A 142,700-nucleotide genomic window follows, 5' to 3' on the forward strand; every position below is an offset into this window, starting at 1 on the left:
GCAAAATTGAGAAGACGTGGACTCTTTCAAGCTCCTCAGCAGTTGCCCCCTTTATATAAAAGGACACTACTCTCCTCTGCTACACAGCCAGTCATCGCACTATAACTCTATTAGGCACAGCTCCAGGACACACTAAACAACCTATAGGCCACACTGGCATCAGTGTCAGTGGGGATTGCAGCCATTGTTGTCCATGCTACAGGATTTATTCCCCTCCTCCCATATTGTGACCTTCACCTCTGACCCCGGCTGCCATCTCATATGCTCTGGGACTGAAAGTTTGTGAGGCTTTATGCCTTCCAGGTCTTAAATGTTCCTTTACAATGACCCAAGACTGCTAAGTGGCTTCTCTTCACAGCACCAGTGTTGGGATGATTCAGGTTAGTGTCAGCAAGGAGAGAGAGAGAGAGAGAGAGAGAGAGAGAGAGAGAGAGAGAGAGAGAGGGGAGGGGGTCACAGTACAGAGTTGTGGTTGGACTGATTGACCCTTAGAAAAGGTCAGTTGGAAGGCATGAGAGGGGAGAAGCTGCCTAAATGGCTCTTTTCTCTCCTTTTTCTCCACTTGGCCAGGGCAGAGACTCTGTATGGTTATTTATGAGTGTGTGGGAGAGCGAGAGGGGCTGCAGTGAAACCCACTAGCCCTCTTTGTTGTGAGGGCTGGGCTGGGCTGAGGTGCCTGTCATTGGTTCGGTTCTGTCATATATACATGCACATGCACTCTCACGCAAGCGCTCACACACCATTAAGAACCCCTCCCAGAGCTGCAAGGACAGAGGAGAGGACTCTGTTGCGAGGCAGATTTGGAAAATGAGGTGTGCTTCACACAATAGCTGTCATCAGTTTGATAGGTGCCTCTTAGGCATTTTAACCCCATAAAACTTCCCAAAAATCTTATATTGTGAGATAAGTCCAGTTGTCATCTAGGATTCTGGTATTTTTTTGCTGTGTTGCAGTTTAATCCTGGGGTTTTAGCCAACCATAGACCTATATCTAATCTCCCCTTTCTCTCTAAGATCTTTGAGAAGGTAGTCGCTAATCAGTTGTGTGACTTTCTCCATCGCAATAGTTCATTTGAGAATTTTGAGTCAGGATTTAGAGTGCATCATAGCACAGAGACAGCACTGGGGAAAATTACAAATGACCTTCTAATTGCTTCAGACAAAGGACTTGTCTCTGTATTTATGAGACCTTAGTGCTGCATTCAACACTATTTACCATCACATCCTATTACAGAGACTGGAACATTTAATTGGCATTAAAGGAACCGCACTAAGCTGGTTTAAGTCCTATTTATCAGATCAATCTCAGTTTATTAATGTTAACAATGAATCCTCCATGCACGGTGAAGTTAGTCATGGTGTTCCACAAGGCTCTTTGCTTGGATCAATTATATTCATCTTATAAATGCTTCTTCTAGGCAATATTATTAGGAAACACTCCATAAACTTTCACTGTTATGCAAATGATACCCAATTATATCCATCGATCAAGCCAGATGTAACCAATCAGCTAGTTAACCTTCAAGCATGCATTAAGGACATAAACCTGGATGACCTACAATTTCCTGATGTTAAACTCCGTGGCTCCAAATAAGTCCCTTAAGACTCTCCAGTTGATCCCGAATGCTGCAGCACGTATACTGACAAGAACTAGGAAAAGGGATCACATTTCTCCTTTATTATGTATTATATTCTCTGCATTGGCATCCTGTAAAATCCAGAATTAAATTTAAAATCCTTCTCCTCACCTACAAAGCTCTTAATGGTCAGGCACCATCACATCTTATAGAGCTCATAATACCCTATTACCCCACAAGAACACTGCGCTCCCAGAATACAGAGCTACTTGTGGTTCCTAGAGTCTCTAAAAGTAGAATGGGAGCCAGAGCATTCAGCTACTTAGCTTCTCTCCTGTGGAACCATCTCCCAGTTTTGGTTCGGGAGGCAGACACCGTCTCCACATTTTAAGAGTAAGCTTAAGACTTTCCTCTTTGATAAAGCTTATGGTTAGAGCTGGCTCAGGTTTAACTTGGACCAGCTCTTAGTTATGCTGCTATAGGGTTAGATTGCCGGGGGACTTCCTATGAGCCACTGAGCTCCTCTCTCCTCCTCTCCCTCTCTCTCCATCTGTATGCATTCATATGCCATTAATGCATGTTACTAACTTAGCTTCTTCCCTGGAGTCCTTGTGCTTTCTCGCCTGGCAGATTTCCTTGGATTGTGGTCTTTCTCTCTCTCTCTTTCACTCTCTCTCTCCCCAACCGGTCGAGGCAAATGGCCGCCCACCAAGAGCAAGGTTCTGTTCTACGTTTCTGCCTGTTAAAAGGAAGTTCCCTGCTGCTGTCGCACCAAATGCATGCTCTTGGGGGTATTACTGGGAATTGTTGGTAGACCTACTTTATCTGTAAAGTGAGATAAATTCTGTTGTGATTTGAGACTATAAAAAAAATGTAATTGAATTAAATTGAATTAAATTATATGATAATTTAATTTCACGTGACTGTCCTAATTAAAGGTATAATATATAACACTTCCGCATTAAAATGTCTAACAATGGCAACAATGTTCAAACTGTAAAAATCTGTAATTTTATTCAAAGTAATATTCGCCTGTCAATTTTTATATAACCTTCAATATAACCTTTGACCTTTACCCCTTCTTTACCGAGTGACCTTTACCCCCTTTAATTACTCTAACTTCCAGGGAAACACAGGAAACACCAGATGATACGTCAGGGAGTAATTGTAAATCATACAGTGTCACAACAGTAATGCTGCATTTCTTCATTAATTACATGCCATTTTGCAACACATCCAGTAGAGACCTTAATTATTGATATGATATTATATCGATCCAGCTTCCAATATTGTGCTACTCTGATAGTGGATATTACATTTTATATAAAAGCATCATTTAACATATCCAAAATATTATTATACTATATATTATGTTCTTGTTGCTGATATAGAAAGTAAAAATATGACTGTACTTGAGTTTGACAGTATTATCCTGCTCTATTCATGCTCAAGCCTATTCAAGCCATTTCTTACAGTAAATAAATGATGTGTGAGATTGGCATGAGTCATATATTCCTCATGTTTGATATTCTAGAGAATAAATTAGCTGTGCCTTCCCAGAATTGCATAAAGTTACTGTTCACACCATTGCAGCGTTCTGCCAGTGTAACACACACCACTTTTGTTTCCTGACAAAGTTAAATTAAGCTTGAATTTCACGCTGAAGTCAAATGGTCATGATGTCATGGTTTGAGGACAGAATGACTCGGTTTGTCTGTTGACTGAGAAGGCCTATTCTTGCATGTTTGGGTGGGAGCATAGCATATAATTGCAGAGCGGGATAGCATGAGGGGATGGGGGAGGGAGAGAGTTAGCACGCAACATGAGTTTTGGCCCACAGTTGCTGGTGTGGGTGCCAAACTTGTCCAGAGGGCTGCTGTGTATATCTGTGCACAAGGCTAGTTTCTGCTCTGCCTAGAGGCTTGCACTGTTCCAAGACACATCTTTTATTTGCACACGCTGAATAGCTTAGGGGAGCCCAAGGCAGTTTGGACTGGGGACGGATCTGGCTTTTTGGACCTTTTAGGGGATGTTGGGTGGTTGCCTGCCTGTGTTAGTGTATGTGCACACATAGGAGACTCCGGATCTTTTCTGGATGTGCAAAATCTTCTGAGTGTCCCTTATTCAGCGAGAACCATTGCATTGTTAAGTTGTCAAGTTAGTTGTTAGGGAGCAACCAAACCGCTGTACACGTGTTGCAGCCATTTGAGGATTTCACAGATCCAAAAATCTGACAGTTAAAGAAGAGAATGGAAAGCTTTGTCGGCCTTTTCATATCCTCTCAGTGGGAGGTAGAAAGGCAAGACCTCCAGACCTGGGCTTGCAGTGGTGGGTGTTAATTGGGCCCTCGCTCAACTGCCAACCAGATGGACAGCCAAGCCCTGTGTATTTAGGGAGATCATATGGGATAACCTTGCAAAGACAGATTGACATTTTGCTAACAAAACAAACCACCCCACACGCAAGTAGCCCCCTTCCTAATTTGCACACACACACACACACACACACACACACACACACACACACACACACACACACACACACACACACACACACAAATACTTTGAGTGGTATTTGCTTACATAGGTCTTAAGGAAGTTATTTCAGCATGTGTAAAGCATTCTTTCAGGAGCCATAACAATAAGAGGATTGGACAAAGAATCTAGGATTACACAAGTCCTGCACAAACAATGGCAGCATCGGTGACCTATGTAAATGAAACAACCTTAAGCCATGAGGGGAGCAAGTTAACTAATTTTCTGCGTCATGCATTGGGATTTACCTTGGTGCTTTAAAGCATGTTCTCCCAGAAGGTTAAGAACGTCATCATCTGTTTAACTTAACTTTGCGTCGTCCTCATTTTCTGTTGTAATAGCATTAGACTACTTTTGAAAAGATCAATTATTACATTATATATCAGCAGCAAACCCAAGTCGGCCTTAAAGCGTTTTACACTTTATGAATTTATGTTGTTGAAATAATGCTACTGTGTTGATGAATCAAACCATATCAGATTCCAGTATGTGACCCTTTTTTTTCTTTTCTGGGCTCTAGTCAAAATAGTTCACTTAGTTTAAGAAAGTGTCATGGGAACAAAACATTCTATGACAATAAAGAACAAAATTATTATGATTTGAAATGATCAAGCGTCTGTTCCCCCGAAATCTGGAATTCAACAATCTGAAAACATAATTTAAGGCACATAAACTCTCTCCCACACGCACCACTAATTTATTAATACAGCACGTACCAATGCTTTGTGTTCCAAAATACGGATTACATTTGTTGTCATAACATAATGCCAATTACTGTCATCTTTCCCCTTCACTTGCCTTTTCACCACACAGTCAATCTCAGTCCAAGAGATTCTCCGAGACACAACTGTACTGCAAAACTGCTGACTTCACATGCTGAAGTTGTCATGGTGACCCAAGAAAATTATGCCAGAGGCTGCTTTGTTTTTTTTCCCTACAAATTAAAAGTCAAATTTTAAATAGCTTTATTGTCTTGACCATAGTAAGTATATTGTTGCTAAAAACAAGTCATACTAGTTCTACAATGTCACTAAAATAATTCTGAATGTAAGAAGAAAAAGACAAATGGTTTAAACATTACTACACCGTACATACAGTACACTAAATAAATCACTACGCAACATAGTATACAACCTAGTAATGAAAGAGAAACCAACTATCCCAGACATATCATTTTAAAAAAGGGAAAAGAATAATGTATATCACAAGATGAGATATAATTTAACAATTGGATGTAATTGTAATGGTACAAACCGAAGAAGAAATCAAAGGAGAGGTATCTCTATTTTATTGGAGTCTGGCACAATTTAATGAAGAAAGTAATTAGAGGAAGTCGGGTAAGAAAGTCCAATTTTCTCACCCTTTCTAACAGCCTGCTTTGTGTTTTTATATGTCCCACCACAATGGTCTGTGGTACACATGTGGGACACCAGGATGCTGTGGTGACATCTTTGTGTGTGTCCGTGTAGACTCATTGATGTGAGCGCAACATTTTTCCCCATAGGGTGGATGATTTGAATAGATCCTGAACATAGTTATTAAAGAGGTACTCTTGTGATATAGTATTACACTTTCATAAAGTTGGGGGAGTCATAAGAGACTAGTCTCGTATTGCCAGACCTACCTCCACAGCGCTGTGTCAGCGCTGGAGAATGGTCTAGCTGCACAAATTGTGGTATAGGGGAAAAACACTCTGGGTTCTTTGTATTTCTTTAAACAAATCATCAATTGTCTTGTACGGTGCTAAGCCCCGGATGCAGCGATGGTGAACTTGCGAGAGAGATAGTGGAGATAATGACAGGGGACATCTGGTGTGTGAGAAACACGCCGGATGTCAGGCTTTAAAAAGTACAGTAAAAAGTATGCGGAAAAATCAACATTATGATGCCGATTTGTAAAAAAGTCTGAATTCATACTTTGTCAGGCCTGTCTGCAAGACAACTTTAAAAATGCTTGTTTTCTGAATGAAGTTGGGATGTATCAGGGCTGTGCTAACATTGTAGATGCTCCATCAACACAACAGACACATATTTTAGAACTTACCAGTCCAACTTCCCCGTTTATTTTTCCCCAAGAAGGCTCCTTTTTCGTCCGGTCTCTGTACAAATAATGAGGTACTAGCTCTGTGTGCCCACAAACAGTTACAATTATTTATTCCTCCATTTCTGATTCAACGTCAGGACATCAGGAACGTGTCACACAAGTTTTTTTGCTCAAGTTGAAATTTTTCATCTCACGCGAATGCCACGAGTTATGCATGTTAGTGTCATTGGCGTCGCCGCCACAAATTGACGTATATTCGCTTCTTTGCATTGACTTTGTATTTAATCGCGTCGCCGAATTTGCGCGAAACATGGGCGGTGTGAACGCGCCATAACAGAGTAACCATAAGGTTTACCATTTTAGTTTAGTGTGTTAGCTAATTGGTACTGAACAAAATGTCATTAGTTCTGCAGGTGTGTTGACTTAAAAACATCTGCCAATGAATGTGTTTATTAGCTCGAATTAGGGATGGGCATTTCAAGCAACAATACTATTCGATATTCACGGGGAAATATTTGACACCGCACACACGGACTTTGCATGTTTCTTCATTTTTTTAATTTAATGACTATTGGAAGATTGGAAAATCATGAACTATCCCTAGCTCGAATGCACCTTAGACTTGTTGCCCCACTCTTCCTGAAAAGCCCCCTGAAGTCTGCGATCTTCTCGGCATCCTGCTAGCGAGTGTGTAGGCGTCGGACGGCGAGCTGGGTGGCCTCTGTGTCTGCCTGAGTTGCCTTTCGCCGAGACTTGGCTGGATCCTGGATTGTGGATTCAACCGGTTGACTCTTTTTCTGTGCGCTGATTTGACGGACACATTCTGCTTTATGATGAACTATATACAAGTTTAAGGAGCTTGATGACATTTTACTGGAATTGTAACCTTGTACCATTTTATGTGACAAATAAAAAAAATTAAAACAAGATTGATTGATTGATTGATTGATTGATTGGTGTCAAGACAAAGATGAGCTTAGTAAATGGATCAAACTTCGATCCTGTTTGGTCATCTAACAAGGATAGATAATGCTTTTTAAAGGTCAAAGACCTCTTAAGCTAGTATGACCACCTTTCTTTGACAATTGCGCCTGTCAGAGAGGGTTAGCTTTTATCAATAGGAAATGTCAGCAGGTAAACAGGTCACTAATAACCTGTATCTGGGCTTTAACTGCTTAGACGTAGTAGTGTAATAGGATGTTCTGGGAGATGGAGAGACAGGCGGATAAACAAACAGACTGGCAGTGAGGCAAACACACAGTTGTGACAAAAGAATCCTCAACATCACATGGTCGTGAAGATAGTTTATGTTGCATGTCTAACCCCACTCAGTTTGATTACACTCATCATGTTCAAATTTATGTTACCCACAGAGATTCTTGCTTGTGCTATTTTGGTAAAAGGCCATTGCTTGGGCTTGTCTCTGACGATCCAGCTCTGTCTTGCACTCTCTCCATCTCTTACACACACACACACACACACACACACACACACACACCTCTCTCCCTTTCTCTGTCTTTCCCTCCCTACCGCTCTAGCCACATTGCCAAACTCAGTTTTCCATGGCCTCTCATTCCCGAGTGTTCTGCGAACTAAGTAAATGAACGACACAATCCGGAAATAGTGTTCCAGCCGGAGATGGTGGGAAGGAAAATCCCTTGACTAGTACTGGCAGGAGGGTGGGAGTGAGAGGGAAATAGCACTGCAGCCATTCACACTTCAGACAAAGCTTGTTCCTTTCATAAGACTCTCTTAAACTCAGAGTTTTTACTCTTTAATTTTACTGCTAAACTAAACTGTTTAGTAAGGAAAGACACATGGCTTTCCTAAGGCAGACACTGCTTGTGTGGGCTAACATAACAGTGTTACGAGAGACCATGTTGGTAGCTTCACAACATGGTAGTAGAGGTTAACTTATCTTTAGTCCACGAGATCAAAGATCAATATTAAAAAAGGGCAGATGTCGCTTAGGAGGCTGGTATGGAGTGGAGCACAAGGCGCTGGGGAAATGTCAGGATTGGCCTGGAGTTTGGCGGGGGTTGAAGACAAGGAGGTGTGCCAGCAGGTTAAAAGAAGGGTCAACTCTATAACCAGGGTGTTATCTGGATTCCTTGCCACAGCTGCCAATCACAATCATACCGCAGCGAGACCAATGACCTGCCGCTTGCAGCTTTAAACAGGGATTGGATGGCGGTTCAGCCACTGCACTCATACATCCTTAGGAAATGTTACAGCTCTTTTGAAAACCTTGTGCAATGGCCTCTTGGTCAGGGTGGTAAAATGTTCCTCCTGCATTTGTCGGAGGATGTGGTTAAATCTCAGCCGAGAAGCCTGGGGCTGCATTTGTGAAGCAACAGTGTAACACTGGTCATTTTAGATCAGTATAATTAAACTCCAGTATGATTTAAAAAAAAGAAGGTAAATGTGCTTTAGTAGAATAAGCAAATAATGTCACAGATCTTTAGTTGTGTTTAACTTGGTGCCTGTTAAATGGCCAACAAATGCCTCGCTGACATTTTATAAGGGGAGGATAGCCTGCGTGAGTACATCTCACTATAACAGTCAGTAACATGAGATGGGGAACCACACAACCGCTAAATCAGTAAAATGGGAGCCCAGAGTCACTGTAATTTGGGAGAGAGCTGGTTAACCACTCCTCATAATGGATGGTGTTTCTGTTTAGCCTAAGGCGTTGGAGCTGAGGTCATGTGCAAACAAGGCAGATCCAAGGCCTCGGCTTTTACACAGTGAAAAATGTTTCGCTCCATGTATTTGATCAGGTTCATGAAATCATAGAGACTTGAAATTTGCACATTTGTCGTACACATATTAAACAAGGATTTCATAAAATATGTTTTTAACTGGCTACATGATGCTCTACAATTAAAGTCTAATAAGAAATATAATGACAGAGCTTTCTCCATTGCAGCCCCCTCCCTCTGGAACTCCCTACCCATACACATCCGTGACTGTACTGACCTGGACACATTCAAAACACTAATCAAAACACAGCTCTTCAGATTAGCTTTCCACATACAATAGTCTTACATTTCTCAACTGATAGTTACTGGTTTTATTGTTTTTAATTGCTTTTAATATGCTTGTTTTATGTGTTGGTTTTATTGCTTATCTGTTTTTAATGCGCTATATGTGCTGGTTTTACTGTAAAGTGTCTTTGAGTACCATGTAAAGCGCTATATAAATACAATTTATTATTATAATTATTATAATATTTTACCTATGTTAACAACTAAAACATTTGCACCACACCCTTAATTTACTTAATGTGAAACAGACGTTTTTGGGGTAAGAAATAATAATTTATAATCTAATAAATGTTTACCCTAAGGCAGATGTTCCTGAACTTTTCAGACCTCATACCATTATGTACCAAGACCAAATTTCCCAAGTACAACTTTCCACTGCAGATACCAACAATGTAACAATGAAAGAGCCAGTTCACCGATGATAATAATAATAATAATAATAATAATAATAATAATAATAATAATAATAACAATAACACACATACCATTTCAGTGAGACAAATGAGCCTGTCTGGATTGGCATGATATTGAAATGGCAGGCGTGAGAGCAGTCAGCGTACGCCGCAGATCTGGCTCTGCATCCATTCGGTTGTGGTACTTGGTCTTTGTGGCAGTCAGAGCAGAAAAGCCTTTCTCACAAAGATGAGGTGGTGACAAACGGCATCAAAAACTGTTCAGGCTTCAACGAGAGAGCACTGGGTACTCATCCTTTCGTTGGAAGTTAAAGTTAAGAAGCAATGTTTTTTTCAGTTCCAACACCAGAGTGCTGTCCGATGATAATTCAAGCGTCTTCTCCTGTTCAGCACCTGTCAGATCATCTGGCATTTCTGTGGCGTCATCAGAAAAGGGGTCTCTGATCCACTCGGGCCTGGCCTCGACTGGGAAGTACTCTGTGAACTGGTCTGCAATGGATAAGAGGTGCTGAGCTATTGCATCTTAAAGTGAAGTGTCAGATGAACCCAGCTCCAGACAGGTCTCCAAAGTTGGACAAGCAGAGGGATCTCGAGTCTTGAGCTTGATAGAGAGCAACTGCAGCTTTTTCTCCATTGCAGTGATTTTGTCATGCACGTAAAATGTAAAAAAAACCAGTCAGACTGACTCCCAGTAGTCCCATGATGAGCTCTTTCAGAGGTGAAAATATGTTTGCTAGATAGGCTAATATTGCCAGCCACTGTGTGTCATAAAACAGGTTAGCCTGAGTTAGTCTATATCCTGGTTCTACTTCCGGGAGTGCTCTGTTGCCGCAGGATTTCACTCATTTAGGCCGGATATCCGTTGCCTTGAGCTTTCTTTGTGTTGGCATTTTAAACTCTGGTCGATTTATGAGGAATATGGTTAACCTTTTCTCAGATCTCTGCAGGGTAAATCAAGACAGCTAGCTAGACTATCTGTCCAATCTGAGTTTTCTGTTGCACGACTAAAACAACTTGTAAACGTACACATTCCACCGTAACAAGTTCCTGCCCGAGGCTATTTTGCAGTTGCACCGCAGCTTTTCCCAGAGCCTAGCACCGCCCAAGACGATTGTGACTGGTTTAAAGAAGTGCCAATAAATCAGAGCACGTTTTTCTCTCATCCCGGGAATGCTGTGTGGACTAGCCAGACCCTCCTCTGCAGCGCCGCGGTGGAGAAAGGTCTGGCAAAGCGAGATTAATGTTGATTAATAAAAGAAATGTAAAGGTAAATAATGTGTTTTTGTACATTAAAGCATGTGAACATGTTCCTAACCCTAACCCTTCTGATAAAAATCCAAGCATGTTTTGTGAGCAAATGAGACGGCTTCATGTTGTCGTTGCTTTGAACTTCACTGCAAACAACACACTGGTCTTTGCTGTTCCTCTGGCCCTGTGACAGTAAATCCCAGATTGAGGTAGTTAGCATGGTAACGTCTTTTCATTTTTTTGCTAGAAGTGGCACTAGAAGTGGCTTCCGCTCAGCGACTCAACTGCCAACTCTGACTGCTCTTCAGCAATGTATAAAAACAATAAAAAATGTATCTGTTATGTCAAAGGTCACGTCACACCCACCCTACGTGGCTATGCACAGGTACTTTTTCGAGTAACAACTACTTTTTAAATCATTATAATGTGATGTGTATATGTAATAACTGTTTACTGTCTGTAATAAAATTAAATTAAATCACAATTTTTTGGTTTTAACTCTAATCTATAAGATGTAGGGTTTTCCTTAATAAACACAGACTAATACAAAAGTAATCCCTCTCAATCATCACTTATGATATGACCCACTAGAGGTGTGTGGGGGTGTCTCTATCTGCAGACACCCTGCCCTCTGCCTGTATTTTCTCTTTTCTTCTTATTGTTGTGAGTGCAGGACGTTTATGGGTGCAGCAAAGAACCTTTGGGGCACCACGTGGGTGTGTTAGCCAATAACAGCGTTATTATTCCCCCGTCTAATACCGCCGCGCAAGTTTAACCCCCCTAAATGTTTTGTTTGTTGACCAGTAAGCTATGTGCAACATAGCATTAATGGGTCCTACTATATCTAGCTATATCCTACAATCACTATAAAAGCTGTGAGCCCCTGTATTTAAGACGGATGCCACTCATTGTAATTCATATAGCCTACATATAACATAACCATCTGTCTTTTGAATATTAAGATTTTGTATCAATAGTTTACCTGTTGCCCTTAGTTGACTTAAATCCACATCATATTCCTTATTGCAGATGCATTCTTTAGCATGTATACACACACACACACACACACACACCCTTGGCCACACATTGTTAAAGAGCTGAAAAAACACTCCTTAAAGACACTCTACACACAGACTTATTGATCAGTCAAATGACATTTAATCAATCAGCAGCTATTTTGATACTGGAGTAATCGTTATAGTCATTTATCAAGCAAAAATGCCAAACACTAGCTGGTTCCAACTTCGGTGAGGCTTATCTGCTTTTTTCTGTTTCATATAATTCTAAATGAATGTATTTGTGTTTTAAACTGTGGGTCTGACAAAACAAGCTACATGAAGACGTCACTTTGGGCTCAGGGGAATTTTGATGGGCATTTTTAACTATTATAATGAAACCAATAATAGGTTATTCAAACATTTGTATATGTCGTGGTCATTTCAGCTCTACTACATCCTTGCATCTATTGTTCCCATATTTTATATTTTGTGAATGTCCCTTTAAAGGATTACATCATCGTCTTTGCTCCTTTCTTTCTCTTACCACATTTCTCAGTGTTCAGCCTTTTCTGCCCAGAGACAATTGGTTAATTCACCGGTGTATAACACCGCCACCTCCTGATCCACAATACCATTGCTGTCTGCAAGTCCGTCACACCTTTCAGTGGCATGTTTAGTTTATCATGATATTTGACATCAGCTATCGCACCCTTTGATCAGATCACAGTGCTCAGAAACAACCAAGCATTACCGCATTGACTCCAGTTTTCATTATCACATTAATGCTGTTTGGTGTAATTTTAATTTGTGGTTAGAAAATGCAAGTGCTTTATGTTCATCATTAATCCACTATGAGCTGACTGGGTACTTTCAGTGTGTGCTGTGTGTTGATAGTGCTGTCGTGCCATCTAGTGGCAGAAAACAAGAAAGAAGCTCTTACTGTTTAGTGCATTCTCAAAATGTTCAAATCAGTGTGAAACGTCAGCTTGTTGTTGCCTGGTATATATTTTGGATTATTTTTTTATGAAAGTTACAGGTGCAGTAGGTAAGACTTATAAAACTAACTTTCTGTCATATTTGCTGAAACTGTTCGAGTAGAACTATATGAAGCAGGTAATAAAAAAAAAAAGAAGCTGGCTCCTCTGGCACCACCTACAGCCTGTAGTGCCACAGCTCCCTGTTCAGATTCACCAAACAGGGCCGGGGGGGTGTGTGTGCTCATGCACACGCATTCATTCTCCCTTGTGGGGGGAGGGGCTTAGGAGACCGTTTTGGGCTTTAGCGGAAAGGGGGGGAGGGACTGACAAGTTGTCGATGTTGAAATTGTTTGGCTAAGTCCTGGAACTTAACAATCCTACCTACAGCACCTTTAAGAGACAGTCATAACACCACTGCACAGCTTCCATGAACACTTGGGGCTCTATTTTGCACTCAGCATGTTGCGTGCTTGTCCATAATGTAACGTGTGCACAACGCGCATACACCTTGCTTCCCTCATCTACACGGACGCAGCAGTTCCCATTTTTGCAAACCATACATAATTACAAGGAAATCTATTACTGCGTTTGGAGGCCCACGCTCCATGGCTGCAGCAATCCTTTCCATACTGTGGAGATGCGCCTGAGAGGCCGCAGCAACATCGCCACCCGGTCAAGATGGACATTTATTACTTTGCCGCATCCCGGACAGCTCGCGCTGGCGTGCGGCAGGCAAATCCGCCGTCATAATAGCAATCCACCATGGAACAAGCGCGCCTGCTCTTAAAGGGAATGTGAGATGACGCTCTGATTGGTTTATTGCACATTATGCCCAAACCACACCTAGCTACTTCAGACCAACCCATTTAAGATTTCAGATTGTTAAAATAGGGCCCTTGATGTCTCTTTGTTATTGGCTCCGTAAAAACAGGTGCTGGAGGGGAAGATTTTTCAGCAGGGAGATTGTTTGATTTGTTTGGCAAAACAAATCTCTTTTATAAGCATAAGTAGCCTATGTTAAGCACTTGGTAAAAATAGAGGAGGCAGATTCAGTTTCCTCTTTGCCCACCTGAATTTATTGGAGAAGGTAAAAGAACTTACTGTTCTCAGTAAAGTTTACATGCAGAAAAGTGAAGGATTTTTCAGTAGCACTGATTGACAAGGCCATGTTGAAAAGGGAAATGCAGGCAGAAATCAGTGCTACCGAAAAATCCTTTCACTTACCATTTTATTGAGTAGTAAGAGCCCCTGTTTCAATTACATCATTTAACATACAAGTTGTACCAATTTCCTGATTTGGTAGAACTACAAATTAAAATACAAAGTACATTACATTCACAAAAGTTATAAATTGGCCTTGTCAATCAGTGATACTGAAAAACCCTTTCACTTTTCTGCATGTAAACTTTACTGAGAACATTTCATTGGAGCAGGTTCAGTTCACAACATGCTCAAGAGTTCTTTAACCTTCTCCAATAAATTCAGGTGGACAAAGAGGAAACTGAATCTGCCTCCTTCATTTTTGTTGTTGGGCTTTTCCGCCTTTATTTTGATAAGACAGCTAGGTGAGAAAGGGGGGAGAGAGGGTGAAGACATGCAGGAAATTGTCACAGTTTGGATTTGAACGCTGGACCTCTGCGTCGAGGCATAAACCCCTCAGTAATATGTGCGCCCGCTCCACCCACTGAGCTAAGCCGGCCACAATTAAAATCAAACTTTAAAGGTGCCCTGCCACACGTATTTCATTACTTTGTGGTAATGTCTGAAGTTCTACCATGGACTCTGTAACATTTTTTGTGGAAAAAATGCCTTGGTTACCTTGTTTCAAGCCATTCTAGCGTGGTATAGAAAGCCTACAGGAAGACTCAGCCCAATTTCAATTTCAGCCAGTTCTCATTAATATTTAACAAGCTAACAGCTAGCCAATGAGAGCCTGGCTGTCAGAATCTTTTACGCAGCCCAACTGGGTGAGCTAATGAATAGTAAGGCAATATGATGTCAGACTGACCAGCTTTTGTAATTGGCCTGATTTCTCTGCTTGCTTCTTTTCAGTGGCTAGAGCTGACAGAGGAGGTAGCAGTTCATTTTTACATTCACAACATAACACAAACACATGTGGACCTAACATATTTCAAAAAATGCAAGTAAAAACGGTTTTGTATGGCAGTGCACCTTTAAAAGGGACATATCATGTTCATTTTTAGGTCCATACTTAAGTGTTATGGGTTTTCTACTAGAACATGTTTACATGTTTTAATGTACAAAAACACATTATTTACCTTTATATTTATTTTATTAAACAACAATTAGTCTTCACAATGTATTCACAAAGCAGCCACCAATATCACTGGATCCTTGCTGTTTGAGAAGTGCTTTGACTACAACATCTGACTTCCTTCAGCCAATCCTCCTGCTGGGATGCACACACAGAGTTCAGTAAGGCTTTGTCATTGCAGTAACAGAAAATGCTTTATGACTTTAAATCTGGTCTTCAGCGCACACGTCCAAAGGTAGCAACACACAAAATATCTCTTTTGCTAGAGCACCTAAAACTCTCATGTCATTATGTAAAACAATGTAATAGTTTAATAATAAAACAATAATGTAAAGATTTTGTTTTGTTTTATGATAATGTAGCAAGGTGAAAGTGCAGTGCCATGCTCATCAGTGCTAAAAGAAAAGTTATAATATTTCAGTGTTCAGGTTACCTGTAAGCTGATTCTGTGTAGAGAGTTTCTTTGAGAGTGTGTTGCTCGAGTTTCTGCTGGAATATTTGATCATGAGTATCCAGTTATTGTTCTTCGCCTTCCCTCCCTCCTGGTACTGACGACAACCACAACAAATATCTGCCACAGCAGGCTTTAGACAAAACAGTCTTTAAAAGAAACAATCTTATGAATATATAATTTATTGTAAACTGAGTTTTACAGTTTTTTGCTGCCTATTATTTCAGGCAGAAGATCAAAGAAACTTAAGGAGGCTATAGATTCCAAAAAAGCCAGGTGGTAACGTTTAAATGCTTTAAATCAGCAACTTAATTCCCAGCACAGCCAGACGTGCCATACGAAGGTCTTTTCAAAGTCTTTTAAATGGAACAACCTGTCACACAGAATAATTAAGAACTGCTTGTTTATATATTCATCAAGCTAATAGTATGGTTGACTTTGCTGGATTTGAGGAGGCCAGGTGAGTAATAGAGACAAATTAAAGTAATAGAGCACATGGAAATATCCTTTTAGTCACATAGAGGAGTGACACAGTTAACAAGATTACACTGATATGATATATATTGCTTGGAATTTACTGCTCTGTGCCACTTTTTTTTTTTTATTTATTGTAATTACATTTCTCTTTATAAAAATGAAAAGTCAGAAATCATCAAAAGTTGCCTCTTGCCTTTGTTACATGCAAGTGGATTCAGAGTTGGTGAGTAATTAACTGTCATCTGTCAAGACTGACCGAGCCTCCTGTCCTCTGGAAAAGCTCCGGCAGGCAGGAGACAGAGCGGCAGCAAGGTTACATCAGCTCACCATGTCTGACAGCACCGACTTGACCTACAGTGATGCTGTCACTCTGTTAGCCCCTGAGGAGTCATGTTGCTTTGACACACACAGGATAACAATCACACATGGATGACACAAACAGTCTCTGCTGCAAAGATACCAAAAAAGGGGCAAGAATTATGTGTTAGGTTGCAAAATATTCTCACTCAAAAGTTATAACCGGTTGTGACAAGCAACTCAATGAGATACAATGATATGGATGTCTGCTAGTGCAAGTCTGTCAGCAAAAAGTCAAAAACAATAGCAAGAGAACACACATTGAATAGATTTTTGTTGCGAGCATTTTGTTGACATTCTAATGTAAATTAATGAATACATTCAATATTTAACTCACTCGAGCATTTTCTTAAATTAACACCCTGTATTTGTACAGTATGCATGTGTGTATGCATATGTATTGTCATGTGTATGAACTTTCAGTAACTTCCTCCAGTAGGTGGTGGTATTGAGCCACACAGAGTGAAAAAGGATTTATGGTGAATAGGAATCCTGTCACTGTATCCTGCAGGTGGGCCTCTGTGAAGGCCATCCTTTAATGCAGTTAGCTTTTTTTTTCTTTCTGTACAGAATTCAATCTATATGAATATATGTGGAAGAGCAGAATATCTTGCCTTTTACTGTTTTATTGTGATGTACTCAGAGTTTTCATGTACCTTGCCCTGTGTATTTGACGTACAGTACCAAATAGTAACAGTAATCTGTCTGTATCCCTCTTCTCACAGCTCTTCGTCCATGTGTCTTGCTCTGTCCACTCTCCTCTGCTAATCCCAGTCGTTGTGACCTCTGACCCCTCGATGGCATAAGCAGCTGGTTAAGGAAAGCATACGGGAGCAGCCCGTGTTGTGTTGCGCCAGCTTAGGTAAGCTCATTACCACTTACTCCAGGATGCCTGACAACAGCTACGAATAAACCGCAGTAGTGGGATTCCAAACCAAAGAATGCCACTACAGTAGATGAGGATATTTCACTTGGTTTTCTCAAGGGCAGTGAAACTTACACTTGCTGTGCATTAAACCAACAAAAGTATAAAGTGGCTACAGGGTTTGTGTGTCTGCGTCCGATTACACTCTCTGACATTTCACCCACCTCACTGACATACAATAATCTCTTGACATGGGAGAATAGAGACAGCAGAGGGAGAGAAAACACAGCATGCATGTGTAAGGTCAACTTTGCATCAGTGTTGTTTATTTTTGTATGTTCGTCTTTTAAAATTACATGACCTCCACAGCAGAAACACACACACACACACACACACACACACACACACACACACACACACACACACACACACACACACACACACACACACACACACACACACACACACACACACACACACACACAGTCCTCTAACTGCCTTCCCCATCTGTCCTTTCCCTATCAGTGAGGGTGAGTCATTCTACTCCAATACGCAGAATTTTGACTAAAGCATCTCCGTTTTTCAACCAAAGTGTAACACAGCATAATAGTGTTAGGAATAATCTCTCTCCGTCTCTCCAGGCTAAAATGTGAGGCTCCTCCTCCCTGTGAGCATGTCATGGTTACAGCTGACAGTGTGTACTCTGTGGTGGTAGACCCACTGTCGGCCTCCAATGTGACACATCTTTAACAATAGAAACAATCTTGAAACTTGTAGTTGCGTGCAGTCGATATATTCCTCTTTTGTTTCCATAGTGCTGTAGATAGAAGGTTTTTTCCAACTGCTTCTTAAAAAAAAGGCCCATCTCTCTTCATTTTTTCCTCTGAACTAAAATCCCTCCTCCTAAAAATGGATAAATGATCTTCTCTTGGCATCCTCTTATTCTTAGGTCTAACTGTAGCCTTTGACATTGCAGTCCACAATTTTCTAATCCATCAGGTAAAACACAAGTGTCTCTCTTTGGACTGGTTTTCCCTCAAATTTATGCAATACGAAACGTTGCAGTTCCACTGGGAATTCTTGCTCATCCTCAGCCTCCACATCCTGCAGGCGACCCTTAAGCTCAATTGTCAGTCCAATCCTCTTCTCCATTTATTTGCCATTTGGCCATGTCATTCAAAAATACGTCTCTTTCCATTATTATGTTGTTGACCTTTAATTTAATCTCTCTGAAAGCTTGGTTTTAAATCTCAAGTATTTCTCTCTAAACATTAAAGGTGCAATATGTAATATTGTGTGTAATACTGGCAGCTAGCGGTTAAAATAGTTACTGCACTACCAATTCAAAATACTGGAGAGTCGTTTCCCCCGCCCCCTCCTGCCTAGACTCGAAGTTCACGGGGGTTGCCAGGCTGAGACCGCAGCATTCACAACAACGTTGCTAGACTCTTGTCTCACATAGTCAGACATTACTCCACAGCACAGCGGAGTAGCTAACGGTAGATGCTGGTTATATTGACAGTCATAAAAGCCCGTGCTCACGCGGAGCTCTGTAACCAACTGACAGACACACTTTTTCGGCTTAAAATTACAGTATGAACCGCTAAAAACACAACAACCTCACTGTCCTCTCCACACGCCAGTCAGGCACACTTCCTCGGCTTAGAATTACAATACGAAACGCTAAAAATACCACTAGCTACCTTACCGACGGAACACACTTCATTGGCTTAGAATTATGGCAAAAATCGCTAAACACACTGCAAACTCACAGTCCTCTCTTTCCGATTTACAGCCCCCCTCTCGTGGCTTAAAATAACTCACCGTTGTCGGCTCCAGCCGCTGACGAGGCTACACGCTGTAAACAGCCATGGGCTGCTTGCCTGGTCCTAACGTTAACAGGTAGCAGGGTTAGCATGGCGGCGTTAGCCAGGACCAGTCGGGATCACTTTACTGGCTGTGTCTCAATTGTTTTTGCGAGTAACCAACTCGGGTACTCTAGCTATATAATTCAATGTGAGAACACAAATGTTGAAATGACAAAAAATGTCCCTAGTAGCTGTGATAAATTAGCCTGAAGCTAATGCTTACCGGTTCAGGAGAAAATAAGCCAACTCTGCGTCCTTTTGGGCTCTAAGCTGTCTCCATCTTTCAAATAAATCTCCAATATTTACCAGGGGGTTGTTATGTCTCTGGTCACGCAACTGTTAGAAACATGCTGTTTTCTTTTTTTTAGGTCGGGTAGAATCTATCTCCATTGATCCTGTTTGTTTGTGTGCTGCTTTCATGGCTGTACTAACGTTACAGCTGTAGCGCGCTGGGTTTACGTTTTTACAGGTATATCTGGCAACCTGGCCTGGCTGTCAAACTGGGCCGTTGATAACAACACACAGATCAAAACATAAACATAAATTCCGTCACGGAATGTAAATTTCAAAAAGAAAAAATACTGAAATTAGCATTGTTGTCAGAAAAGATAGTATTTCAGTTTAACATGTTTCCTTAATATCTGATGAGGCATTGGTTTCATTTTTGGATTTATTACAGTACAAATATTACATATTGGACCTTTAAATATTCATTCCCAAATAAGCAACAGTCAAAGTAAAAAAAACAACAACCCATCATTATTATTAATTTATTAAGAGTATAACACTCAAAATCCCAGCTAACCTGCTTCTTCAAGACTGTGTGGGTGTGGTTTGATTACATTTGATTGACAGTGGCCTGGCAACATTAGCAACAACCCCACAACTGTCATCGCAGGTTGATTTTATTGTTTCTAAATTGTGATTGGTCCAGGGATGCACATGACACCACCTTTTTCCAGCTGAGCCCTGCCCACTTCAAACCAGTGAGAAAGACACAAATACAGAAATGTATTTTGTGAAATATCCAAAACTGCTCTAACTTTGGCAGAAAATATTATGTAACCGATGACCCACTTATAAAAACATGGCATTACCAGAGGCCACCTTCAAAACTTGGAGTCCTTTTTTTTTTTTTTTTTTTTTACTTTACTCAGAGTAATGTATCTATATCCATGCTGCCATATCCAAATAAGTAAATTATTTTATATTTTGGTATCACTCAGACTTCTGTCTTCGACCTTAGAACGTAACAGCAAGATCTCTATCAACACCCCTATCATTTCCTCCCTTCACTGGTCCCCTTTTAGTTGTAGAATATTTGTATATAAAACATTGAATGGTCTCCCAGCATAGAGTAGATTACATATTGCTGAACTCCTTACCCCAAAAGAAACCCTGAGGCCCTTTTATCAGAGCTTTTATCTGTCGCTCACTCAAGGACAAAACCATGTGGTTCAGTAAGCTGACCAAAAAAATGATGGAATAATTTTTCCTCTTCTGTTATCTTTTTTTCTCCTCCAGTGTATTCATGATTTCAACAAAAGGATTCAAGGAGACTTGAGGCCTTTTTTTGACAGTGCCTGACCTCTTATTTGTATCCTGTGTTTGTCTGTGTGTGAGTGATTCAGTCGTGCCACTTTTTGGATTTGTGAATTTATCTTTGGTTCTTATTGTGTGAATTTATCTTTGGTTCTTATTGTCCTAAAGCTCAAGACCTAAAAAAAGAAATACAGCAACTAAATCACATGTCAATGATTGTACAAAATGTCCAATAACAAAGACAAATATAGGGAATTCTACTAAGCACAAAGTGAACATTTTCTTTCTGATTTAATTGCAAGACATAACTTTCTCAAATAGTGCATTATATTATGTGAGACCTTGTGTAATATGTATGCAGATGGCTGTAGAGTGTCTGCTTGGGGCAAACCAAGAGGTGCTGAAGGCATCAGGGGACAGCGACCACGTGACCATGGTTGCAGGGATTGGTTTAGTGCAGATGTGACATCAGGGAGCCTCCCCACTCCCTCCCTCTTCCCTTCTCTCTCTCTCAGTCTTTCCCTGCCTCTCTCTATCTCTCTGTACCGCTCTGCTTTTTTTCTCTCTCCTTTGCCTTTCCTCAGCATCCCCCCTCTCAGAGATGGCGTGTGTCGGTGCTGCTCGGGCTGCCGGGGCCTAACGTGCACACAGAGAGAAGACCCCCCCGCCCCTCCCCTCCCATCCTCCGATTTGCTGCATATTCCTCGGGTGTCTCTTCTCACTGTGTCCTCCACCACTGCTTCTGCCTCTCAGCTCTCCCCCCACCCCACCACTCCCCGTGCGGGTGTCTGGGAGTTGGGCCCTTGGGGGTGGAGGGAATCAACATCGTGCTTCGCTGGGGAGCTGTGCAGAATTAGCTATGCCCTGCCCAGGAATCCTATGACCGGCTGGATTTCTACATTTCTGTCCGCGTGTGCGCCGGCGGACAACATAGGATGAAAATCTGCAGTCATGATGCAAGGTAAATGATCTGTGCTGTGCACTCCTTCTCCTTCTATATTTCCCATGTTTCCCCCTCCCTCTTCGTCCTCCTCCTGCCCTCTTGTGTCCCGCTGGGCCATTAAAGCTGGCGAATCCAGTGGTGTGATCTGTCGCACGGTCAGTCACAGAGGACCTTTGAGCTAAAATGAGCTACATTCATGACCAGTGTGATAATCTCGGCGTGTGTGTGTGTGTGTGTGTGTGTGTGTTTGTGTGTGCGCGTGCGTGTGACGTTGTTTGTGACAGATTGAGATAAAACGTATGTGAAATGAAAGTGAAGGTGTGTGAGGTCCTGTTGTTTGTGTTTACACACGTGTGTGTGTGTGTGTGTGTGTGTGTGTGTCTCTGTTTGCTTGTGCACATTATAGCAATTTAGTTACACAATGTCACAGTCTGTGTCATAAAAATACATATTTCAGGAGTCCAGGAAGCTGCACTCATTTATACCTCTTCTGCTGTTGCTTTCATTGCATAATATATCATGGCAATAGGACAAGGGAGGCTTAAACCATCTATTATTTGGTGCCTGTGTTGCATAAAGTGAAGTAAAGGATGACATACCAAAAGTTAACAGTGGTGGAATGAGGTAAAGTACATTGTAAACTGTGACGGAGGAGCTGAATCATAGATCTAACCCTCCATGACAGATGCTGGGCCTTTACCATCCATTAATGCCAACGTGGTAATGGAAGTTAGCTATTATTAGCAAGAGGCCGGCAGTCAGCCTACCATGATACTCAGTTCATGAGCTACACAACAACACAGATGTCACATGCTTATCATAGCCTTCCTTAACCACACGTGCATTGCTGATTACACAGTATAGGCTGTCAGGTGTAGTTAGTGACATTCAGTACATGCTATTTGGACTTAAACATGGCTGCAGTACATGTGCTGCAATAACAGCCCTTTTGTGTGTGCAGCATGTGGGTTTATCATCTCTATAACAACATAATGAAATGCAGTATCTCCAGAACATGGCTTATAATGTTAGACGACTTAGACAGTGTGAAATGAGCATCTTCGTCTTCGATTATTTGTACAAATGACCCCTTTTTGAACTGTACAGTTATACGACTGTAGCTTGACATTGACTCCAAGGTCTATACTGGTGGTTTTGCATCTTTCAGCCCTGTAACTTCAAATCATACATACTTTACACTAATGGTGACCATGTAGCAGAGCATACAGTGTTACATTGATTGCCTTATTTCCAGGCAGCCTTTTGATGCAGTTAATGCCAGGACTGTATGAAAATAAACTTGCCAAAACTTTAAACCTTCTAGAGATAGGCAATCCATTGCAAGGGAACAGACAAAAAGATGCACAATGCATCATCCAACCTCATTGTAAAGCCAATTAGGTGGGCTGAGAAGCTAGACATCATACAGTATAATTTTATTTATGAATTGGAATAAGAGGTGGTAATGTGTCATTTGTTTGCCAGCTGCAAAAGATGAGGTTTAGTTTGTAGATGCTAATAGAAAACTAACACAATGTTCTTCTACAGTTTCAAACTATCAAATTAAAAATACGATAAAAGTCAAGTCAGAAATACAGAAAACTGTACTTACAGGTATCTTTAAAAATGGAGTTGAAGTGACTGGAGGGCATTCAACGTGTATCAGCACTGGGCAAATCTGTCCTGTACATTGTTTAGAACTGGCCCAACCTTGGTTGTATTTTTCTTTCTTTTTCAATTCAAACCACCTCTCTATCACTGGCAACTGAGGCATGGTGTTGTTTAGCAGGCAATGTTGCTGTGGCAGAGATAGGTGTGTAAAGAATTTTCACACCTATGCACAACTGACAGCCAGCATGGATATCTGACAGCTTGTCTGTTTTAGGAATTTACAAAAACTGTGGGACGCATTCTTCTGAAGCAGTGACAGAAGGGACTGTTTCGAGACGTCTTCTCGCTGGTTTGTTCAGATCCACCTGCAACATTTCTGCTGGAGGTGTCAGTCACATCTGGTCGCCTTCATCTGCACATGCAGATGGCTCAGTTGTAAACTCCCTCCACTGATGTAGGCCACCAGATGCAGCTGAATGCTCTGGAAGAAATCAAACATCAGTTACCAGATTTCTTCTGGAGCTTTCTGCTAATGAAGGCCACAAGATGCGGCTTAGGGAAATCTAGGAAGTGCACCTTGAGTTAAGAATTTTCTCTCAAAGTAAGAAAGTGGAGTCAGGCGCCAACTTTTTTACCAGCTAGTTATTTGGATTTAAAAAGTTACTGTTCCACGACTAGATCTTACATCTCAGATGTTCAAGTTTCCCAGAAACAGTTGAACATTCAGTTTATTTATCTTATTAATACTACAGTGAAATGGATGGGGACAAATGGCTGCCTAGAAATTTGGGAATCTGTCTAAACACCTGTTTTACCTAAATGTTTTGGAAATGAGGATATGCATTTGAAACCCTATTTTGAAAGTGGAATGGTGGTGCTATAGTAAAGAACGACGGTGCATCACGTTATGCTTTACTGAAAAATAGTCCGCAGTAATGCAAAGTATATGCCATTTGTAGCACGGTAACACGTGAAATCACCACAATGGTCAATGCAAAGGGTTTAACAGAAATGTGTCCAATTATCTTCTTTCTGATAATTAGCACAAGAAGAAGACCCAAACTATATTTACAGCTAATGTAATAATTACACTGTTTAATGAGTGTTGTAGGGCTCTCCTTGGGCAAACTCTGTAAATGGGTTACAAAAGCAGCAGTCTGTTCCCTCAAGATGTATCATATTGTTCAGCAAGTTTGTCGCATATTAATGTCAGGATTGTCTATTTTTACTTCTTATCACACAAGACACGTGCCGGTTAGGACTGGACAGAAGGCTCGCTGTTCAGAGCTGTCTCCACTGATAAAGAGCAACGATGCAGGGATAATCTGTGCTATTGAGCAGCCCAGCTAGCTACTAATACATCACAGGCCCTGACATGTCCTACAGTACCTAGGAGAGCTTCATCCCAAGTGAATGGTACTGAGCACCAGTACAGTTGTCTTCACATTTATAGTTCGCATTAGTCTTATTATCAGGATTTCAATTTGAGTGTGATGGTTCATCAAATCAGTGACTCAATAATTTGATTTCAAAGTCAGTTTGATTTAATTTCCCTCTCAACAATTAAAAACACAACAATCAGTACAGAACTCTATATATGGAACAAGTAAAATAAATGAGCCATCAACAATGCAAAAGTATGTTCCTTTTTTTAAACAGCACACAAATTACAAAAAGAGATAATGAGCAAAGAACACAAATGGCGCATAATGGCTTATGGGTCACAATAAAGTCATTCCTGGACTCACAACATCATATCCTCTTCTCTGTGTAATATAACAAGGTCATTGGATAGACAGGAAGGCACTCCAAATATAACAAAAAATAATAACAAGGAGGGAAATATTAAAAAGCCTTTATTGTAGTGGCTAAATCGTTAAATGCCTCATTCATTCAATACCAAATTTCAATACATAAGGAGTAAATCTCATCGGCGTTAGTGAGCCAATAAGCATACAGCATGCTTCTACCAAGATCTAATCATGCCGGTGATTGGCTGTCTTATGTTATGCGTTGTAGAGGTATGCAGCTGAAAAATATAGAAAAAGATTTTTGCCGTAATGTTGTAATTTCTTTATGTTAAAGTGGATTTTTATAAAATTGGTTACGAAAAAAGTATCAATTAGTGTAAAAAGTTAACGAAGTCCCAGTATTGGTTTTGACCAGGGTAGGTCTTCATCTGACCTTTTTACGTCATTGTTGGACTCATATATAATATAATGTATAATACTCACTCTGGTCCCAACCATCTTGTTTGTTCCTGTAAAATAATGCTTAAAAAAAAAAAGGGTATTGATGTGTTGGAGCAAAGCATGTTTTGATGTAAGATCACATGCATGGATGCGTTCCTAAGGTCACATTATGTGTTAAATAGAAACATATGCATAAAAAAATGTAACACTGTAATCCCCCCTCCATGTCTTTCTTATATGTTTGTCTGTCATTGAAAATCTATAATAAAATCTAAATGAAAAGGGAAAAAAGAGCACAAACTGAGCTGCCTCTGAATATCACAAAATGTTCATCCACCCAACTGTCCGTCACACGTGTCCCTGTTGCTCTTATATGAATGAGAGAATCCACTGTGCTCTCTTGTCTTCTAAAACACTGTTATGCAAACCTGTCACTTGTCTATTTTGGGGAAAAAAACATGTTCTACACCACAGCCAATACATACAAAGAGAACATTCTACTTTAGTGATTTCTTTTGCCATTAGGAGATTTAGCTGTTGGTCATTCTCTCGTGTTTTACAAGTGGTAAACTGTCTTTCTTTTATCAGAGGTATCATACAGGTACATGTGGAATACAGTTAAATTTATGTTACATCTTTAACCTGAGGGAAGCAGGAGGATTGTCAATGTTAATTGTTCCGTCTTCGAAACAGTGAATGAATACATACCAACAATGCTACTCTAGGCATAAATGTAGGCAAATGTAACTGTAGTTGGCTTGCTACACTACAACCATAAATCACTGAACTGTTTGTTTGTAGCATTCGTTTACTTCCTAACTATGGCTCACGCGACATAGCGGTTACCAGCTGAGAGTCTTAAAGTGACAGCAAGGTAAATAAGGAACTCATTAAAGGTCCCATGATGCTTTTATATAGGCCTCAGTGGTCCCCTAATACTGTATCTGAAGTCTCTTTCCTGAAATTCAGCCTTTGTGCAGAATTACAGCCATTAGAGCCAGTCCCACAATGAGCTTTCCTTAGGATGTGCCATTTCTGTGTCCATAGCTTTGGGGGGGGGGGCAAGGTGGAGGGTGGGGGTGTGGCCTTGACCAATTGCTACTTTGCTCGTTTGAAAGCCATGATGTCTCTCTCTCATGGGTGGGCCAAATTCTCTGGGCGGGCAAAGCAGAGAAAAGGGAGGTAACCTTGCTCCTTATGACCTCATAAGGAGCAAGATTCCAGATCGGCCCATCTGAGCTTTCATTTTCTCAAAGGCAGAGCAGGACACCCAGGGTTCGGTTTACACCTATTGCCATTTCTTTTCTTTTCTTTTTTTTGGAGGGGGCTTTTCCCTTTATCTGAAAGTGGAAGAGAGATGGGGGATGACACGCAGCAAAGGGCAGCAGGTCGGATTCAAACCCTGCGCCACTACAGGACTCAGCTAACATGGGGCGAACGCTCTTACTGGGTGAGCTAGAGGACACCCCACCTATTGCCATTTCTAGCCACTGCTAGGCAGGCTGGGGGATCTCATATTAATGTTAAAAAACCTCATGGGACCTTTAAGACTTCTTCTTTTAACAGCTTATTTATAACAAAACATTAATTAGCCTAACTCATTAAGCTTCATTTAGTCTAAAAAAAGTTCACCAACAACAACTCAAGTTTGCTGGGATTTGGCTTGTCTCTGTTGTTGTTGTTAGTGCATGTGCAGAGCGGGACACACCAACACTGAGTAGCTATTTGGCTCAACTTGACAGAGAAGTGTACTGTTTCTGTGTCTGTTTTCTGTGTCTGTTTTCAATCATCAAAATCAAACGCTAATAACGTTTTTCTTTCCAACTTTGGTGGTTCTTTGACTTTTTGTCTATTGCCACAAGATGGTCAACGTTTTTATCCAGTGAAATGCTTGGTGTTTTTCATTTCTTTGTCATTCTGACACAATGAGGTGTGTTCCTGATGTCCATTTTCTTAGACATCCACTTCAGCAGTTGCTATTTGAATTAAAAAGCTTTCTGATTTTAACAAAGTTAAAAAACAATTACTGTGTCAGCACCGAAAAAAACGACAGCCCTAGGGATGGGAAACCATAAGATTTTATTGATACCAATGCCATTATCGATTGTGCTTTTCGATACAATTCATTATTGATTCCTTTATAGATTCCTGGTCAATTTTCTGTGTGGAAAGAAAATAGGCCTACACATGTTTTCAGCATCAACACAACTGTTAATTGATAGAAGATTTGTAACATTTGTTTTCATTTAGGTTTTCTTAGTCAAAGAAACCTGTGGCGCTAATGTTATTATGACATAGGATATACCCTCGGTAACGGACGTGCTACTTGGTTGGGAAGCAGTGGCACTCAAGTGTCAAATACATGGCATTCCTGGATTTTAAGCCCATGTTGTCCCTTACTTGAAATGATCATTTTGCAGACATTAGCAGCACTGTTGTCATCTTTCTTCGTGAAATGAAGCCATGCTTTAGACCGTTTCTTCTGCTCCGCAATGACTCCTACAACTTTCCACCAGTGTAGACGCACAAGTTTGACGTCATTATTTTGCAATGCGCGACTGTCAGAAAAACATGACGGTGTTCTGGCAGTTTGCCCTACCTACTCAGGATGAACTACCAGTAGCTCATCCTGTCAGACTAATCTGATGACTAAGCCTTCCACTCCTAATGACTTACCTTAGCAAAAAGCATTGTTCAGCAGCTACTCGGGTCAGATATGTGTGAGAAGCAGACGTATAACCCACATCAATGGGATTAAAAGTAGAGTAGCTCATTCTTTCAAGTAGGACATATCTATCAGAATGGACTACTAGCTCCTATGAATGTGGTTAAAAGTAGAGTATCTCATTCTGTCAGGTAGGAAATATGCATCGATAAAAGGAATCGATAAGCTTGGAGGCATACGATTCCAATGGATCAGACTTATGGGAAATGGCTCCCTGTTTGACGTGTTTCTGCACTTGTGTTTTAAGTATTGTTTTTTTAATAACTGTACATTGTAGTTTTTTCAGTGTTTGTGGATTCACCTTGCATACTGTAAGTCAGTGACACTGCAAACCAGGATTAAAAACACAGATGAAGCGTTACACTACAATTCCAACCTTGCAATATTTATGCAGAAACCTTTAGGTTTTGCACACATTCAATTCTGTCCTTTTTGTTTGTTGTCACAGTCGTCCTGATTCGAGCGCTACATGGTGCCAACCGTCAGTGCTGCAGGGGTCTTGGCACCCAGTTTGGCTGACAGTTACTAGTAGATCTCTCCCCACTCTCCCTTGAATCTCACTAATGAAGTGGACACATTGATCAACCTTTGCTCGTGTTTTCTTTCCATTCTATATAGTCAGAGAGGGGACACTTAAGGGGATTGCGTCTGCGCTGCTGCATTTTATGTGGAGGCTTTCTTCAGATGGCAGCATGTTTGTGTCCCGAATCAATACATTAATTTATATCAACTTATTATGGTTACTGTATTTCCTGTGTATCCACTATAGGACAGGTTCGTCCTCAAGTTACTGTACATTAGTCTGTTACTCTTTTGTGTTATTTGCTTTTAAGTGCATTTTAATGACAAGACCGTTAACTTGACAGTTAACTATTAGGTTTTATATTAGCATTAACCTAATTCATCACCTCATGATGTTGGTCTCCCTCCCTCTCTCTGCACTAGGACTGAAAAAACGAACCAGGAAAGCCCTGGGCTTACGAAAGAGAGACAAGGATACAGATGCAACGTGAGTTCGCTCAGACTTGTAATTAACATGCCGAATTTTACAACCACCCACTGAAAGCAGTTTGAAAATGAATCCGTTTGAAAATGTGAATGAATAGGGCTGGGTACAAACCTAAATAGTCTAATGGAATTGACCAAATTGGGTCATTAGCATCGGGTATCAAAAACTGTCAAATATTGAATGTCTGATGAGAAACTATTTTATTTAATGCAAGACTCTTGTACTACTGTTGTTGTTTTGATAGAGGTATTGTAGAAAAAGTAAGCTTGAATCAGTACCAAACCTCATATTTTGTATTGGCACTAGTTTTATGATATATATTTTTTCTTCAAGCAGGACTTCACCTAACAAAGAAGGAGCTGGAAGCAGAAAGAAAGGAAATGTATGTACATTTGACATTTGTGTGACGAAAAAAAATGTGTGACGTTTCCTCTATGTTCTCTCTCTTGAGAGTAAAGACACAGTGCTGTTTAATAAAGGAACTTATCCAAATACAGTGTGTTACAACAGTTATTACTGCCTTTAAAAGATAACTCCTGTTTATTACAACTTGGTTTATGTAGTTTTGGTCATCATTTTCTACTTCGTTATGATGAACTTTGTACTCACCACAGTAACTGCTGAAATCTGAAAACATGGCGACGCCACGACAGCAACAAGCTGACGATCTGACATGTTGTAAAAAAGCCAACGTTTGATCTAAACCTCCCTAATTTGAAGGTGAAAAACAAAAGTCAGCCCATCTGAAATGTCGGTAGTAATCCCTGACTGCACAGGAAAACTGTGTGCAAAAAACTACGTCAACTATGATAGGTCAAAGTTAAATCAGAAAGTCAGAATATAAATTCTAATGGATGTTTACAACTGTTTGGATACTAATTTCACTGTTTGCCTTTGTTTTTTTCTCCCAAATAAGTAAGCATAACACAGGCTTTTAAACAAAACTATCTCTTTATCTGACTGCTTATATTTCTTGCCCTGTCTTACTTATTCTCAGCAATTTTGTCACAGTTCACTTGGTGTGTGTAAACATTATTTTTACCGACAGGAATAATGACCAAAACTACAACATTAAAACCCAAATTGTAATAAACCAGTCTCTCTATTAAGAACATTTGTTTATCATTTATTTATTTATACAAATTAATTATTTGCAGTGACATTTTAATACCTGTTTAATTGTTCTCCTTTAATTGTTCTGTTTTTTCTCCATTTTGTTACTAGAAAAAGGCCAATGGAGCCCCAAATGGTTTCTATGGGGAGATTGACTGGGACAGATATGTAAGTATGCGAAGCCTACTCCTCCTTTTCGATGTTTCTGACCAAGCAGGGACTTTGCAGCTACAATACGTGTACTGTGCTGTGGCTATCAGTGTCACATAACGCTAGGTTTAAAATGACAAATAGAGTGATGGCTGCATATTTCTGTGAGTGTGCAGGAGCTTCAGCCAGGAAGCTGCCCGTCTCAGGCAAGACATCTGTAAAATCTGATCCCCATTTATACGCAGAGCCATTCACAGGGACGAGTTTAGTGATGCCTTTGTACCAGTGTGTGACCGACTGGAAATGACTGTCACCTTTCTCCTCTCTCTTTTCCAGGCCTCTCCTGACGTGGATGAGGAGGGCTTCAGCCTCCGGCCCGGTGACGAGGGCGATGATATCCTTGCAGTGAAGAGAGGAAGCAGTCTTGGGACTCTTCTCCCGCAAAACTATTGAGCTGTTTGGCTGAGTGGCTCATTGGATGAGTGCTTCTCCGCATTAACTAAGCCAAATCAATAGTCCCCCCCCCCCTCTCTTGCCACATCACATGTGTATGTCCCTTAAACTGAGAAAAAAGAAAAGAGCAGGAAGGCAGCCGGACAGACACTTTGCATTCAGACTAGTCTATACGCACAACGTCCACTTCAGGGATTGTTCAGGTGCTGACGGAAATTCCGCCGGATGTCTTTCATCTCGGCCGGATGTCCGTTGCCTTCTGCTTTCTTTGTGTTGGCATTTTAAACTCTGGTGGATTTATGAGGACTATGGTTAACTGCTCCTCAGATCTCTGCAGGGTAAATCCAGACAGCTAGCTAGACTATCTGTCCAATCTGAGTTGTCTGTTGCACGACTAAAACAACCTTTGATCGTACACATGTTCCACCAAAACAAGTTCCTTTCTGAGGCTATTTTGCAGAGGCGCCGTTGCGCCGTGCGGCGCTTAGCATCGCCCAAGTCGATTGTGATTGGTTTAAAGAAACGCCAATAATTCAGAGCACGTTTTTCTCCCATCCCGGAATGCTGTGTGGACTAGCCAGACCCTCTCCGTAGCGCTGTGGAGGAAGGTCTGGCAATGCAAGAGTACATTCAGATTGACTTTTCAGTTGTCACAGTTCTCATTAACAGCTGACCCTCAGTTCACTGGTATTTTTAAGTTTTTGCTCCCGCAGGTGTCAGCAGCTATAAGTTTGAAATGGATTCATAGAGAGCTGGTACTATGGAGACTTCCCCCGAGCAGGAGGATTTAGCAGAGATGGAGCAGGAGTGTAAGTTACAGCAGCTGTAATATAGTTAACTGGGACACAGCAGACAGAGACACAGAGTGGACACCTCACTCTTCTTTAGAGAGACGTTTTAAAAGAATACGTTATCTTTAAATGCTGTAAAAGATTTAGCCTCCATCTTTCACATTATTCCACTTTGTCCTTGACACATGTTCACCAGCTTCCCAAGCAAAGCAGTTTTTCTCCTCCAGCGACTCCGAGGACGACGAGGACAGCAAGAAGAAGTTCAAAATTAGGATCAAGCCGCTGGTGGCGGACAGTGCCAAGTGTGTCCCTCCATCTATGGATGAGCTAAAAGCCTCCGTGGGAGGCCTGGCACTCTCTCCATCTCTGGTGAGCGCTGCTGATCAGGACTCTTGTTCTGCCACATAGTACTCAAGGGAACACACTCTGCAATTTATAATATAGTAACAGCTGTTGAATTTTGTCTTACACCGCTCTCTGTGTTTGTCTTCTCTTCTCATTAATCTGCTGTCATCTTTTAGAAGAGAAGTCCGGTAAGCCTGTCATTCATCTTCACATCTGTATCACCACCGACATCGCATGGCATGAATTCACTTGGAAATGCTTGAGAAAGTTTTCCTCCCTGTGATAGTTCACTTAGAAATGCCCTTTATGGCTTCACCCTTTTTTCTGCATGCATTTTCTGTCTCACCCTCGGCGTTGGTGTCCTGCCTAGGCCGTAAAGGCCATTTTTGTTGACTTTTTATTTCTGTTTAGCTTCAGCTTTACTTCAATCTGTCTGGCAAAGTGTTTTTGTTACATAATGCACAGTTAACATAACACACACACAAAGCTCCAGGCCTATTGATTTGGTCTCGGTGAAGCTTACATGCCGTGCGACCTGCTACATAGAACACCGTGCGTGTTGGTCGTAGGTGATGCTGGGATTGTCATCATAATCTCGAGGGTGTTATGGCTCATGTTGCATTATTAAGGCTTTGCGGTGCAAGTAAAGAGGTGCGATGTGTGCAGTTTTAGTTGGTGTCCATTTGACTGATTTGTCACTCACTCTCTGACCCAGGTCTGTTCTCTCTTCCTTTTTGCTGGTCTCAGAGACGCAGCCCGGTGAGTTTCTTACACCATCTGCTGGCTGTTTCAAAGCCGACAGCCTGAAGCACAGCTTTCTAATCCCTAATGCTGCCTGATCCGTTGCAAAGAAAATGCAGTGCAGAAAGTAAAAGTGTACACAGCAAAATAAAAATAATACATAGTTTTAAGTCTCAATATTATTATTTATTTTCCTAAAACAAGTGAAAAATATGATACTGTTGTAACAGAAGTCTATGCATTTCTATATGTTTACATTGATATATCTTCTTGATTTGACTGAACTGATTGGCTTTATTAAATTCAAAACATGTATTTGTACATATATTTGTGCCTCAGAATTAATTGAAGAAGCTAAAACTTTTCTATGAAGTTCAACTTAATCTTACTGCTTTGTTACTTGTCTTAGAAAAAAATGGAACAGTGATTTATGTTTTTTGTGGTGTGATATATTGTCTAAATGCTCATTTTATCTTTTGTTTGGATTCTATCTTTTACAGGGACAGATAAAAAGGAATTTGTCCTGTAAGTACACCTATTGCTAACAGATTTTGCTAACAAAAAAAATGCTCACACCCTCACAACGACAATGCAAACATGCTGATGGTTAGCAGGCAAAATGTGTATCGTGTTCCCCATCTTAGTTTAGCTTGTTAGCATGCTAACGTTAGCACTAAACACAAAGTACCGCTGAGGCTGATGGGAATGTAAGTTTTGCATGTGTTGGCCATAAACAAAAGTATTGGACACACTTCATGGCTCTTGATGAAAAGTTAAGGGATGATCAAAGTGATTGAAATTCACCCTGAGGGGAACACAACTGTATCAAATTTTGTGGCAATGCACCCAATAGTTGTTTTTAGTAGTAGACCAACTGAAAGACCGATTTTGCCATTCATAGAGCGACGTCACTAGCTATACATATACAGTTTTTTGTGATACTATAAATCAATATAATTGCAATAGAACAACAGTTTTTGTTATGTTTCTAATAGGTGAAGAGATTGCCAGACCCAGACGCTCCACCCCCACACCAAGTCCTGCCCCTGAGATGCCAAGGTCTGTCATTATTTTAGCAAATATTGACCACTGAATACAACAACAGAATATATTCAGTTCAGTCAGTGGTCAATACCCCTGTTTTTCAGTCTGTAAGCTATTGGTGCTACTCCAGGTTGAAAAACGCAGTGGTTCTCAACCTTTTTCAGTCATGACCCCCCCCCCAGAATAATGAGGTTGGTGGTCGCGACCCCCCCTGCTGTTCCTCCCCCCCCTGATTTTTGTGAATGCTCTGATTAATAAATATAAACAAATAATGCTTTGCTTTAATGACCGTTTAACTAGTCTTGTCCAATGTGCTCCACGCTCTGCAGATTTTTATTTTGTTTTTAAGATTATTTTTTGGGCATTTTCAGCCTTTATTTTGATAGGACAGCAGAAGACATGAAAGGGGAGAGAGAGGGGGAATGACATGCAGCATAGGGCCGCAGGTCGGAGTCGAACCTGGGCCTGCTGTGTCGAGGAGTAAACCTCTATAAATGGGCGCCTGCTCTACCAACTGAGCTATCTGGGCGCCCGGCTCTGTGGATTTTTGATGCATTTGTGACTTTTTCTCTCCCCCTGACCCGCCTTCAGACCCCTTTCTGTGTTCCAGGACTTCCTGATTTATACATGAAGCTCCAAATATAACACTTATACCAAACTCACACAGTAAAAACCACTCCTCAGTCTAGAATATGTTATTTCATTTTTTTTTTCTCCCCAACCGTCTGGCGACCCCCAGAAATGATCTTGCGACCCCCAGGTTGAGAACCACTGGAATAACCTAGGAGCAGGAAAAGTTCTTGATCGTATGTCTCCTCTTGCAGTGACAGGCTGTCGCAGAATGTTCCTGCCTTTTTTGGGCTGCCTTCAGAGACCAAATATGCCAGATATGATGGTCTGTTTCCTATCGATATTAACATCACATGAATTGATACTAAACACGTCATGTAGCAGGTGCAGTTTACAGAGGTGACGTTTATTGTTTTTTCGTCATTATCCAATCACAGTGGTCCCTACTGAAGTATGGGGAGAATCAAGACCGTGCTCAGAATCACAGCTGAGCAGAAGTTTCCCGACAGGAGGTGAGCAGGCATGAATGAACCTCAGTAACATCAGTACACATTTGAAATGTTGTCCTTTGTAGTGCTAAACAGGCCTGACCCCCGCCCTTGTTGCAGCCCCTCCTCCGCTTCCTCCAAAAAACATTCCATCAAGAAGTCATTACGGCTATTCTTCGGACTCTGCTGGTAAATGTAGCTTTAAAAAACAGCATTCTGTATCAATCACACAGTTAAATCCCAATGAGAGCTTTCATCTAAATGCTACCTCAAATTCTTTGCAGCTGATCTACCCAATGGAAGGGCAGCTCGCAGGTCTGCCCCCATCTACCTGAACGTCCTGTCCCCCGCCTCTTACCGAGGCTCCCCGGCCCCTGACCTAGACGACGTGTTCGGCCCCACGGACGGCACCCACACCAGTGAGGAAACGATGTCTCCCAGATGGGTTACTTTCACCAGCGACAGACCCCCGCCGCCCGATGAGCCTGCACCACCTCCCCCACCGGACTCTCCTCCTCCAGACACGCCCTCGTCCACCCCCTCCACCCCCTGTCTCTCTCCAGGTCCGCCGCCAAACGAGCCCCCGCCTTCGCCTCCGTCGCTTTCTCCCGGGTCTCCGCCTCCTCCTTTCACGCCACCAGAATCACCATCCTCCATCGTGCTCGGACCTCCTCCTCCGGATGAGCCAGCCCCTCCCCTGCCTCCCGACTTCTCCCCCTCTAATTCGCCTCCAATATGCTTCGACCACGAGGCGATCGATGAGGAGGTGCTGCAGTTTGCAGAGTACTCTTCGTCTCCTGTCCCCATCAGCCCTGTGCCCCCTCTGCCAGCGGAGTGGAGGTCTCCTCGGCCAGGAGTCACATCTCCCCTGGTCCTGGGGGGCATGGGGGGAAAGAGGACTCCAGAGGGAGCATACCTGAGAGATGATATCCCAGACTTTGTGGGTTCACCCAGAGAGCTGACGCCGAGCTTCAGGGGCACGCCACCTCCTCTCCCTCCAACCACCTACAGGTCTATTATGTCTTCCCCAGGGCCCTCCTCCGGCAGCAGTGAGTACTCTTTCTGTGTGTTTACAGGGGTCAATTATGCTGCCGACACAAAAAGTATGATTGGAGATGTGTATTTAAACTTTGGAGTGTCCTTTAGCTTGGTTTGTTTGAATAAGTTAGAATGATGCTGCCATTGGTGCCTCCAAAATAATCCCACAGAGATGCTTGAAACGCAGGTCCTCTTAGCGATCTGTTTACGTTTTGTTAGGTGTTGGGATGTAAACTGAACCAGCTGCAGAACACTCATCCCCATCTCATGAAGAGCTTTTTATGTTTGCTGTTTGCTTTTCAGTAAATATAAACATTATTTATGTCTTGATGATGATTTTCTTTGTCAGATACACAGGAAATAAGTATTATTTTGACTAGCTGACTCATTTACTATCTAGGAACCTTTATTCAAAGCAATTTTAGAAAAGCAACTGCTACAGTGACAACATGAGTTAAATTCCAATATAATATAGCCTGCTACTTTGACTTTATTCTGAAAAGTGTAACATTATATTTATACAGTTACCAGAAAAAATGACTTCATCAAGTGATGTACCACTTAATTAACTAAGATTGTAATAAAAATGCTAACTACTAATATTGTAATTGTTTGAATACCTTCATTATTAGACTGAGTCATTACATCATGAGTAAACAATTATAATTTACTAAGGTAAGAGTTGTTGGTTAATGTAACTATTCAAAGTACTTTATCACATTACAAATATCTTCAATTTTTAAGGGACTCTTTCATTATTTCTTTGTTAGTTGGAGCTACACAACCTAATAAAATGACTTGCTGCCCTAAAAGAAATATACATAATCTCGCAAAGTGATGTAGTTCAAGCTATTTTGTAAGCATGGATCAAAGCTTTATTTCATATAAAAATCACATGACTACAAACACACTGATTGCGATGCTAACAAAAGTTGTACATTTATTTCAAATGCAATTTTAGGAATGGCTTGTGTATGGTTATTTTAGCTACAACCTGACGGAGTCCTTCCAAAGGTATGGACATGTGCACATATGCACAAACCATAGAAAGCTACTGCACCGTTTCCTTTAAAGATGAGGGTGCAGTAAATCTACCGTGTAATGTAACGTCCTGCCTGCAGACACTATTGTCTGAATAGAAATCCAAATTAACCCAACCAATTTTGGTTAGAGAAAAAGTGGAATGGTTTTACTTATCTGCCAGTCAAACTTAAAAAAAAGAAAGAAAAGATAAACATATTAGTGTCATGTGCTACTGCTTCTTACTGACATCTAGTGGTATGATTGTAAGGTAATAGCCTATTATGTTCTTAATCCTTAGCAAGGTAATTCTGTACCATACATACTTCTTTAATGCCCCACCAGTAACTTTATCGTAGGGACAGATGCAAAATGATCTTCCTAATTTAAGATACACAGGACATTATGTTGTTGTTCCAAGGTGACCAATGACAAATAAAGCTCCAGTTATGTTTAAAAACTTGTGTATGTTTAAAAAAAAAAAGTATTTACCTACAATTGGTGATTATAGATAGCAGACATCCCATGTCAGACCTTTATTAATTTACAGGACCCTCAGACCCACAACACCTCCGAAAGGCTCAGCAGTGATTTTGTGGCATCCCAGAACCAGACAGACAGCTGCTCTCATTTATTTAGTTTTGCTCCTGAAGTGTAGAAGTAAGCTGTGAATCTTTTTAATAAATTGTAGAAGTGAAATATGGCAGCTCTTTAAAGCTTTAGTGCTTTCCTTTTTTTTTTTTTTATTAATGAACGTCCGTTACATTCAAGTCATTGCCAAATGAGTTGCTACAAAGCTAACTAGGACTTTTAGCTCCACACTGAATTTCTCAGTATGGCTATGTTCAGAAAATGGTGTCGTCTGGCGACTTCCGTGCGCAGAAAATTGAGTGAAGATAATTACCTCTTCTTAAGAGTCCATCATGTTTTTTTAATCCTCTGTGTCTTCCTTGGATACAAGCAACTGCGTGGAGGAGGGGTGGGGGTAGTGCGCAATCATGGAAGGCTTGTATCATGTGGACACGCTGACAGTTTTGTTGTCATTACTTAGAATTCCTCATGGGGGAAACAGAAACACACGTTACTGTCTAAAGTATGTTCCGGTAAGGACATACAGTACTCTCTCTGCGAAAGTGACATGAGTGGAAATGTTGGAGCTGATGTTGAATGATAATCTCTCTCACTGTGATCTGAAGGCAGTGCTAACCACAGACACTGGTATGTGCCGCAGGCCCCTCGTCCCCAGCCCGTCCCACCACGCCTCAGTCTCGAGGCAGTCCAGTCCCCCCGCCTCCTCCTCCTCGACCGTCCTCGCGACCAAAGCTGCCCCCAGGGAAACCAATCACAGACCTGGTACATGTGAAGTGTCCTTTCATTTCTCAGTCTCTGTTTGCATTTCTCTCCCTTGATGAAATAAAATAGTGTTTAAACTGATTATTAATACAATTGTTGTTGTGTGCTGTCTCCAGACTCGGCCCTTCAGTCCTCCGGTTTCAGGCAGCCCCCCACCTTTCGCCCCCCTGGCCCGGGCAGAGAGCTCTTCCTCCATCTCCTCCATTATCTTACAGAGTGCAGCGTCCACTCCAACCTTAGGAAGGGACCTTAACATGTCCGCCACAGGTACACTACTAGCAAGTCCTCTTGCTCTTCCTGTTTTTCTTTAGCCTCACATCTCAGTCTGTGTCCATGTTGTCTGTCGCTCATCGTCATGTCCTTGTCTCACAGTCTTGTCCTCCTCATGTTTCTGCTCACTCAGAGGCCTCACAGCCTCTGGTATGGTTTGACCACGGCAGGTTTTATTTAGCTTTTGAAGGTGAGTCAAGCCAGAATGCTACTGTGGTCCCAGCAGTGCATGGGCTGAATGCACCTGCCCTCCTTTTACCTGCAGTCTTTTCCACGGTCATGTTCACTGAGCCAGAATATCGCTGCCCATCCCATCCCATGCCCTGCTCACTTACATAGAATCTGGTTTCTAAATGGATTGTTGAGTTTTGCTTTTTTTGGTTTATACTCCCCTATCCTTTGTGTATAACCCATAGAGGAACGTTTGAGCATATAGGCAAGGAGCAAAGAGAATAGACATAGTCTTAATGTATTTAGGTGTACTTTGTATGTGTGTGTGTGTGTCTGTGTGTTTTCAACAGGATGCTCCAGAGGACCCAGTCCGCTCACCATGGGACCCCAGGACACTCTGCCAGTGGCAGCTGCCTTCACAGAAACCATCAATGCCTACTTCAAAGGCGCAGACCCCAGCAAGTAGGCCCACATTTTTTCTGTTTTAGATAGTGGGACCATCACTGATCAGTATGCATTGATGAAATGTAGAAATGATGGAACATTTTGTTATCAGTAGCTAGATGAAGAGTCTCTTTTTATATACTGATAAACACATTCTTGGCAGCTACAAACCGACTTTGCACTTCAGTTTTGATGCTAAAGGGATTCTGGCAGTGTGCTTTTTTGTTCAGCATGATCTCTGAGATCTGCCTCTTCACTCCCTCTGTCCCAGATGTGTTGTGAAGATCACAGGGGAGATGGTGCTGTCCTTCCCTGCCGGCATAACCAGGCATTTTGCCAGCCACCCAACTCAACCCATCCTCACCTTTTGCATCAGCAACTACAGCCGACTGGAGCAGGTCCTCCCCAATCCACAGCTGTTGTGCTGGTAAGATGAACATTACAGGCAAACAAACACACTATTTATTATCAGAAGTATCTAATTATGGTGCTCACATGGTTGATGGAGTAACTTGATGTTGAGATTGTCTGAATCAAATATGTACCTCTCATCCTTCAGTGATTCCACAACAGACAGTGTAGACACCAAGGAGTTCTGGGTGAATATGCCAAACTTGATGAGTCATCTGAAAAAAGTGGCTGAACAGAAGCCTCAGGCAACATACTACAACGTGGACATGATCAAATATCAGGTATTGAATATCCATTGGTCTATGTATTTAGTTGATCTAACTATAGTATCTATCCATCCATATATCTCACGTCTTGTGTTTCCATGTGTCTCAGGTGTCAGCAGAGGGGATCCAGTCCACTCCTCTGAACCTGGCGGTGAGCTGGCGAGGTGACACCACCAACACAGACCTTAGAATAGACTACAAATACAACACAGAGGCCATGGCCGCCCCCGTGCCACTACACAACATCCAGTTCCTGGTTCCTGTGGATGGAGGCATGGCCAAACTCCAGGCCATGATCCCCCCTGCCACCTGGTAAGGACTCCTTGCATTTTGGACCGGCTCAAGGGGCTCATATGGAGGGGCTTAATCCAACCTAGAACAATTTCCCACCCTTCCCCCAAAATGATGGGATGTTTAGATGCTATGTTGTAAGTTTGAAATGTAAGTTTTTCATAAAAAAAAAAATGCCAGACAGAAAACTAGTTCTAAACACTCTTTAATCTTCAAGTTGTTCTGTAATAACGTGGACATGGACTTCTTCACCTGCCTTGTTTAGTTCGGTTTAATCGAACACTGGAGCGTTTATCCTCTTGGTGCGGTTCGTTTGGGCAGGTGTGAACACACTAATCGCACTGAGGAGGGGGTCTCTGTCCGGTCACAGACAAACCCGTTTATGATAAACTTGGTTTGTTTGTGGTGAGAACGTGAGTTGACCCAGCTACCAGGTGTACTCTGCAAGTTTGAGCTAAACGGCTCCTGTAGTCAGGTCTGCTTTGCAATCTGCACTGCGGCAGGGCATGCAAACTGTAGCAGCTTGCTGTCACTCGCATCTCTGTGGTCAAACCAGCAGCTGAGCCAGTGGAGCAGAGTAACGGTGCGAAGCAATATCTGGAAAATGATTTTAATGAAATGAGCCGATTTGACCATGGAGAGGCGAGAGACGGCTAGCTTGACTGTAGTCAGACATATGCAGTAGTCCAGAACACAGGACCTTCTTTCTGTATTTACTTTTGTGCTCCCGTCCCAGACACATCTGACCAATAAGGGGAGCGAACGTTCTTGTGTGGTTTGTAGTAATGCATTTTGATTCACTTGGGTTTTCCTCTGTGTGAAAAGAAACCGAACCAAAGGAAAAACGCTCCAACTTTACAAACTCATCAACCGATTTGGACCAGAGCAAACCAACTATAGTGTGTATAGTGTGAAAAATGCCCTTAGGCCTAATTTATCAGACAGACAGCAACAACAACAACCTCTGTAATGTGGAATTACTTTCTCATAAAGGAATCCAGAGCAGCAGACGATACAGTGGAAAATCCCCAGTCTCTCTCATAGATCTGAAAATGGAGGTAAGTGTTCATTTTATGTTCATTCATTTTCTTACATAATCTTCTTGCTAAACAGAGAATCAGTCTCATTATATTCTCCCTTATGTCACTGCACTGAACTGAAATCTCAGTTACAGGCAAAAAGTGTATTGGTTTTAGCATTGTTTTTGGATTGATTCATACAGTATATTCTTTATTCTTCTATCAAAATGTTATCATTTCACTACACAAAGTAACAGAAACAGAAACACACAAACCTATCAATACTGTATCTGCGTCCTACAGGAGTAGGGGCTCTTCTGGGCCGGTTCCAGATGACAGAAGGTCCCTGTAAACCCTCACAGCTGGCAGTCCAGTTCAGCAGTGAGGGATGCACTCTGTCGGGGTGCGACATCCAGCTGGTTGGGACTGGCTACCGGTTATCGCTGATCAAGAAGAGATTTGCTGCAGGTCAGTTTGAGTATCAGTAATGTGTGTGACCTCTTTGGTGTAGTCATCTAAATGCACACTGACACTCCACGCTCAACTTCTCTGCTTCTCTGATGTTTCATTTTACTTCACAGGGAAATATTTGGCGGATAATTAGTGGACCTGTTTGTGAACGGAACCAAAAGAATCAATGGCTTTTGACTGTGAAGACTATGGATCCATCCCATGTTTAGTGCATTTGAAACTTTATCTTTAGCAACCATTAGAATTAATGGTTGAGATTTAACAGAATAACACAACACACAGAGATGATTTTTGAGTTCGTAATATAATTTTCAGTAGACTGACTGCTGCTGAGTTTATGCAAGTAAATACAAATCATTAGTTTTGTGAACTTGGAACACATATGGGCCTACATGGAGTAAAACATAGGGAAGCTCTGATTCTTTGTTCTTGTTTTCATACTTGTGGATTCATAGAGTGATCCAGCCTTATTCATTGCAGTTTCTTTTGTCTAACTGGTCGTCATTGCAAATGCACTGTAAAAGATAATGTGAATTGATTATATAATATTACAACAATCTTAAGCAAGGTGGAAAAGACTGGAAAATGTAAAAAAAAAAGAAAAAAAAAAGAAGTGTATTATAGAGTTGCTTTGCAGTTGTATTTTAATAAGTTATAGGTTCCATGGTAATATCTGATTTACACTGCCACCTCAAATCAGAGTTTTTTCCACCACGTGTTATTGATCTTTATTGTTGTCTAAGCAGAATTTATGTTTCTGTGTAGACAGCCTTTGAAATGTCACAGCCCATTCTATCAGTCTTGTGATTGAAGGTGACTGGTCAGTTCCCAGTTCAAATGACCTGCAGCGCTGGAATAACATCAGCACTCTTAAAGGTCCCATGACATGGTGCTCTTTGGATGCTTTTATATAGACCTTAGTGGTCCCCTAATACTGTATCTGAATTCTCTTTCCCGAAATTCAGCCTTGGTGCAGAATTACAGCCACTAGAGCCAGTCCCACAATAAGCTTTCCTTAGTATGTGCCATTTCTGTCTGTAGCTATTATGACCTCCATAAGGAGCAAGATTACAGATCGGCCCATCTGAGCTTTCATTTTCTCAAAGGCAGAGCAGGATACCCAGGGCTCGGTTTACACCTATCGCCATTTCTAGCCCCTGGGGGACCATAGGCAGGCTGGGGGAACTATTAATGTTAAAAAAACCTTATAAAGTGAAAATTTCATGCCATGGGACCTTTAATCTGAAGGTGCTTTTTATATGGAATTATATTTGTGCCTCAATCCGGATCGCATGATGGGGAATATTGAGCACATGAATTATATTTTGTAGAGAAATTATCATCATACAACAAATACTTAAATTGAGCAGAGAAATAATTTTACTTATTTGCCATATCTTAAATTTAAATTAAAGTTTGGAATTTAAGTTTAAAATGGCTATAATCAATATTTTTATATTTACATGGGATGACATGATTACTTTTAGGTGAATGAGGCTGCTCGTAATGACAAACCCACAGAGAATTATCACCCGACTGTACAGTACTGTTTTGGTTGACTCTGACTGCTCTCTTAGCATTGTTTTTGGTCGCGCAGCAGGCAGCTGTTTCAGCAAAATGGCTAACCCCACTGTCAAAGTTAGCAACCAGCTGGGGAACATTCTGGAACATTTAGCAGCTTAAAAAGCTGATTTTTCTTTAGAGGTTGATATAGACTAAAAACAGAATTAAAAGAAGGGTAAGTATTGGTCAGGTGGCCAAAAAACATGACTCCAAATGAATGCTAATGTTACTGCATATCTGCTGGATGTGTTAATCCATGTTAAAAGGCAAGTGTTTGTTAACAAATTCACCATATCAACTTAAAAGGTATAATATGTCAGTATTCACAGCTGGTTTCCGCTGCCCACAAGTGGCTAAATTTCCAGTTTACATTTACTTTTTTTTAAAGGGATTACATTAATGATTGGAATGCCTTGGTTGTGTAGCTGACAATTATCAAATTAGCCAACTAGCTGAGTTAGCTACTGCATATCTGGCAGACGTTATATACCAAGGCAGCTAGTCTGCGAGCTAATCAAATACAGACTAACTTTCAAACACAATTTCAAAAGGTGTCATAAAATCGGGTATGTTACCAGAAATGTATATAGCATACTTTATGTGTGGCTGTGGTGTTCCTGCTTTCCATTCTACTACCTACCTAGGTTATGTGGTTTATAGCAGAAAAACATGGAATTATTTTTGAGCAATGATCATTTCTCTACAAAATGTCATTCATGTGTTTGCAAAAAAAATCTTATTTTGTCCCATATGGCGATCAGGATCGAAGCAAATATATGTAATGCTATACTTTTACACACGCAGCCTTTACCACTACTTCGATGACATATTGCCGTTAACGGGTCATGTGAACATAGAGTTGGAAATCCGTTACAGCCATTTGTCCTGCTGAAGAACAAAAGCATTACATTACCACTATGAGCAAGTGCAATGCTGAGATACATCAACTTTCCTACATCACAGGACTTTAGTGGTGTTTGTGGTGGTGTGTGAATGGTCAAATTTTGTAACAAAAAGTCGATACTTGTGTGAATAACAGCTGCTACTTTCACTGGAAGAGTTTGGTTCCTTATTCTGTTAATGTTACAGAAATTATGTTTGAAAGGGCCTTAAGATGTAAGATGCATACAGAGCCAGACAAAAGTGCCAAACGGTGGTAAGAAGGAGCTTTAAGTTTCAGGAGAAATAAAGAGGGACCTGGGCTGACGATTGTAGGAGTTGCCTTTGATGCTGCTTAAAAACTTGACCAATTCCTTTGACCATGATCTTTGATAGAGGTCTTGACGAGGACTATTGGGGACATAACAGAGTAATGAAAAGAAATGTCTATCAAGAAGACAGCACTATTTATGTCCTTGTTTTATTTTCTTGCTTTTCCACCATGTTGAATAAATGTTTTATCATTTTCTAATAGCAATATTAAAGTGTAAAAAGTGTACATAAAAAGCTATGTTTCAATATTTCTCTGGGCATATGGATGTGTCTGTGATTGTCTCTTGGTTTATTGATGTCAGCACTCATGATGAATTAGGTTCTATGTAACAACACTCCCACTCTTCATCTATTGTTTTACATGTGGGTTTCTCGTACCATAAACGTGTTACTGTTGATGAATAACTCCAAACGGTGATGCATGAAATCTGCATTTGTCCATTCCAGTCTTATCAATGCAACGCCAGTTATCCATTTCAATAAGGTCATGATTCGTGTGTTACTGTATATTTGTGCTATGAGAGAAGACTTTTTTTCCTTCACTTAAACATCCACTCTCTGTTTTGCTGTTGTTGCACCTTCAGAAACTCATTGTCAATCAATTTGGCATGTATTCATTGCTATTCCCATTACATGCATCTGATATAGGTGTTTAACATTCTCCTGTGTTTGAATTGCACACAAAACACACCTTAAATGTCATTAATAAAACAATTCATGGGCTCATGTCACATATCAATATGTGTTTGAACATTACATTTTATTGAATGTTTTTATGTGTTGACTCACAGTTTGGGCCTAGGTGTAATATTTCATTTAGTTGTTCGAAATTGGAAAAAACATATGGTTCTTTCAGTTTATTAAGAACAACAGTTCTCAGTGTTTCTGTTACTTATGCTTCTGTTTTTCTTTGCCTTTTTTGAGTATACACTTAGTCCACCAATATGGAAGAGTTTCTGTAAGTTTATTTTTTCTACAATGTTTTGGCTGTATTCCTTTCACTGCATTAGACACAGAATATGCAAACATGTCATGTAAATTTCCCATCCAAAGATTTTGAAAGTAAATATATGAAAAAAAATATAATGTAATACCTGTTTTACTTGGTAATAAAGAAGAGGAAATATGACACATTTATCTCCCTCTCATTTGTTCAAAGACAGAAAAGTATACATTATGGGGATATTGGCTAGATTATACAATTATGTTCTGTTTCTGTAAAAGTGAATCTCAACCTGATTTCTGCTGTTAAACTAAAACTATTTTATTACTGTCATTTATGATTTATTCCTAAATTCCACAAAGCATCAACTGGGTCACGCGGGTTCATCAGAGAGGAGAGGGTATGAGGACATAATATTATTTGGCTAATAAAGAAAACTATTTCACCACAAGGCCCATTTAGTGATTTTACACTTACATGTCTAACACGGGTTAAAAGCTCAGGTTCAAAATAACTCATTCTTGACCTTGGAAATCCATGACAACCAGGCAAACGCTATGCTGATGAATATCATGTGGGTGATCAAAAGCTCCAGAACAGCTACTAAATAGTGGTGAGTGGTGAGATTGTTTCTCAACTGCTCTTACCAAGGTCAAGATTGATCTGAACTTAGGTCCACCTAGTAGCTTTTTTCCAGAAGCTTTTCAACCACATCTCACAGTATTCATCTGCAGATGGAGTTATGAATAACGTATGAGTGAAATAGTCCTTGAAAAATAATGTCACTACTACAAACAAACACAAATGTTTATCTTGGGGGCAGTTCCTTATATATATGTCAATGGGCAGTTCACATAGACAGTTCAACAGCAGGAAGCATTCATACATGGAAACCCTTCCTATTCTGACTGATGGTTCATGGTTGCCATGACAACACCAAGCTCTACGGAGCTAGCTAGCTAGCTAGTTACTTTGTTCTGCTCGGTTCAAGAGGTCCTGAGATCGGTAAAAACGTGTTCAATTTCGCTCCGTAATATTTCTTTGTAGCCCAATTGACACGGCATAATCTGTAAAACTATACTGTTGTCCTTAATTAGCCAAAGGGAAACCCTATAACGTTACCCAGGAAAGCTAGCATAGCAATGTTTACATAGTTTAGCTAAACACTTTCCGATTGAGTTTTCATTTCGACAATATGTGTTTGATACGCGTCCTCAAGTAACGTTAGCACTGTATATGTTTAACTAGATATTAATTGAGCTAACGTCAATATATTTAGGTTGTCGTCCTGTAAAGACAAAGCCGTCATCATGTCTGACCTGCTTAAAGACAAATCCCAAAGAAGAGAGAAGAGGGCAGGCAAGCTGCCCTCAGAGGGAAACCATGGAGTCAGAGGCAAAGAAACAACTGGCAAGACTAAAGAGTGAGTAACGTTAGATTAAGCAGATAATATGGGCCGATATCCACCTTTCATCATTCTTGTATTGTTGTCAGTCATCTTTATTAATCATAACGAATGGCAGAATTCAGAAAGTATTCCCAACACGTGTCATATATTTGGTTGAGAAGTTATACTCAGCTCTTCCTAAATTATTTGGAGGTCAGTCAACCACAGTGTGTACATACCATAACTACAATCTCTGATTCCAGCTCTATAAGTACTGTGTCGTACATGGATGAACTAGCACACCATGATGACAACCCTCGGATGGCCGTAACAACGGAGAACACCTACCAGATGGGTAAGATAACATTCACCTGTATGGCAGACATGCTCCACCACAGCATCGTCACTACAGATGTACTGTAAAGTATAATACAACAATGATCGATCTTTGATTCTTTAAGAGGTTTAGTTCATCCATATATGTGTGCAATGATTGCATTTTATTTATTTTGATTTGATTAATTTAGTACTTAAGCCTCACTACAACCTTACACCAAGGCACTGATTTAATGAATGACTTGTTTTCGCCTTGTCTAACTACAAAATATTACAGTATTTTCACATAGTCCCTCTCTCCCTTGTACATGCTAGGGACAGAGGGGTGGAAGCTGAACAAGATCAGTAACATTTCAAAGCAGCAGACATTTCGATGCAGTATTAATTGCAATTTCGATTGATTTGCTTTCCAAGTCCAATCAATGCATCACAATATTTTTTACTAGCCAAAGCAATTGCATAAGAAGTCAAACGTATTTGCCATGGTATTGTTGTCTTTGGTTTTTGTATCACAGGACCGTACAAACGCATCCCTATTCCTGCTGTCACAGACATACTGAAGGATGTACTTACCAGCTACCTCCAAGAGGAGGAATATGAAGGAGAGTGGTCTCAAAAAATGACAAAAACAATATCTGAGGTAAGTAAAACTGAAAAGCTCATTCATGCAACACTTTTTGAATACCTTGAACTTCAGTTTCTTTCTTTGGATTGCCCCTCCCAGGTGATAAGAGCCCGTGTGAAGGACCTCATGATTCCCCGATATAAGATTGTCGTCCTGGTCCACATCGGCCAGCTCACCGGGCAGAGCATGCAAATCAGCAGCCGCTGTCTGTGGGATGCAGCTAATGACACCTTCGCCTCCTACTCCTTCAAGAACAGCTCTCTATTTGGGGTGGCAACTGTCTACGCTGTTTACTTTGAGTGAATCATGCAGACATTGAATAGACTCTGATAAGAACACAAGGGTTGCCTTAGTTATGCATTTCTCACAGTTACGAAGAAAATTGCTGCTGTTGAAGAGTTCTGTATGTTGTATATTTTCCCATGTATAAAATGATAAAACAAGAATTTGCAAGTAAAATTCATGTTGTTTTTTTAATTTTTGGAAGCATGGAAAATGAAATCACATTATCCTAACAATGTTCTGAAGATTTTATTTTAAGCTGATGTAAGACAGATTGATGATGATCAACCCAAGGATGTTCCCCTTTTAGCAGAGCATAGAGAGGTCACTCCGTCGACAGCCTAGTTGACAGCACACTTGTATTAGTGCCTGGTTTTGGTCCCGCCAAGGACGGTCCATCGCTGGCTCATCTGTCGTCTTTAGGTTTGGCTCCCTGCCACCTGCGGAGAGATATCAGCCTATCAGTAATTTATTATACAGTTGTGAAATGAACCCCAAAGCTACAAAGAAGGATTCCAGTGACTGTGTACTCACCGCCTGGCAAAGTCTTCTCTTCTCCCATCAGTCTTCTCCACCTGGATCCTCCGCAGGTGTACACCACTGCCCGCACAAACGCCCGGCCACACAGCCTCAGCGTATTTGTATTATCCTGTGTCTGTACCTGTGTTACACACAACATGCACAGCAGCATCGCAAGCAAGATTAGGGACCTCATGGCGTTTATTCTCAGAAAACCTGATCCTGATCAACCCTTTTATATAGAGTCTCCAGTGATGTCACACAGTTTCCCAAGTCTTCCTCAGGTCATACCTGTGTACATTGTTTGTACAATCTTTGGTAACCATCATATGCTTTTAACAACGGATGTCAGTCTGGTCATTTGGGATATGTGTGGGAATCCAGGCCATTGTGATGATCACTGATTGTCAACATTTCCTGTAAATGTTAAAGAGAAAGAATGACTCATTTATGTCCAAAATGCAGGGTTTTTATTGACATGGATTTAGCAAATTGTTGCCTAATGGATCGCTTGAGATAGCCATCCTACAACAAACTGAGGTGATGGCTCTCTACATAGCAACATAGTGGAGTGTGTGCCCACTATCATGAACATAAATCAGTGATTCCGAGAAGAGACAGTTGCATTAACCGGTACACTTGTCAAATTGAACTGTGTCATGAAATAGGGTTGACCTTGAAATAGTCATTGCCAGCCCATGTATCAATGGGGCTAAGCATAATCAAAATTCAAAAATCAACATATAGTTTTTTTAATGAATGTATCTTTCTCTCACATACTTTTCACATATTTTCACGATTTTAATTTGTCATGGCAGGAAATCCACAGGTGTAATTGCATAAATTACATAATTGTCAAAACCTTTATAATATGTTCGATGTTTGAATTTATTACATGATGTTGAATGTTCCTACACATCACTGTTGGGTCCTCTTGAGTGTTCCCTTTATGGAATTAAAGCAGCATTCAGTTTTGCATTACAACCTGGCCATGTGAAGGTACATCATATACAATATAATAATATAATAGGATCTAAGTGAATATGAATTATTGTTATTAACTTGACATAATTTTATTAGATTTTAGTTTTTCCCAGATAATGGCCGATGGATCAATGCTGACGACCAAAACATTAACATATAAGAAATAAGTTCTAAATATGTTCTGCTGGGGCTGCTCCCCCCGCGACCCGACACCATGATAAGCGGACGAAGATGGATGGATGGATGGATGTTCTAAATATCTGTGTCTAATGAGGCCGAGGGTGATACATTTCAGTGCCATTTACATTTACACTGCATTTAGGCAACTTAAAAAAAACTTTAAAAAACAACTTTTTTCTCGTTTTAGAGCATACTAATACATTAAATTTCATTGATTTAGATTTTAAACACGCGTTTTAAACACAGTGGAGACTGTTTGTATATGTATATGTTACGTTTGGTAATGTTTTTTTATGAATATATTAGTCTACATAATGCACATAATAATAAATCATGTCACTGCATCTTCCATGCCATGGAATAGTATGTTCTTGATACTGCAGGTGGGCGGGGCTCTACATCCGGGAACTACGGCTAACCCCTGACGTGACCCTGCAGGATTGCAAACATGGCGGAGGTAAGAAAGTGAAATAAATATTCGGAAAAAAATAAATATATACTGTAAGATAGTTGGTTCACTCGAATGTGTACCTCGTTTGCGTGTTGTAGCTTTAATATACGAAATTAAGAATCAGATGTTTGCGTTGCTAGATAATAGCCATTTCTTGACACAATAATGTTTACTAAACTTCGGATTTACGTTAGCTAACATTAGCGGCGCTAAGTTAGCCCTGACGGAAGGTAGCTGCGGCGTTAGCGATGTTACTTCGCGGTTTTGTTTAAGAATACTGAACTATCCATTTGAACGTTTTTAATTAGATACGTAGCGGTAGTGTCACGGTTAGGGCTATTTTATGTGTTGTTTTTCGATAATTATTCGCAGGCGGTTGATACCAAACGTAACTTGGACGCGTTAGCTAAATATATATAAAAGAGATGTAGCTTTCAATTTGTATGCAAGTTAGCCAGTTGAGTAAATCAACCTAGTAAGCACTCGCCTGCTGTAACTTAGCTAACTGTGGGTGAATGCAGGCAGTAAACACCACTGTACCTTTGCTACTCTATGTTGAGATGCTACATACATTTTCCCACAGGAAGTCGTGACAGTCTTTGTTTCTTTTTTTCTTATTGAACTGCAGTCAGCTTTTAGAGCACAGGGTCGAGCGCGCTTTTTCTGAACTCATCCGTACCCCCCTGCCAGAGTAACTTATTATGTTATAGATAAGTTGTATAAAGCGGCAAAACGTTTCTAATTGTACATCTAATGAGATTTTTTGCCTCTGAAGCTGTTCTTTAACTTTATTTATCTTTTCCGTTTTCCAGCCCTCCCTCGGGAATTCGAGCCCAGGTACATAAAGTTGGAGCCTTTTTGTTGATGTTTAGGTGCATGGCATATCTTTCACGTCTATTGTTCAAACTTACGTTTAATTATACATATTCAATTTGATGCTTAAAGGAACAATTTTGGCCTAAATGTAAAGAAAGGGAAGCACCTTCACCAAAATCCAAAACACAGGATTGGAACCATTATTCCCAAATTGATTGATAGTCTTAGACTTAATTATCTGTATTCTATCAAATAATTGTGTTATTAACAACAACAATAATAATGGTTATTATTATTTGTATATTTGTGTTTTCTAATTTGCTTACACCAGTAATGTGTATACACAACGGTAAAACAAATACACAAAAGGCTTATTTTGCAGCTACACGTCAAACCTCTGTCTATATATCAACAATTTTATTAAAGCTAGGATTAGGCGATAAGATGGTAATGTAAGATTTAAAAGAAATTTTGCGTCAGTGTGATAAAGTACTTTGTTTATTGGTAATCAGTTCCCTGGACTTGCCAAAATAGACTTTGCCATCTTTGTTTTTAATCTGTAGGATTTTGGATTTGTCAGTTATGTGAAGCATTAGGCTACTAGAGTAAACAAGCAAATTAAGTTTAATTGAATTTTAATTAACGATATTGTGGATATCAAATCACATATGCCAGTATAGAAGATTTGATCCATTTCACCCACCCCCATACTTGAATATATCTGTAATCTACATATACACTCACCGGCCACTTTGTTAGGTTATCCTTGCTAGTACAGGATTGGATCGCCTTTTGCCTTCAGAAGTGCCTCAATTCTTTGTGGCATAGATTCAATAAGGTGCTGGAAACATTCCCCAGAGATTTTGGTCCATATTGACTTGATAACATCACACGGTTGCTGCAGATTTGTCGGCTGTACGTCCATGATGCAAATCTCCACATCCCAAAGGTGGTCCATTGGATTGAGATCTGGTGACTGTGGAGGCCAGTTGAGTACAGTAAACTTATTGTCATGTTCAAGAAACCAGTTTGAGATGATTTGAGCTTTGTGACGTGGTGCCTGACCCTGCTGGAAGCAGCCATCAGAAGATGGGTACACTGTGGTAATAAAGGGATGGACATGGTCAGCAACAATGCTCAGGTAGGCTGTGGCATTTAAACAATGTTCAATCTGTACTAAGGGGCCCAAAGTGTGCCAAGAAAGTATCCCCCACACCATCAGACCACCACAACCGGCCTGAACCCTTGACACAAGGTTGGATCCATGCTTTCATGTTGTCTGCGCCAAATTCTGACCCTACCATCTATCTAAATGTTGCCGCAGATATCGAGACTCATCAGACCAGGCAACATTTTTAACTTTTTCCAATTTTGGAGTCTCTTGCCAATTGTATCCTCAGTTTCCTGTTCTTAGCTGACAGAAGTGATGCTTGGTTTGAACTTCAGCAGATCGTCTTGACCATGTCTACATTCCTAAATGCATTGAGTTGCTGCCACATTGGCTGATTTGATATTTGCGTTAACGAGCAGTTGAATTCGGTGCACCTCTAGTACCTAATAAAGTGGCCGGTGAGTGTATATTCAGATATACTTGTTTGACCTTTATTGGATTTGTTCATAATTTTAAAGTCAATATTTCATTCAGTCATATTTATTAGTCAAATTTTGCAGTATCGCTTTCATTTTGGGGGATATTTTTCTAGGAGGTTCAGCAGGTTCCGTTGACCATGATTTCGACCCGTCAGCAGACATGCTTGTCCATGACTTTGATGATGAACGCACCCTGGAGGAAGAAGAAATGTTGGAGGCATCAGATGAGACCAACGCCAACGAGATTGAAGATCTTGCACGGGTAAGTTTCAGGCTTTGAGCTCATATTTAGTTTTGTCTTTTCAATCAATGGCAAGTCCCAATCCTGAGTTTTAAATTTACATTTAGACAAAAATGATTCCTTTAGGCATCAAATTGTTAAGTGTACGTTTAGTTCATTTTACAGTTTAGAATACAATGTCATTTTTCTTTCAACAGGAGGGAGAGATGCCCATTCATGAGCTGCTGAGTCTGTATGGTTATGGGGGCGGTTCACCAGCAGATGAAGATGAAGAGGAGGATGAGGAGGAGGAGGAGGAGGAAGAACCTGAGGAAGAAGAGGATGACGAGGAAGAGGAGGAGGAAGAGGACTTCGACAACGATGAAAGCAGTCAAAGGACTGGCGAGTTAAAAAGAAATGAGGTATGTCGGTGTTTCTTGAGTCTCTTTACATTGATATAGTTTCCAAATACTTCATATATTTGGTTGTGTTGACTGTGTGTGATTTTAGCATTGTTTGCAACTTTTTGTGTTTGTTTGTTTTCAGGGTGAGGGTGTTAAGATCTCGTTGGGACAGAGGGATGAGGCCCAGGCAACCTCAGAGGTTCGCACACGCTCAGTCAGGTCCCTTGGCACAGCAGAACTCATTCGCCCACAGAAACTCAAGTACTTTGAAAGTATGTGCCATCTTATCTCCTTTTTCTTTCTCTTCTTTCCTCTTGTTGAAACTAAATGCAGATTTTTGCGTGTGGTTTAGCTGGTTAAATGGATTTCACATTGTGCCTCAGGTAATAATGATGTAGAGGAGGAGTCAGATGAAGATGAGGACTATGTTCCGTCTGAAGACTGGAAAAAGGTGTGTAAAAACTTTATTTATAGTGTTAGACACTCGTACTGTCAGATTACAGCTTGATTTATACTATGCTGCAAACGCATTTGTCAGAACAAAACATGGTTTCTTTGAAATGCTAAATGCCTTGATCAGAAACATTTGCATACAGACTACTTCCTATTTATGTCAGGATTTGCAGCATGTGCAGTGTCACTTCACTATTGTCTAATCCATTAGACTTTTAGAAATACACCGCTATCAAAGTTGCTGTCGGATGATTGATTTATGGCTTAAAAACGCACTAAGCTCACTTCACAAATGCTACACTTACACACTACAGTTTTCATGGTGTAAAGGAAAAAAAAAAGCAGGTTTCATATTTGTAATCAATTATGAAGTAATTGTCAGCCAGTCTAAACTTTGTGTTTATTTCCAACAGGAAATCATGGTGGGTTCCATGTATCAGGCAGAAACTCCTGTTGGCCTGTGTAAATATAAAGACAATGAAAAAGGTAAGCTGGCTGGACAACATTTTAAGCTGTAAAACTGTGTGTCCTTTCTGGGTCCAAAAGAACTGAAGATGGTACGATAAACAGAAGGTTGACATCACATTGCCTATATCTATTTGTCCTGTAGTTTATGAAAATGATGACCAGTTGTTGTGGAACCCCGAGTGTCTTCCTGAAGGCAAAGTGGTGGAGTTCTTGACAGAGGCATCAAGGCGGACAGGAGAGGAGAAGGGAGTGGATGCAATCCCAGAGGGATCCCATATCAAAGACAATGAACAGGTGACAGCATAATATTCTATATTTTTTTCTCACTGTGAACAAATCCCATGAAAAGACCAGAACTGTAACAGTAAATTAATTCTACTATTGTATTGGGGGGGAATCGGAAAAGTGTCGAGACGTACAAACATGGTGTTGGTCTTTTCATGGGTTTGTTGACAATAACTACAATGTTGAATAACGCAAGCATTATGCTTTAAATCAAACGAGTTGCAATCTTTTTGTATTACATGTTTATTTATTTGTTTATTTATTTGTTTCCCTGTAGGCATTGTATGAACTAGTGAAATGTGACTTTGACACAGAGGAAGCTTTAAGAAGACTTAGGTTTAACGTAAAAGCAGCCAGAGGTAAGTAGACGATCAAACCTCAATGTCAATCACATATTGGCCTTCAGTTTTCTCTGATGCAACATGTTTGGGCTTATATGGTGTTCTGTACTTGGATCGTCTTAAGAAGGCCTTGCAGATGAAAGATTAATACGTATTCTCTGTGTAACAGAGGAGCTATCTGTCTGGACTGAAGAGGAATGTAGACATTTTGAACAAGGACTAAAAGCTTATGGGAAAGACTTTCATTTAATACAGGCCAACAAGGTAAGAGCAATGTTTCAAAGCCACATTAATGAACCATTTCTGATTAATATGGCTGACCATGTGTTGATAACCTTAAAATCATGTTTGATAATCATGACATTCATTTGAAATGTATGTTGATGTGTTTGCTGTGGCTGTGTGATGCTCAGGGTTGGACTCAACCTTGTTGCATTTTGAGACAAATCAAATTTCTTAGTTTTTTGACTGTGTTAAAGTGTCTGTAGATCATATGACCTTTGTCAGAGTCCCAAGCAATAATTTGATTTGTCTCTTATTTGAAATTGTACTGAATCTATATGTTCAGACGATGGTAATAATGGTTATTTCATGTCTGCTGAATTAAATCTTTCAGGTGAGAACTAGGTCTGTAGGAGAATGTGTGGCCTTTTATTACATGTGGAAGAAGTCTGAGCGTTATGATTTCTTTGCACAGCAAACCAGACTTGGAAAAAGGAAATACAACCTTCACCCTGGTGTCACGTAAGTTTTTAAAATATGTGTAAATTATTAATGGAAGAAATTGTCTTCCTGTTTCAGGTTGATGTGTTTGGTCATGTTGGTTGTTTCTAATATTCCAATAGAGATTTTGTGATCAAAAACTACTATACAAACATCCAACTCGTGTAAAAACATTCTTAATTTGTTTTTGTGTGATAATGTGTGTCAGCTGCTGGTGGGTCCTTTTTGCAGACACACATTATACATTAAACTTAATGCTACTTAAAAACGCAGATTTCTTTGGAAAACATAAGGTGATGACAGAGCTCAATTGCATTTCTGTGGATTTAAAGGTAGCTGATGGATTTATATTCAGAATACATGAGCATAGGGTCTAAGGTTCATTCATGGAAGACTTTGGAGTACAGGACATATACTGTATTTTAGAAAGGGCACTGTCTTGAGTTTATTGCTGCAGTCTGTGCTGTGTAGAATGAGCCACTCCAGTGAAAGTATCCCGTGGTTTCAGGTCTCAGATAACAAACGTATGATTTCCCTGTAATGTGGTGTCTGTTTCCTACCTTCATACTGATGCCTCAGCCATGGTTATGGTAAAAAGAAATAGTTTTAGCTGTATCTTAATATCCATCAGTTGTTACATTATATTACATTATTCTGTTGAAACACTCCAGGCAGTAAGCCAATAAAATGTATTTCTATTGTGCGTAAAGAAACCTAAGCAATCTAATGAGATGTACAAAATAAACTAGTAGAGATTATATTAATTTTTGTCTCTCGCTATGAATGATGGGTGTAGTGTAACATTATTGCACTGCCAGGGTCGAACAGTAAATAAAAGACTTTGTGTTATTCCAGCCAAAGGAATGTAACAACCACAAAGCCAGAATTAAATAAAAAGATAAAGCTTTCAAGACTGGGACTAACCTAGTCCGTCTTTCTGAGCGGATTAATTAAATAAGCTTGGCTTAACGGATAATATCGCTGTATGGAACACCTCCTGGATATGACAACGTAACTGGTGATACCACCTCAACAGCCACAGCAGCACACGGTTGGGATTGGCTTCATGTATTGCAACAAGCTTGTATAAAACTCCACGATTCAACGTGCAGTATTAGACCCTAGCTAGGAGGACCCAGCTGCAGGCACTGTTAGGTTAGAAAAAAACGGACCGACCAGACCATATACACTTGGCTAGTCTTTTAAACCATATCAAGAGTGAGATTGTGTCTAACGGCCGGTGTGCTGCTGTGTGTCATCAGAGACTACATGGACAGATTACTGGACGAGACGGAGAGCGCCACGTCCAGCAGGGCGGCGTCGCCTCCTCCCACCACCTCCAGCAGCAGCGCCAGCCACTCGGAGAGGGAAGACGGCAGCAGTCAGAACGGTGAGCTGATGAATAACAATGACTGATCTACACGCACACTAGGCATGGGCCGGTATGAGATTCTGGCGGTATGATAACCTTGAGTAAAAATATCACGGTTTCACGGTATTGCAATTACAGCTTTAACATGTTTTATTTTTGAAATGTCTGGGTAAAAACAAAACAACTTTTTCTCCATTGAACACAGTGTATTTTATTTTCAACCACAGTGCACACTGGCAGGGAGAGGGATTTCTAAAGTGCACTTTCTGTCCTTGAAGACTCAAGGACAGCTCATACCCTAGGAACGGTATGACAGAAACTTTTAGTGACTTTTTCAAACCGCGGTATACCTTGAAACCGGTAACCGGCCCATGCCTAGCTCACACACACAAACTGTTGATGTATTTATTTTTTATATTTAAAGATCTTAAAGGGCAAGTACACAATTTTTTGTTGTTTTAAGTAGGGTTGGGTACGTTTCGCATCTGAACCAATACCACTACTGATACCGGTACCTGGAATTCGGTTCTGGTGCCCAACGGTACTTTTTTCGGTACTTTCCCTCTGTAATTAAAAAATAATAATATTTCAGTTTTAAAAATAATTCCAAACCTATTTACTTTACACTGACAGAAATTAGACACAAACAAAAATAAAACCCCTCCCTCTCTCCTCCCAAACCCGCCCCTACAACCTATTGAATTGAATAATTATTCAACTTTTATTCTTGTATTTGTATATTATTCTATTTTTTTGCTTTATTTTCATCATGACCGTTTTTAATTGCTCTTTAATGTTTCATGTAAAGCTCTTTGAATTGCTTTGTTGCTGAAAGGCGCTGTAGAAATAAAGTTGCCTTGCCTTGCACCTCAGCCTGTCAGTCAGTCGCCAGGGCACAGAAACCACCGTTGTGCCTGCTCGTGTCAGAGGAAGTGTAACGTCAACAGCACTGTGACCGCTTTTGGCTCGCCATTAATAACCTATCGCAGTGAAATGTGTCTGCGTGAAGTTTTGAAAAACTGTAACTACACTTGAAACCAACCGTAACTTTATCTGCGTCACTGTGACTTCAACAAAACTGCAGAGCCGACGTAGTTTACTCCGTCCGCACCTCGGCACGCGCGTGTGTTGGACCTCTGCTCTCTGTCAACATGCAGAGAGGACAGATAAGCTTGCGCTTACTCTCAGGTTCCAAAATTTGGCACAGTTTGACTTCACGTGAACCAATACTCGGTAGTACCAACGTGATTTGTGTGTTCGGTACCCAACCCTAGTTTTAAGATATTTATATCATTCTGTAGCTTCCCAGTAGTGTTCCATATGTATTCAAATTTAAAGATTCATATTTTGTAGCACTAAGTAGTAGGGCTGGGTATCGTTCAAAATCTTTCGATCCGGTGCCAATTTTGATACCTCAGTTTTCGATGCTGGTTCCTAACGATACTTTTTTCGATACCATATGTTTTAAAATCCATTTCAACATCAACAAAAATACAAACGCAAAGCTTTTATTTTCCACCTTAATTGTTAATCAAAACAGTTCTGGTAAAACTGCTCACTCAGAGTAACATTATTAAAAGTGCCTTGCCTTGCAAGCTCAGCCTGTCAGTCAGTCATCAGGGCAGAGAAACCACCGTTGTGTCTGCTTGTCTAAGAGGAAGTGTAACGTCAACAGCACCGCGACCGCTTTCGGCTCGCCATTAATATCATATCGCAGCAAACGCTGTCTGCGTGAAGTTTTGAAAAACTGTAAACACACTTGAAACCAACCGTGACTCTCTGTGACCTCAACAAAACTGCAGACAGTTTACTTCGTCCACACCCGTGTGTGTGTGTGTGTGTGTGTGTGTGTGTGTGTGTGTGTGTGTGTGTGTGTGTGTGTGTGTGTGTGTGTGTGTGTGTGTGTGTGTGTGGGTCAGAGCTCCGCTCTGTATCAATATGCAGAGAGGACAGATAAGCTTACACGCTCAGACGCGTTTGGAACTGAAATTTGGCACCGAAAGATAAATAATTTTTTCCGGTGCCATAAAACTATGGACGTTCGGTACCCAGCCCTAGTAAGAAGTATGTATGTGAAGTAAGAATGTTTTAGTGTCAAAATGCCGTTTTCCCAAGCCCTTATAAAAAAAAACTTTCTCACATGATCTGATGTAGGTTTCTGTATGGTGATGTTGCTTCAGTACAGTCATTTGGATGCCGGTCGGCATGGCCCCCCCATCTGCATGGCCAGATACTACTACAATTTTGGTAATTTGGGTGGTCAAACGTTTTAGTTGTGTCAAACCACTAACTTTTAATTTTTCATTGTCAGGTATAGCAAGCCACAATTCAAACCACCCAGTGGACGGCGCTCAGTTGCCCCCAGTAAATCAAGTCCCGCCTGAGTCCGTTCAGTCCAACGGTCCCTCCCATCCGTCAGTGGAAGCTCCTCCTCCCATCTCAGACAACAACTCCAATGGCTGCAGCCAACCCGGTGCGCCCAGCCACGACCAAAATGGTTCTCTGGAGCCTCCGCTGGAACACAGAGACACGGCAACAGCACACGAAAGGCTGGCCAAGAGATGCAGGACTGAGGCCGAGCCGTTAGGCCAAAGTGAGGTGGAAGCATCCAGAACACAGGAGGACTGAAGGATACACAGTTACGTGATGTAGACTAATAGACGCTGAATTGGGCGGGAAATTGTCCGTGCTTCCCCATTTATGGGCAGAGGAAAAGGGTGAAGAGGATGAGGTAAGATGAGCCCCTCTTGGCCCAGGAGCGTAGTATCTCCTAAGAGCAGACTCATTCTTTGATAAGGTCAAAGGTCACTGAAAATCACACCTTAAAGAACACAGCCAACCAAACTGCAGCTGGTCCTCCAGGAGAGGTAGTGGTGCCCCACCCCCACCCCCTCCATGTACTGACTGCCTGCAGAGCTCATTCCAAAGTACCACAGCTCCACCATGTCCTACAAAACATCTTCTACCAATCGTCTTTATTCCCTTTTTTGGTGACAGACTAAACAAAATTTTGCCAAGAATTTCCTTTTTCTATTTGTACTCAAAGAAAATAAATCACCTGTGATATTTTTTTACACAAGAGATATTTATATTTTTTAACAAAAGAAAAACTATGATAGGTAACTGCTGTTCAGGCTATTTGAACATTTGATGAAACGGGACAGGTTTTAAACGGTTATGTGCTGGTGCTGTCGCTGGCTCTCTTTAGTTGCACTTTGATTGTATGTTCCTCAACGTTATTGATAAGGAGTGGTGTCGAAACCCAGCAGAATAACATTTTCACTCCTCTTCTGGCCGTTTGTTTGATTCTGATGAATAAACCAATGGGTTAGTCCCCCCACTGGTTTGTTTGTGTAAAGCAGCTGACATCAGTGATGTCCTGTATTATAACTCATGTAGAAGATTGCTGTATTTTTGGATTTTCATAGTCAGTGCTTTGCTCAACGCGTTGTTTTTAATAGACAGAATGTCCGTGCTTTTTAATGTAAAGTTTGTATAGATTTCTTACCTTGAGAAGTTGGTACATTTTTATAGCTGTCTGTCAATCTGTATGTTCTGGTCTTCCTTACAGGAAGGGCTTTTTGTTGTGAAATCTTTCGCCCTGTTGCTCAAAGATGGATGTAATAAAAAAAAAAGTAGCCATTCCTTTTTCCCTCTCTGTTCGACAGCACTTCCCATTCCTGTGTGACCTTGCGCAATCTGAAATGTTTGTAGCAGAGAGCCTCACCTTTTGTGCGTAGAAAAAGGCCCACGTTGTGATTCAGTTTGCTGCTTGCCTTTGGTTCAAAACCTCTGCTTACTCAAAGTGCTTAGTTTCAGCCAATAATTCCTGTCTTTCCTCAGTGAGAGGCTTCAGAGCAGTGAAACAGACCAGGTTGACATGGGGGGGGGGGTCATTTTGTTTTGGTACAGTAGCTGTTCAGCTTGATGCTTGCGTCTTTTACTTTGTACTACAGCTTTGAACTTACATTCACAAAATAAGATAAGTTTGTCTCAAATAATGTTGATCCATGTAGTATTTTCTTTCCCTTTGTTGACAATAATGTCTTGTTTCTTTTCTCTGTAAATGAAATGAATAAAAATGAAATGTATTCCAAGACTGGCTATGAATGGAATAACATTGGCTATATTTAATAAATGTATTGAGTGAGTTGTTTTGTGAGTTTTCAAACTACACACTTCAACAAAACACTTCACAATTTAATTCAAAGATAGGGTTACATTTTGGGGGGGGGGGTTTAAATACAATACTCAGATGCCATATTTATTTAACTTGTATTTCCGTGTTCGGATCAATTAAAAGCCGGTAAGGATAAAAGGGAATGATAAGTGAACAGTAACTCAATTTGGCAGGTGAGTATTTTATTAAAAAACACCATTACAAAAATGTAAATCTATCCTCTAATTTTATTGATTTGTCAAATGCAAAAATTCTCATGACTTTGTATTACTTACAAAGTCTATTATTTGTATTGTAAATTACTGTTTATGATACATATGCAGAACATTTCAGGCAGTAGCTCAGTCAGTAGGGAGTTGGGTTGGGAACCAGAGGGTCACTGGTTCAAGTCCCCATATGGACCAAAGTATGGTCCATAGTGGTGGACTGGTAGCTGGAGAGGTGCCAGTTCACCTCCTGGGCGCTGCCAAGGCACCGAACCCCCAACTGCTCGGGGTGCCTTTCCGTGGGCAACCCCCTCACTCTGACATCTCTCCATTAGTGCACGTATAGGTACTGAGCATGTGTGTGTAATTCAGGCCTGTGTGTAATTTGTATAATAACAGAGTGAAAACATGAAAACAAGTAATTTCCCCTTGCGGGATTAATAAAGTATAAACTATTATTTCTTTGACAGCATGGTTCAAAAATAGACATCTCAACATACAGTACACAGACGACATGAAATGTGTTCTGGACATACGTAGTTCATTAGCGTCGGGTCCGATCGGGATGCCGTGGTTTACACCTTTCCTGTTAAATTTGATGCAATTACAACACATTTCAGAATGCGGCGTGTTCAATTTGAGCACACATTACAGCGGAGGTTTGGATTCACATTATTGGAAGTGTTCTTACTTGTTTGCTCCTGTGTGAATGTGATATAGGAGTACACCAGGCTGCCAGCGATGCTGTGGGAAACAAAGAGGACTAAAAGCTGTCCCTCGGACAGAAAACACCACCTCCACAACGGCACGATTCAAAATGTGTGCGTTTTACCTGATGTTTAGACCAATGAAGTTAGTCCAAGTGAATATGTAGTCTCCTCCAAATGCCATTCCAATGTAGGTCACAAGAATATTCTGCAGAAGTCACAGATAAGAGTCACGGCACACATCCGCATTCATAAATCTCATCAGCCCACAGACGGCAGGACCAGCGTGGTAGGACTTACCTTAATACAGCCCACAATGGAGGTGGTGAGTGCTGAGTTGTACTGCGTGCACAGCATGATGGAGTACATTAAAATGAAGCTGTACAGCACATTGAAGAGGGATTAGACGAGAGCAGCAATGTGGGACATTATCTAATTTGTTTGTTTGTTCATTAATATCCCCATTAGCTTCTGTCTGTCTCAAAGGTGCCCTGCCGTACAAAACCGTTTTTACTTGCATTTTCTGAAATATGTTAGGTCCATATGTGTTTGTGTTATGTTGTGAATGTGAAAATGAACTGCTACCTCCTCTGTCAGCTCTAGCCGCTGAAAAGAAATAAGCGGAGAAATCAGACCAATTACAAAAGCTGGTCAGTCTGACATCATGTTGCCTGAGCTCATTACTATTCATGAGCTCGCCCAGTTGGGCTGGGTAAAGGATTCTGACAGCCAGGCTCTCATTGGCTAGCTGTTAGCCAATCAGATTCAAACAGCTTAGCTTGTTGAATATTAATGAGAACTGGCAGAAATCAGGCTGAGTCTTCCTGTAGGCTTTCTATACCACGCTAGAATGGCTTGAAACAAGGTAACCAAGGTATTTTTACCACAAAAAATGTTAGAGTCCATGGCAGAACTTCAGACATTACCACAAAGTAATGAAATACGTGTGGCAGGGCACCTTTAAACAGAAGCTACTCTTCCTGGGGTCTATTATTTCATAACAAATATATGACATAAGCTGGAATACATTCATCCATAACCACAATACATCATTAAATGGTGGATCTGGAGTTTACCCCATGACACAGGAAAGCACAAACTGCAAAACAAACAGCTGATCGGACCATCCGTTATACTCCAAGCCCTGTACTCAAACACACAGACGGAGGAGATTCTCAACTCTAGTTGTTGGACACTAAATTATAAATACGTCAACATAAGTATGAATATATTTGTGTCAAAAGCTTTCCTTACCACTTGCAAGTCCCCTGAGTAGTAAGCGTATGCCGCAGTGGGGAAAATCATGATTAAAGCATTGTAGTAGAGCAGCCCATATTTGCCCAGCTCCTATGGGAACAGCAGTATAAGGTACAATCCTTTAAGAAACGATGCAGCAAACAAGCATCGCACACAGCGAGGTAGTACGATTAGCGGCTCCGCTCACCTTGGAATCAAGTTTCTGCTTCACATACGCCCCGCTGGCCGCTGTCAGAACATTGTTCAGCATTATGAATACGTATCCTTCAAGGTCGAAAGCCAAGTCAGCGCTACAAACACACACGTCCGAGAATGAGACACATGCTCACGTGTAAACGGAATAATGTCAGCGTATGGGTGTACTTGTATGTGGCCACTTCACCTGGCAGCAATAAAAGCACCAGCGATCATGGTGAACACGGTGGTCTTAATCGACGCAGAGAAAGTCTTTCTGCGAGGAGAGGAAAACGGGTTGCAGTTATTAAAATCATTCATTTACAGGTGCGAGAACATTCTTGTTAAGTGGCGCTGAGGTAACTTACTTCAGCAAGAGTCCCTCAAACACCATGGTGAGCAAAATACTGAACCTCCTTAAAACCGTGAACATGGGTAGACTAGGAAAAAAGGAAAACATGGTTTCATATTTCATACGACTCCTGGAACAAATTACAGCACTTTCTTAAAATCCTACTACTACTTGTAACTGCTTTACATAATTGTATTTTCTTTTGCCTCCTTGTTATCCTAATGTATTTAATCAAATTAGTGTCCAATTCGTACTGTTTTATTGTCTTTCTAGATTTCTTATGATTGTACTTTCTGTGTTGTTGTTCTGTATTTGTCTTTGTGAGGGGCGCCCCTCAATGATCTCTCGAGGATAATTAAAGGTTGAATGAATATTAAGGAAATTATGTTTCATATTGCATAATAATACAGCAATAAAGTTCTAACCTGAGTCGTTGTGTCCCAAACAGCCCTGATATTTGATTCCCAACATACAGCAGAGGCAGTGGAAACATCTGGAAAGACACACAAACACACGTAATGTTAAAAATTTTTTATTTCAAAGTAAAATCCATATCTGGAAACGAGATGACACCCAACGCCTTCCCGGTCCTCAGAACTACAACTGTAGCCAACATCTGGAGTTATTGAAGCAAGGAGAAACATCAGCCTATCAGCCTACGTCTGTTTGGGAGAACAGGAAGCATCTGTGACACAACTTAAGACAAACTTACTTGGCCGATTCCCACACATGTTGACGATGGAAATCTGTAAAATATGTAGACAATGCTATACATGAGGAAAATGACACACAAAAAAAATAATAACAGTTTTTAGGCACAAAAAAGGACAAGGATTTAGCCTTCTCTACTATCCTTGCATAATTTGCACCAAAGAAATAAAATAGAAAATGATGGGAGAACAATTTTGACTGAGGTAATTGTACTTTACTTAAGTACTTCCATAGATGCTATTTTATACTTCTACTGTAGTCCATTACATTTCAGGAGCAAATTATCGTGCTCCACTACATTTATCTGACTGTTAAAGCTACCCGTTGCATTAAAGATTGCACTTTTAAAAACCTAAAAAATAAGCACATAGAAATGAATGCATTGTTATACAGTAAATTAAACTATTCAACATTATATTTAAAGTTAGAATTAGCTCCACTTTGAGCACCTACAACATTAAAAAGCTGCTAACACATTGTTGTGGAGTAGCACTGAGAAGGGTCATTCTGCGGCATAACTAAACCCTTTGATTTATAATTTGGCTTGAGTCTTCTTCTAAAGTCAGTTTGTGATCAAACAGTCTGCCCAAAACAGATGGAAGAAGACAATCTACAGCTGCCCAGTTAGTCCCCCGCCCGCCCCATACATGATATCCCCATCATCAAAACGGCCATCTCTTTCCCCTGCTCTCACTTCTAATAAACAGGTGGTCAAGCGTCCGAAGGGAAGCTTGCTGTAACCGTTGCTTGTACTTTGTACTTTTACCTGTAGTTGGAGAGGACGCTTTTGTTGACAACAACGATGAGGAATGAACTGACTCCGTAAAATACCGCAGCCAACAGTTTCAGATGTACCGCGGAGCTGGCACCGGATGTGGCTCTTTCGGATGTGGAGGATGCTCCTTCGGGGAACAACTTTGTGCCGCCGAGCTCATGTCGACGTCTGTGAAGCTCTGCCATCGTTTGCGTAATGAGCATCGATGAAGTTCAAACGGAAGCCTACAAGTTCTCCTGCACATGCGTACAACACTCTAACCTAAGCGTCATACTAAATATTGTCGGCGACGACGGAAACGGAAAGAAGTGAAACCTCTTGATTCAACTCCATACTTTGATGCACACCCTTGACTACTGAAGTTCCTTAGCCAGCTCCATCCGTGGTTACTTTACATAAAGCATTAACTAATGGGCGCAGAGCTGGTTACAGACCAGGGAAATTGAGATACCACCTCGGACAGTGAAGAATATAGCGGAAGTTTGGTGTTTTTCAACAATTTGGGGCAAAGGAAAACATTTTATACATAAATGTAGCTATTTTAAGACCAAGCCCTCCCTGATCGGATTTATATATATATGCCTTGTTTGTTTCTATATTTGTATTCTGAATGAATGAATAAAAAAACGTATTTTCATGTTTGCTGTTCAAAAGGTTCTTGGGACAGCCTCGATTATTTTATACATTTATTTATTACATTATCAGGTAAAGCTACATCTTTCAAAACTGACTTTGGTCTAAATCTTGCTATATAACTGACAAAACAAATTTTATGAAACTGTACAAACACAAATTTAGTTACATTTACAGATAATACACACATTAAAAGTAGGCTATATGTCAGTTTAAGATTCAAAATTGCCACTTTATTAGGTACAGCTAAAACTAGTGATCCTAAAAGCCCTGTAACATTAGTAGCATAAATAACACCTTCATAAAGTTGATTATATTTAGTTTTAGTTTAAACTGTTTACAGTGGTGTTGACTCAACTTTATAGTCATTTTGGAGGCCAAGTGGCACTGTTGAATTTAAGCCATTATATCCAACCAATTTAAAATAAATAAAGGGTATGCCTCAATATTATAAACATCTTAGTTCGTCGTCGGTCTTAGTTCGTTGTACCTAATAAACTCACAACTACGGGCATTAAACCCTTCTGGACGGTTATGTCCCTCTTACGTTTATATGGGATTTATCATGGAAAAGCACTGACACCACAGCTTCATTCTGCTTCAAGCAATGAAGAGTCCACAGCACATTTGTTTACAGCTTTAAAATCACAGTATTGATTTTAAACAACCATTGGCAGAATACATGTAACCCTCTAAACACCTCTAAAGCAATTTATTAGAACAGGGATGTTTGCAAAGAAAGTTTCACCGTCATGTGGCTCAAACAGTCCGACAAGAAAACTGCTCCAGCCGTCTGTATCAGTGCATCACCAGCAAGTCTTTGCAGAAGACAGCATGTAAAGCTTTAAATTCACTTCATGTTCAGTACCCCCACCCCAACCCAATGTGAAATATACCCGCTTCATTAAAAGAAAATGCTCACTGGAAATGCTGACACAGGTGGCTAAAAGCACCAGTAGCTTACATTACATTCTGTAGCTCATGATTGTTCCACAATGACAGTCGACATTTCTTTTAGACAAATTATGCATTTGTGCTGCATAAAATAAAATTAAGAAACAGCAAAAATGGTTAACAGAAGGAGGTGGGGGGGGGGGGCAATCTCAAGAGGACTAGTGCTGAAAACCAAGTGCTTTGAGATCTGAAAGAGAGATTCTCTAAGAGCAAGGTATGTCCATGGTCTGTGTATCACACGCACCAAGATTTCAACAATTACTTCTCAAAAGAGTATGAACTACCTCAGGTGAGAACTTGCAGTCTACGGTTTGGAAAGTTGCAAGTTCAGAGGAGAGGAATACTTAAATTCTAAGTAACTAGCTGTCAAATTCACACATTCAGTCCCACACCCACACACACACACACTCAAACAAACAATATTTGCTTAGTGGTCCTGAAGTAACAAGTAGCACAGTCTGTATGACCTACGAGGACCAGCCTAAAGATATACACATTGGGCCCTGGGACACCCTGAAAACACAGGTAGCACATCTGGATCAGGGGATACAAAGCATCACTAACCACTGGTCCACCAAAAAAGGCAAGCTATCAAAAGAAAAAGATGGAAAGAGGCATTTACTTTCACTGCACAACAAGCAGAAAAATACCAAGCTTTAGTAGGAAGTCACTTTGCCTGGTTACCCATCCCGGATTTGCGCCTCGCAAAGGGATGGGTAGTCAGGATCAGAGTATTTACACTTTAAATGCATGTTAAGCCATACTTCAGATATCTAATACAAGTATCCTATGTAGTGTAGTGCTACCACATCAGTGTGTATTACTGGGAGGAAAAACTCCAGTTGAAAGTCTGACCCCATAATACTGAGCTGAAGTCATGAGGGGGAATAAAAGCACAAAAGCTTCAGGGGAAGAGATACACACACTTCAACCTAATTGCAGAAATTCATAAATTCAAGCAGCACAAAAAAAATAATATCAATGAAGTATGCATAATCTCTGAAAAAAAGTATGAAAACATCCCTGCTTTCATGTTCCTAAATACAAAACTTCAGTGTAACAAGAGGTCCTTTTCTCGCTTTTTTTTTTTTTTGTCTTTTGTTCTCCTTTAAAACAGGTAAAATTTTAGTCCTCTGGTGAAGTGAGTGCTATGGGATGACAGTCTTTTCTTGTCATTTAAAATCTTTTTTTTTTTTTTCTCTGTTTTCTTATATACTCGAAGATGTGGTAAGCATGCAAGCCTCGTAGAGGAGGGGCCCGGAAGGGCTGATGGGTGGGCTGGTGGTAGAAGAGGAGCCCTTAGGCCAGGGCTGGGAAGGCCTCAGGATCATCCACGTTGGGGACCGACACTCCACTAGCCTGGGGAGAAACGCACACAAAAACCAGGACAAGGTTAAGAGGGCTATTATCAGTATGTTTTAAGACTGGATCCGAATATTCATTCGATGGGTAGTTATTAAAATTTTTTGGGGGGGGGGAAGAGAGAGAGAGAGAGAGAGGTGCATGCAGGCTGAAATTTGAACAAACGCAAATTGCGGCAAAAAGTTAAGTCTGAATCAACTTTTGGTGAAAAGCAACCCACTGTCAACTTGCTGTTGACAATCATGCAACGTTAACTGGCTATCAGACTCATCAGTCACAACGTGCAAGTCCCGTAACGTTACTGTAAAAAAGATTTCAACACTACGAAGGTAAAACACGAAACAAGCACTGAACTGCCCAGGATTTTGTTAACAGGTTCTGCAATATCAAAGCAGGTTCTCTTCATCACTCGCTTTGTCGCCTTGTATTTTCTCTCTTTTTCCAAAGCTGCCTTCAAGTGCGGTCGGAAATGTTGGTTTCCCCCGCCGCTGCCAAAGCCATCAAATATTCGCGGTTGAAAAGCACCGAAGCGTGGCCGGGTTAGCGCAGTTGGTAGAACAGGCTATAGATATATAGAGGTTTACTCCTCGACGCAGCGGCCGTGGGCTTGACTCCGACCTGCGGCCCTTTGCTGCATGTCATTCCCCGCTCTCTCTCCCCTCCATGTCTTCATCTGTCCTATAGAAATAAAGGCCTAAAATCCCCCCTCCCCCCCCCCTAAAAAATAAAAAAATCATCGAAGCTCAGAAAATTGTATTCGGTACAGCCCTAGTATTTTTACATTTACAATGGATCACATTACTACTTGATATATACTATCTCTGACTATGAGTGATACCTCACTCATAGTCAGAGAGCCTATTGTGACATCAGGCTAAGGACTGCAGATGAAAAATAGACTTTTGGCTAAATCTGCCATATTTACAGAAATGTTTAATATGCACTGTGCCTGCCTAATAAAATAAAGATTGGAGCCGTCCGATATATTAGGCATTTTCCAAGCCATCGGTATCGGCATTTATAATGGCCGATTAAAAAATAAAATAAAAACGGACAGAACCCCCTTCAACCATGTTATGAGTGTTGCCGTTGCATAGTTTGTCCACCAGAGGGCACCCTACAATGTCCCTGTTGGCAACACTCGTGTTTAACCCTTTATAGATCAGTTGGTTATTAGTAGTCATAAGTCCACAAAGCTAGGTTGGTGAGGATAATAGTAACGTTTGCACAGTTGTTGGTCTGATATGATGCTGAAATGGCTAACGGTAGCCTGCTAGTTAGCATCGTTTTACTGTTGGTGAGTAAAGTTAACGTTGGGTTAGTGTTTAGTTATTGAACATGACATGCCGGCAGTTCTGTCAAACTGTGGGAGGGGCTTAGGAGACGGTTTGGGCTGCAGCAGAAAGGGGGGAGGGACTGAGAAGTTGTCGATTGTTCAAATTTGTTGGCGAAGTCCTGGATCTTCACAATCTTACCTACTGCAGCTTTAAGTTACATATTTTAAATTTGTATTTTTATACATTTTATTTATCAGAACTTCAATATATTTTGATGTTCCTCTGATGTTAGATTTCCCTAACAGTTTTTTGTAGATAACAAATAACTAATGTTAGGGAAATCTGTTTGTTTTGTTACGCGTTTCTGTCAGCTCTACTAAGTGCTTTGGCGTCTTTTAACTTGTCGTTGAGATTCAACTTTAATGCTTTGGTTCACTTTCAACGCTCTCGCTGCGTCATTTTTAGTAAAAACTCTAAAAACCCAGCGTCAGGAAGAAGCAACTAGCTTTTTATACAAATGCTGATATGGTACCTATATGTATTGCTTATACTACTTAGATGGAATGTAAACATGCTTTCCTACAAAGACATTTTAATTTATAGTTGTCAAAACCAAAAAATAAAAAAGGAGCAGTACATGACCCTTGCCTAAATATAACAAAATCGGTACAAATATCATTTAAATCAGTAAATATCTGATTTAAGCAGAGCTAAATTTATAGTTTGATTAGTTGAATGACAGAAAATTATGTTGTTCGCAACAAGTTTGGTAGTTGAGTAGTTGATAGGGTTGTGGTTTGTTAGACAAAAATGACAGAAATTCATTGGTTCCAGTTTCCTAAATGAATGAATTCCTGATTTTTTGCTATTTTCTATGATTATAAACCAAATAGCTTTGTATTTTGGACTGTTGGTTGAAATAAACAAGAATTCTGAATATATCAACTTGGGCTTTGGAAAATTGGGAGGGGCATTTTTCCCTATTTTCCAACATTTTATAGACCACACACTTGAGAAAATAACGGTCATATAAATTGTTAAATTAATTGATAAACTGCAGCACTAGATTAAAAAAACTAGTAAAAAGGAGTAGACTTTGATGCCAGCTTTTGACAGTTCAATACTATTAATTACTGCTTACTGCTACTATACTATTATTAAAAACTAATTCACATAACTAAGCACTATTATTACAAAAAAAAAAAAAAAAAACTGACATGAGGCCAGTCTGTGAGTTTTGCATTATGGGACACGTGGTCGCCGGTCTGTTATTTCAGGGCCTAAGTGGTTCCACAGCAGATTTTCCAAGTCAGTGGTTTTACAGCCTGTACACAGTCCGTGAGCTAAATCCTTTGTGAGGGACACTAAACCTTTGTCGTTAGCAGCGACAACAGCTTTTATTGTTACCTTTTCAGACCGTCCTCCCCCGCGTGCCGTTCGGCTGCCCACCCCGCTGCTGCCACCGCCACCGCCGCCGCCACGGCCTCCTCTGCCTCCGCGAGCTCCCCCGCGTCCACGACCGGGGCGGCCCAGGTCTCCAAAGTTGATCTCCAGCTGAGATGTGATGTCGTTGGCTGGTTTGCGAAAGTGGTGGTCACTGGAATCATCCGGGGTGCCCTGCTGCTAAAAACAGACGATTAAAGTAATGTTAGATGTGAACTGCACTCCGTACTAAGAGGCATGTTTTTAAACCAGTAATGAAACGAGTAAACATGCGTGTTCTTTTAGTGTTGCTTAGCTGCATAGCACCATCACTATCTTTAGATTCTTCATTTCCTCTGGAGCCACCCGAAATAAAAATGAATGACCCAGTTTCAATAATTGAAGGTGTATTAAACCACTCACCATTTTCTAACAGGTGGCTTCATAAAGACTGTTAACACTAATGTCTTCATGGAATGTGTGGTTGAAATACCAGTGTGAGAGCTGCAGGCACCTTGTTGTACACGGGGGCTGGCTCTGCTTCTGTCTCTGCGGCTTCGATCACAGCACCAACAGGCCTCTGAAATGCAAAGATAACATTGGGGTTTTCATTAATATCATGTCAGATGAGCTGGCAAGACACACAACAATGTGCATCTGAAACCAAGTTTGCGCATGCTACACAGAAGTCACCATACTAGATCCAATCTAAATACATCAATCACGGGGGGAAAAAAAGCAGAGCAAGGTACTCAGGCTGTCAGCTTTGTAATAACGTTTGAAAAGACAGCAGTACTTTGGTAATGCACATGAATGAACAACAGTGTCCAGACAGTCAGTCAACTTTCTGTCACACTCAAAAGCTTCTGAGTTAGCAGCCTCAAAATACACAATCAAAAATAAATTCAAAAAATCAGCGACTCCTTTTGCTCAACAAAACAAGACATTTAAAAATAAAAATCTTCTTGGGCTCTGTGGAATTGTGATAGGCCTTTGATATGCTTTCTGACATTTTACAGACAAAACAATTAATGGAGAAAAGAATCTGCAAATTAAATTATTTTTTGTTTGTTGCAGCCTTAATCAGACTTTCATCAGTGCTGTAAGTTTGCCTTGATTTCATGTTGTCCGTTTTATTTGTGCGGTGCTAGAAAAATTAATTAATAAAGAATTCATTGTTAACTTTTAAAATCATTATGCTAAAATGTTTACAGCAACAGTGTATTATTTTTGCCTGGTTAAAATGTGGAAAATCCAAGTCAAACGTTTCCATACTTAAAAAACAAAGAAAAAAACACTTACGGTAAAAGACTAAAAGACGTTTGCGGCCACAGTGACGTGTGTGTGATGGAGCCTTAAACATGAGCCGGTACAGAGCTGGTGTAAACCGCTGAAGGGGAGAAAAGCTTTCTGGTTTCCATGATATTATAAATCACCATACTTACATCTTCACTCTTGGACTTGTGCAGCACGTATCCTTTCTTCCACTGGCTGTCGGCTCCCTCATTGGGCTTACGGATGTTAAACTCCACCTTGGTGCGCTCCTTGTCCTGCATTGCCTTCCACTCGTCCAGGGTCATCTCTTTGGGGCCTTCGTTTTTAACTTCTTCAACTTCGTTCTCTCTGGAAAGCCAGCACACAACAATGTAGGACCTTAAACCTCAAACTGCCAATCCTCTTAGCTCTATGCATGCTCTCTAATCCTGAGGCCAAAAGGTCACAGACAATGTTGATCCCATTTGCGCTAAAGCTTTGTGATGAAAATCCACGTGCAGAGATACTGTTTGTGACACAGAAGAACTTCCACACTCCAAAAGACAAACATCCCAGTGTGAGGACTAGGCCTGTCACGATAGTCAATAAATCAATTAATCGCACGATAAAAAAAAAATGAGCTCGATAATGTTTCCGGCCCCGATCATTTCCATTTGCATGCTTGTTTGTTTTCCTCATCTCTCTCTACCAAAGAGACTGGATGACCACTCTCGGTTCCTTAGCGGAACGAGGAGTGAACCCTCTTGTCAGTCCCATGGTTTTTGTGTGGGCGGGACTCCAGGCGGAGAGAGAGAGAGAGAGAGAGACAGAAAACGGTAGTTGAGAGTTGGAGCAGGGTTTCCTGCAGCACTTTGCAGTTAAGGCGCGGTCAAAAAAGCGATATCCACCGTGTTACTCAGCGTCCCGTTTTCTCCCTTTCATTCCAAACCACACAGCTGACAACCTGCAGGTGGAGTTGGTGGAGACAGGCTCGGTTTCAGGAAAGTGGCTGCATGTGTCCGACAACGCACAGAACATTAACGGTACAAGCCTACAGCTGGACACGGAGTGTGGAAAGTATATCAGAGTTGCACCAGTGTGTGTGTGTGTGTGTGTGTGTGTGTGTGTGTGTGTGTGTGTGTGCGTGTGTTGGCCCGCCCCCACGAAGCTCCGACCTGCAGAGGAGCAGAAGCCGCACCTTCGCAAAAATGAAGACTGAAAAACAGAACTATTTTGGTACAAACATTTACTCGCCATGTGGCAGATAGCCATATAGACAGATTTAATTTATTAACTATATTATTTAAATGTAATATTAGTGTTAAATAATTGTTAAGAGTCTGTAGTCTGTCGCACAAACACTCAACGAATGCTGCAAACATTTGACAGCCAGTACGAATCGCCTGGGAGAACATGCGTGTCACAAACGGCAGTTCCACAACTGTACAACAGCGTGAAAGACGACATACTAAAAAGGAGATCAAAGACATATTGTGGATATTTAAAATGTCTTCCAGTTCCAGTGTTAAATATTCTTTAGAAATAAAAAAGTGTATTGATCTTTGAAAAAGGTGTACCTGCATTATTATTATTATAATATTATCGTTTATCGCAATCATTTCTGGGACAATTTATCATCCAGCAAAATTTGTTATCGTAACAGGCCTAGTGAGGACATATGACTCTGTAGCTTCAAACTACTTTTTCTGGAGTTGTTAAAAAGATGAACTCCATAAACATCCGATTATCACCTGAACATCGGACAGGAAATGGGATACTGACTTGTTCTCAGAGCTGGCAGGTGCATTTTCCTCTCCCTCTGGGGTCGTCTCTGGGGCAGCAGTCTGTTCAGCCTCGCTGGGAACAGAGACACACAGCCACCTTGTCAATACTAAAATATTGCCTCCAGTTGAAACCTTACCAGACACTATTCTGTATAATGTTCCCTTGAAACTGGTGCACTTGTTTATTTTAAAGTGCACATATTATGCTCATTTTCAGGTTCATAATTGTATTTAGGTTATATCAGAATAGGTGTACATGGTTTAATTTGAAAAAAAACACCATATTTTTGTTGTAAAGAACATTGCTGCAGCTCCTCTTCACCCTGTGTGTTGAGCGCTGTTTTAGCTACAGAGTGAGGCATCTCACTTCTGTTCCATCTTTGTTGGGAGTCGCACATGTGCAGAAGCTAGGTAAGGACTACTAGCCAGTCAGAAGCAGAGTATGAAGGCGTACCACACTAGCAGCTAGGCGAGCATTATAACGTGTGTTACAAAGTGACGCACGTTCGTCACGGAAGTAAAGGCTGGACTACAATAGAGCTGTTTGGAGCAGTTTGTGAACAGTGTTTTCTGTTGGAGATGGTAAGTCCCTTTGGGGTGGACTTTGGGCTTTTTCACTTTGTAAACCTATAACGTGCACAAAAAAGATATATAACACGATACAGGAAAGGGAAAAAACAAAAAAGCATAATATGAACACTTTATCACAAAAATAGAGCTACTTTATATAGACCTCACGTAGTACAGATATCGGATGATCATTTTCCTGCAGACATTAATGCTCAGATAACCAGGCCATGTGTCTGTTCTTGAAAACTCACCTCGCTTCATCCTTCACGTTGCCCCAGTTGTGTGAGCCGCTGCCACTGCGCTTCTCCTCACTTTTCTGATTGCTGGAGCAAACAAAAAGGAACACACACACACACACACACACACACACACACACACACACACACACACACACACACACACACACACACACTGATGTATGCAGCCTAAAAATACTTACAGCCTACAATGAACAGTCATCCGAAAACCAACAACAACCCTTGACCTCAAGTCTGAAGTGAAAAGCAGCTTAACTGAGATGTCATTAAGAAACACTTTCTTGAGATGCCATTTGGACTGTTATTCAGTGTAAAGTATTCTGTGTAGAGTACGGGTTTCTGCCATTTTATAATTTAATATTTTAATGTATTTTAAGATGTTTTTTAAACTAAAATGTGTTATTCAAGTAGCAAACTCCTATAAAAAAAAAAAAACTAAGTTGTGTGCGTAACATCAGTGAGTGCGGTCGAGAGAGAGAGTATGTGAGGGACGGTGAGTATGAAGTTAACAGTAACGTTATAGCTGGGAATGTAGCGGTGCTGTGTGTACTTCTGGTGGCAAAATATATGCTAAAACCTATAAAACCCAAGCCAAGTTCCTGTGTCTTGCTTACCACATGCTGATCAAAGTAAAGGCGGTTAGCACAGAAGTTGGCAGACACCTGGCCTCCTAACAACTTATCTAGTGGAAACCCTGATGATAACTGCCAATAGACTTTTTTGGTCAGTTAGGCTTTCGTAGTAAATAAACACAGACTGTGCCACCTGGTACTGGCAACCTTTGGCAGTTTAAGAGCTGTAGACGGTACCTCTCAGATAAATAATCAAAAATGGGATGCTTTGGTAGGTAGGTAGTCATATATATATATATATATATATATTTTTTCACTGGTCTGTACTCAATTGAGGACTGACTCACGATTTGTCATTGCCGCTGTGTCTGTCGAAGTCTCGTTTCCCACGGGAGTCGAAGCCTTCTGCTCGGCCCATGCCCCGTCCTCTTCCACCACGCCCACCCCGTCCGCCACCACGCCCTCTCGGGGGCCTGTCTCCAGAAGGCCTGATGGATACAAACAGACACTAAATTAAAAATAAAATAAAGAGAAAGTGTGTAAACATGACCTTATAAAAGGAGTGGTCAGCACTTATTTTTACAAGCTTATTGACACACACATGCAGATCTGCTCTTAATGGCAGTGGCTGTCCAAAGGTTCAAAAAGAAAATGTACAGATGGCTGTGATGTTGAGGTTAAGTGAGCAAAGATTAGACCAAACACTTAATCTTTCCATACACCCCCACAATGATCCTGTGATCGCACCAGACAGCCTTGATCTTATCAGCACGTTTAAATATGCTCTTTTTTTAATTCATCACAGCTACCCACTTGTCTGCAGAGAACTCTCCACCTCCCTCGGGCTTGTCCTCTGCCGGCTTCTCGAAACGGCGCTCGCGAGGAGGTCTCCGTTCCGGCCTCTTGTCTCCAGGTCGCCCTTCACCCTGCCCACCCTGATGCTGGGAACCAGGCTGGCCCTGCTGGTCTGGTCTTCTGCCCACACGCCTGATACCTAAAAATCACAGGAGCATTAAAATGGGAATCAAACTTTCTCTCATTTCGATTAGTATAATAACTCCCTAACCTATTTGTGCCCAAAGACTATATTTAGTATAAGGAAAAATGGCCACATTTGTTACGTTTGGTCCTAAGTCTTCAAATCTGGTATGGACATACTTTGGGCAAGTATCTAACAGTACAATTTTAAAATGTTTACATCACTTGAAGAAAAAAAAAAAAAAAAAAGTAGAAAAATCACCTTTTTTTTTTTTTTAAATGAGGAAAAAGAATAACATTGGGTTTATTAAATGTCTTCCATATGATTTTTTTTACACTGCATGTCTGCATATATGTGATATTCAACTTGTTATGAGAGCATAGATACCAAATACTTGATTGTGCTCCTTGTACATAGGTTCTGAGATACAGCCATTTTATATGATGCTATATCTAGTGTTTGGGCACATTAGACTACGGTTTAGTTTGGCCTAAAATATATATATATAAAAAAAAAAAAAAAGTATTCCCATCGTGTGCCCAAATAGTATAATGACAAAAACTCAACTTTCAGCAAAACAGGTTGACCAACTTCAGATGTATGCTTAGGCAAACCCAGTTAAACACTTCCAACAATTCAAAATTTCTGTGTTGTTTGACAGTCGTTTATGTACATTTGGGTGCAAACTGTCATGTAAAGCTCCTGGTGTAGCCTACTCCGTCAGCACGCTACACTTAATTTCACTGCACACTGTTTACAATCCTAGCTAACAGTGGGCCTGCCTCTTTTTATTAACTTGGTGCCATTGTTCGTGAACTCAATTTTAGACAACTAAGCTATAAAAAAAAAAACAGTATTCACTCAGGAGAGACATCACCAATCCAAACAAAGAGCAGCCTAGTTTCCCAGTGTATAGGTGAATATCTTGGGAATTTGCTTTGCAAACCCTGCAGCCGATAACGGAGCTGCGTAGCCAGTGCACGAAGCATCATCCATAAGACAGTAACTCTACACTACACCTTTCTGTAGGATGCTGGTGGAAACCATGTCTGCGACACAGGCTCGCCAGTCTGCACAGGGCTTTGCAGGTGGGCTACACCTGAGCTTGTTTATAGTTACCCGGTACAGACATCGCTTGTTGTCTAGCTAACCTCCGCCTGTCAGGTTGACCTCACGCTGTGTTTCGCTCAGACCAGCATCTGCTAACGTTAACGTAGCTAACAAGAGATGCACATGACAGTTTATACGAAAAAGATGAAAATAAACATGCACTGCACAGAAGCAAGAGAGCAGGTGTTATTATTTATATTTTTTTTTACCTTCTTTCTTCAGTGGAACTGGAGCTTGGGACTCCTCCTTCTTGTCCAGCAACGGGTTCTTTCTGTCCTTCTGTGACTCCTTCTTCGGCTGCTTTGCTGCTTGAGCCGCGGACTTGGTGGAACCAGCGGCGGCCCCCTCCTTCTTCTTGTTTTCAGCAGCTTTCAGGATCTCGAACGGGTCGGACTCATCGTCAAATAACTGGTCGAACCGGTTGGTTACGACGCAGCCGAAGCCTTCTTGCAGGTGTCCGGGCATGATGGCGCCCCTTCAGCGGGATTCACCTCCGATTCTACGAGGCTTGATGCGAACAATCCGCTGGATGCTGCCACAAGATGGCTGGGAGAGCTGCACCTTCTCTTCCGGTGCGAGCACCATCCGGGACATCGTACAGCGCGCACCAATCTGAACACACGGTGGCTGCAATGTTTTTATTTACATTATGTAACGATGCACTAGTGTCCTCTCATGTTCTCCTAGAATAATCCGGCTTTTAATTTCTGAGAAGAAATCACATTAGGCTGGTAATATGTGGCTGCAGTAAACAGGTTCTGCTACAATGTGCATGCATGCTATTAAATACATATTCTAGGTTTGCCTAAATAAGTACACATAAGACACATTTCTAAAATCATACACCAATATCTCTATTAGTTTACAGCGTCTGAGTAAGCTCTACATGAACACTATACAAGTATTGCTATTAAAAACTCAGTAGCACCTTGTTTGTGCAACCATGACTCTATGACCCTATGCACATATGCCCATGCATATCATAACATTAAATGGGATTTGTCAGTTTATGAAAAGCAGCAAATGCTGTGGTGAGGGCCAGCAGGGGCATGCTGGGTAATAGCTGGTGATAACATATCTGGCAAGTCTGCCCTCTGTACAGGCAGTGTGTACACTGGTTGAAGATACATTTTGACTCTTTCTAACGTAACTTGAGGCTTGTCTTTTGAGTCATGGATGTATTTGACTTAAAAACAAGAATGAAACCTTATTCAGACCCAGGCCACGTGTGGATGTTTATGAAAATTGCTCATTTGCACCTCAGCGCAAAATCGCTGCACTCAGAATCAAATGCTAAGGTGCAATGAAAGCATTTAATAAAAAAGGCCAAGCTTTGAAGACTTCCCTGATTAAGATTAGTTATTTGGCTGTATTTCTTTCTGAAATGGCTTTAAAAATGGCTTCTGATGCATATTTGTTATGCATGTTTTCTCTTTTATTCTCCATTTTCTGATCTGCCAGATGAGAAAATACAGCAGTCAACCTCATACAGAAGAGGCAAAAAGCCATATATCTTGTAATTCAGTGTGGAAGCAGTGCATGTCAGTCAGGAACAGCCAAAGCCACACACAACTCATGCAATAAGCAGTTTAGCTAGCAAAGCCTTTTGCTACCCTAAAGCAGTTACTGATATCAAAAATATCAGTAAAAGGATATCAGCAATGCACAACTCGTGCATAAGAGATCGTGAAAGGACATATTGTAATACACCATGTCGTTTCAAACATCTGATTTATTCATACACTTTATTTGGTCTACAGACCTTAGCAGAAAACATGCCATTTCTTTCAGTTAACTATGCATCTTAGTGTATAATTTGTGGTAAAGGAAGCCACTGATGACAGCTGATGGTAGTGCTGATGGTGTTTGGTTGATGGCCTCAGTAAACCAGACAATACGCATCCAGCTAATTAAAAGTTTGTAAGGTAAGAAGCCCGTTGTAGAAGAAACATGATACAGATATCAGGTGAAGATGCAGCAGGTGGTGGTATCTATACATTTCAACAAGAAAGCAGCAACAGATGCGACTCCTGCTGGTTATTGATCTCACATGATGCAAATGCAAAACAAAGGTATTTTAGGGTAAGTTTGTGAATGACCAATCTTTCAAGAGTGTTAGGTGCCGTGTATGTTTTTGTTTGTTGTCTGCTGGAGTGTGATTTCTCTGCAGGTGTGTGCTTTCTGCTTGTGATGTCAGCCCCGCAGCTAAGGCTGATCAGCATTCATCAGGGAGCAGGATGGCAGAGTGGGGGAGTGAGAGCAGGGTCGAGCCAGCGTGAGTCGGAGAGTGCTGAGTTCTGCCGTGAAAGCCAGACTGGAGCCAGTGTGAGTCGAAGGAAGAGCTTCAGTGGAAGCTGTGAGAACCTGCAAGAGCCTGAGTCGACGTCTTCCTTTTGGAGATTGTTTTGTGTTTAGTGAATAATAAATCCTTTAAAGATATTGTTGAAAGCGTTGCCGAATAGCATTTGTTTCTCTTCTCTATTTTAAATTGTTTGCGTCCCCCACCCCTGGACACGAGTGGGACGTAACAAAGAGATATCACATATATTTCCGACATTCATTTACTGTAGTAAATATGAAATGTGACATGTGGCATGTGAGTCTGAAGAAAAGACACATGATTCAATGGTACAACTGGCAAGAAAAGAATAAGAGCACCTTTATTGTTCTTCATCACAATTCGCACACATTTGCAACAGCAAAACCATCCATTACAAAAGAGTCACTTCTACTGTATCTTACTGAGGTATTGTCCATTAGCTTACTTGTCTGCATTCCCCTCACTCTGTTTCCTTCTCACTACTTTCTCAAGTTCGAGAAGCTTTGAATAGAGGATCTCAGACATCTGTTCATCGATGTCCATCTGAAACAAGAACAAAAACACGCAGAAAATCTGAATTCATTACATGTAAATAAAGCAGATTTATATTAATCCCTTCTTCCAGTTTAAAACTTTTCAAGGTTTCCTGCTTGATATTCTATAAAAAGCATCTCAACTCACCCAGTCTCTCATGAATATTTGAATTACTATAATACTAAGATTCAGGTTACCTGAGGTTCACATAGAGCAGACTTGAGCAGTAAAATGTCTGTGGAAGAAGTGGTGTCTGGTTACTCACCTGTCGAGGCTGAGTGTAGTTTTTTCCAAGTCCTGATGTTAAACTGTGATACTTTGCTCTTGGATCCAGAGACTCAGGGTTTTGAACAAATAACCAGTGCTGTGAAAAGCCAGAGCAGGACTTTGTGTTCACAGTGCATTCATTGTAGAGAGAGATTTTTATATACACAGCATACCAGCAGGACAGGTCGACAACATACCAGCGCCTCTGCTCCGTTGTATGGTGTGAGCGTAAATGTGTTGGTAAAGATCCTAATCTGTTCATCACAGAAAGAAAATATATTATAATAACTCCAATCATGTTTAACACAGATGAGTAGAATAAAAAGATCACTCACCAGCCACATGATGGGCAGGATGAGGGTCCAGAAGAAGGAGGGGAGGATGCCATAGGTCAGATTAGTCATCACCAGTCCTGGACATATTACAGAGGAAAACAGCCCCTGTCACAAAGAGAAGAAGACATTTATTTCACATAACAGATGAATGCTTAGGTTTCAGTATCTGTTACTTTCTGAAGTTGAGAATGCTGTGGGAGTGGATTGTTCAGGCCTGCAAAAAACATTGTTAACTTATTTCAAGAAATCAGGGAGCTAAAGGGATTGTTAGAGATGTCTGTGTTTATTAAGAAAAAAACCTCACAAAAAAGCAACCCTTTTGTAAATGGCACAAAAGATACAGTAGATCTAGTAAAGAACATTCTAGTAGAACCTGCGCTGAAAAAGAATAACCTATCCTTAAAAGCACATTAGTTTGGACCGAAATTGTACCTTTTGTTTCACGACAGAGTTATGTAAGTCTTGTTTACTCCCCCCCCCATTACAGTCTTTCTGGCCTGGAAACCAGATGAATCTGCAAGCTCATGTTTCATTTCTCTGGCAGATATGTCTGGCTCCTCCCATTCAAACAGATTTACAGCCGTCCAGAACCTAAACGGGCCAATCAAGACCGCTTATCTCACATGGGGCGGGTGTAAGACAATGACTGACAGAGGAGCATTATAAACGTAGTTACTTGACATAACTGGCATTCTCTGTCCAGTGCAAACATCCAGACTAATATGCATTTGTGAATTAGTCTAGCTATGCCAGGCTACAGTCTTCCATGACCAATGACTACTTTAAAAACATCAACTGCATACTGACTAAATACATGAAGCCACAGTTGTGGAGGACTCTCAACATTAAGAGGATTAAAGAAACCATGGGCATGCTCTGTAAAATACTAAAACGAAAATAAAATTAAAAACTAACCCTAACCGAACCCTAACCCTGATTTGACCTTTGCTAAATATTCTGCGATCTTATAAACACAACATGACAATGCAGTGAAAAGGAAAATGTCAACATTTTATGCGCACAACACTTCCTCTCCCCACTAACTGTTTGGAACGACCCCTCACCCTTTTTATGACAAACCTTCTAAACAATCAGAGGAAGATAGGGCAAGAGTTAACACTGCTTACTGCTCTTCCACCTAAACTTCCATGACCTTGTGAGATTTTGCAAAGGACTTGAATTTTAGAATGTGGGTGGATGCCAGTAGTCACTACCGTACCAGTAATCCGCGGACTGTGTGATAGACAGACCTGGCTGTTCTTGTGTCTGTTGAGTGCCAGGCTGAGCATGTCTGATGCATACTTGGAGGAGCTGTAGGGTTCCATCCCATTTCTGTGCTGAATGTCCTCGATGCTGAAGGCAGAGCGGCGGGCGTTACTCGAGGATGTCCACACTATCCTGGACGTTTGACATCCCGGACACAGCAGGGGCTCCAGCTCCCTGATCTGGACCACAGAGACTAGGGCATCATGACTCTTGCATTATTTTCATTTGTCAGGTAATCAATTCACTGCCATAGCCAAAAACAGACATCTAGGTTTGCTTATTTCATCAAAGTTTCTCAATTTTTTTTTTCACAACAGGCCTTCAGTACTATACCAAAACATGTCTTTCTTTCACAATACATTACATCCAACCCAACTTATTTTTTAACAAATGTATCTACATGCAGAAGCATAGGCCATATGCACAAACTATATCCATCTGCAATACCATACTATATGCATAATACTACTTCACTATGTTGCAGCATGTAATACATAACAACATATAATACTGAGGACTACTGTATGTACACTATGTCAAATTAAGGGAATGGTTATCATCTTAGATGTCATGTATGTGTAGTCTGTGGTGTACCAGGAGAAAATGACCGAAGAGGTTGGTGGCAAAAACTTCCTGCAAGCCGTCTGAGTTGAGGCGGTCTTGTTGAGTCAAGAGACCCTCTGCTGTCGCAAACATGTTGATGACATTCCTGTAGTGAGAGGGTACAATATTACATGGATAATGGACAGGTTGCACTAGTATACAATTATGAAGCTTTAAACCATAATGAAATAAAAAAAAATAAAAAAATAGAAAGACCCAAATCAAAGCAAGTTAGGAACTGGCTTTAGGATTTTACCTTGAGAACAGACCCTTGAACAAAGCTTTGACATCCACTTGTGGGTTGGGCATAATTCCTGCATTTAAATACAGAAAGTCAATTCTGTTGTACCTGTGGGAAAGCACAAATATGCATCAAAGATCAATCTCAATTCCATATTCATTGTTGAGGACGGGTATACCAACAGCATCATGATGTCAATGTATCTTAGAAACAGTACCTGGCCTTGAGCTCCTGAGCAGCAGCGAGCACTGACTGCACACAGCCCACATCGAGGTGCAGTAAGTCAATATGTGCATTGATGTGAGAGGTCAGGAGGGCAGAGCGGGCATCCTTGGCCCGCTTCATGTTTCTGCAGGCTAGACACAGAAGAAGCTGGCTATCCTCAGTCAGCAGCCTTTCACACAGGGCCAGGCCAATGCCGCTGAATAAAGTGACAGATGGCAGACAAACACAATGTAAACAAACTTTCCTTAAGGAACTGTGTAATCACAGATTTATAGGTATAGTGCAGTTTAGTGTCCTAAATTATTTTCCAAAAAGTGTCCCAAATGATGAGGGTCTTATTTGAGACAGGTTAGGGTAAGGGTTTAGGGTAGCGCAGGTGGTTTAGCAGGTTCATAATTAATTAAGGACATTCCCCCCACTATTGAGATCTTCAAGCGTCATCTTAAAACACACCTCTACTCATTAGCTTTTACTTGCATAACTTAACCACTGTTACTATGGTTTCTGTGAAATCTGTGCCTTTACTACTAGTATTATTATAATCGTTACTATTTATTTATAGCATTACAGTTTATCACAGATTTTGAAGCAGTTAATCTCTCAACAGGAGGGATTCTTTCCCTCAGTGGCGCTACAATGTTTCTGTCGCCTATTTAACATAGCCTATTCATTTACATTTCAGTGTTTGTTAGCTCGTGAGAGATGTCACTTTGTAACAACATGACAAACAGTGTCTAACCCATACCTGTCAAGTATCCCGTTTTGGCCGGGAAAGTCCCGTATTTTACCCTTCTTTCCCGCCGTCCTCCCGTATTAGTATTTTCCCGTAAATCTCCCGTATTTTAACCTGCGTTATTAAAAAATAATAATAGCCCGGGCCCGAGCGGAGTAAAAAAAACAAAAAAACATTCCCAATCGGAGCTCTGTCACTAGCCTCGCGATAACTGCCACCTGCAGTAGCCTACTACAGGTACTGTAGGTGGCAGTTGTCGCGAGGCTAGTGTGTGAGGTCAGATGATGAGAGACGGATGATGGACGCTTCGACAGAGACGGTGCGCTGCCAAAACTTCTGAAGGCTTTACTATGCATTCCCCATAGCAATGCAAGTTCAGAAAGGGTGTTTAGCATGGTACGAAAGATTGTTACAGAGAATAGGATGACGTTAGACAACAGAACTGTCTGTGCTCTACTCTCATGTAAACCACTCTGTAAACCGCTCTGGCCCCGCCCACTAATACACTCCTTCCAAAACAATCTTAAAGAATGCAAAGTCTGCAACAAATTTATACAATAACTCATTAAAAGAGTAAAGAAAAGTTATGTGAAATGAAAAGAAAAACTGTAAAAGAAAAGCAATATGAAATGAAAAGAATGTGTGGAATGAAAATAAAATGTAGGCTAAATGTAAAGACAAGCAATGTTATAAATTGTAAATGTTTTCAGCATTCTGCATCAAGTGGTGATTTTAGCTTTCTTGTACACCTGTCTTAAAATGTAAGGGATACTGGAGCTTGGTTGGGGTGGTGGGACTGCTTGCGGTGGGCGCCGGAAAATTTCCCTTATTTTCAAATCCAAAACTTGACAGGTATGGTCTAACCATGGTTATAACGCAGTTTCAATTGACTCACCTGTTCGCGCCGGTTACAAGGACAACTTTCTCCATGTCTGACCGGAGCTAGCAGCGTCTGTAGGTAAAAACGAGACCGGGACAGGGACAGTTATGAAGACTCTCTACCGGGGCAGCCCATCGCCCGATTCGGCAGGAAAAAATCAGCCTATGTGCACGAGCAGCTACGTGGTGTGATTGGATGTCAACATACAACTGGCCAATCAGCTCCCACTACGGAGGCCGAAGAGGCCCACACGGTAAAAGAGCGTAACGGTTGAAAGTGTCGCATAGGAAAGTAAGACAGGAGAGATAAGTTGGCTCAGCTCAGCAATAAGAGCTGGCGTTTTCAGAGGCTCCTAATGTTATTACCAAAGTGAGACGGCTTTAGAGCGTATTTAACAAATATGTTATAGGGTCATTCTATTGTGTCTTGTATTTACTAAAAAGAAAGAATGAAAAAAATAAACATCACTATACATGTCAACTGTATAAGTGTCTAATAACCAGTGTTGGAAGAAGTACTCTAACCTTTTACTTAAGTAAAAATAGCAATACTGCAGTGTAAAAAATACTGTGTTGCAAGTTAAAGCCCTGTATCTAAAATCATACTTAAGTACAAAAGTATAATTTATTATCAAAATTTAGCCTACTTGAAGTACCAAAAGTAAAAGGCTACTTATATACTTATATTGGATTAACATGCATTCATGTTGACATCATTTTAATGTTGGAGCTGGTAAAGGGGAGCTAATTTGAAGTACTTTATGTGCTGGGCATCTTAACCCGTGATAATACAAAAAAATGTGACATACCTGACAAACAGTAGTAAATATTAATTATCTTTATTTCCATGGATCTTTCGTTTGACTTGGTTTGTTCTTTACTAGGCTACTGTTCAACAATATACACATGCATATTTCTGCAAAAGGACGTAAACATGTTTATAAAACATGTCAGTGAACTGCTGCAGCGTAAAAACACCTGTCTCATCTAGACAACAGTCATTATCATGCCATTTGTTCCCCCTTAAAAAGCAAAAATATAAACATTCATAAAAGGTCACACATTTGTATAGACATCTTCTAATAAATGTGCAGTAGAATTAGATGTATGTATGGAAAATAAATTGAAAGAAAAATCACAATTGTGTTTTTAAATCTAGGATTACCATAGAGTACTCTATAAATAGACATAGCATAGGAAATAAAAAGAAATTAATAAATACACAAAGGAGTGAATTCACTGGGTGAACAGTGCTAATTTGTATATATAAAACACAAGGCACTTTTCAAGTGTATACCTTCTCCTCATATCTTATTATTTACAGCACCATTGTGGCACGTCAGCTAAAAACAAATGGTTACATTTGATGGGTTGTTTCTGATTTCAAATTGATCCCAAATATATCCAGACTGAAGGGAGCAAATGTGACATGTACAGTGACAGTGCATGGCAAAGAGAAATGATCTGTTCCATTTGTTACGCCAGGCTCTCCATCAGCTGAGTGTGTATCTCTTGAAAGCTCGGCCTCTGCTTGGCGTTCCTCCTCCAGCAGCTCAGCATGAGATCATTGTAGACTCTGTCAGGACAACAGGGAGGCTTTGGCAGGTACACCTGGGACCATGAGACAAGATATGAATTTAGGATGAATGGTTAAAAGGGCTGTAAGTAATATTTTTGCTAGATATTTCCAGCAAATTTGGCAGTGTGAGATACAGATGCATGAAAAATATTGGATACTTATGATTGCCACAAACAAAACAACGATTGATCATAAATGAGACCATAAACAGATTGTACTCCGGTAGATGGGTAGCCTAAACCTGCGTGATGCTCACCTGCTTGCCCTGGTCCCTGAAGTACTCGCCGGTGTTTTCAATGACCTGCTCGTCAGAGAGCTGGGAGTAGGGCTGCTTCTTACACAGAGTCAGAATCTCCCACAGAGTCACACCAAATGCCCACACGTCACTGGCCATGGTGAATTTACCCTGAGAGATCAAGACAACTTAAATCCAAATACAATCTAGCATAAACTTAATGTGGATGCTGGTTTGTACACTTGTAATAATTATGTGAATTATTATTAAATAGTACACTTGTTCCTTGTGTTTTCTTCCACATGTCCCCAGCTCCGCACAACACTCACCAGTAGGATGCTCTCCCAGGACATCCAGCGAATGGGCAGGACGGCCCGGCCCTGGATCCTGTAGTAGTCCCCTCTATACAGGTTCCGACTCATGCCAAAATCAGCTATCTTTATGGTGTAGTTCTTACCCACCAGGCAGTTGCGTGTCGCCAGATCACGGTGGACAAAGTTGAGAGAGGACAAGTACTTCATTCCAGATGCAATCTGCACAGCCATGCCAATGAGTTTACTATAACTAAAGAGCAGAGGAGACCACAATGAAAGAGAATACAAGTCATAATTACAGTGTACTTATAGATGTAATGTCTAGTTGGCTCTATAAATTCATCCAAGATAATCATTACAATTTAATGTCAAGATATGAACCTACCTGACCATACTCTCCCCCTCTTTTTCCTCTTGTTCTGTCTTGTCTTCATCAGCAGCCTCTTTCAGTCTGAGATTGCAGAGGAACTGGTTCAGGTCTCCATTTTCCATGTACTCAGTGATCATACACAGTGGGTCTGTGTCCACACACACCGCCAGCAGACGAACAATGTTGGGGTCCCTCAGGCGAGACATGATTCGGATCTCCTTCAGGAAGTCATTCCTGCAGCACAGCAGGGACAAACAATTGTAATTTATCGCTCGATTGACGACTGACTGAATAATAACAACAAGCTTTGGACTAATGTACTGTACACCGTTGTCTTTTTTATTTTTTATTAACCCTCTAAGGTCTAAGGGCATTTTCACGTATCTTCTTAAATTGACCTTTTAAGGTATTTGCATATAATTGATAGGTGTTTCATATCAAGATTTTCATAACAAACTCAGCTTTCCGTATAGTGATGCCCACATTTTTTCTAGAAAAATGTGTAAGGAGATAATTTGGCGCTAAAGCTGAAAGGTTGATGTTGGCTTTTTGAAAGTCCTCAAATCTCTTTTGAAAACAAACCTTAACTTATGATGTGTTGTACGAATACTTTCAGTGCTGTGAAATGAGTTTACCAACATCTTATAGTCTATATATGATTAAAATAGTAAATAAATGTCTGAAATGAAATTTTGTAATATCACTTTTTGAGTAGGAGTTTTGCCAAACATCGTTTGAAACACGCCGGTGCGTCTTTCGTCCCCAGAGGGTTAAACAAAAAAAGTTACCACCTGCTTTTACCTTGCATTCTTGTTGGCATCTTCCCGCAGTGTTTTCACAGCAACCAGCAGGGGTGACTCATCGTTTCCCTCTATAGACAAATCCTCATCCAAAAAGTCCTGCATGCCCTCTGCCTCACACAAGTGCACCTGTTTTACAAAAGTGCCTTGTTAGTCCATCATCCACTTCGCACCGTTGAAACCATCTGTTTAACTCTGTTTAATACCACTAAGTGTTGCCTATTTGTCAGCATGTACTGTATAGTCGTTGCATTTCACACTCATGCTTTTACCACACAGCAATAACTCTCATTCAGTCTTTAAATGAGAGCTATAAATACATCAACATCATTTTCGTAAAGAGGGAGAGGGCAGCCAGATGAATATAATACCAAATCAATGCCAACAAAGATTAGAGCTACAAAAGTGAATATATACTTCTCCAAACTGGCCCTCTCCCAGTTTCTCCTTGAACGTGAGCTTGTGTCTGGGGAACTCTCTCATGGATGAATCTGTGCCAGCAAAAAGAGTCATGTCGACAGCTGTGATGGAGTAGGTGCTGCTGTCTGAAGACTCCTGGAGGCTGATGATGTCTGCCTCCGCATAGTGGGGGGCACCGTCTGCACCACTGGCTGCGAGGGCTCTACAGGAGGTGCTCGGTCCTGATGTGGTGCACACACAAATACACACACTACAGCAGCTATAGCTATAGCCGACCTCTGCAGCATTTATTGCATTGTGCTTTTGCCAACTTACCGAGGTGTTCAGTGGACTGAGCAAACTCGGGTAGTTTCCGGATAAGGCGGGAAGGCTCCTGGTAGTCGGAGCAGAGGGGGAAGATTCTCTCATAGGTGAAGTTGGAGGTGAAGCCACTCTCGCTGGACAGAGAGGAGTGGTGGGAGGAGAAGGCCTGGGTCTGGACCGCAAGACGAGCTGTGAGTTCATCATCCAGCAGGCGGCGGGATGCCTGTGGAAGAAAGAGTGTGAGAGTTGAAGTCTGTTATTTGTTGTTTATGTAAAATATTCTGTGAGAGAATTTTCCTCTTACATGGTTGCTAGAGGACATCAGTACTGGCTGTCAGATTTGCCAAATAGAAAGAGGACATACTTGGATATAAGCAGTATTTGTGACGAGGAGAAGTTGTCCACACACTGAAATGTGCAAACTCCCCAAAATGTTGAATTCATGGAACTTTTGGACCTACAAGGTTATGGAGTCATAGGAGTGCCATAAAAAGAATAAAATAAATAATAAGAAAATAAATGTGGAAATATAAAGACAGAAAGCAAAAGGGAAAGAAATAATAAAAAATCAAAGGATAAAAATAAATGACATATTAAAATAATAATGAAAAATAAAAAATTTACAGAAGAAATAAAGTAATTTATATGCAAAAATGGAATTAACAAATATGTATTTTTAAAAATGCATGAATAAATATATACCAAAATAAATAAACAAGCACATTAGAAAATAGATTAAAATCCTCATTATTATTATTTTTTTTATATTTATTTGTCTTTACATTACCACATTTGTTATTTACTATTTCATCTTTCAGTTCATTTCTCTTTATATTTCCACATTTATTTTCTTATTCTTTTACAGATGTATTCTTTGATGGCACTCCTATGACTCCATACATACAAGGTCTTCATCAGGCAAACTCCCAGGTGAACATAAAGCAGGCTATATACACAGACAAAAAAATAACAGCTGCACCTACAGATCACACAAAACAAAATAACAACAATTCACTGTGCACATGAAAAAAGCACATAGGCTTATGTCCTACAGAGTTATATGTCCAAGCCCTCATTTAAACCCTGGAGTGACACAGTGTTTAATGCATAAACCAACAATGTTTCATGTTTTTTCTCCAGATCATAACCTATTTTTTTTTGCAGTTCATTTCAGCTCCTAAAGCTGTTTTATGAAAACTATAATAAACAAACTGATTTGTTTTGTCTCATACAAATGGATTGAAAAAAAATACTCTCTTCTCACCTTCTCAAGCATCTTTTGCCAGACCTGCCTCCACAGGGTGATGACTATGATAGCCAATAAGATGGCGATGATAGCCACCAAGCAGCCAATCAGGATCCTGGTATTGCTGTCATCCAATTTATGAGTAGGATCATCTCCTAGCCAGATGAGAGCTGTGAGTTGAGGTGGATTTGATTTAATCCCATAATATTTATATTCTCACTGCATAATCCCCTTCATGTCCCATTACAACTACAGTAACAAGTGACATTTATTTGAATGATTAGTCATTTCTGATGCTATCAGCAGGGGGCACTGTTTAAGCAGGAAACATTTTAGTTAAACCATCGTTCTTCATTATATTTGTGGTTGGCTGAAGATTATGCTCGGCCTGTGTTTTGTTTAGCACCACATCACGTCCCAGCAGCCTCCCTCCTGCCAGCATTTTTCTCCACTGCCCGACGGTCACGTCACCAAAATAACATCCACTACTTAAAGAAAAAAGAACCATAAAGGGTTTATCTGACCTGGCGGTGTGTTTGTGGGGTGTTTGGTAGCAGTCGGAGATGTGTTGTACACTGCTGAGCCTTTGAGAGAAAGAAAAAGACAAAGCTGAAGGATATTAGATCAAACAGGACGCAGCTTTGGTGCAGTAAACACGCCGGCAGTTAAGGAGTCAACTTACTGTAATATAATTTTGGTTTCAAGATATATTTTTCTTGTTCTTTTTGGGTTGTTTCTTGTTATTCTGTTATTGTTGTTTATTTTATTTTCCTGTATGTGTCATGAAATGTTTAAATATTGTCTGATTAAATGTTGTTTTGGAACCCAGGAAGACTAGCTGGTCGTCTAGCTAATGGGGATCCTTATAATAAACTAAAACTAAACTAAACATTTACATTGTAGTCGACAAAAGACCCTTTAAATGGGACACCGATTCAACACTGACACTGACTTACCTGACTGGAAGGCCACCTCACTGAAGAGCATCCAAACATCACTGAAGTGGAAACGGCATTTGATGGCGCTGGCTGTGCGGTCCCCGAGGGACACAGTGACAAAACGGGCGCTTTGGCTCGTGCGGTCGACAGTGGGCCTGAATGTCACCGGGTCAGCCTCCCAGTCTGATCCTGACCGGAAGTAACAGGTGGCCTGTCTGAACATCCTCACCCCTCGGCTAAACATGTTATTACAGTGAACCTGTGGAGGTGGGATATGTAACTAAAAGCAAGCATGATCAAAGTACTAAAAACATATCTCGCAAATAGTCAATTATCCTGTTATATCCACAAAAAATATGCATATTTGTCTCTACCTATGACCATGATGACTAAATGGGTGCAGATGCTCCAAACAGTCATATCAAAGGGGAAGATGATGCAGGAGCAGGTGAACTGATGACTAATCTGTCTTGCTGTGCTGTAGCTGAAGAACATTATCTCTGATCTCTGGCCGCTGCATGTACCCATGACAAAAGGGGCTAATTATACAGAGAATGTAATTTTCACACTGCAAAGCTATTTTGCATCCTTTTGTACATTTTATGTTTTGCAGCTCTTACAGAAGATGGGTGCTTGCCCGGCAGTGAAGTGTTGGCTCAGCAACATAAACAATATATTCCACTTTTCCACGATTAAGCTGTTCAGTAAAGTTCTCCCCTGCATCCTGACTCCTTACCTTCATGGATGTGAAGTTTCGGACGTGATCAAACTCAAAAATCATCTCCACGTAACCTTTGGGGAGGCTCTTGTTGTTCCAGCCCACGTAGTCGTACCCTGGCCACATGGCGTATATGTGGCTGTGGAGAAAATCATCCAGACCCCAGGTGCCATCCGTCAGCTGACCGAGGCCCTTTGTCAGTCTAGTGGAGGGATGGATGGAAGAAATGAAGAAAGAAAACACAAGGGTCAGTGTAACGCTTATCAGTTCAATTGTCGAAGCACAAACGGACATTTGGAAAAACAGAAAAATAGATTCAAATTTTTCATTTTTTCCCGCCTTGACAAATTAAAAAATTGGATCTTTAAACTGTTTTTCCAATTTTCTGCTTTTATTCAGAGGATCAGAAATTTAGAAAATTACAAAATTGTGTCTGGGCTCCAATTATTCATACTGCAATGGTATTCTCTCCCTCGTTCCGCCTAGCTACGCCCCGCCCCCCACTCGAAACCATCAGTTGCAAGCACCTCTGACCCCAACGTCTATCAGTTGGTTTGTTTTTTGGTCCATATGCAGTTAATGACCTGCATATTCCGCAAAGTAGAGGAAGAGAATACCATTCCAGTATTGAATAATTGGAGCTCGGATGCAATTTTGTAATTTTCTCAATATCTGATCCTCAAAAAAAACAGAAACAGAAAATTGGAAAAACAGGTTCAAGGTCCAATTTTTTAATTTGTCAAGGTGGAAAAAATGGATATTTGAACCCATTTTTCTGTTTTTCCAAATGTCCGTTTGTGCTTAGAAAATTTAACTGATAAGCGTTACACTGACCCACAACCGTTTACATTTCTATTCATCGAGGAGTGCAGAGATTTTTAAAATTCATGACATCTTAAATCAGTTTTATTAACTGCACTCACACGGGGTGAGCAAAATAATAATAATGATCAAAATAAGCCCTAATTGTGGCAGTAAAATCCAGACCTATCAGCTGATGCTCCATCATACACAGAGTCATTAAAGTAGACATCCAGGCCTCTGTAGATCATTTGGTGCCCATCTGGAATGCTATAAGACATCAGGCCATCTACAGGAGGCAGGTCAAAGGTCAGAGATTTACTCACCGCATGCTTATAAGATATTATGACAATACGTAAACTGGTAAGAATATGGACTTTTGGTTATTAAAAAAAGATAAACTAGGTGTTGCTAAGGCAACCAGGTAAAGATGTTGCACTCTGTATAATGGAAAGCAATGACTAACCCAGCCATTCACAGCCGTAGAGCTCCACTCTCATACACACGATCATGGAGTGGTCTGTCACAGGCATAAAGCGGACAAAACGAGCTATGATGGGAGGCTCCAGATCCTTTAGCACCACATCATACGCATTCCTGTTCCCCTCAATGACCTGGCAGAGGAGACGCAGATGACAGGAATAAGACTGACTGAGTGAAACCTGTCAGCATATATGTGTGGTCGTCAAATCAAATGTAAAACCTTGACAAATCTGTAAAGAAATTGGTTCCCTTTATCTCATGCCAGCGCTGTTGCTTGTTCAGCTGTTTCTTAATTTCCCATAAACTCTGCTTCTGTCTGCTGCAAAGAAGATGTTATCTTCTTGTCATCTCTCGCCAGTGGTGGAGGAAGTTTTCAGATCAGATCCTTTACTTTAGTAAAAGTAGCAATACAGTGATATAAAAAATACTCAATTACAAGTAAAAGTCCTGCACTAAAAGTGTTACTTGAGTAAAACAACATAAGCATTATTAGCAAAGTGTAGGCTACTTCAATTGTTATTTTGTCATATTTCAGTAAAATTGCTCCTGTGAGTGTTACAAATAGCCTATTTATTATGTTGTTTTGCTTGTTTTGTTTTTGTATAGTATTTTTGTAGCTGGGGCTAATTTGAACTATTTCATATATTGTAATCTGTTGTAATTTATTACAGTGTTTCCTTTAGGACTTTTTTTTAGCCCCCATCTGCTGAGTGACCGTGCTATTCTCCGACATGCACTTTAAACATTCTGATACCATGGGGGGCAGAAATGTTGCCGTCGGGGGCCACGGTCAAATCAACATAGAGGAAACACTGCTATTACATTGCATCAAATTTGATAAACTCAGCATATGTCTTATATGTCAAACTAGTAAGAAACACTGTTAAATAAATCTAGAGGTGTAAAAAGTATAATATTTCCCTCTGAAATGTAATAAAAATGAACTACAGTAGGAAAAAGTCCAGTGGGAAAAAGTCACAGAAAATGTACACACATTTGAACACCCTGTTACAATTATTGTGATAAGTAAAGTATATACATGCACGTCTGGAATTTGAAACAATGACAGACAGTAATATCTAGACATGCTCACCTGCCTTCCCTTCCTATCATGCCAGCCCACCCACTCGCTGCCGTCGCGGCTGTACATGATCCTGTATCGCTGGGCAAACTCATTACCCATGCCGTCGGCGTGGCGACCTTGGGTGCCCACCAGCGTGATGAAGTGTAGTGAACGCAGGTCCACCTGGAGATACTCTTTGAGGCCGTCCGGCTCTGACATGATGTCAGGACACCAGGCCCCGTCACCGTCTCCGTTGTCTAAGTCAAGTCTGAAAAGGAGGAAGAAATAAGAGAGGAGACGGGAGGAGAAGGGAAGGGAAAAGAGTTCAGGTAGGCACGAGAGGATCATGATGATTAAAAGATAGAGATAGATAAAAGGGGAAAGATGTTGAATCATGAATAGAGGAAGAAGTTATGCATAATTCACATTTGCATGAGAACATCTTTCACTACTCTGTATTGCTGCTGGATAACAGCTGGTAAAACAGCACTATCATTATTCAACATGGAGCCAGTTCATGTAACTTTCACATATGCTGAGCTTCAAATTTAATTCCTGACCTTGGAAACAGCAGTTGACCAAACAATCTCACCTTAAGGTCCATTAAGTAGCTGTTCTGGCAATATGATCTCATGGGAAGGCGTATATATATATATATATATATATATATATATATATATATATATATATATATATATATATATATATATATATATATATATATATATATATATATATATATATATAGAGGGTCTATGCATTTTAAGCTTTTTGTGTGTCATTTAACACCCTGTTCTCATTCTCAACTAGTCAGTTTTCAATTTAATTAAAACAAAAGTAAATGTACAGTATGTAAGTTAAATAGTCAACGTACATAAATCAACTTTGACTTTTGGTATCACACCTCGGTTTGTTTGATCCATCCCTACATGGAGTTTCTCCCTCTTTATACTATGTCACAATACAGTATATGTCAGCAGAGACTAAATGCTGTGAAATGACATGCAAAAAGCAACGAATGTGTAGTGATAACACACAAAATGACTTAAAATTAACTTGTTTATATTCATATCATATGCCATTTGGTGATACCAAGCTGGAGCACAATCCATCTGCTGATGAAAATCACATGATTTGATCAAAAGCTTAATTAAATTGAAAACTGACTAGTTGAGAATGAGAACGGGGTGTTAAATGACACACAAAAAGCTTAAAATGCATAGACCCTATATATATATATAATGATTTAAATATGCAAATGAAACTGAATAAAGATATGAGAAAAGAAATGTATCATCAAACATGCCTGCCAAATCTTGCAGCAGTTGACTCAGACCACTGACTGGAGGCAGAGATGTCCTCGTCCTGAATCTGCCCACTGGTCATACCGAGAGGATATCGACAGATTTCTATAAACACATGAAGCATCACTGATACACATACTGCTCACATTAAGAATTGTGTGTGTGAGTGTGAGTGTGAGACTTGTATTCTTTCACATGCCGTGAGTTTTAAAAAAAATCCTTTTTGTGTTGTTTTTTTTTTGCAGGATGTGAGGGTAAACTAAGTGGTCAGGTCTCATCCCTCCCCCCCAGTCCCCTTCCTGCAGCCCTGCAAGGCCTCTAAAGCCAAACAGAGGCATCACTGTGTAGGTGCTAGTCTGAGCAAAATGAGATGGGAGTGGCCTCTGAGCTGCCTGCTCTCCATTTCTTTTTTTTTTTTTTTTACAATTTTTCATAATCTATACCAGAGCCACGTGAGAGACATTTTTGACTTTTAAAGCCCTGGCTTCTGCTGGGCATTAACTCTTATGTAATAAAATAAGTTTGGCAGCAATAGATGCTTCATTAGAGTGTTAATATGATGCAGTGACCACACTGTACATCTGCTCACTGCATCTACCAGAGTGTCACTGTTTATTCTTACCATTTCTACCTGGCAATTAAGGGACGTCTGTGTTTTATTCACCTTCCCACACCGAACGCCTGACATGTACTTTGAGAGAGCAGCAGAACAAATAAGCCTTTTACTATGAAAATATTCTAAGTGGGAAAGTCAAATGAGAGCATTTGTGTGTGTGTGTATGTTACCTACAACTACGCCTACAAATTTTACATTTTTTTTTCCAAGAATGCCCCCTGCTTGTGAAAGGTCTGCCTGTTCTGGGGCTATTTGCTGTCTGACCATTAGGTAAACCACGTACACACATGGATGCACGTACGCCCACACGCACTCACTCATGCACGCATACGCATACGCATGCACCCACACACACACACACACACACACACACACACACACACACACACACACACACACACACACACACACACACACACACTAAGGATACATTCTTGCATTAAGCCCACCCACCTAAAACTGCTTTCCTTCTCCATCTTGTCAACATGCGTATCCCTCAGGAATATGAGGAGGTTATTTTGAGCTTATATATGACATATCCATTCCTTTATGAACTCATCCTTTTTTCTTTTCTTTTCTAATGTAATCGGATTGATTATTTTTGTGTGTGTGTTTTCATCAGATTTTTTCATCTTTAACAGTATGTTGATTGTTCGAGACCAATAAAAAAAACAATAAATAAAAAAAAACCACATTGACCGGCTCACACTTCAATCACACATTAAAAACTTAACCTACGTCAAATAACAGTAAACTCATATTATTGATTCTCTGACTGGCACATGCATTTACATTTACAGTAAAACGTTGAGGTGTGATCCCTGCAACAACCAACACGTCCTACCAAAGTGTCCTTGAGAGAGATATTGAACCCCTATCTGTTTCGAGAAAGAACCACATGGATGTAAAATACCTATGTCTACTGTACCTGGGTTGACTTGAGATCGTACAGCAGCAGCCAGCAGGATAAAGACAACATGGTGTGAGATCTGTTGAACCTTCATGACCTTCTCTTTTCAAGGAGCCGCACACCTAAAAGATTGTAGATCAGGGCATGAGATTAGGAGTACAATTTACTGTAAGCCAAAAACATCCAATGTCAACTATTATTTAGGTTTTCATATATCATGTCAACAAAGTCTCCACAGCAAATCCTGTGCTTTATATTTAAATTATAAAGCACAGGATTTAGATGATTTGAAGGATTCAAAGGTTTTCTTTGCCACATACACAAACAATATGTGTGCAGGAATGCAGGGTGGCATACTCTTAAAGCTGTGCTAAAAGACTAGTGTGCGGTAAATAATAAGAATTACATTATAAGAGTTAAGAAATAATTAGAAAAAATAAATATAAAAGGTATAAAAGATAAAGCATTTAAATAATATTAGTGTTTCAAGTGCTACATTTTTCAGATGTTACAAATAGTTATATAGAGCTGAACAGCCCTAAAACCTACAGTGGTAAATGTACACACAGTCCTCCTTGTAGCCCAGAGTCTTGCTCTCTCCCACCACAGTACCAGCATTTTATTTACCTTGTAAAAGCCCTGTGGAGGTCTCAGTGACTTATGACTCTAACACACTCTGGTATACTAAACTACAAGTTAGACCACTGTTCACAAACTGCACTTACAGTCTTTCACGTGGTGAGTTCACCAAAGATTTGGTGGGAACAATGTCGTTCTGTGTCAGTGTGATGTGTATAGAATGTAGTTTTACTGTAGCATATTGCATAATGAGGGAAAACCCATGTCTGTAATGCATTTTTCAGCAGAGTTTCCATTTCTAGAGAGCTGACATGATGATCGCTGACTAACGTTCTAGTGGAATAATTTTTTTCCAGTCTATTTTTGAGGTACCATTTAAAACAATACAAATAAAGCACAAATACTGCACCTTTCTTCACCTTAATATTTTTCTTAAACCTGTAAAATGCATTTTCCTGTATGATGTCACTCTCTATACTGAGCTGAACTGACGTAAACTTCCTTCAAAGTCAACGTGGACACTGGGGTAATAGCAACATATGAGAAGAAATATGGATTTGACTTACTTTTGCAAGTTCTTCTCTCGTTATTATGAAACCATCTGTCTGTGGGAATATTCCACATCTACTGTGACTTGATGCATTCAGCACTGTGAGTCGCTGACCTCTTCTTCCTCTGAAGGACTGGGAATGGAAAAGAGAGAGAGAGAGAGAGAGAGAGAGAGAGAGAGAGAGAGAGAGAAAGAGAGAGAGAGAGAGAGAGAGAGAGAAAGAGAGAGAGAGAGAGAGAGGGGGAAACGAAGGCTGATGTAACAGTCTTTCTGGTCGGAGGAAAGACAGAGAAAATAACAAGCTTTGGGATTTTGAGGTGAGGCCAAAATCCCAGAATTCCACCTGATCCACAAATGGTTTCAATTATGGCCCGCAGAGGCAGCTGAGAGCAGCAGTATCTGGCAGATTCCACATAGAGCTACTGACAAAAACAAACTGAAGTTCATTTTTCTGCAGAGGAGAACCTGCTAATTAGAGAGGGAGACATGTTTCAGAAAAAAACTATCACAAACAAGATGAGTCACAGCTGGGATTAAAAGTAAAACTGACACAGCAGCTAAAGCAGAAATGAGGCAGATGCTTGTTTTGAATGGTGTAGGAGCATATAAAAGCACACAGTAGCTATGTAAATTATGCACAGATGTCTCCTAACTTTTTCTATTTACAATTCAAAACTTACAATACGAACAGTTCATCATTAATTAATTTCCCATTATTGAAGTACCCTAAACTGGCATGGATTTAACAGAATTAAACACTGAAAAAGTTTTATTTTCTACTCACAGTCATTTATAACTGCTGCTGTAGCAACAAGTGACAATGGCAATGTAATGGCAACAGAAAAATAATAAAAAAAGAGACTTTCATTACTATTGTAGGCTATATTCAAAGCCACACATTCTTTTTTTTTTTAACACACTTACTTACTTGAAACAATTAAACTTCAAAGGGTTTTCATTAGGCCACATCTGATGATCCCTGACTGCTAACTACTAATCAATAAATATCTTTAATGATTATACAGATGTAAGTGACATCTTGTAAAATAGCTCATGCTTGTGTTTCTAGTTTTTGTGCTAAGCTAAGCTAACCTGCTACATCAGGCAGCTTCATATTTATATCTTCAGTATATCCATATTTATTCTGTTTCTCTTATTATATATTCTGTTAATACACTGCATATATCTATATCTATATTATTCTTACTACTAGTATAATGTCACTGCTACTACATTGCACATATCTGTACATGTTGTTCATACATTGTTCATATTACATAGCCATATTTATTCTGCTCTTATAACACTGCAATATATTTCTTGTCCTGCCTATGCACCACCTGTCTATACTTCTATATCGCATTGCACTTTGCTGCTTTTTTTGCACTTCTGGTTGGATGCAAACTGCATTTCGCTATCTTTGTACTCTGCACAATGACAGTAAAGTTGAATCTAATCTAATATTTAATGTACAAGAGTGGTATTACAGTAGTATGCAGATTTTGTTACCTCCAGACAGAGCTAGTCCTGCTGTTTTCTTAGTTTTTATGCTAATCTAAGATAACTGGCCAATAACTACATATTTACAGTAAAGACATGAGAGTGGTATTGATATTCTCATCTGACTCTCTGCAACAAAGCAAATGAGCGTTATTTACAAAAATGTTAGGAAAGATGGGGATCACCACTCATTCATCGTCTGGGAACCATGAATGGCCGTACAACTTTTGTGCCAATTTATGTTATATATTTTGATATTTTACTATATTAGTGAACATTTTATGACACTCCATTCTACAGTAGTTAAGATATATCAGTCTGGACTGGAGTGGTGGACCGACTGACTGACCATCCCTATAGCCACAGTGCTAGTCTGGCTAAAATAGTCTCGCATTGCCAGACCTTCCTTCACAGCGCTGCGGAGGAGGGTCTGGCTAGTCCACACAGCATTCCGGGATGGGAGAAAAACATGCTCTGGTTTATTGGCATTTCTTTAAACCAATCACAATAAGCTCCGCAAAATAGCCTCGGGAAGGAACTTGATGGGTGGAACATGTGCACGTTTAAAGGTTGTTTTAGTCGTGCAACAGAAAACTCAGATTGGACAGATAGTCTAGCTAGCTGTCTGGAGTTACCCTGCAGAGATCTGAGGAGCAGTTAACCATAGTCCTCATAAATCGACCAGAGTTTAAAATGCCAGCATAAAGAAAGCGGAAGGTAACGGACATCCAGTGGAATTTCCGGCAGCACCTGAACAATCCTGGAAGTGGAACGTCGTGGATATAGACTAGGCTAAAAAGACCAAACCTAGGGATAAACTTTACACTGCGAAACAATGTTTTATTGAATTCATTTTACCTACAGAATACAAGAAGGGGTGAGCAGAATGACACTACAGACCATTTTTCATTATAATCAAGCAAACCGAAGTAGAGGCCGCGTCCTGGAGGCCGCCCACTTTCTGTGTGTGCTGCAGCTGCAATAGCAGAGCTGCGGGGTGTTGTGGCTGGATGTGGGCAGGTAATGGCTGATATTCTTCATATTTTCCATCTTATCTGCAGCGTTACATCAAGCTGCGGCTGTCCGTACACACAGTGAGCTTAATGGGAGATGACCCTGTTTAATGACCACAGCTGGTGGATCTCTAATAATAAGAGAGAGACATCTTCCTCATAAAGACCTCCCGCATCCCATTTTCTCAACCAGTTATAAATACTAATGAGAAAAACATTTTGAAAAGGTCAGCCCACAAACTGGTGCTGCTTATCATTATGTCACGTATTTCAGCAATTAGTAACTTATACTAAATACACTGAACATTTACCATGACACCAGACGACATTTGAGAAAGGGCATGTAATTCCACAAGGAGAAAGATCGATTTAAGTGCAATTTGTTTACTATATAATGTTTAGTACACTTCATGTGAACAGACGTAACCTTGGAGAGAAATGACAGAGAAATCTGGATACAGCAGATAGAGTGTGAGTGCTGGATAGTGGGGAAGAGGTGACATGCTTCAGGGAAAAGAGGGGAGGAAGGTGTGTGAGGGAGAGAGAGGGGGCCAGGAAAAGATTAATCGATTTTGGAAAGAGCTCAAAGACACGTCCCCAATTCAGTGATTCAGAGATCTGGCTCACAGTCAGTGAGGTGGAGCTGGTGCGACAGTTAGCCAGAAGAATATGAACGTGTCCAGGAGTCTAATACGCCTCCATCCTTATCTGAATTGCTAGTTCAGGACTTTGGTCTTTGGTTTTCAGGTTTTTGTAATTGCATGCACATGCTGAGGAAGGGCGCTGCCCGAAATGTCCGTTGTGTGGCAATAAAAATATTAAATTGGAGTGCTGTGCTAGTAACTTTATTTATGATAGTTCAGGACTTTCCAAGAAATTCATCTGAATGGTGGAACAGTGACACAGCAGTTTATGGTTACTGCAGTACGGCATTAACAAATAATACTCACAATACTTTGTGGTTGCATTTTTAAGCAGCAGAGACAAGGTTGTTGAGACACAGCATCACCTAATCAGAAAGTGTTCTTCAATAATATAAAACAGGATGAAGATTAGTATGAATAGAAAACTGTGAAATAAATCAGACCATGAGAGATACATGCTCATTTTTTAAACCCATGTGTAATTACAGATTTGTGTCATAGCAAGCACAGTAAGGTTTTAATTTTCACACTCCAAAAAATGCATTAGGATATTCAGACAGACTTGGAAAAGGGGTCTTTTCTTCACAAATCTTCACTGGGAAACAGCAAAGAAAATGACCACGTCCACACCGGATGTGTCAGAACTCCATAAACACAGACACAACCACAGTGTAACAAGCCCAGAGAATCAGGGAACCAAAAGGATGTAAGGTACAGCAACCATCAAACTGACACACACACACACACACACACACACACACACACACACACACACACACACACACACACACACACACACACACACACACACACACACACACACACACACACACACACACAGTATGTAACACACACACATACTAACAGACAGCAGAGATGGAGCCTGAAACACAACAGTGTTTATACTATCTGACAGTGCAAGGTTTGAATAAGTCTGCACTGCGCCAAATTCCAAACTATAAAGCCACCTGTTGCACCTTGTTTTGGAGCTGCAATGGAGTTGAATTAAACATTAAGAACAAATCCATCAATTAATTATACTTTCTGCATCTCTGTTTCTATTAATAAATCTTGCATCACTCATACAATTGGGACATTTTGTCAGTGCACAGGAAGTAGCAAACCAAAACAGAACAGTGGCGCGTGAGCGCTCTGTCGACGATGCAGTTTACTGATGTATTACAGTTTTTTTCGATTGCTAAACGACAGTGGGCACAACTGGAGTCACATGTGCAAAACTCAAACTACAGTCTGCACTACCTACAGTCACCTGAGCTAAACAGTTCACATCACCTGCAAAACTCATTCAAAGCAACACAACTCTTAACACACGTCTCAAACAGTATGCGCAGGCCTCACTGAGATAACACACACTGTCACTCAGAACACACTGAGGGTAAAAACACTAGCATCAAACACCAATACAGAAATTACAAACTTTCTCATCTTTACAGTTTGAACAATTTGAGTGACTTGACACTACTCAACAGTTTATTTAAGGAAAAAATATAGATTGTATAGCATACCAATTTTTACATAAGGTAAACAAGAAGGAATGAAAATCAGCAGTTTTCTTCAATAAAGTATTTTGTCTCTAGTAATTTATGGAATTACTGGGGAAAAATAAACTAAAGGTACATAACAGTAACAAAGAATAGTGTGACTAATCCTGCCTCTCTCCAGCATCATGTGGCAAGTTTTCTTCATCACATTGGATGTCTGCATCATCTCTAAATACAAATGAATGTGGTGTTTCTTTCACCTCCATTACTTTCTGAAAAACAGTAAGAACACAGTTTGACTATTGTAAAGATTTAGTGTTTTTCACTTTTTTTTATAGCTGCGTACATAACCTCAGACATCTTACCTGGAAATATTGGTATCTTTGCTCTTTTACCTGTTTCTCTCAAACAGTACAGTGTAGAATTGTTTCATTCTTATTTGGTGTTTGTATACAAAAAAAGACTTTCTGAGCTTTCTCTGTATAAATACCGTATATGTTCACTAACTAGTCTAAAATAAGACACTTGCTTAGGCTTTCAGCTAAAATTGCAATCAGCAGTGTTTGATAGGCACCAGACTGAAATCTATTCTGTTTTGAATGTGTGGTTAACAGTTTTGACAGCAGTGTGTTAGCATTTGAACAAAGTGCTGTAAATCTACAGTGTTGTGCACGTTGTGGTTAAAGTCATGGGATAAGTGTGTAGAGTTTTGAAAACTGTGTTCAAGCAATGAAAAATGAACTAGAGTTTGGTCCACATGAACTGCTGCTGTGCAGACTGTAGTTAGAGTTTTGCACATGTGACTCCAGTTGTGCCCACTGTCGTTTAGCAATCGAAAAAAACTGTATATTGTTGTGAAGTCCTTCAGATTCTGAATTTCAGCTGTTTCTCATTGGGGTGGTGTATACGTGCAATGTTGCCTTGAGCAGCTTTAAGAGCACCACTACACAGCCATCTCATCCCCTAAGCAGTCCGGCAGACTCTCTGCGTTCAGCACGTTTAAGAGCCGAGCGGCACCGTCAGCCCCCACTCCCTCCCCCTGCCCCCAGCTGTCCCGGTCATCACTCTCATCTGTGTTTGATTCGTATTCCGACCCGATCCCTGACTCCCTAAACCGCAGCAGCTCCAGGGCTCCCAGGACCTGCTCCCCCAGCAGCGAGCTTTCATCCGGGGCTCCGTCGCTGGGAGTCTCCCCTGCGTCCTGGCCCTGCTCCTGGCTGTCCGGCCCTCGGGAGGTGAAGCGGAAGCACTCGAGACGAACTCCACTGCCACTGAGCCCAAGATGGCTGGTGTCGGTGCCTGGAGAGCAGGGCCCGGGGAGGGCGGAGACCCAGGCACTGTCACTAATCTGGACCTGGGATTGAGCTGCAAAGGCACCCATAGATGAAGAAGAGCTGGGGGGCTTGGCGCGGAAAGTGATTTCTAGAAGACTGTCCTGGGATCCCACTAAAGACCGAAAAAAATATATATCAAAAGAAGGATGTGTAAGATGAAACAAAGCATGGAGAAAATTGGTGGTTATCACATGTAAACAGAGATACAAGACATGAGAAGAGAGGTTTGAGCAAAGCCGAGGAGATTATATGGAGAGGGATGATGTCTGTGCTGACAGGATTTGATAATTCATGACTATACAGTAGCATATTGCCACTGGCTAAAGGCAGGGAGGGGAGAGCGGAGAGCAGTACTGAATCCTCTGAGAGGGCTGCCATGGCATAATTAATTGCATGCCAGAAGTGGATGAGAAAAGGAGCCATAACGACAGGAAAGCGACACTCAAAGAAAGTGATGAAGGGAAAAGAGAGGAAGGTAGAAAAAGGATGACTTTATGACAAATTCGTAGAGAAGAAAACATTGAAATAGAGGAAGATTTGAGGCAACCAAACAAAATAAAATATAATGTAAATGGGAGGAAAAAAAGCTATAACTGCAGACTTCCACTTACTAGATGTTAAGTGGCCAGCAGATTTGAGCTCCAGTTCCTGGATCTGTTTGACCAGCAGGGAAATGTGTTGCAGCAGGTCGGTGTTCTGCTGCAGCAGCCTCTGCACTCTGGCCTGGGTTTCAGTCCGCGCACACACCTCCACCGACAGCTGCTCCTGAAGTACATGGACCTGGACGGACACACACACACACACACACACACACACACACACACACACACACACACACACACACACACACACACACACACACACACACACACACACACACACACACACACACACACACACAGGATATACACACAATTCTGGTATTGATAGGCAATTCTCCAGTGGCTCCTAAGTTTGGAGTGTGCTTGGTCAAAAGTTTCACTTTTAGACATTAATGACTTATATATTTTTGTTACTCCAGAGACCATATTAGAAGAGACAGGCTGAAACCAACACACATCAGCACTATGAATTAACTTTATGAATCAAATCCCTGTTAATGAGATTGGCCAATGCTAGCTGCAAACTCTAAAGCTTCAAGTCTTTAAAGGCCTTAAAACCACGGCTCATGCATATTTAATTTGATGTGAAACTTTTCAAAAGTGTATGTAGTGGTTTAAAGGAATTAAAGAGGTGAGCATTTAATAACCCGAAATGCCTCGCCACGTCTTATATATAACACACCAACATATTACTTGTCTACAAGTAATATGTTTTTAGCCAGGGCAATAAACAACATTGCCAGGTGGCAGCCGCTTAAAGCTTATCTGAAAGCCCCTTTAGTCTTGTTGATCTATCGTATGTGTATATTATGTTCTATAAAGATATATTTAGAACTTATGTTGTAGTCTTAATTTTTTTATTTTAATAAAAGGCTTTACACTTGAATCAATTCATTAAACTGTAAACAATATATGGACCAAAGCTGCCATTAGGAGTTTCATCAGGAACAAAAAAAAAGAAAGAAATACATGTCATAGATGTGGTTTCACAGGAAACAAGAATTGCCATCAGTACCTGCTCGCAAGCTGCCAGTGCTTGCTGTTCCTGCTGCTGCAGTTGTTTCTGGAGGAGCTGGACCTGGTGCTCTGTAGAGCAGGGAGCCTCTTTCGCCAACTGACCCGACACAGAGGCTCCAAGGATCGGGGAGCCCAGCAGGAGAGATGGGTCATCAGACATCTACAACAGAGATGACAGTAAATTGGGCTCTACTACTTCTAACGGAATTAATAAGTTAATGAAAAGTACCTGTGATGTTTTCATTCCTTGAAATGTCTTTCTTGCTCAGTTTTTTTTACTGGAGTGATTACAGTCACCAATAACACATAGAAACATAAGCACCACCCACAGAAATTAAACTCATTGTGAGAAATACAGTCCCGGACTTGACTGCTACGTCATCCTTGAACCGTGCAGTGGAAAACCTCATGCATAGTACCACTTTAAATAAAGTTAACAAAATATAATACATCACAGCCCTGTGGATGGGCTGTAAAGGAGATGGGGGAAAATAGTTAAGTATAGGGTAGGAAAACCAATAATCCTAAATAATGGTGTAACAGTGGAAAGTAAAACATCATATGAAAGCGTGTTAGTAGTGACACATCTAAAGAAGTGGTTTAAAAACTGCCAGTCTCTCTCTGCCAGTATGAGCTCCTTGGGGAGAGACAGAGAAGATACACTGCACCGGCAGCAGCACGACTGTTGCCTTTCATTCTGATGGAAAAAAGCCACAGATGGACCACCACTAGATATCATCATTGCTGCTTGATGTTCAAGGCCTCCCAAGGACGTTTTGTGATGCCTAGTTCCACCATTTAAAGGTACACTGTGTAGGAATTTCTCCCATCTAGCGGTGAAATTGTATTTTGCATTCAAACCAATAGTGCTCTGCGTAGCCGTTATGTACCAAGAAGCTATGACAACATGTCTTCCAATTTTTGCTTTTTTGGTGACAAGGATTCCTTCTCCTGTGGCTTGGCATAAGTATGATCCTCCATTATGAACTAAAGTGCAGTGCAGGCTTTCACTGATCTCCTTCTCTGTTTCAGCTGGTTTCCGTCATGTGACGCTGGCTCTGAACGAAAACGCGTTGTGGATTAGCTAGACAGGTAGGCTAGTGCTTTATGTCCCTCTCAGTGATTATAGTTTTTCAAAATGGTGGAACGACATGGAAGCCTCCTTGGACTTGCCCGTCCAATGTAAATATAGAAGAAATGATTCGCTTACGAGGATAAGTCAGATCATTGGCAGAGGTAATTTTACACCAATGAGGACATATTTATGAATGAAGACATTGATTTTAGCTAATAAAATACTTAAAACACTACACAATGTTAATGCAACTTCAGTTCCTGATTTGATTTCAAACATCTTCCAAACATAACCTGCAACAGCGCAACAAATGGTTTTCTTTGTGCTGTATGTAGTGCATACATAAATAAAACATAAATAAAGAGGAATGTTGTATTTCACACCAAAGGAAGATCAATTAAGATGCTGTGGTTTCTCTATTAAGGCTGCTGTTGATGGAGTATTTTATATTGCTGCCTGGCTCTGTGATAGATTTCCACTTGAATAACAGGTGGACTGTGAGGTGCGTGTAGAAAGAAGAGCTTGGTCTTTGATTTTGAGGGGCTGACACCCAGGGGTGGAAGTAACAGATTGCATTTATTCTCGTTACTTTAACAAAGCAGTTTTGTTTTTGGGTAGACTGCTTGTACTTTTAAATACTATATTACTAGTAACTAGTAGACTTCACGGTGCAAGACAATGCAAGACTCGCGTTCAGACGGGTGAGTACAACAAACGCGGTGTGTGATAGTTCTAACTCTCTCAACATTGCTAGGCAATGTAGCGTTTAGTGTGTGTGTGTGTGTGTGTGTGTGCGCGTGCACTACGCGATGTGTAAAATCTGTGCAGTCACTCCTTTGTTGTAATATCTGTTTGTGGCTGCATCCCCCAGTGGACTTTATATTGTTTATGCATCCATGTTGTTGTCTTAGTGATGTTTTATTCTACTGTATATTCTATAAGAAGTGTCAGGCTATTCAATTTAAAAAGCCTACTATTGTTTTTTGCTCGGGCTCTTTAAAGGAATGTTACTTTTACTTGAGTAAAGTATTCTAGTACACTTTCCATCCCTGTTGACAACAAAGCATGACATTTACTGATATTTCAGACCTTTGAATCATATTTCTGCTGGAAGTATCAGTCAAAAATGTAAACCCACAACACAACGGAAAAATGGGGTCCATAAAACCAAAACAATGAGCTGAAAGATGCTAAGCGCTTCGAAGCGCTAAGGGGAACTTCAGAGGGTCTATGGGTGTGTCATAATGAGCGACTCCTTTCACATACAGGTTGTCATTTGAGCCATTGCTAACACAAAGATATCGATTATAGCCAAAGCTGAAATTGAGTTCTAATGGTTGAGAGTTACATTTAATTTAAAGAGGTGGGCACTTTGATTAATCCACAACACAAGCATGACTAATCAGTTATACTGTAGATTTTACTTTAATCATGTCAAAGACATTTCTGGTCTAAAATAGCATTTAATCTAGTTGTGGAGATGGTGTTTTAATGGGGATTGATTCAGCGGAATCTATAAATAAACCTACAGATTGAGGCAGATGGGCAGCTGTCCATACAGGAATTATGACCCACACCATTATGTTAGAGTGCTTGCAGTCATGAAAAAAACAACTTATCTGTGTTATATCTGAGATGTGAGATCAATATGGTAGACTGTCCTGTCAATAATGCTCGACTGTGAAGGACACTTGACCGTCAGATTACACACAGGAGAGGGGAAAATTGCGTTTATATAATGCATATATGAAATACTGCTGTTTGATTGTGGCAGAGTTGTATCAAATAATGAAATAATAAAGCTAATGTCCTTGTTTTCAGGTAACCATATTATTAGATGTAAAATCCATTTAATTCAAACCAATTAGCTCCTCGTCAGCACAGCACTATTAAGCTAACAGTGCCACAGAGACTTGGTTGGAAAATGAGCTGACAAATATCAGAGAGCATAGTCGCTTGTTTGACAGGATACAGAGCGACGCCAGAAAGCCTTGCTATGTTTTCATTAATAAACCATATGATCACATCAATATAGATGTGGAGCATTTCTTCACAAATAAGCCTTAAAGATGCCGTTGCTTGCTGTATATGCTTGTTTTCTGATCTTCATACAGCTTGTTATGAGGCGAAACCTTCCCCATGACCCTCTCTGTGAGCTGTGAGCCTCCCAGAAGGATTTATGTAAATGCAACAGGGAAAAAGAGATTGATCTAATAAGTTGTTTGTGTCATGTCTGTGTGGAAGGGGGAAAGCAGTTCAGTAGCAGGACTAACGGGCGTTAAAAGTTACTTAAGGAATTGAATTTTAGCAGAGCTGAAACAGTTAGTCAATGAATCAATGAGTCGATTGACAGAAATGTAATCGATAAGTAATTTAAGGGAGACTCCAGGGATTCAGCAGATACAGTATCCTGACTTTTAGTGCCTAGTATGGGTGAAAGTCTGAAAAAAAATTCTGGATCCTATATTTCCCATGATGCAACTTGAAAGCATCTTTCATTAGACCCTCTCACTATGATGTCATCAGGGTTATTTTCTCAAACTTTGGACCTCTCTTTCCAGAGTCACAGAAGACATTACACAATTATTATTATTATACAACTGTTTTCACAGTCGGACTAGTACTCCTCATAATCAGAGGTGTATAGTCCAGGTGCCAGAAAGTAGAAATCCTGTCCAGCAGCTGTCCCAACCATCACTAAACCAGCTCCTCTACCAGGTAGATGAGCTCGTTAGTGAAAACACCTGTTCTAGATGTAGAGGCAGATCCAAAAACATGGCAGGATTTTTACTTTCTGGCACCTGGACTATACACCTCTGCTCATAATGAGTAAATTAAACTTGATGTGTAAAATTGGTGGAATGCTATTTAAGTCATTTTAAACACAAATATGAATGTTTGCTGTTTTATTAGTCTTATATGGAAGTAAATAGAAGATGTTTGGCTTTTGGGACTGTTGGTCACACAAACAAGTGATTTGAGAAAGTTATGTTGAGTTTTGGGAAATTGCGAGGAGCTTTTTTCACTATCTTCCTCCACTTTCTAGACTAAACGATCAACTGATTAATTAAGAAAATGAAGGGCAGATTGATAATGATAATTGGTAATGAAAATGTGTTAGTTGCAGCACTATATTTTAGCTGAGTGGAAACATTGCAGGCTTGTCTTCATCTATGCAGGGTACAAAAAAAGCTGTGTTTCTAACAGAGTGAGAAAATAGCAGGGCTTTGTGTAACCGACACCGAAATGATCAAGGACTTCTGTACTCTACCTTGTCATTGTTACCGAGGGCCTCGTCCTTTTTACTCTTCTCCAGGTCTGATAAGGAGACACACTCAATGCTCTCCTCTGTAGTGGCTTCAAGCTCGGTCTCCTCTGGCAATGCAAACCTCTTCTTTGCTGCAGAGGGAGCATATACATATAAGGGGGGGGGGGACTTTCATGCAGTTTTTACTTTGAGCTTTATAGTTTGCAACATATCTAGATGCAGTGACAGCAGCAGCAGCAGTAGCAGGCGAAGAGCTGGCAGAAGCCCACACACAAGCAAGGTCTTTGACCAATGGCTTGCCCGACTTACCAAAACACATCTGCAGCTGCAGCAGGGCAAGTGGCTGAAAGAAATCATCAGTAGTGGATAATGACATCTTTTCTCAGAGAGATGTGCTTGTTTCTGCAGGCGCTCAGGTGTTTTGTTTGTGACAGAGAAAAAGCAAGAGGGAGAGAAGAGAAGGCCTGGGAGTTTATGTGTTGTTGTGTGAGGAAAAGAAAGAAGATTGAGTTTGTGTGTGAGACAGAAGGAGAATGGGATGGAGAGAGACAAAGACAGGAGGGAGAAGGAGAAGGGATTTGTGGATGCACTTTTGTGTGTGTTTGTGTGTAGGTGTGAGTCACCTGGCACTGCCTCTGATTCCTCTGCCTTCCCCTCCTCATCCTCCTTGTCATCGCTTTTCTGCTGCAGGGTCAGCTGGTGACACACATCGAATGCCTGACCCACTGTCCGCACGATCCTCATGGCCTGAGACTGCAAGGGTGGACACAGCGAAAAAGTGTGTGTGTTGGGGTGTTGAGAGCGGGGCAGCAGCAGGAGCACAGTAAGGGAGGACGCAAAAATGAAGGGGTACAGTAGGGGACAAAATGAAATGCCAGAAGAGTTGCACAGGAAGAAAAGTGAATGGATGAACGTGTGTGAGTGTGCACATGCAAAGAGAAAGAAAATGAAAAATAGTAGCAGAAAACAAAATGGGGAATAGGCAGAATGGGAGGTGGAAATTGAAGACAGAGGGAAACAGGAGAGAAAGAGACCAAATTAAAGTCAAAGATATTACGAGCACAGAGCATCAGCTGCTTGTCCTTGTTCTATGCTCTGCATACATTCGGCTGTCGTAGTGATGGATTGTTCTATTTCAGAGTCACGTAACTTTTAATGCAGAGTGAAGATAAAGTTTGTTGTTATTGCAGGAGGCTCAGGTATGTCATCATCATCAGGTCAACAATCAGAGAGAGTTTACCTTTACTTTAAATTACACAGAAGCCACATTTCCCACCAAAATGAAAGCAGTTCAATCAAGTGAAACAGCAAAATAAAGTGATGAGAATTGATTTATGAAAGGTTGAGGCTATTTGCACCCCTGGTACAATTAGCAGTGTATGCTATTTGTACCCTGGTGCAATTAGAAATGAATGCTATTTGTACCCCGCCGGTGCACACAGCAATGTGTTCTATTAATACCCAGTCTGGTACAAATATCAATGTATGCTATTTGCACCCCTGTGCATTTACAGTACCTTGGCATATATTTACACACAGTTATCCATACTACTCATGTATTACACCTTTTTGGAATATTATCGCCCTGACATTCTTACCCTAACCATAACCAATCCCACTCCTCTTGCCTAAACCTAACCAACCCAACCAGAGCAGGCATATTCATGAGTCTTCCCCTACCACCCTGCAAAAAGAATTTTGCGTTTGCGGGCCCTGACTTGCGCAATTGCATGCAAATTATCCAATCCAAAATGAAAAAAACAAGATCACCTCACCAGAGAATTGAACTCCAGACTCCCAGACCAAAGCTCAGGGTTCTAACCACTCACCTAGCAATTCTTACTGGATGCCATACAACTGTTTACCACTTGGTGTCTTCAAGCCTTGGTTGCTAGGTAACCATACTGTATACAAAAAATAGGTAGGCTACTATGGTACTACCTAACAAACTAACGGTTGTATGCTTTCACTGAAGACAGAAAGCGCAACTGTAGTATCCATTTTCCGCTAGAAATTCAATTGTTATAAACTTTAGAGACAAAACTTTGCCAGTTTCTGCGGTGTACGCGAGCAACGTGTTTTTGTTGTCACAGGGTGTGAATAGCTCAGCTGTGTGGCTGAGGCTATTCGTACCGGGGGTGCAAATAGACACTCCGTTTATGAAATGACATTTTGCTCCATCAATTTCAAATTGAATTTTGTTTTGAAATTGTCAAGTTAAACAAACAGCCTTCCCAAGGCCAAACACAGCAAGGCTCTGTTGGTACTCTGAGCTGACATCTAAGCCCTGCTGAGCAGCAACATGCCGTGATGAAAATAACTCAAATCTCCTTTTATCAGCCGGTCCATCTCCTCCTACTCAGCACACATGCTTGGTCTGCAACATCCAGATAAGGCTGTGCAGCCCTGGGGAGGTAGTTAGGCACCACTTTTTGCCTATCCCTGACATTATGGTGGGTGTTCAGTCGGCAGTGGTGAAAATGTCTTTAAGCAGCTGAGTAAAAAAGCCTGTCTTCTTTTCTTTCTCCCCACCAGGATGATTAGTATTCCGCTTCACTAAGTCACTGTCAGTCTGGTATCCATGGTGAAGGGATGGAAATCAACCTGACTGATGCTCTGTCTTTGTCATGGAGGGAAAGAATGTATCTGCTTGATATGCAGATATGTGGAGATTCATACGCATTTTAACACACATACTCTCAGAATAATTGGCCATATATGAGGTCCAACAGGATAATACATCACGAGGCAACGGGAATAATATCATCATTAGAAGCTATGTGCAGAGCATGCAGGGGAAAACAAAATGCAATGATTGACTTGCTGTGGTTCCTGAAAGGATACATGTGGAGATTTTTTGTAATTTTCAACAAATCCATAATAATACCAAAACCAACAATGTGTTCGTCCGTCTCTCAATACTAAGTTTGCAACCTCCCCCCCGCCTGTTCTGTTGCTCTCAGTGCCAAGCACATTCATTCTTACTAAAGACGTACATTGTTAAAGGAATAGCTTGACATTTTGGGAATCTCATGCTTATGATTTCTTGGCATGAGTTAGATGATGAGATTGATACCACTCTCAAGTCTGTATGGTTAAAATAAAGCTAGTTACCATTTTGTAAAAAGTGCAATTTCCCTGTTTTTTTTTTTTTTTTTATAAAGCAGGTCGACATGCTATATAAGATGCTCAATCCACAGAGAAATGCACACAGCCTGTATTCAGAAACTGTACCTTCAACTGAGCCATCCGGATTTCGGTACAGTTGTGATGTCCCACAAAAATTAAAATTTTCAGGTTCATACTCAAAAGTATGACCCTGAGAATTAGCATAATATGGGATCTTTAAGTATAATTTCATAAAACAGCAGTGCACAGAGGAAAACAATACATGAGATCAGGCTAATATATACTTATAAGTAGCATCAATTCCATGTTGGCTTTGGTATTTTCATTGGATTTGTTGACGATAAGAAAAATATGTAATATCACCAGATATATTGTCTGTTAAAGGTCCCACGGCATGAAAATTTCACTTTATGAGTTTTTTTAACATTAATATGAGTTGCCCTAGCCTGCCTATGGTCCCCCCCAGTGGCTAGAAATGGCGATAGGTGTAAACCGAGCCCTGGGTATCCTTCTCTGCTTTTGAGAAAATGAAAGCTCAGATGGGCCGATCTGGAACTTTCCCTATATGACGTCATAAGGGGAAATGTTACCTCCCCTTTCTCTGCTTTGCCCGCCCAGAGAATTTGGCCCACCCATGAGAAAGAGAGAGACATCATGGCTTGCAAATGAGCGAAGCATGGCAGTTGGTCAAGGCCACACCCCCACCCTCCACCTTGCCCCGCCTCTCTCCTCCTCAATAGCATTTAAAGCTACAGACACAAATGGCACATACTAAGGAAAGCTCATTGTGGGACTGGCTCGTAGTGGCTGTAATTATGCACCAAGGCTGAATTTCGGGAAAGAGACTTCAGATACAGTATTAGGGGACCACTAAGGTCTATATAAAAGCATCCAAAAAGCAGCATGTCATAGGACCTTTAAGCATTTTCAGTTCAGCGGGAATCAAACCTACTTTCCTCTTCGACTTGAACACATTGCAGCGGAAAATGTTGCTCTGGCCATCTCTCGCTATATAACTGAAGATCTTCAAGTCTTGGGCGTCATGTGAGACATAGAAAATCCTGTTAAAAGGAAGACAAACGTCAATATTTCATCAAGTTGGTTACAAGCTGCCTGCTTATTTGGCTTTGATTTAATACCATCAGGAGGGCCTACCTGTAGATGGGATCCTGCGTCACCAAGATCGTATTCTCGTCCCATGACCACCCTTTTCTCTGTTACGACACAAAAACACATGGGTTGACAAGTGACAGAGGTGAAAAGACAAAAAGATATAATTCAAATAAAGTCACATTTTACAGGACTGACCTTTCTCCTTTTGAGCAAAATCACTTTGACAAAATCAGTGGATACGACAATGTTGACCTTCTTTTTCTTTATATTCTTCAGTTTGAATTCATACTGTGAAGGAAAATGATATTTAAATTTACATTCAAGGTTGGCAAAAAAAAAGTAATCCAAAAGTGATTATTATTATGAGGTGTGACTAGAATTAAATATCACATGGACCTGCTGAGATGGAGCTCTTTACACAATACAAATGATATATTGGAATAGAGGTATGAAATCATGCAGACAGGAGGATATTTTTCACAATCTTCTTCTTAGAGCAAATGTGAGGTTGAGTAAACACTGTCAGTTTCTGTTTCTAGGAGCTATTTAAGCTTTCAAAGGCAGACTTCCCAGAGGGAGGCCGACATTTGTGGAACACTTTCATCCCTCTCCGTGATTACTGCTCGATGCTGTACCCTGCCTCCACTGCAGGCTCCATATAACAGGGCCCAGAGATCTAAGAACAACCAGTATTTATCTGAAATAACGCGCCTTGCTTTGAAACAACAACAACAACAACGTCCAACATCATATGATTAATTGATCAGATGAAGATTATTTTCATCAGGATTGGAACTGTCTTCTCACTCTTATATTGACTTTTCAGATCAAAAAAATAAATCTCACAAGAAGTAAAGAAAAGAGATCATTATTACAAACATAACAAGTCATATCTGGTGATTTGAGCCCTGTTGAATCTGGAGCACTATAAGCCTGTCTGACCTGTGTCACACCCAGGAGAAAAGTACCTTAATAGAAGATTCAATAGGCACTTATTCCTTGTCATATACTCTTATCTAGTTCATCCGTCTTATTGTTGTGTAGGAGGTTTCCTCCATTGTAGATGCTCAGGTGAAGGACACAACTCCCACAATGTGTACATGCAGCCCCATGTAAACTGGGACAAGAGGACCATCCATCTCCAAACACACTGCTGTCGGAGGGCGATGAAGTGCAACACAGGAGGTGTTTGTGCTAAATTTTCATGCACATCGCTCAGCCACCACTCCCAAGCACAACCAATGCTCTACAGGTTGTGTAAACTCACCTCTCATCTTATCTCTAAGCCACTGCGAGTGTTTTAAGGACAAGTCAGCTTTTGAATATTCAGAGTCCCTCCCCCGCAGGAGCAGAGACTCTTAATTACTGAGCCATTACAGTGCTCACAAAGAGTACAGACTCTTTTACCGACTTGCTTTTATGCTATCAACCTTAATCTTGCCCACGTTTAATATCATGCTGTTGTATTGTATTTGTATTTACATATTATTTATCTCTTAATGCATTTTCTTTTCTTCTATTTTTTCATCTCCTTCCATTTATTATGTCTGCATTTAAGGCTTGCAGAAAAGCATTTTGCAAACTCTGCTTTTAGATACATACATTTTAATAAAATTGGTTTGTTTAAGGACAGATTAAAAAAAAGGTACATTACAGAGATTTGGCCAGCAAGGTTTTTAGCAGCCATATGATTACCTTGTACATTGTGTGTGTATATTGTTTTCATCTGATCTGCTATATCAAAAGCTCTTTTATAATACATTATGAGAAAAACTGTAAAAATCCCAAATCATTGAGATCCGTGATGTTGAGTATGTTAAGGGAGGAAACTCAAACATACAGCATCACTAAATTTCTACCAGTACAATCAAATGGCCATTATACTGCACTGTACATGAGGGATCAGGATTAAGTGCCTCCGGATGTCACTGAGGATGTGGCTGACCTCTGGCTGACTCAATAACTTGGTTGTTAGATTAGATCCAACAGCTGACACGCAGCTAAATCCTCTCCTCCCTGTCTTCTCTGTAACACTGCAGTGCTGTGTGTAATGACAAGGCATCGTCTGTGTTTCCAGTGGCCTTGTTTGGTCTAAAGGGGGGCTCGAGAGCTGTTGGTTTCACATATAAACCTGCACCCTGTATCTCTCCTCAGCCATAAAAATCGGTGCTGCCCTATGAATCCTGCTGTGATTTAAACTGCTTCTGACAGACCACTGAATCTGCCGAGTGTGTAGTTTTACACAGACTAGTGATTTATGTGTAAGGAGGATGATGAGGAGAGTAAAGATCCTCTGAGCACCGTGCACAAGGTGAGACATAAAACACAGGAGAGAGAGAGAGAGTTAATGTGCATGCACCAGCATCAATTCCAGGGTCATTGTTAATATGTTTAGACTGCTGTCACAAGGGTCACGTTCAGCGGTCTGGTTCAGTGAAGTCACATATTTAAGTTTCTTACTCTGATTCTTCTCATAGCAGCAACTATCTCCATCCGGCTGCTGGGGCGACCCACCTCCAAACTGCCAATGTACTGCAAAATGTCAGAAAAAGGTTTAAAGATTGACAGTTTGAGGGAATGATTATCACTGACTACCTGGGGAGAGCCTGGGCTGTCAGATTGTTGATTACCATTATAGCTTTGACAGCTTTTCAGACATTTTTGGAAGTATTCCTCCTCTATGAATACACCATTACATGCTAGAGCTGCAACGATTAGATCCACAAAAAAATGTATTAACTTTTTTGATCAATTGCCAGTTTTCCATTAAAAATATCAAATATTTGATGGTTCCAGCCTCTCAAAATTAAGAAATTGTCTGCTTTTCCTTGTCTTGCATTATGGTAAATTGAATATTTTGGGTTTGGGACTGTTGAAAACAAGACATTTGATGCGATCACTTTGGGCTAGAGGAAATTGTGATGGGAATTTATCACAGTTTTCTGATGTTTTATAGACCAAACAATTACTTGATTAATTAACTGATTTTGGTGGGTGCCAGAAGCCAGAGACAGAAATGTAAAAACGTTCTTATTGTTCTGCACTCATCAAAGGTTTGTCCAAAATTATATAACCGAAATGATGTCAGCATTCATCAAGTCATCAATTAAAGCAACACTTCTCCATGCATGCAAGGTAAAAAAATTATAAAATCACAAACATTTCAAAGTGATGCAAAGTGGACAAAAATCTAAAATGTTATATTGCCAATAAACACCATCAACATCACATAAACCCATGGATGAAAATATATGCTTGTTGTTACAGTAGCAGTGACATCAATAGCCCTCATTTCATTGTTTGACATACAGTGATGATGATCACATGCTAACATTCCTGCCACCCAGAAAGTATCTGTTGCAGAGGGTCCTTACCTTTGCCTCGAAGCAGACCCCATGCTTAAACACCTCGTCGTTGTGCATGGGGATCCTCAAATCGTGCGCGTCATCCACTAAATTGTACTTGGTTACCCCTGGCATCGCTTTAATGATTGCTGACTTGCTCCCGACTCCCGTTTTACGACAGCGCTAGTGTACCTGCAGATATGCGCATCACCTCCGGCGCTACTCCCTCCACACTCTCTCCGTCACTCCGGAGGTCATCCGGGTTGAGGCGCACCGGTCACGACGGATTGGTCGGTTGATGGATTCAATTAACGCACTGATCGGTGATCGGTGTGTGCACTTACTGACCCCCTCACTCCGGTCTGAGACACGACGAAGAAACAGTACACACCGCGGCCACCGCCGGGGTCCCCAATGACGCACAAATCTCACCACATGACTGTTATTTCCTTGAAGCTCCACAGCATCAATCTGCACAAAGTCATCACAGTGAGCGATCAATATTCAGAAGCAGTGGGCGCTTATTAGCCATGAAACTGGCTGTAAGATGTAACAGATGAAGACAGACTCCGCTTGTAAAGACTCGGATACAGCTGGTGTTTGGTTGTGGGACATCTAGTGGCATCACAGGGAACAAACAATCTCCCAAATCACTGACTCACAGTGGTTTCCAGGAGCCCCCAGAGGACCTTGAAGGGCCCCTGGTTCCCTCTTGCAATATGAGGATTATTGTAGCCATTATTTAAGTGCAATTTAACATAGGCAGACATAAAAAAGATGTTTCTCAGACAAAACAGTGAATGAAACAAGCATAATTGCTCCTGTAATTATCTGACACATGCTTTTAACTTGGTGAAGCACATGAAGGCACACTCTGAGGTGTTAGTGGATTATTATTTCCTGGTTGCCACATGCAGTCTTCTAATATCCATTATAATGTGTGGAATTATCATGAAGCAGAGCTGAATCTTCTTCCAGGTCATACTATATTAAAAGCTGCCCAAAAGTAACTTTGCAATTTAGATAACGATATAATATAGTTTGCTGAAGGGGCATATTTGGGGGACAGATGAATTTTAATCCCTGATTTGTTTTATACCTTTTATATCTGCATTTTCACTTGCTCTGCACTTTTAGAAGCAAAGACAGATTTGTTGAAGTATACTGTATTTTACTGTAATGCTTACTTGGCTTTTGTCACAAGAAAATGCTGCTCTTTTTCTTTTAGATTTCTTTGTCCGTGTCATTTTACCGGCTTAAATGACATCATATTTTGATTAGCCTATATATATTATATAATAAGGTTTTGGTGACATGGGGAAAGCAGGAACAATAATTAAACACAACACTGACATATTATCACATTTTAAAGCAGCTATAGGCCTTAATGATATTTTTCTAATAAATGTATCAAAAGGCAATATAAACAATGTGACAATGTGAACGCAGTCACTCGTAGGGATGAACCTACAGAGAAATATCACCATAATCTGCAGCTCCCTTCAGCTTTGGACAACCGCAGCAGGCAGCTGTTTTCAGAGACACTGACAGTGGGTTTTAGGTCTTTTTTTTTTTTAGGTCAGTGGGCCACTGTACACTATCTGCTCTTCACTAAACAGCAGACAGTCACAGTTTTGTGACTAGCTGGTAAATATAGTGGAGCATTTAGCAGCCAAAGAGCCACATAGTTCCCTCAGGAGTTTCTGCTGACCCCCTGTGGCTGAAAAAAGGAAAGAAAAAAGAAATTGGTGTTGATGGTTATTGGTTATGATGAACTTGTAAGAAAACAGTTGCCTATTCACACATCCAGCAGAGATGGAGCAACATTGGCATATGTTTGAAGTCGTGTTTTTTTCCACCTGATGAATGTAAGTCCAATACTCAGTCTCCTTGCAGCTCTGTTTGGCTCTCTGTCAAATCCTGAGGGAAATATCTGGCTCTTTAGCTGCAAAATGCTCCAGTATGTAACAGCTAGTTGCTAACTTTGTTTGTCTACGGTTTGGTGCTGAGCAGGTAGTGTAGGCCACAGTGAGGTGTTTTTGTTGGTGAAAACAGCTGACTACTGTGGCTAGAAAAGAAGCTGATGAGAGCAGTGAGACTGGACCAAATGGTGAACTGAAAGATGCTAAGACGCACTGTACTGAGGGGAACTGCAGAGTTTTCACATATAGTCATTTGATCCATTGTTGGTATGACGATTTTATTATAGCAGTCTTTCACATTGACCACTATTTTCTTCAATAATCACATACCCTTGGCATGTACATTTCACTTTAGTCCCCCTGTTGAAGTACAGGGCAATATGAGTATTTCAGCCACAGACAGAAGGTAAGTTTTACCCCTTCAAATCTGAAGTGAAACCTACACCTTTGTTTTCCTCTCACCTGCCAACATAACACATGTTGTTCTGTTTTTTGATCAAACTTCATTCATGCCATCCGTCCAGCAGGTGGCAACAGAGTTCTTTGCATTTTACAGGAGGTAACGCTCATAACAGCAAAAGACCAAGCAGAAGAGACAAAGTCAAACATCCACTTTTATATAGCAGTGTGCTATTTTTTATTCTCCATGTCTTTTATCGTTTTGTACAGCTTGTCTTTTGTTGACCTGTGTCAGGAACCACTCAGTCTGATTGTTGCACTCTCCGCCTCAGTGTAAAGCACAAAGAGACTCCATTAAGGTCCAAATGAACAGAGTGCTCTGTCACTTCACAAAATCACCTCCCATCACTTTTTATATTCACTGTTTTCTTGGGACAAAATGTACTCTGAGTTCACACTTGGAACTGAACAGAAATACAGTGTTTTTCTGTAAATGGTCCATAGGCGTAATTTACAATAATCAAAACTGGCCAGTGCAACCCCTCAAATATCTTATTACTACCTATTAGAAGCTCTAACAGAGAAGCACGATTGACTAAAGGAACTGGACCTGTAAGGGGTTACACAGTCCCCTCTCAGAACAGACCGAGTGGTTCTATTCTTAGAATCTTTTTGTTTAATAAAAGAATTGAGTGGTGGAGGAGCTTTACCATTTAGGATCTTGAACATTAGACAGATGTCATTATATTTAATTGGATTTTCCCAACTAAGGATGTCATATTTGTTAAGAATTTTACAATAATGATAAGTATTATGTTTTCTGTCTAGCACTTTGAGGGCCTGTTTATACAGAGAAAGAACAGGCTTAAGGGTTGTATCGTTTGCTTGCGTCCAGCTTGTCATACAATATAGTAGATGAGGAATAATCATTGAATTCAAGTATAATTTTGCTGCTGAAGTTGTTAGGCAGCTTCTTATATACCTAAAATTGGCGATATTGTATTTAGTTATTCGAATTACTTTTTTCACTTGTTTTTTAAAAGACAAGTTGGAATCAAGGATGATACCAAGATATTTAACATGAGAGACAACTTGAATATTCTCGCCAGACACATAAACTTTGTGCTCACAATCTGAAGCGGAGTGTGTCTTTGAAAAAAACATACAAACAGTTTTCGATACATTTAAACACAGGTGAGAATTTTCAAGCCATGTAGTTACATTTTCCATTGTTGAATTAAGTTTAAGAGTTGCTTCTTTTTTGGTTTTTGCATGAACGTATATTATAGTGTCATCTGCATACATCTGAGCTTCACACCCTATACAAATTGATGGCAAGTCATTTACGTATAGGCTAAACAAAAGAGGTCCTAAAATTGAACCCTGGGGCACACCCATCTCATTAATCATAAATGGTGATGTTTCATTACCCACTCTTACACACTGAACCCTATCTGCAAGATAAGACTTTATCCAGTTTAGCACGTTTGATGAAAAATTAAAATTTGCTAATCTAGAAATTAGCTCTTGAGGGAATTACTGTAATTGTTGGGGTTTTGGAATTTATAGAGTGTGGTCTAGACCTACTCTATCTGTAAAGTGTCTCGAGATAACTCTGTTATGATTTGATTCTATAAATAAAATTGAATTGAATTGAATTGAAAGTTACTCCCTTGAAATAGTCTAATTTCAAGCAATTGTCTTCTTGCTCGGTGCATCCAGTTCCTGCGGCCTGAATTTTGCATGTGCCATCTTGGTTATGTCATGGCTGGTGACATTGCTATCACGTGTTGGCACTTTACTGGTTTCATTGGGATGCAGCACTTCTACAGACAAGAGTCAAAGCTTCTTGTGTCCAAATGAGTTTTATTACAAGATCAGTAAGAATGGATGCCCGTGATTCAGATGCTGCAGTTATTTTAACACTCAGCATCAGGTAAATCACTCACCTGCTGTTTAGTTAGTTGTGAGGGAGCATGCAGTGAGAGCTTCAGGGCAACTTCTTATCTCTCTCACCGCTTCCCACTTGCCCACTTTTTTTTTTGTTAATCTTTAATGCTGTGTGTTTGTACAGTAGTTACAGAAGACACAAACAATGGGTTTGCATTCATGCTGTGAACACCATTTTCTGTCCTTTACTGCACTGCCAGATTGGCCCCATTCAAATAAATAAGAGGACTGCGTTTTTTCACGCAGGGCTACTGTCGGTCTGAACGCTGCTAGTCTCGCATTGCCAGACCTTCCTCAACAGCGCTGCGGAGGAGGGTCTGGCTAGTCCACACAGCATTCCGGGATGGGAGAAAAAACGTTCTCTGCTTGATTGGCATTTCTTTAAACCAATCACAATCGTCTTGGGCGGTGCAAAGTGCCGGACAGAGCCAAGGTGCCGCTGCAAAATATCCTCGGGAAGGAACTTGTTTTGGTGGAACTAGCTAGCTGTCTGGATTTACCTTGCAGAAATCTGAGGAGTAGTTAACCATAATCCTCATAAATCTACCGGAGATTAAAATTACACCACAAAAACAGGAAGTGGAAGGACGTGGATATAAACTATAACGCTGCCAAATGAGGCACGGTGGCGCTTCGAGTTAAATTCTAATGTCACATTAAAGCAAGCAGGAGTCAGGTGTTGTTTTTAAAACTACAAACGAAACGTGACTGAGTGCAGACTGACACAAGATCAGCTGCTTTTAGGCATTCGTTGCTCTTCATAAGTCAATAAACACAGCCTGCTGTGTTTGTACAAAGCTGACCTTCCCACAATCTCAATCTCAATCTCAATTATCTTGTGAAAGCCACACAGTTATCGTGTCACACACGTGTCATGTGGATGTGGTTGGCTGACCTGTGGTCTTCTTTGTGCTTCACATAGAAAATAGACTCATAGGATTGTTACAGTATATGCATCACTTATCCTCATAACTGCTAGTTGAGTTTATGAAAAGCTGCTGCTTATTCATCTTTATGAACCTCTCATTTGGCTCATCACTTCTCTTGCCAGAATTCTTCACGATGAACTTTGACCATAAAAACATCCTTAAATGTGTCTGCTGGATTGGGACAGAATTAATCTTTTGTAAAAAGCAAACAAACAAGCGATCAGTGTCTAGGGAGTTTGGTGACGGAAAGTGGGCAGGAGGCAACAAGGGAGATATTTTTCATTATAAACTGAAAACTCACTTTCGCCTGCTGGTCATGACATTTCTAATGCTGTGTTCACACTACGAGTGACAACCAACAGGCTACATGTAATTTTCAATAGAAGCCACACATTAAGTTACAAACTGACGCCTTTTTTCTGCACTCAAATGACGCAGTGAAGCGTCAACCAATGTTTATAAACGTATTGATCTGGTACTGTGTTATTTAGCTGTGATGGTATTCTAGCTTTCTAAATATTGCGGTGCACACAGGGATGCAATAGGGCAGTGAAATATGAAATGATACAAGGGCTTAATCAACACTTCAGCGGTGACTGCGACAATGTAGCTGGCCACGCTTGATCGTTTTGTAGCTTTTGACGCTCGTAGTGTGAGCATAGAATCAGGCTTCCCTCCACAAGCTGACAGACATAGCTTTAGTACTTTCTTGGCTGTGTGCAGTCACTTCCTGTAGTCTTTGCTAGGTGCTGGCTTTTGTACGGATCAAACAAATCAAATAAAATGTGTTAATTAATGAGCTTTAGAGGCGCTGGTAGGTGGATTTTGTTAGCTTTGGATGGGGTTTCCGGTCTTCATGTTAAGCTAAGTGTCTCCTGGCTGTAGCCCCAGGTTTAGTGTACACATATGAAAGATATATTTTTCTTCTCCTCTAACTCTTGGCAACAAACGCCAAAAAAATCTAACTTTCCCTTTAATGAACTTGTTGGCCTCAGTTTGCACATATTTACTTTGTGGCCATTCTGAACTCTAGACCTTTAAGTTCCCCCTTAAAGCAACACTGTGTAACTTTTCCCTCTTCAGTCCCCCTACAGGTTGTCTCATTGGAACTACAGCCGCGCAAGCTGCAGTTCCAAATAGACAACCTGTAAGGGCACCAAAGTGGGAAAAGTTACATAGTGTTGATTTAAATAATCTGTTTAGGATCCTAATATTATTAGCTGTTTCACTCAATTAGTATTTGATGAATGGGATTGTCCAACATAATGTTATATAACTGTAAAGCTTTTACAGGTTACGATTTTCACAAAATTGCCAAATTGTATTGTATCATATCGTAATTGTAAAATCCCAAAGTAAAAAAATAGTAAACAAAACAGACAGATACATGATGAGAAGTGCTTTTGTGCATTAAACCGTCATATTAGTGTAAGATGTACTCACCTTACAGCATGCATGTTAATGTGGGAAAGGGGTCAGTCCAAAGGTTAGTGGTTTTGTGTCTTGAAACGAGTTGTTAGCAGAGAAGCAGACAAATGGCTAATTCTTGAAAAGGTGAAGCTCAGACATAGTCATGATGAGGTTTCCTGAAAACTTCAGCAGCAGAATGTTCTCAAATAAATTAGAAGGAAGCAGCATCTGACAGGATCACAGTAAACACAGAGGGAGTTTCTATTGGACACACACTCACAACGACACAGCTTAACTCATACTTAGTGTACTTTCTGTGTTTTGTTTTATTTCTTTATACCCTGCAAAGGCCTTAACATACAGACAACCACACTAACTACTCCTACATACCATAGGGTTTCCGTTGCATCTGATTTGCATGTCTTTGAACTGGAAACCAGAGGGCACCAACATAGGAACTCCACTGAGAAAAGTCAAACTACATCTATTCAGGCTCTACATTATTTTTCCCGGAAAAAATTTAAACTAATAGCAAACATATGGGATGTTGCCTCACTGAGGTGAGTCATCATTATTTGCTGTACATGGCTCGACGCCATGCTGTTTCATATGGCATCATGTAATGAAATAATGCACACCAGATGTTGTTCTAGTCTCATATCTCAGGCCAGTGTTTTAATATATATCACCAAGAATCAGATCAAGTGTTTAAGAGGCTATTTTTAAGTGGAAACAGAGGAGTTTATTTATGGTAGTAGCCTATTTTTCCATTTTGTATTCCACATTAAACGAAAATTAATTTAGGTTCTTGTATTATAATTGAGTATTTTAGAGTGCACATTTGGATGGGACCACTCAGCTGTGCTGGGTTTGTTCCCTTGGTAACCCGGTAACCATGACTGCAGCTCTTTGTTTTTACACCACTCTCCCAAGTTCAAGCACTGTTGGCGATGCTATTAATCACCACTCACACCGCAAATATGTATTTAAAAGAGGACGCTGACTCATTTCTACCAGTGGAGTAGGTCCCTAGATCCACCGTTTAACAGCTCCACCTCTTTTGTGCCACATAATGTTTCCACCTTCCTGACATTTAAAGCTGTCCACTTAAACTGATCCATTCTTTAGAAACCCTCATGAGGTTCAGCCTCTCCCATGCCAGCTCATCTAGGTGTGGCACGTGTCGTTTTTACAGTATATGGACCGTTAAACTTAATGATCCTGAATGCTTACCAAAGGTGTAGTTCAATAAAACTTGATCTTCTTGATGTAAACACATTGTAGTTATATCTGGCTAGCCAGCATGGAATAACAATTTTAAACCTGAAAAGGGAGATTATACCTCTGTTTTCAACCAATTAAAAAAATTAATGACAGTAAAAGTCATTGGTCAGTCATTTTGCCATTGTAGGTGATGAGATCTAATTTGAGAGTCTTGGTTTGCTTCTTGGATTTATTCAGATATTCTTTATATTTTCAATATTTGTATAATGAGTTGGATGGAGGCTTCATTTAAGGGTGAGAAGCAACACTACAGCATTGTATCTGTGTTTTCTTTTAGTATTTTTGGGGGGCATTTTGACCTTTATTTTGATAATGGATATTGAAGAGATGACAGGAAATGAAAAGAGCAATGATATGCAACAAAGGTGCCTTGCTGGACTCGAGCCAGGGATTTACGTTTATGGAAGGGGAAGGAAAGATATATTTTCTCAGTTTTGAGTTTTGTGAAGATTAAGGAAATAATGCAGCCTTACAGCATCATAGAATTGTATTTCGTAAGAATTTAGAATAAAACATTCAAATAGACCCGCATGTTTGTTATGTTATGTTACTGATACATTTTAATCATCATCAGCTTCCTTTATAACACTACGTTCTTTGTGTTAGGAGTTGTCAAAAGGCTCCAGTGACTCCTCCGTTTTATAGATTGGCTTGGCAGATGGTTTCTTGTTCTTTTTCCAGAAGAAACTTTAAGAGATTTACTGTAAGTCGACAGCGGAAAGCACTAAAGACAACCAGTGTCGTCAATGTTTGTGTGAGTAATGTGAGTACAGAAGTGGACACATTTAGTTACAGCATACTTGGAATTGGTTTAGTCACTTAGGTCTCTCTCTATTATCCACACATTCATTTAATCAGTTTAGCATAATGCATATAAATACATATAAATTTCAAGTAAAGAGGAGTCATCTTTCAGGACACTTTCAATCACAAATTTTCTGAAATGTAACTAACATTTTGAAGGCAAATAATGTATTTTTTACCCCACTAAATTTATTTGACAGCTATATAAATCATATGTTATTATAGATTAAGTTATACCCAGCAGCAGTATATAAAGCATTTGAAATTAGCCACACCTTTACCAACTAGATTTGTGATGCTTTATTTTATCAATGCATCACTAATTATAATCCATGAATATAATATATTTTATAGGCCATTGTGCATAATGAGTACTTTCACTTTTGGTACTGTACGTATATTCAACTATGCTATTACACTGTAAAGAATGTTCCTGTAAAAAAACAGTAAAGAACTGGCAGCGGGGTTGCCATTATGTTACTGTAAAATTAACATTCTCTTACTGTACGGTTTTGTACTGTTAATGCAAAATACAATGTGAACTGTTTTTTTGATTACTTTCACAGTATTCTACAGTTAACTAAAGTTAAAACTACATTATCTGCTTTATTCCTTTTTCTTTTACAGTATCAGTTGACTGATCGTTTTATTTATTTTATTTTTTAGCCTAATAAACCTATATCAACCTAAATTAATACTGACTAAGCAGATTATACACATATATAATTAGTCACACAACATACAATTAAAGGAACTTTTGTTAAGAAAAAGGCTATAAAAGACTGGTTGTTACTCTTCCCAAATTCTCTCTCCAAAGCTGGCTTCAAGCATATAACATAAACCATAACAAAATGTTGTGAGTGAAGAACAGAGCTATTACTGATTTTTCAATCATATAATTACAATGTGAGATCAAAAAGAGCGCTTTTTCTTGAATTGACTTTCTTGACTTTTTATTTTGATATAAAGTTGGAAACTTCACATGTAGAACAAATGCATGTTAAACAATTGCTAACAAAAACCTGAGACAGAGCCTTCTCTCTCAAAATGCCAAAAGCACAGAAGTCCAAGTATTGGAAGATGTCAAGGGGAGTGGGTTAGTGAATGACTGATGGCCCACTGGAAGACACCATGTTGTCTCAATCCAGCCTCGGTAGCCCTCGGACTGCATGTGAGACAGCAGTCCGAGATATCCGAGTTCCAAAATACATTGCAACTTCTCAAATATAAAATCATCATTTCCCTTATTTCCTCTTATCACAATGAATGTGGATCATAAAAATACAAAAAATAAATATCCCAAGCCCTAAACTAACCCCTCAGCCAGCCAAATTAACCATAGTTAAAATGAAAAAGATCTAGTGTAGATTCTCACCATGTAATTATAGCTGAAAAAGGCAAAGACAAACAGCAATGGAGCACAGGAAGTGAGCTAAAAGTCCAGTCACGCTCTGACTGGCATTCAATTCAATATGATTCACTTCTAATTTATTTATTTGAAAAGCTTTTGTCCACCCATCTGTTTGCAGTTACAGACATCACACAGAGATGCACAGCTGGCGTCACAAGAAGTTTTACTTTAATCCTTCAAATGGTTTGTATTTTTTATGTTGATCCAAGGTGTTTTTGCCGCAGTGAACCTGTTTTCTTCCAGGCATAAAAAATCTCAATCTTTTCTCTCTCTCTCGCTCTCTCTCTCTCTGGTGCTTTGTGATTATTAGTGTTATTTGTATATTCATTCATCTTAAAAGTTCCAAAGTACACCTTCATGATAACACAATATCAAATGACATAAAAACAAAAAGTCCAAACCCACATGCAGCCGCACCTGGTCAGGTCTCAGATGTTTCTTTCTTTTTCCAAAGTATTCTGACATTTGATTAAATTAAATTGAATTAGTTTAAATTAGACATGAATCATAAATCATGATCTGTCTAAACAAACTGCTGAAGTGGTAATCATACTAGGCTATGTGTGTAACATCACACTGTAAACCCAGATTTAGTTGTAATTAAACTTTTTAGTGGCCACTACTCATTATTTCATGTTCATGCAGTGCACAGATCATATTAGGCAGAGATAACTAAGGATGTTAAGTTTCTGTATGGGAGGGGCTGGGTCGTTTGAACTGTTCTGCACTGAAGCGGTGCAAAGGCTAATGGGAAAAACGACGGTTTCTGTAATAGTTAAAGTGTGTTTAAATAATGTTCTGTTAATGTTTTGGGTGTGCATTTATGTTTATATCTGGGTTTTAGTTTTGTATGGTTGATTCAGTGTTCATGTTTATCTACATTTATTGTTGTACCATGGGGACTGATGGCTTCTGAGCAGTGAGGAAATGGTTAATTGGAGATAATGAGATTGGGAAGTGATATCTGTCTATTGAGATAACTTCTCTGTGCAGCCCAGTACATTTGAAAACTTAAATGTTTTTTGTTGATTTATTTTCTCTCTGCATTATTGAAATAAATGCATTGATTACATTATTCTCAAAATCACACTGAAATAAAGGAAAAAACAATATTCATACATACTATTAATTTCTCTAGTATTGATAAGTAGCCTAATGTTTTATATTTGTAATATTTCTTTGTATGTTTAACTTAACATCACTCCAGAAAATAATAATTTATGTTTACTAATGATTTTTAGTAATGACTAGGCCTACTAATGTGAACTTGATTTGTCTACAGCATCAACTTACTGCTCTGTGTTAAGACAACTTAACACTTTAAGCTTAACTGTTTAAGTTTTTTGAACAAGGTGAATCACCTTGTTCAAAAAACTTTACGGTTTAAGGCAACAGGTTTCCACGCAAATTTCTAGTAAAGTCAACTAATTTGGGATACCAGTGCAGCTGGTACAGGAGTAAGTGACAATAAAAAGTCAAGTCAATCTGTTCTCTGAGGTAGAGAGGTTACAGTTTGCTAAGCAAAAAAACATACAGTCTTTTGTCAATGAATCTCAATTACTGTCTGTTCAGTAGAGGCCTCACTATACATCACTACTGGGTGAACACCACAGAGAGAAAGAAGGATGGAGTGGAAAGATAGCCATTGTCATTTGCGTGAGAGGGGTGTTAATGACTTCGCCCTCTCCTCTTGAGGGGCTGAGTGTTTGAACAGGAGTCGGCTATAGCGGTAGGAGGAGAGTGTAGGAGGAGGAGAGCGGCGAGAAGGTGGCGATGATGGACGGCAGGAGAATGGAGGGAAGGGGTTGCTTTACAAAAGGATGGGAGGCTGCTGTGACTGCAAGCTGTGAGCGGTGGCTAAAGTATTCAACAAACCTGCATGTGACAGTAGGTGGCTGCTGTCTCCATGCCAACCGGCTATTGCACTCAGATCACACACACACACACACACACACACACACACACACACACACACACACACACACACACACACACACACACACACACACACACACACACACACACACACACACACACACACACACACACACAAACATATAAACTGTATTTCTTGCTTTCCTGCCCTAACTTAAAGCTTAGCACAAAGACTGAAAACAGCTAGGCTATGTATTGGTAGATGGATTTAGCCAGGCTAGCTGCTCCAGTCTCTGTGCTAAGCATTTAACGTAAAGATATGAAAGTGATATCAATCTCAATCTCATCTTACTCCCGGCAAGAAAGTGAATACGTGTATTTCCCTAAATTACAAACTATTCTAAACTATTCTTGTAGTATAGTAGTTTAGTTTGTATGTTAGTTTTGTAGTTGTTGTCTTTTAGATGTTGTCTATTGTGACCTGTCTGACATGTGCCTCGTGTTTGTTACTGTGCATGGGTGACCAAACTAGTTTCCCCTCTGCTGACTAATAAAGTAATTTATTTATTAAAGAAGCTCTCTGTCTAGCTAAATTCAATACCTCCTATAATCCTGTGAATACCAGCCAAAATGACCTACCCTTTACCTTTCTCCAAGGGTCATACCAGATCCTTATATTGATAAAAAGCACAAGAACTGACACACATTCACACACTCACTTCATATCTTCCATTCACTGTGACTCCAGAGAAAAGGAGTCATCCAGTCACCCACGTGTGAAGTGGAACCACTGAAGCCACAGATTAGTTAGTAGCTATAATAGCGCACATGAGCAAGTCTTCTTCCTTCCTCCAAAAAATTTCTGACCTCAGTAACCACATCCACCTTCTGTGTATGTGAAGTGAACTTTCCATGCTACAAAACAGTACTCTTTTATTCAATGCATTTATTTTCACATACAGTACTTCAGATTAAAAAAAGACAACACATGGAATAGATCAGTTTTCACCACATAATAAAAATACTTTAAATAAATAATAAATAAATAAATAAATGAACACTATGCTAACTCATTTCTGTCTATCTGCATTTTATAATTTATGCCACTGTGGCTGCCGTTCATGCAGCCCTGTACGTACAGTACAGGTGTTACTTTCAGAGGCAGACATCGCCTGCAGCTGTCTGTGTCAGTCTCTTTTCACAGCTTCATGTGTTCAGCTCAGACGCCGATCTGTATGCATCCTCCAAAATAACTCCACAACCTGGCGTGAAACTCCTTGGACTGAGGTATTTGTTCTGTGTGAACCTTTCCAGTCTCCACTGTGCGTCAGTAATCTTATGTCCCTTTATGTCTGCTGCTTGAAGGATAGTTTTTTTTTTAAATATAGTTGGTTAGCCAGTCTTAGCCTTTCTGCTGAGCTCCAGGTATGTGCAGGACTTGAGGAAGCGAGGGTAGCAGTCTTTTTCCATCAGGGTGTAGATTTTGGCTTGGGCCAGATTGAAACAGGATTGGCTGGGATGCTCCATGTTCTCCTTTGTGATGGCTTTGGTTGCATGGTCAAGATTAACCTGTAGGGGAGCAAAGGATGGCAAAGAGGTGATTATAAGCACTTCACAGCAATATAAGTGAAGCCAGCAGAGTGACAGAGTATCCTAAATTGTCTATTTAGCATATTTGATATTTACCTCTTGTGGTGCATCAGAGCCGATGAACTGGTCATAAATTTTCTTGGCTTTGGTGGACAGTTTTGAAGATTTTGTTGCCCGGTAGTCCTCACAAGCCAAGTAGAAGGCAATGTTTTCCTCACTGAACTCTGAGACCAGGAACGCTCTGAACAGGCACAGTCCATCTGAAAACAGGAGAGAGAGGAGAGAGTGGTGGGTTAACATCTGGTATTGATCTCAAAACATCTGGGAGGATTGCAACATTTGTGATGTGAAGGATCACACTTACTTTGACTAGACAACAGTTTCTCAAACGACTCCATCCATTTCAAAGGCTCGTCGACGTTTAACCTACAGCAACAGAAAAAAATCATGAGAAGAAGTTCTGAAGAATTACGGAGGTCCACTTTGATTTCACTGGCACGCTTAGAGAGAAAATGTGAATGTACTGTATGTCTTACCTCAGTTTGTCATCTTTCTTTGACTGGCCAGTGATGCTGTGATCTGACTTTTGTATTAAACTTCCAAACAAAGCTTTCAGCTCCTTTGCCCTGTGAAGATAAAGAAAGAGAAAATGTTACTAAGAGACTAAGTATGAGTATTTAAATTCACGTTATATCCTAGAAGTACAGGAATAATTAATTCTTCTCCAAAAAAATAAAAATGGATCTCACCTCTCCAGGCAGGTGAAAGGCAGTGATTCAAGTCCTCTGCACATGATGAGGTGTTTTTCCTGCTCACTGGTGGATATTTCCAAAGGTTTTTACAATTGCTTGAAAAGTATGTACGGTACAGAGCTGTCTTCCTTGCTGTAAGTGAGTGAGTTCTCTGCTGTCTGTGTGGAAGAGTGACTTTTTATAGAACAGTCCACTCTGTGACATCACACCTCTTAGCCAATGAAACAAGAGACGTGTGGGAGGATGAGGAGACTCTTCGACACGGATTTTCCTCCAGCCTACTTCCTCACTTACTGAACAACGTGTGTGATAGTTACAGTGATTGAACTCTGAAATGTCTTTGTGCTTAGTCAAGGTGTGTGAATATGTGTGTGTATGGTTTTGGGGAGTGTTTGTTGTGTGTTATTATATTTCAATAGTTGTGAGGAGAACCAGATGTTCTCACAAGGACAGAAAAATCCCCTAAAGTGAGGACTTTTCGGTCATCCTTACCTTTAATAGAAAATAAGTCTCTCGAGTCGGGTCAACAAGCCCTCAAATCTAAATGACGACACAGATTGATTGTCGGTGAATTCCAAAAAAGACCCAGATGGTTTGGCAGATCTGGACTGTAACCAGGTCAACACATTGTAAAAGTACTCTGTTACTGTTAAATACTGTTGTCGCTGTCTTATGAAAACCATGTATCTTCAAAACAGTAACTTTTCATGAGCTCGGAAAAGCTTTGTTTTCAGCTGTTTCTTTCTATTATTGAGCTTAAGAAGTAGGATCATTTTCTCAACCTGTAAAATAAGACTTAATACCTCATATTTTTTTATGAAAAATACAAAAGCACCAAATTCATTGGTTTTCTTTCAACAGTGACGCTATGTTGAGTAAAAGTACATTAGTATAATCAGCAAAATATAAGTATCAAAAATAAAAATGTAAAATATACTTTTGTTTGGTAGTTTAGTCTATATCATTACCTCACATCTTATAAACTGATCATATACTAATTGGCACTTAATGGTAACATTAACCTGTTCAACTGCTTGTTAACGCAAATATCTAATCAGCCAATCACGTGGTAGCAACTGAATGCATTTAGGCATGGTCTAGATGGTCGGCTGAAGTTCAAACCAAGCATCAGAATGGGGAAGAAAGGTGATTTAAATTACTTTGAATGTGGCATGGTTGTTGGTGCCAAAAGGGCTGGTTTGAGTATTTCAGAAACTGCTGATTTACTGGGATTTTCTCACACAACCATCATACATTAACCATAGGGTTTACAGAGAATACTCAGAAAAAGAGAAAATATCCAGGAGTGGTAGTTCTCTGGGTGAAAATGCCTTGTTAATGGCAGACGTCAAAGGATAATGACAGACAGGCAAAAGTAACTCTAAGCAGATGGGCTACAGCAGCAGAAGACCACCGGACCGGGTGCCACTCCTGTCATCTAAGAACAGAAAACTGAGGCTACAATTGGCACGGGCTCTCCAAAATTTGACAATAGAAGATTGGAAAAAGTCTTGATTTTTGCTGCAACATTCAGATGGTAGTGAATTTGACATAAACAAAATGAAAGAATGGATCCAACCTTGTGTCAATGGTTCAGGCCGGTGGTGGTGGTGTGATGGTGTGGGGGATACTTTCATCAATGCCACAGCTTGAGCATTGTTGCTGACCATGTCTATCCCTTTATTACCACAGTGTACCCATCTTCTGATGGCTACTACTACCAGCAGGATCATGCACCATGTCACAAAGCGTAAATCATCTCAAACTGGTTTCTTGAACATGATAATGAGTTCACTGTCCTCAAATGACTTCCCCAGTCACCAGATCTCAATCCAATAGACAACCTTTGGGATGTGGTGGATGGAATTTTCATTATGGATCCGACACGTGCAGCCGACAAATATGCAGCCGTCATGTCAATATGGACCAAAATCTCTGAGGATGTTTCCAGCTCCTTGATGCATATATGCCATGAATAATTAAGGCAGTTCTGAAGGCAAAAGGGGGTCAAACCGGATACTATAGCAAGAAAGATGTAACTAATGAAGTGGCCGGTGAGTGTATATTTTGTGTGTAAATGAATCCTACAGCTGTCAAATAAATGTAACAGAGTAGAAAGCACCATATTTACCAATATAATATAGTGAAATGGAAGTAGAAAGTAGCAGAAAATGGAAATACTCAAGTATTGAATAGCAGTTATTATTGTTCTCAAATTGTATGAGGTCACCAAACTAAACAAACCAATATGAATGACATAGGTGGACCCTCCCACCCTAACAGGTCCAACAACGCTAATATAATAATCAGTATCAGTCAAGCACAGTCTGTACTGAGAAGGAGTCTTATTTGGCAAGGTAAGTGACAACACCTGTGTGGGTGTGCCATGGGTGTGTAGGGCCTTTAAGGACAGCACTACCTTCCAGCAATGCACACCAGCAGCATTTTTCAACTTTAGGCAACTACAACCACTTGGTTAGGTTGTGGAAATATTGTTTTCATGGTTAAAAGAAACCAACTCTGGGTGGCGGCAGAAGAAAGAAAACATCAGATTCAGGTTTATTGCATGCAGGTTTTCACATAAAAGGGATTTGCCCTAAAGCTGTGGTGCATGATAGTCAAAATATACAAAGGAAGAAAAAAAACACGTGCCGCAAAAGTCAAGAATCACAAATGTAGAGTACAAATTAACAATACAAATATGTAAAATATACAATTTATATATTTTCAAGTTTAAAAAAGGTGTACAGTGTTTAAAGTGATGGTGGAAAAATGTGATCCAATCCTGATAGGGCAGATTAGCTGAGTTTTTGACATCTTAACATCTTAATACATAATAACTAAAAATTTATTTTTTTCTGAACTGCAACTTGTAATTTATTGCTTATTTAGTCATGACTCCTTAATGTTATATAAATAGTTACGATTTTAAAAGGGTCTTTACTTGAGTTTACATTTGCATCACGGGACAAAACAGTAGGAAAAAAACTGAACAGAAAAATGTAAAATAAAAAAATGCACAGTAGGAAATGATTACAGTAATACAAAGTACATAAACTACTCAGTAGATTTCTCCAAACAGCTTACACATTATAATAATAATAATTGTATTGCCAATTAATATATATATTATTCTGTGGGCCCAAAAGTCCAATATTATAATAATTTTTTTATTTACTTCATTATCTTCAATATTTTTCCTTAATGGAGAGAATGGAAGAATGAAGGTCCTCACAGGTACAGTAACAAAAAAGTGTTTTTATTATTTTGTCATACGGAAGAGGTTGCATTCTTGCCTGTCTTTCTCTTTCAAGGTAATTGTGCCTATATTTAGTGTTGGGGTCGAGAAAACTATTGTCTATTGAATAAGAAAACCTATATTTAGACAGGACAAAGAGCTAGCTAACAGTAAACTCTGCTCATGGATTGTTTCTTAGTGAGTTCACAGGAAAATGCTCAGGAAAGGGAAAATCAAGTAGCCTGATGAAAAGATGGAGAGCTCATTGGAAGTGTCTGAGCCTGCTTCCTCTGCCGGCTTCCCCAAACAATACTTCCCTCTAACTGCCTGCTTTGTCCGACACACAGCTCTGGGTGTCAACGCCTGGTCACATCAGCCTGAAATACTGAGCTGCTCCCCTGCTTCTTCTATTAAGACACAGTTTTATAGGCCTTACAGGGAGACAAGGAAAAAGGAAAATTGGGCATCCAGCAGGTTATTTGAGGAAGAAGAGTCAGTAAACCATTTTTAGAGCTCTCTTCACACTATAAGATGTGTTGATTTAAGACATTATTTGGAGAAAATACAACCCAACACTGCTATTATAGAGGATTATATTTCCAGTACAACAAGAATACAACACTTTAACAATACTTACAAAAGTTAGAGTTGGAGTATTTTACAATTATTTTGCCTCAATTTTCACAACCAAGTTTCAATTTACAAAACTCAAAACACCAAAAAAAAAAAAACATATCACAAGCACACAAAATTTACACATCAAAATTACGTAAATTTGGTACTGTAATACATCACACAGGGAGTTTACCATAGCATTAAAGCGCCCATATTATACTCATTTTCAGGTTCATAATTGTATTTTAAGGTTGTACCAGAATAGGTTTACATGGTTTAATTTTAAAAAAACACCATATTTTTGTTGTACTGCACAGCTCTCTCTCACTGCTGCAGATCCTCTTTTCACCTGGTTTCTGTTTTAGCTACAGAGTGAGACCTCTTTTCTTCTTCTTCTTCTGTACTATCTTTGATTGCACTCGCACATGCTCAGTAGCTCAGATGTAGATCATGTCAGCTAGCTAGCTCCATAGAAGTAAAAGACAGGCTGTTTCTCCAACTTCAGTCAGTTACAAGGCAGGATTAGCTGGGAGACTTCTAAATGAGGGCACACATGTAAGTAGTTCTTTTGTAGATTATGGTGAACTTGTGTGTGTTGTAGCAGTGCTTTGCTATTGAGAACGAGGTACCATGCTAGTGTTAGCATTAGCGTTAGCATGCTAATGCTAACGCTACGAGCTAACGGTTGCTGTTAGCCAGCTCATTTCGGATTGTGACGTCACAGTCCGAGTCGATTTTGAACAGCTCACTAGGAGACTGAAGGCAGGACACATTCAGAAACCGTATCTCACTCAAAACAGCATGGATGGATTTTTTTCAAATTTTGTATGTGTGTGGAAGCACCAGAGACACAAAAGAACACCCCAAATACCAGAAAGTGTTTTTTTCATAATATGGGCACTTTAACATTGCTTAATTTTAATCTTTGTTGCATTCCAAAATAAAATTGTTTTAAAAAAAAAAGCTGTCAAACATTCTCAAAAATTATGCAATTTATGCAGAAGTCAGTATTTGAAATTATGGGGAGTAAGATTGACTCATTTTATTTAATGAATATGTTGTATTTCTGTAAATATAAATCATTTAGTCTACAGTCTTCATACTTCACCACACCAGTTCACCTTTCTGTTCTGTATCAACACCAAACATGATTGTTGTCAGGTTTACATGGACTTTTCAGTTGGTTTTCATGGACTTTCAAGGTTTTCATGGACTTTCTGTTTGTGTTTCCCATTCACTTTCCCCAGCACTCACTCCTCTCAGCAGTTCAGTACTGATTACACGCACCTTCACTGCATTACGCCAGATCATCAGTTCACCACCTGCATCTCATCAGTGACCACCTTCATAAGAAGCACAGACACACTCTTACTTTGTCTAGTCTCGCTAGTACATGACACTCTGACTCGCTCTTGTATTCCTAGTTTATTCCAAGTGCTTACTTACCTGTTGTTAGCATCCTGTTGTCTGCTGCTGCTCTGAGCATTACCTCGTCTCCTGCCGGTATCCTGCCTGTTCACACTACTCTCTGTTGGATCATTGTGAATAAAGCTCACTGCACTTACTCCAGTCTGACTCCTGCTCCTTCCGTGCGTGACAATTGTATTATATAAGACATTTAAAATCCTTGCAGGTTTAATTATCCACAGTAAGTTAAATGCTTGACGGTGCGTCATATGAAACGGGGACCTACATGTTACACTGTATGTGTGTATGGTATGTACCGGATTTGCTCAATTTTATAGGTTGGTTCACATATCAACATCATGTTGTGTTTGTAGTAAAAAGTATTTTATGTGAAAAAAGGGAACCAACTAAGCATACAACATAGTTTTCTTTTTCACATACCTGAATACGTTTTATAAAGGCTGAAGGTCATGTAGAAAATAGCAGAAAATTAAACTGAAAGACAACCTTCAGCCACTTTGGGCTTTGTCAGATGCACAATATCAAGAGTCTCAGCACCATAAGTAGGGTGAAGTTCAGAGCCTGAAAAGCAGATAGTCTATTTTCACTCTTGGGTCACTGTTTTTCTGGACACCGTGGCTCAAACATGTTCCACTCCTCAGATAGTGGAGCCTTCCTCTTTAAAGAGACTTGACATAGCCTACTGTAAACATGTTTTCATTGGCAGTTGCTTATCATGAGTTTCATACAGTAACCAAAACATGTTATTCTCATTCACATCACAGTTATGTTCTTTCCATTAATGGATGCAGCATTTGGTCGTTGCAGATATTTGATCATATTGTGAGACTAAACACTTGGCCCCTCATCAATATAGCCTACATGGGGGAACATTTGCATTTAATTTACAATACTGCTGAATCCAAAAATAATTGTCTTGTTGTATCTCCTATACTGCAAATGTTTGCTGCTGACACACCTACTTACCCTGAAGAATTTAGACACGCTTTTATGTAGTCCATATCCACGACGTTCCTCTTCCGTAATTGCTCCGGTGCTGCAGGAAATTCCGCCGGATGCATGTCTTTTCGCCGATGTCCATTTCCTTCCCCTTTCTTTGTGTTGGAATTTTAAACTCCAGTCGATTTATGAGGACTATGAGGATCCTCAGATCTCTGCAGGGTAAATTGAGACAGCTATCTGTCCAATCTGAGTTTTTACTTGCACGACTAAAACAACTTTTGAATGTACACACATTCCACCAAAACAAGTTCCTTCCCGAGGCTATTTTGCAGCGGCTCCATGGGGCACCCAAGACAATTTTTTCTCCCATCCCGGAATGCTGTGTGGACTAGCCAGACCCTGTTTTGCAGCGCTTTGGAGGAGGGTCTGGCAAAGCTTTTACTGTATGTGACACAACTCCTGCCTATGAACCGTAAGATTCTCCTCCAATGACACAGTTATTAATGTAATTCTATTGACAACCACTGACAGCCTGATGAATCTTGTGTGCATTTTGCTCCCCTGCCCTCCCCCTCCAGAATGCCCTGCCTTCTGTGCTGAGAGTCTGAGTTGAAATCTGGGTTGGGCATGAGTAAGAAAGATACAACTATACACTCACACACACACACACACACACACACACACACACACACACACACACACACACACACACACACACACACACACACACACACACACACATATTCAGACATACATAAAAAACATGAAAATATTCTTAGGCTTATAGAACATGGCACAAAGATGTCCTAAAAGCCAACTGTGTGATGACGCGGTTCACATTAACATTTAGGTCACAAACTATTGTCCAAAAACTGGGTCATTTGAACAACATGAAGCTGACATTTAATTTCCTGGCCCAGTCTTGCTCCTCACCATTCATCTCTTACAACTTTGGCCCAGAAATGTCTATTTTTTAATGAAGAAAAGTGTATAATGACATATAATTTGGTACATTTTTAAGGCTTTTCTGTCTTTGACAAACTGGATATTTTGTGGAATTTGGGATGAGGAAAACTATATCACCATGACATGTTATAGTTTGGAGGCAGACTAAAATAACAGGCTGCAATGGTTGTTAATGTTTTCACATTGCATTCTAAATTGAACATATTTTCCATTTCACTCTCAGCTGAATAAATTTTAAACAAGCTAAATGTATCATAACTTTGGAGCCCATGTATTTGGTAGTGGAGAGAAGATGTTACACAAGTGTTAAAGCAGCTGTAATCATTATTTGAGTATTACAGTAACCATGGATTTTTATATTAACAATGGATAACAGAACTACAAAGTTAGAAACTGGCTGGTGAACATAGTGGAGCAAATTTGCGGCTAAAAAGCCAGATATATACTTCAGGAGTTGGTGGAGACCCAAAACAGAGCTAAAAGGAGAGAATATTGTAGACTCATCAGGTGGACACAAACACGACTCCAAATAAATGCTAATGTGCTAATGTTGCTCTGTATTTGCTGGATGTGTAAATAAGTAAGTGTTTGCTAACCTGTTAGCTATATCAATTTAATGAGGTGATAATATGTCAGTATTGTGTTTACAGCTTGTTTCTGCTGGCACCAAGTTGTTAATAAAGTGCAGCTTTAAACATCACGGACAATGTTTTCCACCCCATCTGTGACCTACTGGTCAAACAGTGGAACACTTTGAGCTCAGAGGCTGCAGGATGTCATTCCTGCCAGTTACCATCACTTTGTACAGGGGATTCCTTATATAACATTATTTATGACTTTTAGTCATCACATCAGTTGGATTACATAGTTATCTGTCATTCATCTGTAGTTCAATACTGTCTGCTGGTCTCTGCACTTTTCAGACCCTCAAGACTCTATTATCAGTGCTATAGGTTTAGGGCTCCCCTTCCTCATTAATATATCCATTGTCACACCTGTACACATATGAAATTACTATATTCCATCAAATAAGACAATACTGGAATCATGTTTTATTTGCCGTATTAAAGCTTTAGTGCGTAACTTTTTTTATATTAATGAACTTCCGTTACATTCAAGCCATTGCCAAATGAGTTGATACAAAACTAATTAAGACATTTAGCTCCACAAAACTGTCTTTGTATTTCTCAGTATGGCTATGTTTAGAAAATGGTGTCATCTGGCGACTTTTGCGAGCAGAAAATCGAGTGAAGATAATTACTTCTTCTGAAGAGTCCATCATGTTTTTTTTAATTCTCCGTGTCCTCCTTGTTTACAAGCAACTGTGTGGAGGAGGGGTGGTGGTGGTGCACGATCACGGAAGACTTGTGTCATTACTTAGAATTCCTCATGACAGATGCTACGCACTATGGCTTTAAGGTGCTAGCACCTAAAGTGGAGTAAAGCTAAATGTATAATTTTTTCGTTCATAGTGAAAGTAAAACTTAACTGAAGGTACTTTCTTAACCAGAAAGTAATTTTGTAATTGTTGCTGAACCTTTCACTTTTTTTCCCATATATGCTGCACAGAAACAGAATGAAGATATCAAATCATATTTTGTCACTACGACTGATTGCTTGACCTCAACAAAAAAAAAAAAAAAAAAAAAAAAAAATTAATTGAGGAAAAAAAAAAATGGGAGGTTTATAGGGGAAAAAAAATAACATAATTATTAAAAAAGAAAAAAAAAAAAAAAAAAAAAAAAAAAAAAAAAAAAAAAAAAAAAAAAAAAAAAAAATTAAAAAAAAAAAAAAATTAAAAAAAAAAAAAATTTAAAAAAGAGGGGGGGGGGTGATACTTGAAGAACCTAAACCTAACTCACTCTTAGTTGATTAATGTTGCATGATTGTTTGTAATCTAAAAACTGTGTTGTAATAGTCATTATCTTGACTCAATGGGGACTGACACCGCTTCCTGCCCTGCTCCGGCTGTGATGATTTTCAACCAATGTCAGAGCTCGCTGGAAGGGTCTTTCGAGTGCGGGAAGTACACAGCCGCATGGAATTCCCAGATAGTCTGTCCATTTCCCAGCTTACTTGACCTTAGCCTCCATCTGGAAGACTTCCAAAAACAACACGGTTTCCTTCTTTTTTCACCACTTCTCCTCCTCCCTCTCCACTGAAGCATGATATGTTTAGATATTATTTTTTGAGTTTGTGATTCAAAGCTGTATAAGAGGACGTAAACACTGGGCATTTATTGGATCATGTCCAGCTTTGGACAGCATCTTTTTTGTTGTTGCAATGTGCAGTATTCAGGCTGCAGATTCAAGTGGCACCATCTGCCAGTGGACAGAGAAGCCATGATTTGCATATTCACTCAGCTACCTATCTGACCGAGCAGGTGGAGGCTTACCTAATGCATCCCAACTAAGAAGCCCTGCCAGTGGCCACCAGAGTTGCAAATGATCCTATGTCCTATCCTATCCTATGTATTATCAAATGTCAACTGTCCATAGAACATCTGGAGATGCAGCAGCAAGGCTGATAAATCAATGTTAACTAGAGAAGAAGATCCAGTACTTCTGTTTAAACCCATCTGTCTCAGTAGCTTTCTGTACCTGCCAGCTACTGAATGTATTTTTTAATTCTGACACACTGGCTTTTATTAATACATGAATGAGTTGTTTTTCATCCATCTGCTATAAAGCGGCACAAGTTTGCTCTTCTAATCTGGAGAAAAATTCATAGTTAAATCATCTACTTTTTAGCTAAATTATATCTGCATTATAATTAATTAATAATAATAAACGTTCTTTTCGCACAACAGCCACTTACAACGCGGCTGCCATCTTGGACTGAATGCTGCCCTGATTAATATTAAAATTTACCATTATAAGCATAATGCATCAGTAACCTGTACAGTATGTTAGTCATGATGAACCACAAGTAGTGTTCTTCTGCTCAAATTATCCAGGTTGAGATCCAAAGCTATAGCTTTTAGGTTTCCCAGGGCTCCCGACAGGTAATTATAAACAAAAGGTGAAATTGAAGATAGACTGAACTTAACAACAACAACTCAGACTGGCCTGCTAGCTAATATTATACACAAGTTTTCTTTCCATAATCTATGTCCTTTTACAAACTATAGGCTTTAGGGTAGACCTCTAGTTAATCAATTCAACCAAGCCTGTCTTATTGCCTCGAAAAGATCCTTTCCATGGCAAATTATTATTCAGATTATTATTCAGTTCAAAATACACTTAATGCAATCCCTGCAGCCACCCATTAATTAATTAATCTAGCTACAGGTGTCAATGATTATTTTAATGTAAATAGGCTATTCGTGACTATTGCGATTATTGCTGTCTATAGCTTCTTTTTACCTTTTTTCTTTCTCTCTATCTTTATATTTGAATGAATCAGAAGGTTTATTACCAAGTAGATTTTCACATTTAAGTAATTTTCCTCAGTGTCTGGTGCATAATAAACATTTTAGGAGGAAATAAAAATAAAAGCAAAGTACTACATGGTACAATGGTGGCAACTCAGCTCTACGGATGATGATGACGCCTGCTGCGCAGATGATGGTGATGACACCGGGTATCTTTTATCACACTGTGAACATGTTTGATAAGAGCTTCTCTTTCTTCTTAGAATAAATACAGAGTACAGCCAGAAAAAAAAGTTCTTTAATTTTTTCAAAGAATACTCTGCAGGAGGCTAATAAGTTTGCACTCGCT

At 40.2% G+C, this 142,700-nt stretch overlaps 8 protein-coding genes, 1 long non-coding RNA gene and 1 pseudogene across 18 annotated transcripts; 3 read left to right on the top strand and 7 right to left on the bottom strand.

The window, feature by feature from the left end:
* Positions 1–21,199: 21,199 nt before the first annotated feature.
* On the top strand, positions 21,200–42,561 carry sgip1b (SH3GL interacting endocytic adaptor 1b). Of its 2 annotated transcripts, XM_039816738.1 has the most exons (24): positions 21,200–21,632; positions 29,088–29,151; positions 29,488–29,533; positions 30,376–30,432; positions 30,751–30,808; positions 31,852–32,027; positions 32,180–32,191; positions 32,751–32,762; positions 33,245–33,269; positions 33,740–33,803; positions 34,613–34,683; positions 34,796–34,870; positions 34,967–35,035; positions 35,131–35,895; positions 38,136–38,257; positions 38,374–38,524; positions 38,661–38,717; positions 39,049–39,160; positions 39,414–39,569; positions 39,702–39,834; positions 39,929–40,131; positions 41,104–41,168; positions 41,433–41,597; positions 41,711–42,561. In XM_039816738.1, exons 1-24 carry the CDS (start codon positions 21,623–21,625, stop codon positions 41,731–41,733), a joined length of 2,691 nt encoding a protein of 896 aa, XP_039672672.1. In that variant the 5' UTR covers positions 21,200–21,622; the 3' UTR covers positions 41,734–42,561. The 2 variants fall into 2 exon arrangements, with proteins under 2 accessions (XP_039672672.1, XP_039672673.1); XM_039816739.1 differs by lacking the exon at positions 38,661–38,717 and having other exon boundaries at positions 41,711–42,560.
* A 3,652-nt stretch (positions 42,562–46,213) lies between these two features.
* On the top strand, positions 46,214–48,125 carry dynlt5 (dynein light chain Tctex-type family member 5). Of its 3 annotated transcripts, none has more exons than XM_039816958.1 (5): positions 46,214–46,323; positions 46,598–46,741; positions 46,969–47,060; positions 47,557–47,681; positions 47,766–48,125. In XM_039816958.1, the coding sequence occupies exons 2-5, from the start codon at positions 46,629–46,631 to the stop codon at positions 47,967–47,969; spliced, it is 534 nt and encodes a 177-aa protein (XP_039672892.1). In that variant the 5' UTR covers positions 46,214–46,323; positions 46,598–46,628; the 3' UTR covers positions 47,970–48,125. The 3 variants fall into 3 exon arrangements, with proteins under 3 accessions (XP_039672892.1, XP_039672894.1, XP_039672893.1); XM_039816960.1 differs by having other exon boundaries at positions 47,593–47,681; XM_039816959.1 differs by lacking the exon at positions 46,214–46,323 and having other exon boundaries at positions 46,333–46,741.
* A 408-nt stretch (positions 48,126–48,533) lies between these two features.
* LOC120569096 lies at positions 48,534–50,730 on the bottom strand. Its single transcript, XR_005640836.1, has 3 exons — positions 50,654–50,730; positions 48,759–48,884; positions 48,534–48,609 (listed from the first exon to the last, which is right to left on the bottom strand). It is a non-coding gene; the product is annotated as an uncharacterized LOC120569096 (long non-coding RNA).
* mier1b (mesoderm induction early response 1b, transcriptional regulator) lies at positions 50,002–60,896 on the top strand. Of its 3 annotated transcripts, none has more exons than XM_039816954.1 (13): positions 50,002–50,088; positions 50,895–50,919; positions 52,602–52,750; positions 52,927–53,130; positions 53,255–53,384; positions 53,496–53,563; positions 53,979–54,051; positions 54,176–54,327; positions 54,596–54,677; positions 54,829–54,923; positions 55,276–55,403; positions 56,645–56,772; positions 59,066–60,896. In XM_039816954.1, exons 1-13 carry the CDS (start codon positions 50,080–50,082, stop codon positions 59,380–59,382), a joined length of 1,560 nt encoding a protein of 519 aa, XP_039672888.1. In that variant the 5' UTR covers positions 50,002–50,079; the 3' UTR covers positions 59,383–60,896. The 3 variants fall into 3 exon arrangements, with proteins under 3 accessions (XP_039672888.1, XP_039672891.1, XP_039672889.1); XM_039816957.1 differs by having other exon boundaries at positions 55,357–55,403; XM_039816955.1 differs by lacking the exons at positions 50,002–50,088; positions 50,895–50,919 and adding an exon at positions 51,803–52,467.
* Positions 60,897–61,559: 663 nt separating this feature from the next.
* Positions 61,560–65,367, bottom strand: LOC120569100 (annotated as a pseudogene).
* Positions 65,368–66,371: 1,004 nt separating this feature from the next.
* serbp1b (SERPINE1 mRNA binding protein 1b) lies at positions 66,372–77,882 on the bottom strand. Of its 4 annotated transcripts, none has more exons than XM_039816966.1 (9): positions 77,500–77,882; positions 76,015–76,195; positions 75,549–75,689; positions 74,624–74,695; positions 73,801–73,875; positions 72,210–72,387; positions 71,279–71,344; positions 70,750–70,962; positions 66,372–68,062 (listed from the first exon to the last, which is right to left on the bottom strand). In XM_039816966.1, the coding sequence occupies exons 1-9, from the start codon at positions 77,753–77,755 to the stop codon at positions 68,003–68,005; spliced, it is 1,242 nt and encodes a 413-aa protein (XP_039672900.1). In that variant the 5' UTR covers positions 77,756–77,882; the 3' UTR covers positions 66,372–68,002. The 4 variants fall into 4 exon arrangements, with proteins under 4 accessions (XP_039672900.1, XP_039672898.1, XP_039672897.1 ...); XM_039816964.1 differs by having other exon boundaries at positions 71,258–71,344; XM_039816963.1 differs by having other exon boundaries at positions 70,750–70,965; positions 71,258–71,344.
* Positions 77,883–79,919: 2,037 nt separating this feature from the next.
* On the bottom strand, positions 79,920–84,854 carry LOC120569101 (3-keto-steroid reductase/17-beta-hydroxysteroid dehydrogenase 7-like). Its single transcript, XM_039816968.1, has 9 exons — positions 84,710–84,854; positions 83,074–83,277; positions 82,872–82,964; positions 82,607–82,721; positions 81,997–82,191; positions 80,747–80,851; positions 80,609–80,665; positions 80,410–80,508; positions 79,920–80,153 (listed from the first exon to the last, which is right to left on the bottom strand). Exons 1-9 carry the CDS (start codon positions 84,742–84,744, stop codon positions 80,052–80,054), a joined length of 1,005 nt encoding a protein of 334 aa, XP_039672902.1. The 5' UTR covers positions 84,745–84,854; the 3' UTR covers positions 79,920–80,051.
* A 662-nt stretch (positions 84,855–85,516) lies between these two features.
* LOC120569097 (discoidin domain-containing receptor 2-like) lies at positions 85,517–98,011 on the bottom strand. 2 transcript variants are annotated; one of them, XM_039816962.1, is made up of 17 exons: positions 97,939–98,011; positions 96,812–96,915; positions 95,270–95,372; positions 93,994–94,231; positions 92,884–93,031; positions 92,604–92,706; positions 91,635–91,818; positions 90,917–91,157; positions 90,485–90,544; positions 89,979–90,115; positions 88,727–88,937; positions 88,409–88,632; positions 87,993–88,120; positions 87,207–87,425; positions 86,837–87,071; positions 86,529–86,678; positions 85,517–86,304 (listed from the first exon to the last, which is right to left on the bottom strand). In XM_039816962.1, exons 2-17 carry the CDS (start codon positions 96,885–96,887, stop codon positions 86,170–86,172), a joined length of 2,592 nt encoding a protein of 863 aa, XP_039672896.1. In that variant the 5' UTR covers positions 96,888–96,915; positions 97,939–98,011; the 3' UTR covers positions 85,517–86,169. The 2 variants fall into 2 exon arrangements, with proteins under 2 accessions (XP_039672896.1, XP_039672895.1); XM_039816961.1 differs by having other exon boundaries at positions 89,979–90,130.
* A 5,330-nt stretch (positions 98,012–103,341) lies between these two features.
* LOC120567619 (carboxyl-terminal PDZ ligand of neuronal nitric oxide synthase protein-like) lies at positions 103,342–118,068 on the bottom strand. Its single transcript, XM_039814532.1, has 10 exons — positions 117,494–118,068; positions 116,580–116,651; positions 114,315–114,407; positions 114,162–114,220; positions 113,959–114,067; positions 110,501–110,630; positions 109,881–110,008; positions 105,533–105,694; positions 104,527–104,695; positions 103,342–104,027 (listed from the first exon to the last, which is right to left on the bottom strand). The coding sequence occupies exons 1-10, from the start codon at positions 117,596–117,598 to the stop codon at positions 103,525–103,527; spliced, it is 1,530 nt and encodes a 509-aa protein (XP_039670466.1). The 5' UTR covers positions 117,599–118,068; the 3' UTR covers positions 103,342–103,524.
* A 12,720-nt stretch (positions 118,069–130,788) lies between these two features.
* On the bottom strand, positions 130,789–131,948 carry rgs5b (regulator of G protein signaling 5b). The gene is made up of 5 exons (XM_039814711.1): positions 131,787–131,948; positions 131,574–131,663; positions 131,402–131,463; positions 131,134–131,297; positions 130,789–131,016 (listed from the first exon to the last, which is right to left on the bottom strand). Exons 1-5 carry the CDS (start codon positions 131,828–131,830, stop codon positions 130,840–130,842), a joined length of 537 nt encoding a protein of 178 aa, XP_039670645.1. The 5' UTR covers positions 131,831–131,948; the 3' UTR covers positions 130,789–130,839.
* Positions 131,949–142,700: the final 10,752 nt, after the last annotated feature.

The sequence above is a fragment of the Perca fluviatilis genome, chromosome 11, assembly GCF_010015445.1.
Source record: "Perca fluviatilis chromosome 11, GENO_Pfluv_1.0, whole genome shotgun sequence".
In the NCBI taxonomy this organism is placed as follows: Eukaryota; Metazoa; Chordata; class Actinopteri; order Perciformes; family Percidae; genus Perca; species Perca fluviatilis.

Bases quoted from the DNA above. Each gene is read 5' to 3' on its own strand.
- sgip1b (XM_039816738.1), top strand. The intron at 30,433-30,750 runs GTAAGTATGCGA...TCTCTTTTCCAG, and splicing joins AGATTGACTGGGACAGATAT to GCCTCTCCTGACGTGGATGA. The intron at 34,684-34,795 runs GTCTGTTTCCTA...ATCCAATCACAG, and splicing joins CAAATATGCCAGATATGATG to TGGTCCCTACTGAAGTATGG.
- dynlt5 (XM_039816958.1), top strand. From the start codon at position 46,629: ATGTCTGACCTGCTTAAAGACAAATCCCAAAGAAGAGAGAAGAGGGCA. The intron at 46,742-46,968 runs GTGAGTAACGTT...CTCTGATTCCAG, and splicing joins ACAACTGGCAAGACTAAAGA to CTCTATAAGTACTGTGTCGT. The intron at 47,061-47,556 runs GTAAGATAACAT...TTTGTATCACAG, and splicing joins GGAGAACACCTACCAGATGG to GACCGTACAAACGCATCCCT.
- mier1b (XM_039816954.1), top strand. The intron at 52,751-52,926 runs GTAAGTTTCAGG...TTCTTTCAACAG, and splicing joins AGATTGAAGATCTTGCACGG to GAGGGAGAGATGCCCATTCA. The intron at 53,385-53,495 runs GTATGTGCCATC...ATTGTGCCTCAG, and splicing joins GAAACTCAAGTACTTTGAAA to GTAATAATGATGTAGAGGAG.
- serbp1b (XM_039816963.1), bottom strand. From the start codon at position 77,755: ATGCCCGGACACCTGCAAGAAGGCTTCGGCTGCGTCGTAACCAACCGG. The intron at 76,196-77,499 runs GTAAAAAAAAAT...TGTGATTTTTAG, and splicing joins AGTTCCACTGAAGAAAGAAG to GTATCAGGCGTGTGGGCAGA. The intron at 75,690-76,014 runs GTGGGTAGCTGT...TGTATCCATCAG, and splicing joins GGAGAGTTCTCTGCAGACAA to GCCTTCTGGAGACAGGCCCC.
- LOC120569101 (XM_039816968.1), bottom strand. From the start codon at position 84,744: ATGGAGAAAGTTGTCCTTGTAACCGGCGCGAACAG. The intron at 82,722-82,871 runs GTAAAATCCTAA...CTCTCACTACAG, and splicing joins TTCAAGGGTCTGTTCTCAAG to GAATGTCATCAACATGTTTG. The intron at 80,509-80,608 runs GTATGTTGTCGA...GGCTTTTCACAG, and splicing joins ACAACGGAGCAGAGGCGCTG to CACTGGTTATTTGTTCAAAA.
- LOC120569097 (XM_039816961.1), bottom strand. From the start codon at position 96,887: ATGAAGGTTCAACAGATCTCACACCATGTTGTCTTTATCCTGCTGGCT. The intron at 94,232-95,269 runs GCATGTTTGATG...CCTCCTTTTCAG, and splicing joins ACTGCTGCAAGATTTGGCAG to ACTTGACTTAGACAACGGAG. The intron at 87,426-87,992 runs GTAAAAGCAGGT...GCTGTGCTGCAG, and splicing joins GATGCCAACAAGAATGCAAG to GAATGACTTCCTGAAGGAGA.
- LOC120567619 (XM_039814532.1), bottom strand. From the start codon at position 117,598: ATGCCAGGGGTAACCAAGTACAATTTAGTGGATGACGCGCACGATTTG. The intron at 114,068-114,161 runs GTAGGCCCTCCT...TCCTTTTAACAG, and splicing joins ACGCAGGATCCCATCTACAG to GATTTTCTATGTCTCACATG. The intron at 104,696-105,532 runs GTACTGATGGCA...GTGTCCGTCCAG, and splicing joins CACTGGCAGCTTGCGAGCAG to GTCCATGTACTTCAGGAGCA.
- rgs5b (XM_039814711.1), bottom strand. From the start codon at position 131,830: ATGTGCAGAGGACTTGAATCACTGCCTTTCACCTGCCTGGAGAG. The intron at 131,464-131,573 runs GTAAGACATACA...CTGTTGCTGTAG, and splicing joins AAGAAAGATGACAAACTGAG to GTTAAACGTCGACGAGCCTT. The intron at 131,017-131,133 runs GTAAATATCAAA...GCTCCCCTACAG, and splicing joins GCTCTGATGCACCACAAGAG to GTTAATCTTGACCATGCAAC.